The sequence below is a fragment of the Beta vulgaris genome, chromosome 8, assembly GCF_026745355.1.
Source record: "Beta vulgaris subsp. vulgaris cultivar EL10 chromosome 8, EL10.2, whole genome shotgun sequence".
Lineage (NCBI taxonomy): Eukaryota > Viridiplantae > Streptophyta > Magnoliopsida > Caryophyllales > Amaranthaceae > Beta > Beta vulgaris.
This window is the reverse complement of record NC_079209.1, coordinates 31,459,673-31,594,020: the sequence shown is the minus strand read 5'-3', so window position 1 is coordinate 31,594,020 and position 134,348 is coordinate 31,459,673. Positions and strand designations below refer to the sequence as shown.

The 134,348-nt window shown below is 35.1% G+C and overlaps 5 protein-coding genes, 3 long non-coding RNA genes and 1 other non-coding gene across 17 annotated transcripts; 3 read left to right on the top strand and 6 right to left on the bottom strand.

Moving 5' to 3' along the window:
- Nucleotides 1–27,857: 27,857 nt before the first annotated feature.
- Nucleotides 27,858–28,954, bottom strand: LOC109135752 (uncharacterized). The gene is made up of 2 exons (XM_019251301.1): nt 28,936–28,954; nt 27,858–28,186 (listed from the first exon to the last, which is right to left on the bottom strand). The coding sequence occupies exons 1-2, from the start codon at nt 28,952–28,954 to the stop codon at nt 27,858–27,860; spliced, it is 348 nt and encodes a 115-aa protein (XP_019106846.1).
- LOC104901284 (valine--tRNA ligase, mitochondrial 1) lies at nt 28,656–57,814 on the bottom strand. The gene is given in 22 exon segments (XM_010688835.4): nt 28,656–29,297; nt 30,175–30,320; nt 31,662–31,761; nt 37,061–37,167; nt 37,336–37,836; nt 37,934–38,185; nt 39,309–39,544; nt 39,547–39,710; nt 40,356–40,555; nt 41,351–41,521; nt 41,611–41,913; nt 41,981–42,038; nt 44,067–44,146; nt 44,241–44,324; nt 44,427–44,504; nt 51,436–51,519; nt 51,617–51,682; nt 56,125–56,197; nt 56,280–56,449; nt 56,616–56,678; nt 57,399–57,458; nt 57,580–57,814. Coding segments are annotated over 22 exon segments (3,216 nt in total). The 5' UTR covers nt 57,613–57,814; the 3' UTR covers nt 28,656–29,110.
- An 11,925-nt stretch (nt 57,815–69,739) lies between these two features.
- On the bottom strand, nt 69,740–70,122 carry LOC130589883 (uncharacterized). Its single transcript, XM_057391510.1, has 2 exons — nt 70,026–70,122; nt 69,740–69,981 (listed from the first exon to the last, which is right to left on the bottom strand). The coding sequence occupies exons 1-2, from the start codon at nt 70,120–70,122 to the stop codon at nt 69,740–69,742; spliced, it is 339 nt and encodes a 112-aa protein (XP_057247493.1).
- Nucleotides 70,123–71,448: 1,326 nt separating this feature from the next.
- LOC125493057 (small nucleolar RNA R71) lies at nt 71,449–71,555 on the top strand. Its single transcript, XR_007269438.1, has one exon. It is a non-coding gene; the product is annotated as a small nucleolar RNA R71 (small nucleolar RNA).
- Nucleotides 71,556–78,262: 6,707 nt separating this feature from the next.
- Nucleotides 78,263–88,485, bottom strand: LOC104901285 (serine/threonine-protein kinase MHK). 8 transcript variants are annotated; one of them, XM_057391055.1, is made up of 20 exons: nt 87,599–88,467; nt 87,394–87,479; nt 85,910–85,934; nt 85,551–85,808; nt 85,350–85,428; nt 84,158–84,226; nt 83,975–84,064; nt 82,538–82,676; nt 82,305–82,407; nt 82,120–82,172; nt 81,940–82,006; nt 81,096–81,204; nt 80,949–81,014; nt 80,771–80,839; nt 80,637–80,697; nt 80,454–80,558; nt 79,983–80,017; nt 79,840–79,885; nt 78,728–78,803; nt 78,263–78,575 (listed from the first exon to the last, which is right to left on the bottom strand). In XM_057391055.1, exons 4-20 carry the CDS (start codon nt 85,556–85,558, stop codon nt 78,443–78,445), a joined length of 1,308 nt encoding a protein of 435 aa, XP_057247038.1. In that variant the 5' UTR covers nt 85,559–85,808; nt 85,910–85,934; nt 87,394–87,479; nt 87,599–88,467; the 3' UTR covers nt 78,263–78,442. The 8 variants fall into 8 exon arrangements, with proteins under 8 accessions (XP_057247038.1, XP_048490446.1, XP_048490445.1 ...); XM_048634489.2 differs by having other exon boundaries at nt 87,394–88,467; XM_048634488.2 differs by having other exon boundaries at nt 85,551–85,934.
- A 1,233-nt stretch (nt 88,486–89,718) lies between these two features.
- LOC104901288 (protein DETOXIFICATION 24) lies at nt 89,719–98,346 on the bottom strand. Its single transcript, XM_057391060.1, is given in 11 exon segments — nt 89,719–89,977; nt 90,129–90,362; nt 90,825–92,232; nt 92,307–92,393; nt 94,989–95,116; nt 95,655–95,693; nt 95,696–95,886; nt 95,966–96,022; nt 96,103–96,189; nt 96,763–97,304; nt 97,858–98,346. Coding segments are annotated over 9 exon segments (1,434 nt in total). The 5' UTR covers nt 98,122–98,346; the 3' UTR covers nt 89,719–89,977; nt 90,129–90,362; nt 90,825–92,193.
- A 4,486-nt stretch (nt 98,347–102,832) lies between these two features.
- LOC104901289 (uncharacterized) lies at nt 102,833–117,018 on the top strand. Of its 2 annotated transcripts, none has more exons than XR_008967267.1 (3): nt 102,833–103,017; nt 103,396–103,479; nt 116,114–116,730. It is a non-coding gene; the product is annotated as an uncharacterized LOC104901289 (long non-coding RNA). The 2 variants fall into 2 exon arrangements; XR_791183.4 differs by lacking the exon at nt 116,114–116,730 and adding an exon at nt 116,738–117,018 and having other exon boundaries at nt 102,834–103,017.
- Nucleotides 117,019–118,169: 1,151 nt separating this feature from the next.
- On the bottom strand, nt 118,170–126,643 carry LOC104901291 (uncharacterized). The gene is made up of 4 exons (XR_007269043.2): nt 126,176–126,643; nt 125,992–126,108; nt 119,162–119,218; nt 118,170–118,447 (listed from the first exon to the last, which is right to left on the bottom strand). It is a non-coding gene; the product is annotated as an uncharacterized LOC104901291 (long non-coding RNA).
- On the top strand, nt 121,976–124,103 carry LOC104901290 (uncharacterized). Its single transcript, XR_002040612.3, has 3 exons — nt 121,976–122,314; nt 123,004–123,062; nt 123,782–124,103. It is a non-coding gene; the product is annotated as an uncharacterized LOC104901290 (long non-coding RNA).
- Nucleotides 126,644–134,348: the final 7,705 nt, after the last annotated feature.

Sequence of the window (134,348 nt, the reverse complement as noted above, 5' to 3'; positions counted from 1 at the left end):
GAAGGCACAAAAACACTTTGTGGGAAGATGCTAAAGTAAGTAACCTTATTCTTTTAATAAACTAATTGAGATTATGTTTATTATTTTAATCGTTTATTATTAATTGGTTTATTTTTGATATTGAAGAGAGAGTTTGGAATAGAAGAGGATTTTTGAAGAAACGAGATGTCTTGACTACATGTGATAAACGGTGGAGAGATTTCAAGTCAAGATTGGTGATAGATGGATCACAAAACGAGGAAGGGGCCTAACAATGATAGGCAGCCATACGTGATGTATCCTTACATCACGCGAGAGATCTGGGACCAGTTTGTACAAAAATGTAGCACTAAGGAGTTCCAGGTATGTAATATATAATATGAAATTATATTTTCATTACGTTTTTTAATATTGACTAGTTACTAAATCCTATATTAGGCTAAAAGTGCAAAAGCAAGAATCTCTCAGGCTGCTAACAAGCATCCTCATTTTTTGGGCCAAAAATCATATGCGGAGATGATTCCCATTTGGCAAAGCAGAGGGTATATCCCTTCCGCTACAGCATCATCTGTTGACTCATCTACATCATCATTGATTTCCTCCTTGCCGGATCGGACATTGCCTTGGCTTCTCGCGAGATCGAAAAAAGATAAGGATGGAAATTTTTCTTTCCTAATAGAGAAACACAAAGATAAAAGAGTCCATTGTAAGCATTGTTCAAATTTTATAACGTTTTTCTTGTCTCCTTACTCTCTTCTACTAATCATATGATTTTTTTAACTTGAACGCAGGATGATTGGAAAAAGAAAGAAGCTGAAGGAGAGTTTGTTCCAGTCGGATGGATGATGCTCTTTCACGTGCTTTGCAGAGGAAAGACCGACCTGGGCGTGTGTAACAGCTGGGCGTAGCATTGGGATTACATCTGTTTGGGGAGATCCTGATCGGAGCAGTACTGCTCGAAGGGTAGGGCATGGATGATGAGGAGATTCAGGCATTAGAGGCTAGAGTGAGTCAAAGAGTTAGAGAGCAGACTATGAAGAGTGAACTCGAAGATAGATGCTATGGTTCGAAAGGTTAATGGCTTATGCGACGCAGTTAGGTATTTCCAGTACCGACTCCTTCCACTCCAGTCGTTCCTAGTAGCTGTCAATCGGGGGGCAATGATCCATTTGCGGACTTGCAGGTATATTGTCATTTTATATATGTTCTAATTATTATATTATGCTTCTAAAACACTTAATTGATGTCATTCTTCTTTTATTGGATGTTAAGAGTCAAGTTCCATGTCGCTTGGCAATAGCGGATGTCTCGGGACCGATCATTGTAGCTGAGGGTACCGTTCATCCACGACAGGAGCCATCGTCACTGCTACGACTGCCATGAGAGTGAGTGTTGATGAGTTTTATGTGGATTACGCAGATGTTCCAGTTCCACTCTCTACTCCATTCATCACGAAACTCAGTCAAGGCGAGGGTTCTGTCATAGAATGGCCAAAAGAGTTGATACTTTTGTCTCAGATAATCAGGTAACTTAGTTTAGTATTATGATTTAGTATATAATAAGAAATCTAAATGTATATACTTAGAAATCTTGATTTATATAAAATAAACCAAATAATCTTTATTTTATATATAATATGAATTAAAAAGAAGTCGATTTGAATTAGAAACATATATCTAAAAAAGCTGCGCAGAAGAAGAAAAAGAAAACAGTTGCTAATGATCCTTGCACGATGAGTCTGCACATACACATAGATCCATTGATTAGCTGTCACTTGAGGATATGTCTGATGCGGTCAAGGAGATGCATCGTTTTTTTGCCAAAAACCTGCAGATGAGCCTTTTTCTATCGAAGTCAGTAGGGGTTCCTGCTTCAACTATCCTTCTGATCAGATGATCATTCTCTCCCGACAAGATGTTTTCCAACTATTGACGGGAGAATGGCTTAATGTATCCGTTTTGCAAGTATTTATGATGTGAGATTTCTCAAACTCTAAACTAATCAAATTTGATATTTATTATTATTATTCGCATCTAACTATAAATATTTGGAGTGTAGGTTTTTGTCAGATGATAGTGAGGTGAATGGAGATTCAAATATTGGTTTCATGTGTCCTAGTATGATTTCGGCGACCATGCTACACCATGAACCAGTTGTCGCGATCAACGACATGCAAAGGACATTGAGAGCCAATCGAAATATGAAATACATCATGCTTCCATCATTGAAAAGTATGCTTTATTTTCCAACTTCTGTACATTGAAAAGTATGCTTCCCTTCACTAGTAGAATAAATGCTATTTGCTGCGGTGATATTGCTGCGGTTTTACCTATACGCAGCAATATTACAAGCAAAAAAAAAGAAAAATAGAATAAATATTCTGCGGTTCCGCCAAACCGCAGCAATATTATTAACGGATACATTTTAAAAAAAATGTGGGGCCTGGAGAGACTAATATTGCCGCGGTTTTGGGCGGGAAACCGCAGCAATATTATAAAATGATGTCAAAAGATAATATTTTAATATATTGCTGCGGTTCTTTATAAAAACCGCAGCAATATCTTTAAAAATTATTAAAAAATAAAATAAGGCATGGCCACGTGTTACGTGTGTATGCTAAGTAGGGTTTTTTTTTCACTCTCATCCATGCCTCTCTCTCCTCAAATGCTCTCTCAGCTTTCCACCTCTCATCTCTCTCTCCTCAAATGCTAAACTCTCAACCGTTTTCTCTCTCTCACCCTCTACTCTCACCTCTCACGTCGTCGGCATCGCGTCTCGGTGGCCCATCTCCAGATTCCACCACCGAACAATAAAGCATCGCAACGTCTCGTCGTCTCGAGATTTCTTCTCGTTGGTCGAAGAACTTGAGTTCGTTCGTATTTCAGATCGACCCTTCGAAGCCCGCGATGGTCGTTCCTGGCGAACCTTCGTCTTTCCTCTTGAAGCCGTCGTCGTTCAGATCTTATTTTTGTCAGGTATTTCTCTGATTTTGACATTCAATTTCTTGTTTTTTTTTTCGATATTTTCTCCTTTCTGCTTTAAGTTTTACGATTTTAATTTTTTAAGTTGTTTACATTTATTTTTGCAAGATTTTGTTCGTCCCCTTTGTCGCTGTTCGTCCTCCTCACTGCTCGCCGGGTTGAATCGCTGCTCGCCGGGTTGAATAACTTACGTTCTTGGCTATATTTCATTTTCATTTTTCAGTTTATTTTTTTTTGTTTTAGGGTTTTTTGTTTTCAGTTTTTTATTTTTTTAATATTGTTCTTATTATATTTATTATTATTTAGTTGTATCTGTTTTTTTATTTTTGCTTTTTCATTTTATTTTTTGTATTATTTATGTAATTACTTTATTAGTTATTTATGTCATTTTATCTTCTATTCATTTATGAATTTGGTGGATAGTGGATGGATTTGTTGCCTGATTTTAATCTTCCAAAGGTGATTGCAAAATCCAAAAAAAAAAATTTTTTTTTTTGGTTACCAGGACATATTGCTGCGGTTTTGGGCCAAAACCACAGCAATAGTTTGACATATTGCTGCGGTTTTGGCCCAAAACCGCAGCAATACTCTCTGTTAAATCGATAATACATAATAATATTGCTGCGGTTTGGACTAAAAACCGCAGCAATATTTGTAGATATTGCTGCGGTTTAAAACCGCAGCAATATAATTATTACCTATTGTTGCGCCCTTAATTGCTGCGCGCCCAAAACCGCAGCAATATGCCACTTTTTAACCGCAGCAAATAGCATTTATTCTACTAGTGCTTTTATCTTTATATATGAACTTATCACATTTTGTTCCATGCTTTATTCAACATTTGATTCTTCTCGTCCTTTCTCTACACAAAAAAGCGGTATATGTATTAGATTCGCTTAGGAGATCAGATAGATCCTTAGCTATCAAGGAACCGATGCATACGTAAGTTAATAATTCTTATAATTCTTACATGTATATTATGATATTTTAAATACTTTATAACTAGTAATCCTTTTATTGTACTTAGCGCATATACATCATTGTTGTTGTTGTTGTAGTGCATATACATCATTCCTGCTCCTTGAAGGTATCAAGGCAACAAAATTGTCTTGGATATCTATGAAGGTAAAACTCTTATGGTTTTGTATTTGATATGCATTTTATAGTTCTATTTAATATTTCTTAATTTTTCGATTCTAATATGTGTATTTCAATGTGGTGTAGTGTGCTCAACAAACGGGAGGAGATGAATGCGGCTATTTCGTTATGAAATACATGTTTCAAATCGTCCGCTATCTCTATGAGTCAAATGATTTGAAGAAGGTATGTATATGTTGTAAATTGGTTACTTTACTTATATAATTTTAAAGTTTATTAACTAAGTTAACATATTTATAGGACGTACAAGCGTTGAACCATACACCATAGAAGATATCAATAAAATCAAAGACAATTTTGCGCGATTCTTTCAACATCTCGTGGGAGAAGAAAAGGGCAAGTAGTGTTAGTGTAGTAAGTGTAGTAGATGTACATAATTGGTTTACTATTGCAATCTTGGTTGAGTATGGCAACATTGGTTGACTATGGCAATATTGGTTGCTTGCTTGGGATCATTCGAGATGTATTGAAACAGGTTTTGATATATATATATATATATATATATATATATATATATATATATATATATATATATATATATATATATATATATATATATATATATATATATATTGTAATCCCCCACATTTTTAAAGGATTTTCATAAATATATTAAGTTATTTATGTAATTATATTAAATCCAAATGAGTTTGGAAAATGATTTGACTTTTAAAAGGGTTGACTATTTTAAAAGTCAACTAAAAATATTTTTCTAAGCTTAATAAAGTTTGTAAAATTTAATTAAGCGCGTTTTAAATAAGAGTTTAATTATTAAACGTATATTTGAAAAGAAACTTAATGGAATCAAAGCCCAAAAGAAATAAAAAGGGAAAGGAATTTGATGACTAAAGTCCTAACAAGCCCACTTGTTAGTCATCAAAGTTTAATTGTTGAAATCCTTTTCCTAAGCCCAATAGGATTAGCCTATTGTTTTAATTATTGAATTCTTTCCTTCCTAAGCCCAATAGGATTAGCCTATTATAAATATCCTAAAACCCGAATTTTTGCCCTACACTTATTTTCTTCTCCTCACTTGCACGTGATTTGAGTTTCTCTCTTCGACATTTCTCTCTCCTCTTCCTCTTGAGCGTGATTTCCATCTTTTCTCTCAAAAATCGTTTCTTCTTCGCTAAGTAACGTTTCTTGTTGAACAAGAAACGTCACAAACCTTTTCTTGAGCCGAAAAAGTGATTTCCGCCGGTGCTGCTTCCCAGCCTCGGCGCCCCTTCCTCCTCTTATTTTGGTTGTTTTCTTTACTTCTCCTTTAAGATTCCATTAAAGTTCTAATTTTTATTATTATTTTATTATTATTTGCATGATTTCGATTTGAGTTATTATTTTTATTATGAAATATGTATTTTTCGGATCATATGTATAAAAGAAAAATTTCAGATTTATTATTTTTAGTTTTAATCATGAAAGATGTGATTTTTAGGGTTTTAAATCACTAGAAATCGCATATTTAGAGTATGAATATGATTTTTGATTGGAATACGATTTTTATATTCATTTAAAATATTTTCAGAAGGTTTAGAAAATTTTATAGTTGCTGGAAATTCAGAAAGTTAATATTTTAAGGTTTTTAATCACTAGAATAGTTTATCTATACTAGGGATTAAAAATAATGAGAGTTTAAATTATAAAAAGATTTTTAAAGAAGTTTAAAGGGTTTGGCGATTTTAAAGTTGCTGTATTTTTTTTAGTACAAGTATTTACTGATTTTTGGTTGTTTTAGGCGGAGAATTCACTGTAGGGGACTTTTAGTGCTTAAAAGTGGCTACCGTTACGTTTATACGAGGTACGTACATAGTCTACGTGCTAAATGGTTAGAAACATGCTCTAGGGATGTTTTAATTTGTAGTATCATGTATAGGACCTTGTAGTTCATATATATGATTTACTGAGATGGCTTTACATGTTATTTGCTTGATGCTACATGTAAATAAGAATATGTTTAAGTATGACTTGTTTGTATGGAAGTTTGATGCAAGCAACTAAGTTTAGTTTGGTATTAATTCGTGAGTGAATTAATGTAAGTAAATTGGAATCATGGATTCTTTGAGTTTATTAATTTATCTTATAAGAACCGAGGATCTTATTTGGTAAGTATGGTTATACCTATGTAAAGGTACGGATTTCTGTTGGCTGGTTCAACAAGGAGATAAAAAGAAATAAAAGGAGTCTTGATTGATAAGTTGTGAACACTTGTTAATCTAAAGATAAAAAGGAATTTTGTTATGATTATGTGATTATGAATTGTGTATTATTTGGTTGTTGTGGTGTCATAACAAGTATTAAAATGAATGCAACGTAAAGTGAAACGAGAATAAGTTATAGACTTTAGACTAGTGCACGTCTAGAGTTGGACATAAGGGTTGGGGTTATGGTGAGCGTGCCATAGCTTTTCTAGGAATGGGTTGATCACCATCCCTTTTTATTCAAAGGTTCCTCGATATCGCAGGTCACTCTGAAATGCGGAGTCGCGCCCCATTTCATTTTTATTGGCAGGACAACTCGTCTAATAACTATTCCATTAAAGTGATAAAAAGTTAATTTAAGTTTAGTTCAGTAAAAGTCGTCTGCAGAGTATTACTTATTTATATTATTATTATTTTATTCTACAAGTTGTGTTGTAGTATCATGTTTAGGATTGTTATTGTCTGATATGTAGTACTCAGCTTTGCTGATTACGTGCTTGTCTGTGTTTGTGATCATGGCTTTGCCTATTGATCCTGTGGTGATCCTTCGGGGGAGCAGAGTCAATAAAGCATTGACATTACAGGTTCGAAGATGCATACATTGGGGAATCTGGAATGGAGAGCTTTTTTGTGATAGTAGTATTTAAGTTGTTTCTAGGAGTTTATATTTCCAGACTTTAGCTTTGAGTTGGTGTGTTTAGTTCAAACATTGTTTGACTCTTATTTCATAAGTTCAATAAAGTTGGTTTTGTTTTAGTAAGTTTTCCGCTGCAAAATTCTGAGTAAGCCGAAACGTTTACACGGGCGATAATGTCTGGGTAATTCTCTAAGTTTTATATTATAAGTATTTTCTAGAAAGAGAGAATTATCGGGGTGTTACATATATATATATTATATATATATATATATATATATATATATATATATATATATATATAATATATATATATATATATATATTTCCAACGATTTCTTGGGTTATCCATATTACAAGGAGACTCTGCCAAATTTTCCCCTCACAAATATTAATATGAATGTTTGTTTAGTTTTGAGTCATCAAATTTTAGTAATATGAAAACAAACCAAGAGAAAATTTGAAAAAAACGAAAAAAAAAATGTAATGAGCCATTTGCGTCGCACATGGCAAGACGTGCAACGCAAATTACTCACAATGTGCGTCGCACATTGAACAAGGTGCGACGCACATTAGTAATGTGCGTCGCACCCTGTCAATGTGCGACACACATTGCCAGCATGGGAAGGGCAATGTGCGTCGCACATTGCCAGGGTGCGACGCACAATGCCAGGGTGCGATGCACAATGCCCTTCCCATGCTGACATGGGCAGCAGGGCAATGTGCGTCGTACATTGCCAGGGTGCGACGCACATTGCCCTTCCCATGCTGGCATGGGAAACAGGGCAATGTGCGTGGCACCGTATGAAGGTGCGACGCAAATAGCCTTATTAACTGCGTCGTTTCCCGTACGACGCAAATCGTTTCCTAGTCATTTGCGTTGAGGGCTTTGGCGTCGCACCAAAGTCCGACGCAAATAGGCGCCTCACATCCGACGCAAATTGCGTTTTCTGTACTAGTGTCAAGTGGGTAAACTAATTAAAAAGAAACTTAATTGAATTAAAATAAGTTGTTATTAGATAATATCAATATATCAACGTAAGTCGATAAAGGTAATCGAATAATTCAAAACACCATTTTAATTTATTGTCTCAATGTGGAATTCATTTCATAATAAAAACAAAAACACCTAATTAAATTGACATAATTCGTTATTTGGATAAACCATTATAGTTCATTGACTATTGTCTTCTCAATTATATTCAAAATGTTTATTTCCTCCCATTATAGAAGATACTACTTATTAATAATAGATTCTTAAAACGCAACTACTTTTATTCCTAAGAGATTAAAAAGGTAGGAAATCCTCGGCGATTTTAAATTCATTACAACTCTCCTAGAAATTTTGCTGAAAATAAGATGGATCAAATTCTAGAAGAACCTGGTGGTCAAGTAATAATAAAGTTAGGTAATACTACTACCTTCATTCCTTTTTAATAGTTACACTTACACTTTTCAAGAATGCCAATATACTATTTTGAGCCTTTATATCTCTAATTTTGTATTTGTAAAAAATATAAAAAGTCGATATTAGAAAAGTACATATCGAGACAAATCAAACAAGACACGACGTGACTATATATTCTTTTAACCATAAATCACAAATAATAATCAAAAGAAAATTTGTAAATAGTGTCAAAAATAAAAATGTAACTATTAAAAAGAAACAGATGTAGTAAATTTGAATGAACTCGGCCTTTGGCTTCTTATGACAATGCTTAACCTTTGTTCTCATATGAAGAAAACTCTAATAATAGTCTTCAAGCATCCACTTCTAAGAATTCTCATTTCAAAGGATCCTCAAAATATAGTTACAAAAATCCAATATATGATCCAGTAAGAAAATCTACTACTAATTCTAATTCAGTTACTTCTTTATAACCATGAAACCACTTACGGTTTCTTCTATTATTGTTATAGGAAACTAATTTCAAATACACTTAAACTATATTCATAATAATTTCTATTCAAAAGAAAATAATGACAAAATGAGGTGCTTTGATCAAACCGCTAAAAATCATATAAGCTCAACAATGAATTCTGACATGAAAAAGTTAGAAATTAATATTTCTTTTTCACATGGTTCTCTACATATACTATAAAAAATAGTATATTTTATCCATTCAATAAAAGGAAAATAAATATGACAAATAGTTTAATTCAAGATTGGCCTTCAAAAACTGAAGTATACTTAAATCTAATTACATCCTGTACAAATTAAAATTCAAGCTAATAATAGTGAAATATCTTTTGTTATAACTCCCTTTCAAAAAGAAAGATATGATGATTACTCTTCTAGTAACAATTTAGGACACTGAAAAGTTATATCACCAAATTAGTTACTCAGATGAGCTTCTTACTACAATTTAAAACCAAAAAGAAATGCTAACCACACAACTAGAATCAAAAAAACTTATGAAATCGAAGATATAACGTCAAAACTAGAAATACTCCGGAAAAAAAAAATTCCCCTTTTACATGGTACCTCCACATATTAACGCCTCAAGTATTTTTATATATCATCAAAAATGTCTCAATTTACCTGAAAAAGCAACTCCTTTAATTAGTAAAATTAAAGAAAAATTGTGTAGCCTAAGTACGTCTAATCATATTTAGACAAGCTCTGCCCAAACAAAAATAAATTAATTGATTATGATGATGAAAGCATTGAAATAAATAAAATTAACAATAGTTCCTTTAGAATAGTCTCGACTAGAAATTACTATATTAGGCCAACTCCACTATATATTCAATACGACGAACAATATAAGTTTAGGGATACATAATACGATGGAATTCTTGTCTATGAATGGAATGTTGATAGAAAATAAGAATATGAATTTATTTTTTTTCTGAGACTACCATATACGACTATTACAACTTATATATCTAAAAATTATAATGAACATACTATCATAGATTTTCTACAATTGGTTTTACTGATCAACTAAGAAGTTGGTCGGATAATAGTACTCCCTCTGTTTTCTATTCTTTTTCCTGTATTTTTTATCGAAAAATTTCAATATGTTTCTCCTGTCTTGAACTTTCCATACATAGAGTAATTTTATGACTTAAATCCTATTGGTTTTAAGCTACACTAAATATGTCCACACTATTCACTAGTCATTTTTAACTCTTTTACCTCTCACACTTTTGTCTTATTGGTTGTCTAACATATATTAACTCAAAGGATTAGAATCTTAAATTTTTTTAATTTCGTTGTACTTAAAATACTGAAATCGTGCCATTTTTTTAGTTGCATTGGTTTCTCACCCGATTGCAAATAAGAACAACAAAAGAAGACAAAGAGAGTAGTAATATAGAAACAAAATTTCAAATACTTAACCACGTCAAAATAGATAATGAACAAAAAAAATTTGATGGAAGCTCAATTCTTATTAAGGTAATCACAAAGCATTTTATTGGAAATCATAAAGAAGAGATGTCAAAATAAATCAAGTAGTCCTCGCCAATCTTAAATGCTCAACACTTGATGACTATTGCTTGTATAATGATGTATGCCTTTGTAATATAGTTATACATAATGATTGCAATCGATCTTTTTGAAAAGAAATATTCATTGCTTATCTCCCTTCTTTATTTTCTCAAATAATATTTCTAAATTTAAGAGAAAGTGCATGTCAAGATGAAATTACATATGATAGTATGACCATGCATAATATATTTTCCTTTGTAAAAAAGAAATTGCACTTTGTCAAGTGCTTGCAATTCAAAATAAATATTCATCAGAAAAAAGAGAAGGACGTAAAGAATTGGGTAGTTTATTTGCTGCATTTGTCTTACTTAAAATTCGACCTCCATGTGCCATTAAGAAAACAAATAGAGAAAAAGTTCAACCAAATATACAATCTATGAACACTCACAATCATTAGAAAAAAGACCTTTAAATAACCAACAATACCACCAAAGAAAAGTATAGAACCAAAAAAACCAAGTTACTAGTTATAAATGTTGTCGAATAGGTGATAAGGCTAATTAATAAAATATGAAACAAAAAAAATTGAACTATTGGTCATGATAACTCTGACCTCCAACAAAAGATCTTATCATTATGTATTTAGAAAAATCCTAAGAATGTAACCTCACCAGCCGCAGTGAAAATAAATATGTATTCCAAATAGAGTTCGAGAATGAGCCAAAAGAATTTGCTCCGTTTTGTCCAAACATCTGCCACAATATTATATTTGTCATTACAAAAAATTTACATTCCTAAACTTATGTTTACCAATTATATTTTCAAACATTATTCACTTTACTCATTTATCATTTCATATATATGTAATATCTTCATAGAAGAAGACACTACTTTTTAAACATCTTACCTTTGAAGAAAATAAGAAACTATTTAACAGGAATGAAAAATTGAAAGCAATGGAATTGAAAATTTACTGAATAAAATATTCCCTACCATAGAAATTTATCTCAAAACCTCATTCAAGCAATCAAAAAGCATTCTCAATGTAGTGCCCTACTTGATATCGACAAAATGATTTTCAGACTCTTCGTAGTTGAATTACTCATCTATATTTTTCAACTTCCTATTGATATTCAAGAAATCATCCTCAAGAAAAGTTGAAAAGAAAATTTCAAAGATTGTACCAGAATCTCTTGACCGTCAGAAAAATCCGTTGTCACAATATGTGGCACACATAGGGATAATTTATACTACTATGCGCATTTTACAAGACACAAGGATTTTTGTATTGCCAAATGATATGCAAAGGCATGATCCATATTCTCCAACATGGAAATATAGCTTGGTAAGAAAATTCTTCAAATTTCCGGAACCTCAATTAGAATTTTTCAAAGAATTGACAAAATTCAAGAAATAAATATACTCAACAATGTATTATATTCAAAAATAAGAATGGATTTATGAAAAATTTCTCAGCACCAATATAAAAATGAGAATGCCCAGATCAAAGCAGTTCACTACTTAATCCTCATCAATATAAATAATAATATGAAAAATGTAGATGTGATGCAATTACCATAGATCCCACTCAAGCAACAACAATCACTCGTAAGAGGACTCGGTCACCATCACCACTATGGAAATACTACTGTGACTTTTCCCACATGGCTACAAAAGTATACACCACTAGTGTTGATCACTCTGAAATCCTTTATTTATACATATCTCAAATCAACACAGGTAAATTCCTATCTGATGAAGGGAAAAAATTTCCTTTTTTAAAATATTCGAAAATATTTACTTATATTTATACATGCAGGTATTCAAAATAAAAAATTCACCCGAAGACAAAGGAAGGAACAATATGACTCATCTCCACCACCATCATGTATACCAAATGAGGGAACCATGCAACCGGATGAAATGAACATGAAGACACAAGACAAAACATTCAATTAGACAAAGTAATAAAAGAAAGTAATATTACAATACAAAAGACAACGAAAGTGGAAGTTAACAACACAAATATCATCAGAATTAAGACTGGACAAAAGAACAACAATTCCAATTTACCAAAAAACAAGTTTTACTAATTACACGATTCATGTACCTTATACAAGAAAAATGGAAAAACTCAAATTTGCATCAAATGTACATATCAACATTTCCTGAAGATTCATGCAAAAAAAAAAAGTCCATATTCAACAAATGCAAACAAGTATTACTTATGTCAGAGAGCTACCGCCTCTTCTACTCCTACTACCTGATTGTAATATGAAAGGACTAGTGTAGTTAGGCAAAAACGAAAATATTCAACAGGATCATCAAAAGCCTTACATACAAAGTAGATACTACTTATCTCTTGTGAAAGTTTATTCAAGTTCAGTCAAAGTAAGTTGTTATTCATATATGTGTTTTAGTTTAATTGCGTTGCTTTCAATACAACGTGTTCAAGTTCTCAAAACTAATTTCATCTATCTATTAATTTGATACTAATAAATTAATTCTATTTTCAAACTTACATATAAATTCCAACAATTTTATGTTCAACAAACTTATTATTTTAGATCAAAATTAATTACCTTACCAAACGGTCCCCCTTTTTGTAATCTAATTTTATATGCCCCACAGTCAAGACGGTTCAATACCCGTCCAGTCCTAGGCTAATCTTGTTATCTATGGTTCAAAATCCTAATAAAGAGCAATATTTTAAATCAATATATGAATAGTCGGTTATCTAATTTATATATACAAGTTAATCATCATTAAGTGTGATGAATTTCCAAAACTAAAAGAATATACTTAAATGAATTCAAGCACTTATTGGACTAAATGTATGTGTAAATAAACTAATTGAAGAGAAGAATACTCCATATAAGTTTTTTTTTTTTAGCAGAAAGGCGTGCGAAAACAAGAAACTGCGCCACGTGGCGCTCTCCTAGGGAATACTCCATATAAATTGATCGCATTTTAAGTCGTTAAACTAATTAATGACACTAAGTTGAATTAAAGTAGACTGTTATTAGATAAGATTAATGTATCAATGTAAGTCAGTAAAAGGTAATGAAGAATTCAAAACGCCAAGTTAGTTTATTGTCTCTATGTGGAATTTATTTCAAAATAAAAAAAAACATCTAATTAAATTGAAACATTCAATTTTTGGATAAGATCAATGTATTAATGTTAGCGGATAAGCTAGTTCAAAATAATAAGACACCATTTAAGTTATTCGCCTTTGTGCAAAATATATTTCAAAAAAGAAGATCTTATTAAACTGGAAGAAGTTGTTATCGCATAAGATTAATTTTAGTCAATAAGTTTATTCAAGATAACAATACTCTATTTAAGTTAATCATCATTAAGCTATATTCATTTTGGTACATTGAATATCTACTTGAACTGAAATAAGCTATCATTAGATTAAATGAATGTACTAATGTAACTTGATAGACTAGTTTAAGATAACAATAATTTGTTTAAATTAATCGTCTCTAAGTTAATTCAGTTTGGAACTCACAACATCTAATTTAATTAAAACTTCTTTTTTCTCCTATTATGTTAATGTGTCAATGTCATTCGATAACCTTATTCAAGATGACAATAGTCTATTTAAATTAATCATGTTTAGGCTATATTCATCTCGAAACTCAAGACATGTACTTGAATTGAAACAATTTATTATTAGATTAGATCAGTGCATAAAATGTAAGTTAATACACTGAAAATAATATTAAAAAACAGTAAGTTAATTTTCATAAAACTTCTTCACTTCAAAAATCACAACATATAGTTGAATTGAAACAAGTTGTTATAGTAATAGATCAATGTATTAATTTGAATAATAACAATAACATGTAAAAGTTTTAGTGGTAACAATAAAGATAACTGTAATAGTATTAGTAATAATAATAGATATGTGTTGTATAATATAAACACTATAGGGCCTCGAATTATAATGAGAGAATAACCGTAACTTTTAGCGGAATTAAAAGCTAGCTAAGGAACACACAATGGGAACACAAGAGATATTAGCGAATAAACACTTCCTAGGCGCAATAGGAAGAAACAACCTTGACCACAAGTGATTTTGACTCAAACTTTCCACTAATAGGCCAACAACTCTGTTACAAATCTATTAATTCTCTCGGGCTACAACCTGAGTTCCTAAACTTAAGTTCTCAACAACATTTCCCACTAACTGTTGTTCCTCTCAAACTTCACTCAAAGTTCCTTTCTTTTTTCCTTTCTCTTGCTTCACTCAAAGCTATCTCACACTTATAGGAGTTCACTCAAACCCTTTAACCAAAAAATACAATTTCTGATAATAATGGAAGAGTAAAAACAAAAGATAGTAAGTATGAATTTCTTGGGAACAAGGCACTGACACTTTAGACAACTTAGGATTCTAAGCTATGTCAAACACCTATTTATAGTGTAAGTAGTCATGAACTAATTTACGACTAATTAATCCATTAACCCCATGATCCCCACTAATTAAATTACTTGGGAATAAAGAAACTAACCCACACTCACTAAAACGTGTTATATAAAAAAAAATTACGTGGTTAGTAATTCCTTGGAGAATAATTAAACCATTTTTAAATAAATTAATTTAGATAAAACAATTTTTTTTATTTTAAATATATTTGAAAAGCAGATTTAATTTTGAAATGAAAATCATTTGATTAATTTAAAATAAAAAGATCTGATTTTAAAATAGGATAATCTCTTTTTCAATTAAAAGAAAATATTTAAAATCTTTTCCTAACTAATTCCCTAAAATAGTGGATCTAGGCCAAACTTAACTAGGAATTATATTTTATTGCTGTTTGCCAAATATAAATTAAGCGCTCAACAATGAAATAGTTTTAGGTGTTCCTAAGTACGTTTCTAAGTCAGTTCCCAACCAAAGTTCCTAAATTGTACCAATGTAATATCTCGAAAGTTTACACTTGGCTAAACTAAATACTTATAATTACTTATTAAGTTTTCCCTTTGATTAAGTGTGTGACAAAAAACTTTTACTCTACATCCAAGTATTGGTAAAAGATATTAAGTTCTTTAAATAGATGAATGTTGTATGTATTACAAGAATCGCAAATAATAATAAGTGTAGGTGAAATTAAATAATAATATTAGTAAAAGTAAGAAGAAAAATAATAAAAAAATAATTACTAGAACTTCTAATCAAAAGTTGGGTCAAAATGATGGTGTTAATAAAAAGGAAAAGAAAGGAAAAAGAACTAAAGATAAATAAAAAATATAGTAATAGACAACAATAGCTTTGAGTTTACTTCCTCCATCACAGGTTTTCCTCACAAAAAAACCCAACCATGAATTTGTAACTCAAGATGAGTTTTCTTGCACACAAAAACTCAATTTCGAATAAAAATTCCTTGCTCAAACCAAATCACCCAATAATCCAAATTTTTATCAATTTCATCAACCCAATACAGCAAAAATTGGAGCTTAGTCATGGCTATAAATACCCATGTTTATTCCCTCAAACCACCACTCACTCACTACTAACAAATTCACTCAAAACTCCCCTGAGTTATCACCTACCTTTACCAGAAATCGCCACCCAAAACACCACACAAATACCTCTGTTTTTCACACAATCCCTTGTTTTCACCCTCTCTCTCTCCCCTCTGTTTTTTTTTCAGCAACCGCAGTGTGGCCTCCACGGCCCCACCCCTCGCACCACCCCAACCATCGCCCATCACCACTGCCACCTAATACCGCCAAGCGCACCAGCAACCACCTGCTGCAAACCCAGCCTGCGTTCTTCCCTCTCCCTCGCCCAGTTCTTTCTTCTCTCTCCTCTGCTCGGTCTTCTCTACCCATGCGCACCACCGGACCACCGTCGTGATGCCACCTCACTTTCTGCCTCGCCTCGCCGTTCAGTCGCTGGAGCTCCGACCCTCCTCGCTGGAGTCCTCTCTGTCGTACTTCAATAGTTCAATCAGTGGGTATGTTAAACATAACATACATCACTCTTCAGTCTTCCCTTTATAGTTTATATGGGTTTAAGTTATATGTTTAGTTTTGTAGTGCTGGAATTAGACTTTTTGTCTTATGATTGAGTTGATTTTATAAAGCAGTAAATAAAATTGATCAAATAAGATGGTTAAATAATTATTTTGATTAATGTTGATAGATTCTTTAGCAAGTATCTAAAGTATAACAAAATTCACTATATATAATCCTTGCAATCTGATTTTTATGAGACTAGAGTGTGAATAATAAATGATTAAACGATGATTTATTATGTGATAATACTTAATAGTATATTTCATATGTATAACTCCAATATATCAACTAAAGAGTAATATTAATTAAGTATAATTTACTTGTTAAATTTGTATATAATAAAGTAGCAGACACTTATGTATAGAGTTCAAATTTCAAGAATTAAAGTGTTATATTACGAGGTCCATAAGTACAAATTATTAAACCTGACTCACGAACGATGAGACTAACTACCATTGTTTTAGATATGTTTAAAGGGACTACGACTAATAGGATGAAGTTTTGAGTTAAGGTTCACAAAATTGTAACATGTATTTATTGTTCAATTTGTAAAATACGAAATGGTTATAGTAAGACATCGTCTATAATCACAAATAATGAATTATAACTTAGACGCTAGGTTGTTTAGTAGAAAGAATGTATATGGCTTTTATCAATCACCAAAGACCTAAAAATATAAAACTCCTAAATACCTCCTAAAATTGATACATGATGGAAATGGATCAATAAACTCAAAATTCAGAATAAAATATTAACAAGTCTTTTATTAATTTCTGAAATGGTTATTAGATTAAAAAGGAAGACATATTACAAGCCTCCCCCTACGATCAAGGTTGTTAAACATGATTCAGGTAACGTCTACTTCTAATACCCGCACTCCCCTTCCAACTAATTTTTATGGTGCTTTTATATAATGTTTATGCTATGCTATATATGGTGTGCAGGATATAAAATGTTTGGATATGTAAATGATTTGACGACATTATGAAATGATTTTACTATGATTTCTGAAAAGTACTCAAAAGAAAAGAAACGTGATAAATGAAAGTTGAAGATGGTGAATGGCAGTACTATGTTCTCTGGTCGTGCACATGTCATTCTGTTATCTGGCGGCAACGCTACCTTTTGATGGGGGACAACATCCTCGGTAGCACCCGCATTATTGTATCATATGCCCCCTTCAGAATGGGGGACAATGTCCTCGGTGGCTTTGTCTGGCATTATATGCCACCTTCTGATGGGGGATGAATATCCTCGGTTGTTTTGCCTTATATTACAACTTATGGCATTATATGTCACCTTATAATGGAGGAATGAATATTATCGGTGGCTTTACCTTCTGTTATGATTTATGACATTATATGTCACCTTTTAATGGGGGACTTATGTCCTCGGTGGCTATGCCATTTGTTGTACTTGCCAAGTAACCAAAGAGAGTTTTCTGATGATGAAATGTGATAATGGAGATTATACTAATGAAAATGACTTTTTAATTCCTGATTCGAAGTGCATGTTTATGAAATGGTTTTACTATATTATCTTCTCCCTGTTTGCAAATTAAATGAATTGAAATGAATTTATGTTGTTAGAGTAGTATGTTACAGAGCCTCGGCTCATGACGTTTTGTTTTTCTTGTTTAGGTATGCATACGAAGATGGGATGACATAGCAGTGAGGAATAATTTACTTTAATTCATGCGACTATGACGGTTATGTAATCTAAGTTTATGATCACTAAATTACGTAACATTAGCTATGCTTAAGCTATCCATCTATGTTTCTAGAATTACTATAACTGTTCTAGAGGTTTAGTTATATGAAAGAATGTTACCTTGTACTTTTCCGGGCGGAGAGTACGGCAGCGACGCACCAACTAAGCTAGGAAGGTCTTCTGTTGCTAATCTGTGTAATTAATTAACCTAATAGTTATGCTGAGAAGTCAGGGCGTTACTACCCTGTTATGGAAACAAAAATAAGTTCCTTTTGAGAATTCAACACCAATCATCTTTTACCTTTACTCGACCTTAACATAAAGAATATAATACATCCTAATGTATTCCAAGCTTGATTCTTCATTTCATGAACATCTTCACTTGATCTTGATTAATTCTCCTTTCTTTATTCTTCGATCAAGTATGCCCTTTGTTCTTCAATGAATAACCTAGCAACATCATACAAGTATGTCTTTTGTGGTTAAGTCATCTTCAAAACATAGGGTCAACAATTTTTTTCCCTTTTTGAAGATGGCAACAGAAGGCATACGTCGACAAATATATAATTTATATAATATTAGTCACATAAAACAAACTTAACCAAGTTAAATTAAATTTTATTTGACCTTTATTTTACTTTAACTTAGGAAAAAAATTTAATTTACTCTTACTTCCTTTCTCGATAAAAAGTGGAAACATGAAACAAGGCAAAAATTTAATTTACTATTACTGTCTTTCTCAATAAAAAGTGGAAACATGAAAGAAGGCAAAACTTTAATTTGCTCTTACTGCCTTTCTCTTTCCCCCTTTAGCATCTTCAAAAACAATATCCCGTGATTTCGAAAAGAAAAATTACATCTATAAAAACTTATCACGCCACCAAATTTGTAAGGAACGGTTGGTTAGTATAAGGAAATAACGCATTCAACTCTCAAAACTACAATCCAAGAATATTAGCCATTCAAAAGAAGCACACATGCATATAAGGTTTAGATTTAAGATTATCAAACTAACATTGTTCCTTAATAGCACCGAAAGGAAAGAAGGAGACTAAATGACAAAATGAAAGAGTAATGTTCCCAAATATTAACTAAGAATTAATCAAGAGTAGCGTTTAAGGCTTAGGAGAGGAGAGGGTTTCAACAACTTCTTCCACGACATCTTCTAATTTCTTCATCACCTCCTTGTGATTTCTCTCAACCGTTTCGAGAAGTTTGAACACCATGTTTTCCATGTTTGTAACATTCGTGTTAATCTTTGTGATAGCCTCGGTCATAACATGCAATTGTATGAATATAGCTTCATGACCCTTCAAAGCAACATCCACATTTTCCATTAACCCTTTAACCATACAATGAACATCCTTAACTGCGCCCACAAACTCCATCATAGCCTCGGATTGCCCCATAATGAGAGTGAACAAATGGTCCAACCTCTTAGCATGTTCAAGCGTATAGGTAGATTCGATGGTTGGATTTTGGGAGAAAGAGGCGGAGGGAAAATCTGGATTAGGAACAGCAATGGGTTCCTTAGGAGTGGAAACAGCAGGTTGTTCCTCTGAAATGGGAACAGCAACTGGTTCCTTTTCCTTGGGAACAGGGGGGCAGATTTTGTGGAGACACGAGGAATTTGTGATTTTTGTGGAGAGGGAAGAGTAGGGGAGGATGTTTGTGGGGTAGTCTCCATGGGAACAGGAGATTGTTCTCTTGAGGAAGAAACAAAAGCCTTGTAATCTTCCCTAGCAATCAAAACAGGTTCATCATCATCATCATTTGCATCATCACCAAACACAAAGGAAGGAGAACTTATTACCTTCATATTTCGAACCCTTTTACTAGTTCGAGGGGCCTTAAGAGCAGGTTGTTCCTTTTCCTCCATTGCTTCCAATGAAACCACCATCTTTCCTTTTGCTTTTTCTTTTTCTATTTTTTCTGTTGTAATTTTTTCATTTTCTTTCTTTTTCATGGTCGGTTCACCACCTTCACCATCATCATCACTATGTTCCCAAGAAGTGGGAACAACAGATTCCTCATCCTCGTCATCATCAATTACATTGGCTCGGCCTCGAGTCACATTTCCATCCACCACACAAACTTTTAAATTGTTCAAAGCTTTAGAATTAAGCAGATTTCCCGTAGAAATACCAATGGTGGGTAGACCATTAACTTCAACCTTAAACTTAATCAAAAATTTTGTAACGAAAGCACCATAACTAACAGTAAATCCATTTTCTATACAATGACTCAAGTGTTTAATCATTAAAGAAGGGAAGTTAATGGGCTTATGAGAGGCAAAACAATGCATATAGATGAGGTCTAGCATGCCAACTTGAGCACGTTTGGATAATCGGGATAGACGAGCTTCCTTTAGGAAATGAAAAAGAACATTGTGAAAGAAAGGTAGGAGGTTGTGGTCTAGGAAAGTCGTTCCACGTTTTCCACCATATTTTTCAATCAATTCATCAAAAGAAATATTAGAAAATGGATACGACCCCCTTTGTTTCTCAAAATAAACATTCGTTCCCTTCACAGGAACTCCAAACAGGTTCCCCAAAAACTCAGCATTAAACTCAATGTTTGTTACCCTAACCTTAGCCTTACAGTTTCCATCATCGTCCACCTTAAAACTAGCACAAAATTCGTTCATTGCTTTGGGAATTAGGGATTTACTATAGCAATTTTGGAAAAGGTTTTCCCAACCTTGAAATTTCACAATATCAAGCAATTGTTTGAAATTAACATGCCTACACCAACTAAAATCGATGCATAAACCAAGAACATATCAGGTTTTTATCCGATTTCCTCGAAGAGCTTTGAGAAACCTTTGCTTTCTTGGTTGTTCCTTTCAATAGAACAACATATACCCCCTCAATTGTTGCATGTTCGTCTTTGATCTCCATTTTGGTCACTTCCTCAGTTTGCTTCTTTTTCTCAAGATTCTTTTGGGAGGAATTGGAGAAATATCCATGGGAGTTGGAGATTCTATGGAGTTTGAATAAGGAGAGGGTTTTTCGGCTTTTTGTTGGGTGTTGAGATGAAGATTTCTTGTTCTTATCATTTTGAAGTGTTGGCCAATTTTTATGAGGGATGAATGGGTGTGTTTTGGAAAAGTGGCGATTCGAGGTTAAATTAAAAGCGGAACAATGAAGTTGAAGTGAAAAAATAAGTAAACATGTAAGGTACACGGTTGTAGGAGGAGAGATAAAAAATATAAGAAAAAAATAAAAGATAATAGCTCCGTAACTAACTTGAGAGATATTAAGAGAGATTAATGGAAATAAATTAGATTTTTAGGGAAAAGTTTGAACAAAATCTTTTTGGATTTTATTTTGAATTTTGAATAATGAAAGAAAAGATCCTAAATCTATACGTTAGGAACAACAATTGGGAACAATACTTTGGAACAGTGAATGGTGCTACTTAGGAACGCAATTAATCTTTTGTCGATTCAAATGGTATAGAATTGTCTAATAAACAATAAGGGAAATATCATTGGACATTAGTGAGAAGTTTTCAGACATTTTCATTCATACATGTGTAATAAACGTATAAGAATTGTGATAAATTTAAATAAATGAAATCACTCAAGCTTATTCACAAGGAAATAATGCCAAAGAGTCAAACCAATAGGGAGAAAGATTATAGCAGCTATTTCAATTTAATCAAGCCAAGTTCTAGTCCCAGTTTCTCAAATCCATCTCTAGTTAAGGGCTTAGTCAGAATATCAGCAATTTGACTTTCAGTTTACCCTTTCCAACGTTGTCTTTAAGAAAGTGATGCCTAATATGAATGTGCTTAACTCTAGAATGATGCACTGGATCTTTAGAAATACTAATAGCACCAGTATTATCACAATAGATAGGAACACAATCAAAGTAAATTCTACAGTCACGAAGTTATTGTTTTATCCAAAGCATTTAGGAACAACATGCTGCTGCAACATATTCAGCCTTAGTTGTAGATAAAGCAACAGTGTTTTGCCTCTTGGTACTCCAAGAAACCAAACTATGACTATGGAACTGAACCAAACCTGATGTACTCTTTCTATTGACCAAATCTCCAGCATAGTCAGCATCTGCATATCCTTTCAGTTCGAAGGTATCACTTCTTGAGTTGAACAAGCTCAAATCATATGTTCCTTTGAGGTACCTTAGGATTCTCTTCACTTCTGTGAGATGAGATTCCTTTAGATTGACTTGAAACCTTACACATAGACATAAACTAAAAGCAATATCTGGACGACTTGCAGTTACATATAATAAAGAGTCAATCATACCTCGATACTTGGTTTGATCCAAACTTGTTCCTATAACATCTTCATCCAATCTAGTTGAAGTTCCCATAGGTGTATGGTTTACTTTAAAAGCCTTCAAACTATACTTTTTCATCAGTTTCTTAATATACTTTTGTTAATGGATGTAGGTTCCTTATTCTACATGTTTAATTTGTAGTCCCAAGAAGAAATTGAGCTCACCTATCATACTCATTTCGAATTTTTTACTCATGAGATTAGTAAAATCCTTCCACAAAGATTCATTAGTGGCACTAAATATAATATCATCAACATATATTGCTAAATAACAAATGTTTCCCGTTTAATTTTAAAAAAAAGGCTCGATCAAGTTTTCCTCTTTTAAACTCATTTTCAAGAAGGAACTTTGAAAGTCTTTCATATCATGCTCTAGGAGCTTGTGTTAGCCCATAAAGAGCTTTGTCAAGCTTAAAAACATGATTAATTAGGAAAATATTCAATTTCAAAACCTTTTCTTTAAGATAAGCATTTAAAAACGCACATTTCACATCCATTCGATACAGTTTAAAACCCATGAAAGCAGCAAATGCAATAAATATTCTAATAGCTTTCAACCTAGCAACAGGAGTAAAGTTTTCTTGGTAATCAATACTTTCATGTTGATTGTATCCTTTCACAACCAAACGAACCTTGTTCCTTACTATGGTTTCAAACTCATCCAATTTGTTCATGAACACCCATTTCAAACCAATTACCTTATTGCGCTTAGGTTTAGGCTCAAGATGTCAAACCTTGTTCCTTTCAATTGATGTAGTTCATCTTGCATAGCCACAATCCAATCAGCATCAGTGAGAGCTTCTTCATGATTCTTGGGTTCCAACATAGAAAGAAAAGCATGAAAAGCACAAAAGCTTCTAATTTGGGATCTCGTTTGAGTTTCCTTGTTAATGTCACTGATGTTTAGTTCCATAGGATGAGAACGATGATATTTCCAAGGCTTTGGTTGGAATTCTTGGATGGGAACTTGATTTCCATGAAAAGTTCCTTGATTATCTTCACTTCTTTGATCTTGGGAACCAGGTTCAACAATAGTGGAATCATTCACTTGTATATCCTCACCCAGTTCTTCTTCTTCGTTGGGAACAAGAACAGGATGTTGTTCCTTAGGCTTTGTTCCCATGACTTCTTCTTCTTCCAAAGTCTCATCATTGAGAATTTGGTCGTTTACCAAACCTATCTCGAAATCATCATCAACCTGTGTGCTTGTATTTAATTTTTTTGTTTCATCAAAAATGATATGCACACTTTCTTCTACACACATAGTCTTTTTATTATAAATTCTATAAGCATGGCTACTTGAAGAGTATCCTAGAAATAGAATTTCATCACTCCTAGCATCAAATTTTTCAAGAATTTGTTTCCCATTATTACGAAGAAAACATTTACTTTCAAATGTTTTGAAATATGTAATATTGAGCTTTTTACCAAAATATAGCTCATAAAAAGTTTTATTCAACAAAGGTCTCAACCTGGAACGATTTAGAATATAACAAGCAGTGTTCACGGCTTCGGCCCAAAAGTTCTTAGGAAGACCACTAGCTATCAACATTTTTTTAGCCATTTCTTCTAAGGTTCTATTTTTTCTTTCAACAACACCATCTTGTTGAGGTGTCCTAGGGACGGAAAAATTATGGTCCAAGCCATGTTTCCTACTAAAGTCATCAAACTTATAATTTTCAAATTCCTTGCCATTATCGGATCTAAGGTGCAAAAGTTTTTGACCACTCAAATTTTGAACTCTCTTTGCAAATATGAGGAACTCATCATAAGTTTCGTCCTTGCTAGAAAGAAAAATAACCCAAGTAAATCTAGAGTAATCATCAACAATAACTAGCATATACTTCTTATCACTTCTACTTTGGATCCTCATAGGTCCACACAAGTCCATATGAATGCCACAAGAGAGGACCATCATTAATAACTCTAAGTCATGTCAAATTATTTTTGGGAACAAAGTTAAGATCCAAAATATATGTGTTCCCTTTCCTCGTTCTTTCCAAAACGACATCCCTTGTGCCTTTGTTAATGATCAAACATTTATCACTATTAAATTTCTTATAATTTCCCTTATCAGAGAACTAGGAGATACTCAACATATTATGCTTTAATCCATCAACTTGAAAAAACATTATCTATGAAATGTGACGGTGACTCGTCAACTTTACCCATGGCAACTATGTTACCTTTCATGTTGTCACCAAAAGTCACACTTCCATCATCATAGGCAGATAGTGAGAGAAATCTTGATTTATTTCCAGTCATATGCTTAGAAAAACCATTGTCTAGATACCATGTGTTGTTCCCCCTCACTCTAGCCTGCAAGAAAATTAATTGTTAGAGTTAGGAACCCAATCTTTCTTGGGTTCCTTTCCTTTAGAAGAATAGGTTTCTTTTTCCAATTTAATTTACTTGCTTCCAAATGCTTGTTAAAGAGACCAAGTCTTATAGGACATGAGTTCGTATAATGACCAGTGTTCCCACAAAACATACAAACTTTATCACTTGGCAAATCAACTCTTTTTTTAGGTTTCTCATATTTCTTTTTGTGATTAAAACCAAGACCTTCAGTACGTTTTGTTTGTGAATTTTTAATTTAATCGGGAATGGGAAGAAATTTTTTCTTGTTCCTACTTAAGTTCAATTCCCCTCAAATTCTTTGTTTTCAATTTCCAAAAATGAAACTTGATAACTCAAGGCTTAACAAATAGTTCTCATTTTTGACAGTTTTGAAATTCTCATTCAACTTTAGATTTTTATCAAACTCAAAAAAGAAAAATTCTCAATGTTCGAATACTTTTAAGCCAAGAAATATGTTCCTTTGCAACAACTAAAGCATGTTCACTTGGCTTCAATTTAGTAGACTCATCTTTGCAATCATTCACAACATCAACAGTAAAATCGAATAATTGCTCTTTACTTAAAGAATTAAGACGAGATTTAATAGTGTATAAACTTACCTCAAGAGATTCGATCTCTTCGTCAGATTCGGAAATAGCCATGAGACAAAAGTTTGTTGTTTCTTCAGAAGATTGAGGATCATCTTCTTCCTCGGAGTCAGTATCTCTCCATGCAGCAATCATAGATTTCTTCATATCAGATCTGGTATAGGAACTCTTGTATTCCTTGTTCTTATCTTTGTTTCGTTCCCTTCCTTTGACTTTGTCTTGTTCGCATTGAGGACAATCCTTGATAAAATTATCGGAACTGCCACACTTATGACAAACAGGTTTGTTAGTGTATTTCCTATTTTCACCTTTATAGTCTCCATTCTTCATGTTCCTAAAAATTCTCTTGAATTTTCAGACCATAAGAGCAGATTCTGCTTCGTCCGTTTCCGAGTCATCACTTTCATCAGCTTTCAGGACAATCGACTTCTGTTTGGACATGTCACCATTCTCAGTGTCCAGCTCGTGAGTCATAAGGAAACCAACAAGTTGTTCCAGATTGAACTTCGTAAAGTCCTTAGTTTCTTGTAAGGCCGTAAACTTAGCCATCCAACGATCCTTAGGAAGACTCCTTATTAGAACCTTTTGTAGTTATTCCTAAAATGTAAATTGTTTTCCAAGAGAGGTTAACTCATTAATAATATTAGTAAAGCGTGTAAACATCTCTTGAATGGATTTCTTTTTTTTTTTTTTTTGAAAAAGTTCATATTGATTCATTAAAAGATCGATTTTTGATCTTTTAACTTCACTCGTACCTTCATGAATGACTTCAAGAAGACCCCAAATTTGTTTTTCGATTTTGCATCCTATGACACGATTTTGTTCATGAGGTCCAAGACCACAATGAAGTAGTTTAATAGCAAGAGCATTGATTTCCATTTTTTTGAAATCTTATTTCTCAAAATCAGTTATGGATTTAGGGATTACCTCAGTTTTGTCGTTAGTGGTAATGACTTCAAAATCGCCTACCTCTATGACTCTCCATACTTGATAGTTGTCGGCTTGATAAAGATCTCCATTCTGTTCTTCCAGTAGGTGTAGAACTTGACGTTGACATTGGTGGCCTCTGAGAAGAGTACCCTTCTTCCAGTTTCTCTGTAGTATTCATATTTTCCAAGATTTTAAACTCAAGAGGGTTATCTGTATTTTTAGAGTTCTCGCTATAATACCAAATGTTGTGTAATATGAGCATTGTAAGAGGGAGGTGCATTATAGTGAGAGAATAAGCGTAAATTTTTGTGTAATTAAAAGCTAACTAGGGAACACACAGTGGGAACACAAGAGTTTCTAGCGAGTAAAATCTTCCCAGGTGTAAGAGGCAGAAACAACCTCAACCACAAGGGATTTTGACTCAAACTTTCCACTATAATAGTCCAACAACTCTGTTACAAACCTATAAATTCTCTCGGGTTACAACCTGAGTTCATAAACTCAAGTTCCCAACTACAGTTCCCACTAACTGTTGTTCCTCTCAAACTTCACTCGGAGTTCCTTTTTTTTTCCATTTCTCTTACTTCACTCAAAGCTTTCTCACACTTACAGGAGTTCACTAAACCCCTTTAACCAAATAAATACAATTTCTGATGACAATGGAAGAGTGAAAACAAAAGATAGTAAGTACGAATTTTTTTGGGAACAAGACACTGACACTTTAGACAACTTAGGATTTTAAGCTATGTTAAACACAAATTTATCTTGGGATTAGGCGCCTATTTTTAGAGTAAGTAGTCATGAATTAATTTACGACTAATTAATCCACTAACCCATGATCCCCACTAATCAATTTGCTTGGGAACAAAGAAACTAACCCACTAACTCACTAAAACGTGCACTAGAAAAATATTATGTGGTTAGTAATTCCTTGGAGAATAATTAAACCATTTTTAAATAAATTACGTTAGGAAAAATATATTTTCAATTAAAAATATATTCGAAAATCATATTTAATTTTGAAATGACAATCGTTTGATTGATATTAAATAAAAACATAAGATTTTAAAATAGGATAATCTCTTTTTCAATTAAAAGAAAATATTTAAAATCTTTTCTTAACTAATTCCCTAAAATAGTAGATCTAGGCCAAACTTAACTAGGAATTATATTTTACTGTTATTTGCCAAAAATAAATTAAGCGCTCAACAATAAAATAGTTTTAGGTGTTCCTAAGTACTTTTCTAAGTCAGTTCCCAACCAAAATTCCTAAATTGTGCCAATGTGTGTTCATGTTGTGGGAACAAAATTAAGTTCCTCTTTAGAATTCAACATCAATCATCTTTTACCTTTAGTCGACCTTAACATAGAATATAATACATCATAATGAATTCTAATCTTAATTCCAAGCTTGATTCTTCATTTCATGAACATTTTCACTTCAATCTTCATTAATTCTCCTTTCTTTAATCTTCAATCAAGTATCCTCTTTATTCTTGAATGAATAACCTAGCAATATCACACAAGTATGTCTTTTGTGGTTAAGTCATCCTCAGTAGTGGTTGTGGTGGTAGAGCTCCTACAGGAGCAGGAGTAGGAGCAACAACAACAGTAGTTGTTGTAGTGGTGGGAGTAGTGGTGGTGGTGGTGGGGATGGTGGTGGTAGTAGTAATAGTCATAGTAGTAATGGTAGTAGTATTTGTCCCAGAAGCAGGAGCAGAATCAGGAGAAGCAGCAGGACTAGTAGCAATAGCAATAGGAATAGGAGCAATAGTAGCAGAAGCAGCAGCATGATCGAGAGGAGGAGCAACAGGAGCAGTAGTAGAAGCAAGAGGAGCAACAGTAGCAGTAATAGTATAATTATAACAGTCTGAAATTTTTCCCAACCAGCTTACAGAAGATTAAGCACAACAAAAAATATTCTAGTTGAGATAACCCAGATTATTATTACCATCACTCACTAAATTACATCAGAGAGTGTAGAACTCAAATTCTAACTCTATTCAAATTAATTAACCATTTCAACAAGCCTTGATTCTCGAAAATTCTGATAAATCCTCTAGAAAATTTGTTAGAATTTCCATTAAGAATAAGACAATCCTAAAATGCGAAAATAGTTTAAAACTATTTACAATTTTAATTAATAAAATATTTTCAACTCCCAAAACTCAACAACATCAATGCTTTCCCGAAGCAACACTAAGATTTGACAAAAGGATTTGGCTTTTTTAAAAAGAAGAAAATAAACACATTAATTTGCCTTTTTCGTTTTTGAATCATAAAAAAATTAAAAATAATAGATCCCTCATTTTCCCGTCAAATGCCCTAATGCAAACCACTTTAAAAAGAAAATGAAATCCCGGTAACAAATAATTACAAGGTTGAATTCATATTCGTTTCGTCATAATTCATACTACTTTTTGGTATCAGAGAGTAACAAAGAACAGTGATCCTTGGATTCCACCCCCAAAACATTTTTCCAACTAATCTACATGATAACCACACAAATTCATACTATAAAAACAAGTCACGGAATCCAATTAACAATGTGTTCACAGCCACTTTAAAGGGCAGACTGGGGGTGTTTCTGCTTCCTAAATACCAAAATTTGGAGGTTACCATCACATAGAAAGTACATGGTTGTGATACAGAGTATCAAATGCACCAACAGTTCCTCCTGATTCCTCTCAATAAAGGGTTTCACAAGTTGATCTCAAGTATGATTTAAAGAATGCTGGAAAAAGAATCAGCTCTGTAATTCTCTTGTTTGGTTTCATGATTCAGAACCCAAGACTTATTCAGGCCTCTCGGTGGCTCCTTGGGCAGCAATATCTAGTTCAAGGTGCTGGAAAGCTCCTTCAAGTGATGAGACCTCTTGCAAGAGTTTCTGCCACTTTGCCATATTCTCCTCCTGAATTTTAGGCGGAACCTTCTCTATGTATCCAGCAGCCTCCATCATCTTTTCCAGAGTCGCTTGCTGCCTATATAGGTTTTAAACCACAGAAGATAAAGATATTCATCATTCACATACAGGAATCCCAATTACCAAATTATAACCAAAATAGAAAAGCTTGGGGATAAAGACAGGAATTCTGAATGTAATATCAAATACTCCCTCTGTTCCATAGTAGTTTGCACTTTGCCCACCTTTTTTCATATGTCCCAATTTACTTTACACCCTAGTACAATGACAAGAACCCATTATAATCTAACTTCCTCTCTTCCCCCAATAACCCCCCCCCCCCAAACACACACACACACACTCACTCAATAGAAGAATAGCCCAATAGTAGTATTTGATAATCAAACACCAACTTATCTCCAAAAAATGTGCCATGATAAGTGATAAGTGGGTAAACTATTATGGGAAGGAGAGTATAACAATCTCTACTGTTGTATTCCCTCCGTCCAGTTAAGATTGCCCCGATTTCCTTTTTGGGTTGTCCCTTTGACTTTGCAACATATCATAGATGGCAATGAGGGAACACTTTACTCTCACATACATCACTTGAGTCCCACCAATTTTTTTTTCCTCAACTCCACCCAAGCAACACCTAAGAAAGTGAATACTCTAATGGAGCAATCTTAAAGGGACGGATGGAGTACTTTGGAGATGCTATTGCACTTTAATCACCAAATGGCTCAACACATCCTGCAACATGGATATACCTAACCAGTCCTGGCTTCGTTTTTTTCAGTTTCTGTTTACCCCTTTCATTTTTCAAATTTTCTTTTTTTGGCTTTACATCTCCTAGACTATTCATGAAGAACTTGGGAACAGTACTAGAAAGGAAAAGACGGAAAAAGTTTATAGCCAGAAAGGGAAAAAGATATTAGAGTGTTAACCAGAGCACACACCTCTTTGCATCCTCAATCTTCTTCTTCAGCTTCTCACGCTCTGCTTCTGCATTGATTGATCCTTTAAGCTTGAGATAAACAGAGAGCCTTTCATCTACAACATCTACTGAACATCCAGCAGGAGCAGCATCATTCTCGTTCAGAATCTGTGAGTAGTTTAAAGGTAAATAAGATGTCACCAGAAGCAAGATTAGGCATATGAAAGAAGATACAGAAGAATGCAAATATAATTGTGCTCAGTTATATTGCAAATGTACGAGAGCCCAAATCCAATCCCTCAAAACCAGACTGGACTCACCAGTCAAGAAGATGAGGCTAGCTGCACAGTCCACTTCTCAGAAAATAAAATTACAAGATTCAATCCTAGGTCGTGAGTACAACTACCACCTCCACAAGAATCAAGATGTTTCCTAGGTCTTGAGTACAACTACCACCTCCACAAGATTCGATCCTAGGTCCTGAGTACAACTACCATCTACATCATCCCCAACTATTATGCATTGATGATACATTGTGGACTTCTATACATTTCCAAGTTTTAGAGTACAAAAACCTTGCCATGTAGCACCCATCCTACTAGTAACCTAATAGTTTTTACCTTGTCAAAAGTTAAAAGATTCTTGAGCTGAAAAGGTAAGAACTGGCCTAGATGCAAAAAATAAGGCAGGCTGCAAGGCCAGTTCAGTAGCCTTTGATCAGGGTATTGCTGTAATGTAATAGATTGATCTGTAGATGGAAGCTAAGAGAAGAGGATTTTGATTTAGATGGATAATCTGGAAAATAGATGTGATTGAAGATTAAATAAGAAGAGAAATTAGGGGAATAGATAAATTGATTTAGATGGATAATCTGGAAAATAGATGTGATTGAAGATTAAATAAGAAGAGAAATTGGGGAAATAGATAAATCATCATATCATGTTAATGATGCAATAAAATCATCCACTACAGAGAATACACTCTCAGGCCTTAAAATGGATGGACACTCCCAAAACTAAACATCTAAAGGCTATATTACTAACAAAATTTATCATTCTTCTTTCTCTCTACTCTCCTCTATTTATAGCAAATCTCCTCCTTTTCCTACTCTCCTCTAACTTATTTCCATCTTCCAAAAGCTACTTCTAACTAAATAAATACATAATACCAATAGTGCCTCTCCCCTTAGGCTGATTCATTACAGCTGCTTCTCTATTCAAAGATTTAATAACCTCTTATCATCTCCAACAATAAACCCTGATTTCATGGGAGACAATCCTTCTAAGTGACTGCATGTCTTAATGTGACGGAAATAATGTCAACAAATTGACAAAAATCTGCACTCCTATATGCTTACCAGATTAAACAATATAAACACAAAACTGAAAACAAAAGCAATTGAAATTATCAGGAAGCACAAAAGCATATGATATATCATCTAGCACATATAGAGAACATGTGCCAAGATGTAATTAAAAAGCATCGCAAAAATATTTGAAGTAAACACACCTTCAAAGATGATAAACCAGCAAGAGTTAAGATCTCTAACTCATGACTCTGAACAATGTCTGTTACTTCTTCAGTCCGGCAAAGTGCAAAAGCTTGTCTCCTGAAGAATGAAAAAAAACTTACACTACCATCAACTACTAACCAGAACAAGATAAAGGGAAAAAAGATGGCAGACGAATTACAGTTTGTGTATAAAGTACAGTACTTCGTTAACAAACCATACAATACAGTAAATGATGTGATTCTTGATGAAGAATTCACTTAGTTTGGGCTCTTGATGTAGTTTAGTGGATTGTGTTTATGAAAGTTTGTATTTTTTTGTTGTTTTTATTTATTTAGTAACAAGATATGAAGAACTCAGGTGTATTTCGACTCACAGTCATGGAATTAAAACTCTCCCGTTCCGTTACAGAACGGCCGTTCTGTAACGGATTTTGGATTTGCCGTTCCGCGAAATCCCGTTACGGAACGCCATAATAAAATTCACATACTTCTCGCCGCGTTGTCCGTTCCGTAACGCGAACTCGCCGCGTTAGAACGCTTTTACCCCGTTACATCCGTTATTTTCAAACATTGGCCAAATTCTTTCTATGATTTAATTATATAGTTGATGAAACATGATATTCTATTAGATTTGATTATATTATGTTGTAATAATGCTTCATAAACTAAAAAATGCAAATAAAGTTGAAACATATTTATGTGAATTTTTTTAAAAAATTCACGCCGCGTCGGCCGCGAAACGTTCTATTTGCCCGTTACAAGCCGTTCCCGCGAAAACGTGACCGTTCCCGCGAACGCGACCGCGACCGCGTTTTTTTTCCCTGCTCACAGTTCAACTAAAGTAACTGGATATGGAGAACTCAGGCGTATTTCGACTCACAGTTCAACTAGTGTTTTGGGTTCACTTGTAAAAACAAGGGTTTTGGATTCTCTCCTGAAACTCAAATTAACTCAAACAACTCTAAATTATTATTATGCTCGAAAATCCCTTATAGTACAAGATTTCCTAAACCTAATTGAATTAGAAAACAACTAAACTTATTTATCTTTATCTTAAGGATCAAGATAAATAATTATCCTATCTTTAACTAATTATTTCACACGCCTAATCCAACTATAATTAGGATTATTAAAACTCCTACTTTGACTCAAATGATAAGGAATTAGACTCCTAAATATAATAGGATTCCTTTATCATTTAAACACTTAATTAAAATAAACTAAAATTAAAAATCCTAAATTACATAGAATCCTAACAGAACTAGAATTCCATATAATTATTACTATTACCATATCAAACTCCCCCTCTAGAAAAAAAACTTGTCCTCAAGTTTTGTTGTAGCCAATGGATCATCCATGCGCGAAATCCACGATCCATTAAAACAAGATCACGACAGACAAACAATAGTAGAAGAGACGATAGGGTTTGATATGTGTAACCAAGACTAACCGCATGACAACCAAAATCACTACGAGTAGTTCCATATGGTGGTACCCAACATGTCTTTGGAGGCTTGGGTGAACATGGGCCAGCAACTATTAGAACGTTGGGCGTGGGGCAAACCAAAGAAGTCATCGGGACATCACGGTGAACATCCAAGGATGGAGCATGGGGAGGGGAGCAAGGCAAAGTGTCCTGCTGGATGGGTGGTGGATCGGACGAAGGAACAATAGTAACCAAAGCATCCGAATGTACCTTCTCGTCGGCCAGCATTTGCTTGACGAACGCGATATATTCTTCCTTAGTCACATATTCTTTGTTGGGGCATTGATATTCTTCATGACCTAGTCCTTGGCACTTCAAACAACGTACCTTTGTAGCACGTCGCAAGGTGGAGACTTTCATATCCAGAACAGCCAGTTGAGCACTGATCTTGGCGGTCGTAGCCTGAATGGCAGCGTTCGTCACCTGGATGGCAGCGTACATCTCGGCTTGGGTATCGGGCATGGTGCACAAGAGTAGGCGATCGAAGGGCAGCAGCACGGCTGGACGTTTAACGCTGCACAGAACTCAATACATGTCAGAACAGTATGAAATTTTGACACAACAAACTTCAAGATGTTACGAGTCCAACGAGCCAAAAATCATCAAATTCCGATAAGTCACGCTCTGTCACGCGCCGTCGCAAGATAGTCGTGTCAAACTGGGCGACAGAAATTTGACGCAGATGTATTCGAGTGCTGCGACTTCGTTACTGATCCAAATATGCTCAAATTTTAACACGAGATAGATCTCTTTGTTAGCTTTCCAACGAACCAAGAAAATCTAAATTCCGATTTGTAACGAGTGCATACGAACAGTTTTACCGAACTGGTAGCAGAATCCAACAAGACTGCGGGATGGTGGATCAACAGCCGAGGGTGACGAATGTGGGCGAGGTGGTTTATCCCAGCAGCCACACCAATTGATGTGATTCTTGATGAAGAATTCACTTAGTTTGGGCTCTTGATGTAGTTTAGTGGATTGTGTTTATGAGAGTTTGTATTTTTTTTGTTGTTTTTATTTAATTAGTAACAAGATATGAAGAACTCAGGCGTATTTCGACTCACAGTTCAACTAAAGTAACTGGATATGAAGAACTCAGGCGTATTTCGACTCACAGTTCAACTAGTGTTTTGGGTTCACTTGTAAAAACAAGGGTTTTGGATTCTCTCCTGAAACTCAAATTAACTCAAACAACTCTAAATTATTATTATGCTCGAAAATCCCTTATATAGTACAAGATTTTCCTAAACCTAATTGAATTAGTAAAACAACTAAACTTATTTATCTTTATCTTAAGGATCAAGATAAATAATTATCCTATCTTTAACTAATTATTTCACACGCCTAATCCAACTATAATTAGGATTATTAAAACTCCTACTTTGACTCAAATGATAAGGAATTAGACTCCTAAATATAATAGGATTCCTTTATCATTTAAACACTTAATTAAAATAAACTAAAATTAAAAACCCTAAATTACATAGAATCCTAACAGAACTAGAATTCCATATAATTATTACTATTACCATATCAGTAAAGCAATGAATCAAGTTAATTTGCTTAAAAGTTTAAAATTGTATACTTTAATAATAAAAAAAAATGTGAGCAAAGAGCATAAATGATTCAATAGAGATTTCAGAAAGAAAAGAACATTTTGCCACTCTGAAGGATGCTGGCCTTTCAAAGAAAAATTTCCCCTTAAGGTGTTAATTTTCCAAAATTTTGATGAAAAAGGAAACTTAACCTAAAACAGTTTTGTGCTGCTTTGGGGGGGGGGGGCGGAGAGTTTTGGTGATACATGGGGAAAGGATACCGAGTGGGGCGTCAGTGGCAGTGTTTAGAATGGCTAAAGACACACTAATGCGATAAGGGTCCTAGAGCACTAAGCAAGGACTTGAGGCGCATGCCTCATTGAAGTAAGGCATGGTTTTTAAAAAAAAAATAAAAAATGGTGTGCAAGAAATCAGATTCGAAACTCCACAACAGAAATGAAAATAAATCAAAAATTTTCTACGCATAAAACTTATTTCTCTTCTTCTATTTATACTACTTCCTTACATCATTTCATTCATAACCTTACTGCAGCTTCTAGAAGAATTCTAGCTGCAGGAGAATAATCAGAGGCTCCCCAATAACAGCTTTTCATTCACTCCTTTGTCCTGTTGAGTCCCAATACCTTTTTTGCCCCTCCTTACATATGTTACGAAATTAACCCCCTATGCCACCTGTGCCATGTTGTTCCCAGCATTGTATCTAAATGTGTTTATGTGCCATTGGTGCGCCTCAGTGCACTTCTGTGCGCCTTTTTTGCCTCTTTAAAGACGCTTCTCCTCCCCCTAATATAAAAGCATTTAACAGCCAAGATCTGTTAACATCTTTTACACTAACATTTTTACCCTTGTAAAAAAAGAAAATTATTGATTGTGCAGTGGTAGCAAGCATCCTTGCTTTCTGGCTACCCCATCCTCAACAAATTCCCAACCCTGCCACATTCTCTGCAGATCTACAAGTAAGATCAGCAGTGAGATCCCCACACATAGTGGGGCTTGACGAACACCAGCAGTTCAGCCAGAGTCCATCTACTCAACTTTCTGTCTATTCTCTCTCCAACCCAGGGAAAAAAAATGCGCTCGCGGTCGCGTTCGTGGGAACGGCTTGTAACGGCGAAATAGAACATTTCGCGGCCGACGCGGCGTGAATTTTTTTAAAAAAATTCACATTAATATGTTTTAACCTTATTTGCATTTTTTAGTTTATGAAGCATTATTACAACATAATATAATCAAATATAATAGAATATCATGTTTCCTCAACTATATAATTAAATCATAAAAAAAATTTGGCCAATGTTTGAAAAGAACGGATGTAATGGGGATAAAATCGTTCTAACGCGGCGAGTTCGCGTTACGGAACGGACGACGCGGCGAGAAGTACGTGAATCTTATTATGGCGTTCCGTAACGGGATTTCGCGGAACGGAAAATCCAAAATCCGTTACAGAACGGCCGTTCTGTAACGGAACGGGAGAGTTTTAATTCCCTGCTCCAACCCTTCCCATACGAATTCTCTCTCCTATCATCGCTTTGCCCTCAACCCTTCATTAACCATGGAGATCACAAAGTATAATGTTGAACCCAGAATCCCAGATCTCTCCCACCCTCACAAATTATCCAGTATGAGATCTAGGCATGACGGCATAAGACCCATCAGCAGATCTTGGTATTTTAGATGCGCTCAGTCTGATTATAAAACCTCCAACCACAATGTTGCGGTCTCTTATGAACCAAGTGAAACAGTGTAGGTCTGTTTAATATTTAAGCAAACACATCACACATGTCAGTCCCGCAGCGGCAAAAATAGCAATTCCATAATTATCCCTTGGCATACATAGGACAAGACTGACCCACCAGTTACAAGCACAAGGATGTTGCAATACAAAAGGAAGAAGAAGCAGAACAAGGGAAAAAAAGAAGAAAGTAGAAACTATTGCAGAGTGCCACAAACCACCCCACTACTTAATCGAACGAGCAGCTTTTCTCAAATATTTTTGTTCTGTTGCAAAACAGATAGAAGAATAAATGAAGGGAAGAATGGAAGAAAGAATAGTCTTTAGGGTTTTCACAACCCAAAATAGAGAAATAATAAGACAAATTTAATCATACATGCCAGTAAATTGTTGAACAATTACACAAGAGTCTAGAATGGAGGATTGTGGTGCAGCTCCAAAACTACAAGGGGATTTTACAATTTTTAGAACAAGTTTTCAAAATATAAGACACCCATAAACACAGATTTCCTAAAAGCTTTTATTAGTTCCCACAAAAGAGAGATAGACAGCTTATATGAGCACAATTTAACAAAACAAGAGAAAAGAGGGGGGGAAAAGGAGCACAAAGGTCATGGCCTACCTTTCAAGTCTTTCTTTGGCAGGCAATAATGACTTAAGAGACCTAAGAGATTTTACAGCAGACTCAATCAGCTTCATTTCACGCTCCACACATTCATTTGTCCAAGACTGCAAGATTAGGTTGCATAAGGAAGTAGCTCATCGTAGAACAAGCCACAGAAATTCAATAACAATATAATAATGCAAACAGGAAAGGCACAAGAAAATTATCACAGGCAAGGAAAGATTCGCCTGATTAAGACTAAACGAAGAGGCATGCAATACATTAGACCTTACCTGTACAACAGAAGGATACTCGCTTATTACAATCGATTCTTTCTTTATAGAATCTCTCGGTTGTGGAAGCCTCTGCCACAACTCTTCGGTTACAAATGGCATAAAAGGATGTAGTAGTCGAAGCCCACTATCAAGGCATACCCAAAGTGCATCCCGAGCTAGAGCTCTCTGAGATTCAAATAAATCCTCATTGCTGGAAAAATATGGTTTGATGACTTCAATAAAAACGTCACAGAGTTGGAATTGCCACCAGGAGTACACTGCAGTAGCAGCATCAGAAAACTGATACGCCTCAAGTGATGAGACAGTTTTACCAACAGCCTTGTTCAGGACAGCCAGTATCCACTGGCAACTGAATGGCATGACATGAGGCTCTATACTTGTGGGAGGAGTGTAATCATCACCCAGTTTGCTCATAGCGAACCTAATAGCATTCCACAGCTTATTGCACCATTGACGATATCCAACGACACGTTGAATATCTAAGTTTATTTTATCGGACTGAAGTGAAAAAAAAAATATTATATTAGTAATCAAATCATTCTCTTTCAAACAAAAATTTCAATACCTTACATAGCAAGTGGCATTTCACACAAACCTGAGCAGTATAAGATACAAGAGCAAACCGGAGAGCATCAGCACCACACTCTGGAATGCCATTAAGAAAGTCTTTCCTTTGTACATCTTTAGCTCTGGAAAGCTCACTGGGATCCAAATTTCCTTCCTCCAGCCTCTTGTGAAGATCTTCCAGAGATATCCCGTTTATCACCTCGAGAGGATCCACAACGTTCCCCAATGATTTTGACATTTTACGCCCATGTGCATCACGGATCATAGGATGAAGGTAGACCTGCAAAGGGTTCACATCGTAATCTTGATAGAGCTAAAACTGTAAATCAAAAATCAAGTCGATGCTGAGCAAATCAGCAACCAGCCAATCTCATGTTGGTCAGTACAAAACGTTTTCACCACAGTACTAAAGCACAAGTATAGATAATCTATCTTGACAAAGCAGCACACTGAAACACAAGCTCTGTTACTCCATTAACATCTTAACAAAGACAAATGGTCTTCCTTAGAATGCATAGATTCTCATCAAATGAGCCCAGTTTCCTAGTGACATGCTGCAATGAATCCATATTAGGGGGAAGGGTAATTTAGATATTTTCTTCATTAGTTAGCTTGGGGAATAAGCTAGGTAGTTGTGCTAAGGAAATTACTCTATGTATAGGGATAATTCGAGAAAAAATTATGTTGAAAATCGATGAGAAATTGGGTGAGCTTTCAAGAGTTCATTTTGGGAGAGAATCAAGCCTCTCGAAAGCTTGAATATCTTTACATTTTCCTATATTTTCTGTTATTAATCAATCAAAGTTCATGTTCTTCCCTTAGTTTCTCCATTGTAGCACTACAATCTGTCCAAGCTATGTTAATTCATAGCACATGCATACCTACCGCCATAACCATGATTTCATTTGGAGAAGATAATTAACATAATATTGCCCGAAATGCAGCAGCTTAAATAACAACCGGAAGCTCCTTTAGTTTAGAATTTAGATTTAAAAAGTCCTATAGAAACTCCATTATCCTCAACAAAAGAATATTCCTTTTTATACCCCTCCCCAAAATTCTATTGTTTCCTTTTTTCTTCGCGAATTAAGAATCGTGCCATTATATATAAACCATGAAATGCAGCAAAAAAGTCTAGAACATATAACTTGGGAGTTGCAATAGTCTTTAATTGATTCCATGCCAAGAATAGATGCAGTAGCTTTCTTTGGCGATTTATAAATCAATACACGTGAAGAACCTGTCTTCCCCCTCGGGTAGAAAATGACAAGACCAGAAGCAAATACTACTTCATAAAATCTAATATAGAACACAAAAAGAAAATATCATTTGCAAGTCAACATGCTAGCTAGAAACATATAGCACCATAGTCCAATATGTACAACTGGAGTAACAAGGCTTACCTTTCTAAAAGGCACGTCACCCGCAAGTTTCATCCCTAACATTACCATCCGTGCAACCCAGAAGAAAAGGATGTCGTGTCCAGTTTCAAGAACTGAAGTTGGATAGAAGTTCTTGAAATCATCTGTCTCATTGGGCCAGCCCAAAACAGACAATGGGAAAAGACCAGAAGAAAACCAGGTATCAAGGACATCAGGATCTTGAGAAATATGATACTTCTTCCCGCAAATCTTCTGCAAGCCTCGGCTTGTGCCTCATCCTCGTTCCTACCGACTACCCAATGGTCATTATAAGCACCCAATTCCTTCAGCTGATCATCCTCGAAAGTCACATACCAAGCAGGTATACGGTGGCCCCACCAAAGCTGCCTTGAGATGCACCAATCTCGGATATTTCCAAGCCATCTGTAAAGGAGGACTACATGTGTTATTTAACAAGGACACGAGAGAAGTTCGTAAATACAATGATGATATATAAAGAATAGAATAGCTGTATCTTAGGGAGTAGCAGCAACAACAATGATGATGATACTTAAGATGCTATCATCATCATCACAAATAGGCTTCACCACGACACTCAAATCAGGAGAAATGAAAGAGAATATTGTCTTCCCTCCATTTCCCCTTTATTGATTGTTCCAGAGTGTTTTAAGCAAGCAACAGATATGGCAATGCTTCCCCTTTATGTTTCTTTTGAGAGGTAAATTTAGTGATACATATCTAATTATCACTAAAAAAGTTTGACAAGAAATAAGCTCTGCAGAATTTTAGCAGGACAGATATATTAACAGGAGATAATCTATAAAGCTTATAAGCCATCAACTCTGACAGAAAGAATGGTTACTATGTCATTGTCGATCAAATAGAAGATCAAGACGATGTTGCGCCAAAGAATCCACACAAAAAAAAAAAAAAAAAGAGCAGCCATTGTGGTTACTAGATTGACATCATGATGATAGTACTCCCATCTTCCAATAGAAACGGGCCTGCAACCATCTCTAATCTTGATGCAAGGAAATCCAAGATCTCGAAGAGGAAGATTAGGCATACCTTTTCCAATCAGCCTCATATTCTTTTGGAATAATTTCAATCTTTCGATTCTCCTCATCCATAACAGCATCAAGAGCATCCTTGGCCATAGTGGTGCAGTTAACGTACCACTGAGGCTTTATCAATGGTTCAACAACATCGTTACTTCTCGAGCATATACCAAGACGCATCTCATTGTCCTTAGCACCTCTATATAATCCCTGACATACACAGAAATCTCATATAAGCGATTACTAAATATGAAAACAAAACAAAAAAAATAGCATTGCAATACATTCAAGAAGACATCAGGTGATGTCAGAAAAACCTATATTTCACTTTTTTTTGCTCACCAATTAGCAATTAACATTCAGATGCAACTATGCAAGGTCTTCAAATGGAAGCCACGTCTCAAAGAAGTGGGATACTTTGCTGCTGAGGGAGATTTAAGTACAATTAACAGGGTTGCTTGGGATTTATAGAGGGTAGAGACAGGAGCAGGTAAGTCTGATTTTCTGTCTAAAATGTTTCCCTTTCAGGCAGGATAGAGAAATGTCCTTGAGCATCATTTCCATTTCCGACATATATCAGGGGGCCTTTTGTTCTCCTTGAAAGTTGTGCTTAAGAGGAAAACATTACTAGAAAGTTTCTGAATGAATTACTTAATGCCTAATGGATCTTTTGACATATCAAAAATATTTCAGAAATGGCAAATGTCATATCTTGCACTTTTCACTTTTCAAGCAACATAGTTCATCAATATATCAAGCAACCCATAGGACAATCAACTCAATTGTGTTTCTGTCCTATATACTACACAGCAGAAAGACTCAGTTACCAGATAAATGAAGAGAAAAACATTGAGAAGCATGACAACCTAGGACATCAGACCCAACTCTGATACAAGCTTGCTGACACTGCTAAATGCTAACCAGGAATCTTGATGAGACAATTTACACAAACATATACAATCAGAGGAGCAACAGTAAGCAGGCAAGAGGTTGTAATATCACTACCTTCTCTTCCAATGCTCTAGTTACAGCTATGCGAGCTTTGAATCTTGGCATCCCAACAAACTCTGGGCCACCATTGCTGCTTATTTTTCCATCATCAGTGAAGATGTTGATGAAATCTAGCTTGTGACGCTTCCCAACATCAAAATCATTAGGATCATGGGCAGGCGTGATCTGAAAGAGCGTGAAGTAATGCGTATCAAGTTCACAGAAATTACGGGACACGATAAGGTAGCAGGCATAAGATCCAAAACCCTTCTTACCTTGACAGCACCAGTCCCAAAAGCTGGATCAACAAGTATTGAATCACAAATAATTGGGATTTTTCTTCCATTAAAAGGATGGATGGCCACTTTGCCATGCAAATGCTTGTACCTGGCATCATCTGGATGTACAGCAATTGCTGTATCGCCCAACATTGTTTCCACCCTAGTAGTAGCAACAACAATCTCACCAAGGTTTTCCTCTAATGGATATGCAAATGATGTCAACACACCAAATTCGACTGGATCTTCATACCCAGGAACTTTTCTAAACTCCCGTCCTTTCAGATCAACATAGTCTACCTACAAATACCACATCTCTCAGAAACTATCAGCACAGTTACTAACATCATCAAATAAGACAACAGACCTCAATCTCAGATATTGCGGTTCTCAGCACACAATCCCAATTTACCAATCGGAGATCCCTGCAAACAAATCACAAAAAAAAAGAAAATACAAAATAAAAACAAAGAAGCTTGAAATTTTCATTCCGGCACATAGTCCAAATGGAAAAACGACGAAATACCCTAAGAAGTACATTTTAAGCTGAATTGCTTTGATTTGATTTGAACCACTAAATTAGGTAAGGATCTATTTGGATTTCTGAAACATGTATACATGTTTGGAAATCTTTGGGAGAGAAGCAATAGATGATTAAGATATATAATCTAATCAGGATCTTCAAAAGGACAGCTGGAGTAGAATAAAAATCTAGCATGTCTATCCAGAACAAACGGAGTTGCTATCACTTGCCAATGAATTCAAAGATTGCAGTCAAGTGTCAACCAATATAATATTGATCAGTATGCATGATTTACTGCAAAATTTGTGGTAACTACTGTACGGTTGACCTAAGGAGAACAAAATTTCCCAAATGTTGCCACATGAATATGATGCTTTCTTTTTTTTTTGTTGGTATTAAAGAGCAACTATGCGCAATGATGTAATTCAGTTACAAAATCAAAGATATGAGGAGAAAAGCTTTCTCTCTGTAGTTTATTGTACAAAAAGTTCAGAATATCAGATACCAGATATATCAGAAGAAAAGAGACTGGTTAATGTAATAAGTAACTAAACCAGAATGATGAAAATCTTAGTGTTCAATGCTTGTAGATACATAAAAGCTAAACCAGAACTGCACGTACTAAACCCTGTTTGAGGTAGCTTGGGCCATCCTATCCTCTTATTACATCACAATTCGATGAAAAAGGATGAAGACACAACCCATCTCCACATACATTTGCCAGGATATGTTAGTATCAAACCCTAGATGATTGAATGTATCAAGAGACTCCTACCGTTCTACCACCTAGGGAAATTAACATCCATCTTAATAAGAATGACAAACTCTACGAATCAACCACATATGCCTTGAACCTATGTTACTCCGACACGGATACGGGTGTCATATAAAAGTAGGGATCGAAGGATCGGACACCCTACTCCAAAAATTTAGCCGATACTCCGACACGGTCAAGAGGGTGTCTAGACCAATTTTCTAGACACGTCTATCATTGAAAGTGTCGGAAAAAACTTTCCAACACTTTATTTTGATTAAAAAATAATAATAAGTCACTAAAAAAATGATAAAATTTAAAATAGTACTATTAGCTGTACAAAAACTTAAGTATTATATTATATTCAGTATTATATTTTAGAAGAAATCGAAAAAGTTAAGTTATACAAAAAGTACAACTCTTGGAATTCTTCCCAACAGTCACTTGACTCTTCTTAGCTGTACACCACAACACATTAACACCAACCTTTAAAACATTATTAAATAATTTTACTTGACAGTTGTACAGCTGTACCAAATAATTTGACATCATTAAACGTAGTAGTGTACGTAGTATTTGACAAATCTGCGAAGAGTTTTCATCTCTCCACCTTTGCCGGAGAAGAAACTGAAGGTAATCCATGGCTGTGTGCCTGTGTCTAATGGAAGAAATCACATCATTGGGTTCGGCTCAATCTCCTAAGCAAAAACCCCAACATAGCATCAAGAGATTTCATACATCAATTACCAGATTTAGGGTTTACATATAAACCCTAAATTTCAAAATTTGAATGGAAGTGCAATGAATTAGGTAATTGTTCCCCCTTTTCTCCCTTCGTTTCTTTCTCACTTTTGTTAAATGGGTGTCTGAAAGAGGACGCTTTCCGATACGCGTATCGACACCCATTTCCAAGCGTGTCGCGCGTCGTGTCGCGTGTCATGTCGAGTCGACACGCGACACTCGAGGTAGAAGAGAGTGTCAGAGTAACATAGCCTTGAACAAACCTTTAATCACCAGACCGTCATCAACTTATAAGTTTGTTTCAAATGCCAAACTAAATATATTTTCCCACTATCAGCTCATGCAGAGGGAAATAATTGCAGTGCTACTTATATCTAGAACACCACTTATAAGCCAAAAGGAGGAGCCAGCAATGAACCATCCTGTAACGCGTACCTATATATAAGACCCTCATTGTACAGCCTTACAAATGCTTCAGTTACTGCCATTGATCTTTTCTCATCCATTGTGAAACACTGCAGACAGGGAAAGAAAAAAAAAAAAAACATGAACAGGCAACATATTAATTGCACTACACAAAGATAAATCAAAAAACAAAAACACCCATACCTCTCTGGACCAATCCATGGATGCACCAAGGCTACGTTGCTGCTTCAAGATTTTGCCACCATACTCATTTTTCCAATTCCAAACCTTCCATTACAAAAGATTACATGAAGTTAAATAATCACCATAATTCATATATAAAAAAAAGTAAAAAACAGCTTAGGTAGAAAAAAATGGAGGGAGCCATACTTCTGAGACAAACTTTTCTCGGCCAAGATCATGCCTGGTCTGTCTTCTTTCACGCATAATTTTTTTTTCCACAACCACCTGTCAAAGTAAACATCATCAAAACAAGTCGTGCTTCATCAGCAAAAACAAAGAGCATACAATGGCAGATGTATGAATCATAAAAAAGGTGCCCCATTGTGTTAAAATTACATTATTCGAATAGTTCATTGAATAACGCATGGTGACTCGAGATCAGCTGATCCCAGTTAAAATGAAACTTTGTAGTGTACAAGTGAAACAGAAGAAAAGGTCAAAAGAGAGAATAAAAAGAGGTAGATGATTAGAGCCAAGAGCTAGATGATCAAAAAAGGTGATGAGTCGATCAGGCAAAGGTCCATTACACACCCTTTCCAACTTCAAATTTTCAGTTTGCTGGAGCCAAAATCAAAGCAATGTTTTCAACTTCCTCAAAGAGAAAATCACTAAGTAAAAAGATTAGCAGCAAGAAGATACAGTTCAAAGTTAGAGGATCTTAGATATTAATTTAAAAAATACCTAATATTTTAAGATTAATTGTGTGCTTCAGTTCAAACCCTCATAAATCAACCCATGCATATCTTTTAGCTACAATTTCCTTTTAAACTTCCTAAATCACCCCTACTTCCTTCACACTTGCAGTGCTGCAACTTGCAACAGTCAAGACAAAAAGCAAAAACTAATTAGTCAGCCATACAAAAAACCCAACTATGGAGCCAAAAAGAATAAAAAAGTACATGGTAGATCATTTATATTCCCCTTTTTTGTTAGATTGCTATGTGCTAAGGCCCAAGCCCAACATGCACCACCCTACTGACCTATAAGAGAAGGAAGAAGAAAGCAGTAGATTCTCCTCAACAGAAAGAATGACTCAGCAGATGAGTAATCCACACTCATGGAGTTAGTTATTGAGCTGTAGATATTTTTGTATAAATACTCGTGAGGTAAGAGAGAGTATATTACGCAAGGAATAGAGAAGCTAAGGAGGAGGCTTGTAGGAGAGATTTCACCTCTCGAAAGTGAGAAGTTGTAAGCGTTAGTGGTCAATCAATCAATACAACCTACTATCTTGGTTACTTATCTACCTATCTTGCTAAAATTAGTCCAAGATATTTTGTGCCTTAGCATTTTGGTATCAGAGCAGTTCTACTCTAGTGACAGGAAGAAATGGTGGCTGGCAATAACGCATTGAGAGCTTGGAACAAGGGTGTGGCTTAGTTGCGTGACTCCATGTTGCAAGAAGTGAAATCAGAGGTCAGTAAGCCATGGTGGTGTTCTAACAAACTCTCACCACTTAAATAGGAGAGAGCTTAAAAAAGGTGGCTGAAAAGCTCGTAACGAAATTCCTTACTCTGTCGGATCGCCTGGAAGGAAGAATCACAAGAGCTCATGCTTATCATGAGGTCATGATCGCACATCAGCAGCGGAGGCAAGAGGGATTCCAAACGGAGATTCTGGGTGCGATGGAATCTCTCAGAACAAAAAAAAATGGTTGAATCCGGCGTAATGGGGAAGACAGGTTCCGACAAGGAGAGAACCCGGAGAATGGAAGTGAAGACGAGGAAGGAGTGGGTTTTGGTGGTGGTTATCGTGGTGGTGGTCGATGGAAGGCAAGAAGTTGGACCTCCCCATTTTTAGGGGGCCAAACCCCGATGGGTGGATCATCCAGAAGGGTTCTTCGAGTTTTGAGTTTTTATGGGCTGACACAGGACGAGCAAGTGGAAGCTATGATGGTGTCGTTAGATGAAGATCCACTACTGTGGTACCAGTAGGAACACAAAAGAAGGTCGATCCGAAGATGGGATGAGATGAAGGGGCTTCTATTGCGAGAATTCCGACCAAGCACCAATGGGTCCCTCCATGAGCAATGGTTGGGACACCGACAAGTGGGAGGAGTGGAGGATTACTGGCGCGGTTTTATTGAGCTCGGGTATCCCGGAAGAAGTGGCTAAGAGTCAGTTTATTGTGGGGCTAAGCACCACATAAAAATCGAACTCAGGATAATTAGGCCGAGGACTCTGGACCACACCATGGAGTTGGCTTTAAAAATTGCACAAAAGCATAAGAATACAAGTAAGGGTTTCCCTTCTTACTCTCGTTCATTTGGATTCACAAACTCTTATGGCCCAAATTCAGGGTAAAAGACCTGACCCTCCCAGCCTCCTCATAACATAACTCTACCCCATCTCAAACCTCTCCCATCTCACCTTCCATAGCCTCCAACACTTACTCCACAAACAGCCCCTACCAATCCAAAACCCCGAACCCTCTACCCATAGGAGAAATAAGGAGGTTAAGTGAGAAAGAATTACAACATAAGAGGGAGAAGGGACTTTGCTTTAGGTGTTATGATTAATGGTCAGTTGGCCGTAGATGCAAAAGAAAGGAGCTCAATGTGCTACTCACACATGAGGAAGAAGGGGAGGGAGGAAACTCATAATAGGAGTTTGCTTATTTGAGGGCAACCCAGGAGATTACCACAACCCCCACATACCCACCTACCTCGCAGATATCCCTAAATTCTGTAATGGGAATTTCCAGCCCCAAAACCCTTAATCTTGAGGGTACCATACAAGGCTAGGGAGTGGTTATCATGGTGGATCCAGGAGCCACATATAATTTCATCTCCCTAGATACCATAAAGAGATTATCCATACCCACCCATAGTTTTAAATCCTTTGGGGTGTCCTTAGAAACTGGAGCTACTAAGGAGGGAATGTAAGGGAGTGGAGATTGTGATGCAAGGTGTGTTGATCAAGGAGGATTTTCTGGGGAATTCAAATCTTATTCTTGGTATCCAATGGTTGGAGAAATTGGGTACCATGATGACTAATTGGAAGATTCAAACTCTCACCTTCCGGCAAGATGGCAAGATGACAGGACAGTAACTTCAAGGGGAAACCCAGCCTTATGCACATCAGAAGTCTCTCTTAGGGCCATGCTAAGGACCCTGAAGAAAGAGAAGCAAGGGTTTATGGTTGAGTTCAACTAGCTGCAACAGGAGAAGCAAGGGTTTATGGTTGAATTCAACCACCTGCAACAGGAAGGTAAGGTGTTGTTGCCCTCACCGATTATGAACAGGTATTCCAAATACCCCAAGGTTTACCCCCCCCCCCTAGAAATCATGAACATGTTATTACTCTTAAGCAAGGCACTTATCTAATTAGTGTGAGGACATACAAATACCCCCAAACCCAAAAAGATGAGATAGAGGGCCTGATTAAAGACATGATGTTGGATGGGATCATTCAACCTTCACAAAGTGCCTATTCTAGCCCGGTTCTTTTGGTGAAAAAGAAAGATGGTTCATGGAGGTTTTGTGTAGATTATAGGGCTCTTAACAAAGTTAGAGTCCTAATAAGTACCCGATCCCAATCATAGATGAACTCCTTGATGAATTACATGGGGCTACTATCTTTTCTAAGCTTGACTTAAAATCGGGCTACCATCAGATTAGGATGACGCTAGAAGATATTCCCAAAAGTACCTTTAGAACACATGAGGGACAGTATGAATTTTTAGTCATGCCCTTTGAGTTGACTAATGCACGAGCCACTTTTCAAGCCCTTATGATTTATAAATGAGGTGTTCGAACCTTTTTTAAGGAAATTTGCGTTAGTATTTTTCGATGACATTCGTGCAAACAAGGATTTACATGTGGAGCACATGAGGTTGGGCCTCTTAGCAGCTCATCACCTTTATGCTAACAAGAAGAAATCTGAATTTGGCCAAATTTGTTTAGCTTACCTGGGCCATGTCATCTCTGCTAAGGGTGTAGCTACGGACCACACCAAGGTCCAAGCAGTTTTGGATTGGCCGGTACCTACAAACCTAAGGGAGTTGAGGGGGTCTTTAGGTTTGATTAGTTATTATAGAGAATTTGTGCAAGGGTATGCAAGCATAGCCCATCCCTTAACCCGCTCAAAAAGGACAGTTTTGGTCTCGACCACAGTTGCCACCTAAAAAAAGCCCTAACTACTGCTCCCATTTTAGCCATGCCAAATTTTACCAATCTTTCCTCATTGAGACTGATGCCAGTGGCTTTGGGTTAGGGGCACCGCTCACTTAGAAAGGCTACCCAATTGCTTACATTAGCAAGACCTTGGCCCAAGGGCTTGAAAAGGAGTTGATGGTTGCGGTACTTGTTGTACATAAGTGGAGACATTATTTGTTTGGCAGACATTTCACTATACACTCATATCAACAGAGCCTTATATACCTCAAGCCTGAGCCCAGCAATAAGGTTGCATACGCCTTATCTACGGGAGGCAGAAATGAGCTCTATGGCTACCCCACATGGCCCTATGGTTTCGAGCCTAAGATTCAGCAAGATTCATGGATCAAAAAGCTGATCGAGGATGTCACAGCACGAAGCAACACTAGCACAATGTGGACCAGGGCATTCCGAAGTTCGGGGGAGATTAGTCCTACCTAGGGGTGCTTCCCTCATTCCAGCCTTGTTGCAAGAGTATCACAACTCACCAGTGGATACTCAGGGGTTTACACGACACACCAAAGGCTAGCTTCATAGGAAAGATGTGGAAAAACATGTGCAAGTAACACATGCTAGCAGTAAAAAACTAGCGGTTTGATCCCTGGGGGCTTGTAAGAGCCTCTCTACATATTTGGGAAGACCTGTCCATGGACTTTGTGGAAGGTTTGCCCAAATCCTTGGGCATGGACTCTATCCTAGTAGTGGTGGATAGGTTGTCTAAATATGGCTATTTTATTGCTTTAAAGCATCCCTTACTGCTGCTACAGTGGCCACCATCTTTGTGAAGGAGGTGGTAAAATTACATGGGTTTCCTAATACCATCGTCTCAGACAGGGACAAAGTCTTCATGAGCATTTTATGGAGAGAAATATTCATACTTCAAGGCAATAAGTTGTCCAGGAGTACTTATTAACACCTGACCATGGTCAACAAATGTGTGGAAGCTTACTTGAGGTGCTTCATACAAGGCAAACCTAGAAGATGGGCAGCATGGCTTCCTTGGGCTAAGTATTGGTACAATCATCTACTCATTTATCTACATAATGCACTCCTTTTCGTGTTATGTATGGCAGAGACCCCCCCCCCCTCTTCAGATTTGAAGCTCGGAGTACTACTGTGAGTTCACTAGAGGACCAGCTCATAGACAGAGATGATATCTTGGATGACTTAAAGTTTGCGCTATCTTGGATGACTTAAAGTTTGGGCTATCTTCGACGACTTAATGTTTGCACTATCTTGGATGACTTAAAGTTTGCCTTACTCCAAGCCCAACACAGCATGCGACAACAATAAGATAAGCATAGGAGAGATGTGCCAACTCACACCTGGGGACTTGGTATGCCTTAAACAGCTCTCTGTGGCTAAAACCCCATAGATAAGCTCTCTCCAAGATATTATGGCCCTTACAAGGTGCTCTCTAAGGTGGGAATTGTGGCCTATAGGCTGGATCTACCTTCCCATGCTCGCATTCACATTGTGTTCCATATTTCACAACTGAACAAGTCATTGGCAAACATCCAGTTTCTCCCACCATTCCAGTCCAGCTCTCCAAAGATATGACCCTAGATGTCTCACCTCATGCTGTGATAGGAGTCAAGACCTGCCTTTGATGCTACCTGTGAAGATGCCACCCTCTTCAACTTGAGGTTTCAAGAATTTCACCTTGCGGACAAGCTGGGGTTCGGCAAGGGGGCAATGCTAAGGCCCAAGCCCAACAGGCACCACCACTACTGACTTATAAGAGAAGGAAGAAGAAAGCAGTAGATTCTCCTCAACAGAAAGAATGACTAAGCAGATGCAGGAATTGGGGGGATGAATTATGTTATCCTAGCTGGAGGGTAATAGAGTCCTTTTACTAAGAAGAGTAATCCACACTGACGGAGTTAGTTATTTAAGCTGTAGATATTTTTGTATAAATACCATGAGGTAAGAGTAGATTATGGGTCAGGTTGGGTCAAGATCAGGTCGGGTTGGCAGGTTAGCGGGTCGAGAACCCCTTGACCCAACCCGACCTGTTTACTTAATCTACCTGTCTTGCTAAAATCAGTCCTGGAAATTCTGTGCCTTAGTACTATGGTTACAAGGACAGCACCTTGCAAGGCCAATGGTGAATGTGGCAGCTGGTCTCTTTGGTGATAGACTAATGATAGAGATGGAGGCCATGCTGGACACAAGAGAATAAAAAGATGAGGGGAACACAGCAGCACCAGATCGCAACAGAGAGAGATATACAAAGCTCGGATCAACTATGATTGTGATAGCAGTCTCAGAACCACTTCACAGCAATCAGATGATGTACAGCTCATTCGGCCTCATATCACTGGCATAGCCAGCTTGAAAACCTTTGCAGTGCCGTCACAAATACCCTTAGCTCAAGCATCATTTAGCAAATTATATGCACTAATAAGTATAAACCAAGGTCAAATTATACGCACTGATAGTCTATTACCTTGTCTTTACGAATTTGCTATCTAATGACACCAAGGAAGTTCCTCCCAAAACAAACAATCAAATTATTCGTAAAACCTTTTGAATTAGTATTACTTCTAGGAATATACCCTTTATATCTCACATCATATAATCCCGTATCAATTGGATGTAGGGTAAAGTAGCAATTTCAATACTAATTAGCATAACATAAATAATTTTTCAGAACATAATAAGAATGTTTTAAAAGTAAATTAAAGTCCAATCCTTTCTTCCAAGCAATAACAGTGTAGAATATAAAATCATTTACTCCAAGAATGACTTCTATACTTAGAATTTTGTAAAAAATCTAGCAGGCGACATTCCCTAACTACAACAAATGGACACGTTTACAAAGGAACCATATAGATTATAAAAAAACTCGTTGCGCAACCTTTTCCAGGTGGGTCATCAAGCAATAATAGAACACAAAGACATCATCTGAAGTTTACCTGTGTTAAAACTCGTTGCGCAACCTTTTCCAGGTGGGTCATCAAGCAATAATAGAACACAAAGACATCATCTGAAGTTTACCTGTGTTGCTATTCCAGCATGGTCCATTCCAGGAACCCACAATGTATTGTATCCAGACATTCTTCGCCAGCGAATCATTGTGTCCTGTATGCAGTTAGTTTACTCCAATCACAGCACTCCCATGGAAAACCTCACATCTTATAGTTACACTACACAGAGATAAAGTAAATAAAAGCCAAACCTCAATTGCCCCAGTAAGAGCATGACCAATATGCAATGCCCCAGTCACATTTGGCGGTGGAAGGACCTACGAAGCACAAACACAAATCAAATGAGATCCATGAGATAGAGCACCGTGTCACCAGATTTTCCCAATGAATTACAATGACATGTCTGCCTAGGAGAGATGATTGCACATGAGCCAATAACATAGCACATGACATCCATGAGGTACAGCATCGCGTCACCAGATTCACCAACCCCCTCCCCCCCCCCCCCCGGTTCGGTGCCTTCAGTTGCACATATTCATCCACAAAGGCAAAGGCATGTGAGCTGGCCAGGAGACACATTTACAAATTCTGATTACTGTACATCTAGTCAGTCTATTACGTATGGGTTAAAGGCAATAAACAAAGAGAGAAAAACAATGCAATAGATAACGACTAGAGTTTAGAAATTGCTATTGGAAGTCAAATCATTAAAATCAATAATCTAAAACATGGGCATTTGTCAGGTAGTAAACTTTTAATCTTTTAATGCAACTCAAACTCAATACCCATGGAACTCCCAATGGCTGTCTTCTCTAGCAAGCAGCAACTTAAGAAACTGCAACCTCATATTCTTAGCTGCACTTTTTTCGTAAAAGCCTGAAAGTAGTGAAGGACTTTCGCTTTTTTTTTTTACTCCCTTCCTAAAACTACTTGACAATTTGTCATAAGATATTGTAATTTAAAAGTTTCCGCTATATTTTCGGCAGGGAGCGAGGGAGACTTCTGGAATGGCTAGCTCGCAGGGACATGATACTGAGACTTTATGTTATTTATGAATGTTATTTATGAAGGTCACTGGAATTATGAAATAAGGTGCAATGATATGAGTATAACTAGATTTGTTCACTCCTGATGGAGTCAAAGATACACTATCTTTTGTTTTGGATCATACTCTCTTCATCCCACACTATTTTGAGAAGTATGTCATGCATAAGGCAGTACTCCAAAAAGTAGTTAGATATAATTAAAGAGCTTGAAAGTGGATAGGGATTAAAGAAGTAAGAGAAAGAATAGTGATTGTGACAGGAAAAGAAACATAAACCGGAAAAAAAAAATGGATGTGATGTACAGTAAAAAGTGAGATCCACTTCACAAGGGAATGGGCAACTTTTCCAAAATTAGGTAAAAGGAACATAAACTAATGAGATCCCAAAATAGAATAGTGGGAGACAGATATATAATGGGGTAATGGACTATAATCATATGGCTCACTAAACTCTCTACACAGCACTGCAGACACAGATCCAAGCCATCTTGAGTGCCACAAAGGAAACCCTCACTCACAACAGGGCTACTGTTATTTGATCAGATAGCACAGCAGTGGTTAAAGGCCTGATTAAGAAAGTGTGAAAAAAGGCATCAGGAATTTGATCGACATAAAGAAGGCAGCTGCAGTCAAAAGGTTGATAGAGCAAGTGTCCAAGAAGCACATGTTCTAGTAATCAGGGGACGAAAGCCATCCTAATAGCTTTCTTCACTTTTTTTTTCAGGTCCTTGTTTCCCCATAGCCAAAAGAAACTCTCTACAATTCTTATTTCATGTGAAGTTACATTAAGTCATTGCGCATTGGGCTATGAGCTATAATGCTCGACTCTGATATGGGTGTTGTACTAGAGCATGGTTTTAAGGGTCGGGCATGAAAAGTTCTGAAGTCAAGGACATGGGGACCCGTTAAAGGAGTGTCCAAAACTTCAAATATAGCTAAAAACAAAGGCGATGAATTTGTTATTGATTTATACTTTTAGAAAAATAAGACCTATTCCGTTTCTCAATAATTGTAATGTATTTATTTTTAGGAATTTTCACTATAGTTGCAACATTTCTAATTTTTGATAAGTATAATGAGGCATAGTACCAGTATCACCCACGTTTGACACACTGTAATTTTCATTTACCCCAACCCCTCTTGATTACTTCCTTTCTCTCTCTCTCATTCACCCCCCTACCCCCTTCAATTAACACCAACCTGCAAGCCACAACCCTCCCTTTGCTCCGTGCCACCTAACCCTGACCACCACCTACATTCCCATCCTCTCTCCATGTTGAAGTTATTTTGAGAAATAAATTGCGGGCATTTACTCAAAATTTCAATTTATTCTTTAGGTAAGATTCAATTTTGAGAAGCTTTGGCATTTGCACCATATTTAGTCATTTCTTACAGCTCGATTCTCTCTCATGCCTTTACCTTAAAAGAGGCCAAGGTTTAAGCCCCCTTTTGGCCTCCCTCAGTAACATTCCTAACCGTTAACCTGCACGAGGATTATGAGGAAAGAGAAGATGAAAATAGTATTAAAAGAGAAGAAAAGGGAAGAGAGAGAAGCATAAACCGTTCATCCATATGAACCGGTTAATAGGAGTTCGTGAAAAAAAAAGCTGACATGCTTGACAAGTGGCGTTTATCTAGTGGTGCATGATAAGCCATCTAAGTGCTGTATTTCAATTGCATTATTCATGTTTTGAAAAACTTTATTCTGTGAATATCAGTAATAGATTTTAAAATAAGTTTTTTCTTTAAAAAAAAAACAACGGCTATATTTTTTCCCCTATATAAATAGAGCTCAATACTAAGGTACTTCCATACATTTTCCAAACACTTTTTTTTCATTGAACAATTATTTAGCCTCACATATTCTCAAAAATATCTATGTATCAATGTTTGATTAAATGAAATACTTTTCTTGTACTTTTACTTTCTATGTTTATATATTTTGAAGAAGGTTTAAATTAAATTCGATTAGCATAAATTATTAGGTGTTGTTTGGTTGGAAGCTATTTCCCTTGGAAATAGAAATTCCTAGGAAATACATTATGGCCATTATGGGTGTTGTGTTTGGTTGGAGGGAAATGAGATAAGCATAGGAAATACAAATTCCAAGGGAAATAGAATTTCCCATGAAACATGGGAAATCACTCACCAAGCCCCCCCTTGGTGAGTAATTTCCTAGGAAATGCAATTTCCTGACCAAACAATTTTGTCTAATTCCTAGGAAATTAACAAGGGAAATAATTTCCCATGAAATATAAATTCCCATGGGAAATTACTTCCCACGTGAACCAAACGAGGCCTTAGTGATAATACAAATTAAAAAATTATTAAATTATAACTATTCATCATTAATATATCTCTAATTAACCGAAAATGATAAAGCATGGTGAAAATTGAGATGAATCAAAGGAGGGAAAAACATGGAAGTATGGTAAATAGTAGGAGAGAGAATTTGATGACCCCAAAAATTGGTCTAACCATTGGAAGTAAAAAAATAAAGGTCTTTAAGTAAGTTGGATATAAGTAATGTGGATGAAAGAGAAAGTAATAAATACTTCTAAAAGAGTTCCACCATTGGATTTGCTCTAAGGCAACCTCTCTTCTCTACTTTATTATATGAGTTTGACTTGCGATGTTTCCTAAGCTTAGCTCAAAAGAGTTCAAAAGTGGCTCTAACACATGGTTAGCCCAACCAAGAGACAAGCCAAATCTATGGGAGCTACTCTCTCTCCCACAATCAGCTAGCATACTTTCCATGTCAAGGGCCCCAAACATCATTGCATGCTTTTGATTTGGACATCTAATAACACCCTTACTCATACCCTACTTTTTCTTTCTCTCCACTATATAATATTACCCACTATCTTGAATCACGTATTCTTTTTGATCTCTCCTCATTATAGAATTAACCATTATCTCTAATCATATTTTTCACATTACTTCCAATAATAAGGCTGTCTCCCACTGCATAACCTATTGTGCGACGGAGAAATTACTAAGTTAACCCCTGCCCAAACAAAAAATTTATAAAATTTTATTTTCAAAAGGATGATAAAGTATCTACACTAGTAAAAGAAAAGAAGGAATATAGAAGAGGTTGAATGACTAATATGTTCACCAAACAACTAGCCAAAATATGATGTGATTTTAAAAAAAAAAAAACAAAGGAACATAAATTTCGAACATTACAGATATTGCATAGAGTTTACAAGGAGTATAAGCGCAATAATAACAATCATGTATTAATTAAGTAGAACACTTCACTTTTTGCCAAATCAAACAAAGACGACATTGACAATTGCAAAGCTTAAGAGCCCTAAAGTGAAAACCCTTCAAGAACAATGAACATAATTATCTTGAGCAGCCTCCATGGTTCACTCAAAGAAATGTTCGAAGCAAATTATCAGAAGGTACCGCAAGCAACCAAACAAGTAGATAAATAACATCATTCCACTTTACAACACTTGTTGGGACTCAGGGAGGTACCTAAACATACACAGGTTCAACTATAACGATTTATCACAGAACTAAACAAGTAGATAAAATGACAACAGTTCCACTTTACAATATTTGATGTGACTTTCCTGTTTGGATTAAAGAGAGACAAACAAATGCTTATATAGTGATATGCACCAGCATCATCAACATCAAAATCATTTCAGATCTACAAGATACTAGTAAACAGTTCAGTAAGCTACTAAAATAAGCACTCACAATGACAAAAGGTGGTTTTGAGCTATTAGACTCTGCCACAAAAAACCCAGAACTTTCCCACCAAGCATACCATCTGCACCAAAATTCACAGAAAAAGAAGTGAGGACAAGCAGCAAATGAATATTCTGCTGAACCCTCGGGATATTGTTGCTTACGATTTCTCAACTGCAGCAGGAGAATATTGCTTTGCCATTGAACGTGAAAGCTGCTTCTTCTCACCAAGCGACGTCTCTGGATCTAAATAATCCTTTGGATCCTCATCCTTAGCGTCCTTCTTCAGATTCTTCCTTTCAGTCTTCTTAGAGGTGTTAGCTGCTTGTTGTGCCTAGTAAAATTGTATTCAAAATTAAGTGAGATAGTGAGATAGATTTTCAAAACAGGAACATGTAAGGGATTATACCTAGTTCCTAAAAGTTGACAATATATGTCAAAATCTGCACCAAAATGATGCTTCTATTCTTCGTGGATCAAAGTAATATAAAAGTATATACCTGAACTTTTGCAGCTTCTGCTTTGAGTGCTGCCTTCTGTTTCTTCAATTCTTTTTCTTTCGCCTGGGACATGGCAGAATTTCTTGCTAATTACCATTATACCACAATGAAGGATCATAATTAAACCAATTTTTTAAGACCAAAAAAGGGGGAAAACAAAGGCGGACAGAGATATTGGAGCGAATCCACAGCAAATATACAAACTCTCATGCCAGAATCATAAAAGAATGAAGAATAGAATAGATGGTTATGAGAGGACATACTCAATCTGAAATACCACATTTACTTATTTTAGGTTTGCTCCAATATCACATAATACATATCTGCAGGCATAAACTGGATGCACCAGTATATCCAAATAACTCCGCACATCCAATTGAGATTGTTTAAAATTGAGTTTCTTCAAGCATAATTGTTGAAAATGTTTCTTGGAAGCCATATTGTGCCATCAAACACACACACCCCAAAACACCGGACCAATACCCACTCGTACATTACAAACCATTGAGGCGAATAACGATTTACTTACTGTAGCATAACCAAATTAATTTAGGATTGAACTAATGATACATCCAAACAACATTCATTATCTCATGAAACAACGATAAAGTAAACCATCTATAATTCTAATTTGACTACACTTAAACATCTCTACCACAATGCAAAAATTCATCTGTCAAGCAATGGAAAGGCAAAAACAATATCGAAAATTCGAGATAATTACTTAAAAATAAAAAATAAAAAAAAAGTCGGGCACATAAGCAAAATGCAAGTATGACAAACCTTTTCTTCCTTTTTCTTCTTCCTCTCAAGCTCTTCCGCCGATAGAGGGACCTCCAAATTCTGCATTTTTTTTAGCATACTAATGAATAAATTTTCTTTAAAAAAAATTGAATTCTTACTCAAATATTTAACGGTAAAGCACAACCATTTAAACCTTAAGTAAAACTAGTCCAAAACAGACCTTTAATTTTTTAGAATCATCGGAAATATCCATACTTCAATCCGAAATTGAACTTTTTAGACAAATAACTGGACTGGATGAGTATGAATGTAGACTGTAATCTGAGATGGAATTTTCCTTGTAATGGTGCAAATTGCAATTTCAACGGATTGGAATGTGGAGAGTTAGGGTTAGAAATTTCTTCTTTTCTATGAATTGTTTTATTTTTTATTTTTTCTTTTTTCATTTTTCTATTTTTCATTTTCCGTGTCTATTGATACTTTTATTGGTTTTTCACCAAATACTCCATATTTTCAATTTATTCACGAGGTATTCTCACACTTTTGAAAATACACGGGGTATCCCTCAAATTCACAATAATACACCCAAATACCCTTAATGATTAACGACGTTAACAGTCGTTAGTCATTAATCCTAATTTTCTACTTTTAACCCTAATTAATCCTTAATCCTAACCCTAATACTAACCCCTACCTTTAACCCCAAACCCTAACCTTAACCCTAACCCAATTTCCCACCACCCGCTCCCCCACCCTCCCACCACCCTGTCTCCTCCTCTACCCCTGCATCCAACCCTAGTAACCCCACCCCCGCGCAGCCCCACCCTCCACCCCCTCGCAGCCCCCTATCTGTCCGCCTTTGTTTTTCCCCTTTTTTGGTCTTAAAAAATTGGTTTAATTATGATCCTTCATTGTGGTATAATGGTAACATCTTATACTTGGGATAAACTACAAGATAATCTAGAGGAACATCTATACTATTAACATCTATACTATTAATATTTGTGTAAAATACTATATACACTCTTAATAAGATAGAATTATATACTATTTATATACAATTTACATACTATTTATATACTATATACTATATACTTTTTGTATACTATTAAGATGAAACTATAGACACATCTATACTATTTAAATACTACTAACACAAGTATTAGGATGGAACTATATACTAGAGGAAGCAAATATATATTAACACAAATATGATTATTTCGCTAACTGTGATTAAGATGGAGCTATATACACATCTATACTATTTAAATACTACTAACACAAGTATTAAGATGGAACTATATACTAGAGGAAGCAAATATATATTAACACAAATCTGATTATTTCGTTAACTGTATTAATAGCAAAATTCAGATTACTCACCATGATTAAGGCAAAAAAACGCAAATTTAGGGCCCCAACAACCAGTTCATGACTTCATCGGTTCATCCAATCCTAAATCCCAAGTCACGAAATTGGAACAAAATTTACATTAATCATACTTAAGGCAAAAAAAACCCAAGCCACAAAAATTACACATTTAAAAAGCTATTAGCTTGTTAAAAGTTAGATGACTTACAATTACAGAAAGTTTTAGGCTTCGAATTGCTAAATATTCCTCAAATTAATTGGAATTCTGAAAATCTGAAACCTTTATTTTGAGGAGTTTCACTGTTATTATCGAATTTGGCTATTAGATCTGGAAATTTGGCGTTTCGAATTCGGATTTGTGGATTTGAAATTCAATTAAAAATCAGACGAACGAAAATTGAGAGGATTTGAGGATAGAGAAAAAATCTAGCATGCGGATGAAATATGAATTGGGCGAATCTGACGGAGGAGATTAAATGTAGAAAATAGAAAGGTGGTGACTGGTGAGTAGTTTTATGCGTGGAAACTGGAAAGCGATTTTTAGGGTTTTTCTTTGGTTTGTTTGGACTTTATGGGTATTGAGGAGTTCATGTTCATTTGTGGCCCAATTTTTTTTATATAATGTAATTAAGGGATTTTAGTATACGTTTGACACTTTGACCTAAGGATTAATAAGTTTGGGTTTCCTTAATCTAATATAAGTTTGGCCTAAGGATTAATAAAGGATCTTTATAATATATTTAAATATTTTACATACTAGCAACTACATATTAAGGATTATTTCGATTATTGGTTTTTTATGTGCAATCCTTATCCCCTAGGTGTTAAGGCTGTATAATTATTTGGGATATCTTCATATTATAGGTTTTAATTACCTCTTTAATATACTATTATAAATTTGTTTTGAATTGAAATATATAATTATATACTAGTAAAACTAATACTGTATTTTTATTTTTGAAATAGATGGAGAAGGAAGTCTACAAACTGAAACTAAAGGTAGAGGTGAAACTTCATGGGTATGGCCATATTATGAACGAATTACTATGCTAGTTGCTGGGCAACCTGATGGGCAAAATTTAATAGTCATATCATGCTTATTATAGTGTGTAAGAATATGGGTAAACAACGTTCCTAAGTTCAAATGGAAACAAGGTGGTGGAACCGGTACTTTGGGACGTCATTTGAAAGAAAAGCATGGTATGACAGCCGATGATGTTCATGTTGGTGGTGCAAGTGACAGTGTCCAAGGAAAATTGCATGGATATTTCGGTAAGGAACCCGGTGGAGGTAAGCCTTTCTTTTATAATAGAGATGCTATGATTGATGGTTTTAGCAAATATGCTATCCTTGATGAATTGCCTTTTAATCATGGTGAGTCGTTAAACTTTGAGGAGTGGAATAGAACATTTATGTAGCCTCAGTATAGACGTATTCCACAAAACACCCTTAAACGTCATACCCAACAACTTTACTATAAGTATAGAAGCCATTTGATTGAAATATTTCGTACAATTGAGTGTCGGGTTAGCTTGACTTGTGATACGTGGACTTATTTTTCTCATGAGCCATTTATTTGTGTCACCGCTCATTGGGTTGATGATGATTGGTATTTGCAAAAACGGATAATTTGTTTTGAAGCTATGGATGAGTCCCATAGTGGTTTCAATTTGAAAACTCGTATGATGACTTCTTTGAAAACTTTTAATTTGAACCGCAAAGTTTTATCTTTGTCTCTTGATAATGCTACCGATAACACAAAGTGTATCGAGTACTTGAAAGTTGATACTGAGCTTCCCTTGCTTATAGACGGTGCACTATTACATGTTCGTTGTTGTGCTCATATTCTGAATTTGTCTGTCCAAGAAGGTATGACTCAACTAGAACCTTTGTTAACACCCATTAGAACTGTTACGAAGTGGATTAGAGTTGCACAACATGTTCAAAGACGTTATATGGCCTTATGTAAGGAAAGAGGCCTAAAGAAGACACGATGGTGTATTGACACACCAACCCGTTGGAGTTCAACCTATAAGTTACTAAATCCAGCTATGGATTATCGTGACGTGTTGACCATTATTTATAATGAGTCACAATAGGATCCTGAAGCCTTAATTACTAGTGAACAATGGACCAATGCCATTCTCATCCGTGATGTATTGTAAGCTTTTGTTGACGCTACAAATGTATTTTCTTATGTTTACTAGCCTAACTTGCATCTTGTTATTTTGGAGTGCATTAAGATTGTTAATGCAATCAATAGTAGCAAAGATGTATTGTCAATTCGTAGTATTCTTGATTCCACGAAGGTGAAATGGTACAAGTATTTTAGTGAGTTCCCTGTCATTTACGGCTTAGCTGCTATTCTTGACCCGAGAGTCAAAGTTGAAGGTTTGAAGGATGTGCTTGAGTTCTATTATGATTGCTTAGGTATTCATTATGATATTGAGTCATATATTATACGTTGTAAACATGCTTTAGAAGCTCTCTATGATAATTATGTGATGCTTTACAATCCCAAAGGAATATATGTTGCAGAACCGAACAAGGCCAAAGGTGGGTATGGAGCATTAATTTCAAAAATTCTTAAAAAGCCACAAATGGCTGGTTCGTCATCCTCGTTTCCATCTACTTACAAAGAGTTTAATGAATATTATGCTTTACCATATGACATTGATAATGACCTTGATATTCTTAAGTGGTGGAAACAGCATTCTGGTCCAGGTGATTTTCCTATATTGGCAAGGATTGCAATGGACATTCTTGTGGTCCCTGCTTCAACAATTGCTTTCGGATCAGCTTTTAGTGCAGGTAGACGAGTTCTCAATGAAAAAAGATCACGACTATCCTCGGAAAGCATTGAGATATGTGTGTGTAAAAAGGATTAGGATCAAGCGGAGAAGAGAACACAAGGTATGAAGATAGAGGACGATGATGAGGATAACCCTTGGATGCAAATGACATCGGAATCTGGATCGGATGGTGGAACAAGTACCTCTCAGCCCATTGATATTGACGGTGAAATCGACGACATTACTTGATTTGTACGTGAAACCAGGTGCGTAGGAGAACTACGTGTGGCTTTGATTCCTTCGGGATACGTAGGCAGCTTATTTTTCATCTCTTTAGTTTAATTGTGAAATTAAGTTAAAGTTTTCGAAAGTAAGTTGAAGCCCCCCCCACCCCCAACAAACAAATCAACCATTCCGTGATCCGTGAAACCATGTATGCATAAGAACTACGTGTGGCTTTTATTCCTTCTGGATACGTAGGCGGCTTATTTTTAATCTCTTTAATTTAATTCTGATATTGAATTAAAGTTTTTAAAAGTAAGTTCAAGTCCAACCCCACAAACAAACAAATCAATATACATTTAATAATAAGAACTACGTTGGCTTTTATTCCTTAATAATTTAAGGATACGTAGGCATCTTAGTTTTATATAAATTAAGAGCAAGCCATGAGATTTAAAATAAAAATCAATGTTATGACATATGAACTTTTTTACTTCTATTTAAATATTATGAAAGTGTAAATTATATGTTCAATTATGAACTTTGAATATTTACAAAAAAATTTAATCTAATTTAGCATAAAGTATACATTGTAAGAGTAAGATGTAATAATAAATAAATAGTTATGATAAAATAAATGCTAATGATCATGAAGATGTAGTGCGTTCGGGCCCGCATGTAAAGTTCGCCTGGCAGCTTAAATCTCCTGAAATGTGGCTAAGTAGCATTCGCCCGACCGCCCGGGCGGATGTCGCCCGGTCGGGCGCGGGAGCAAATTCTCTTGGAACTTCAGCGTTCGATTTCTGACTAAGTAAGACTCGCCCGACCAGCCGGGCAGATGTCGCCTGGTCGGGCGGTTACCAGGTTTTTGGGCTCAATGTGAGATTTTTGCACGTCCCGACTTCTTGTCTCATGTAGCGATATCAAAGATTAGGAAATGCACCAAAATATGCTTGTTCCTATAATAATCAGCCTGAAAACACGAACGCACTACAAGACACACATTAGTACTAAAAAGGGCTCCAAAGAGCGCAATTAATACCAATAATCCATGGGAAATGGGGGTAAAATTCTATATAAAATAGACATATCAAACTCCCCCAAGCTAGACTTTTGCTTGCCCCTAAGCAAAACCTGTCTGAAAATCAACAGTTCAAAGCATCAATAGTGGTTTCACCCCATCATAAAATTCTTGAAATGACAATAGATCGAATCCAAACACACCACAAGTCATAATCGGTAAGGTTCGACAAAAACAAATGCCAATCAAGGATAAGAATCAAGAGAGACCACTAAATATGCGCTGCAAATCAATGAGAAGGATCTCACAAGGGGACTCACCACTCATTTGTAAAGCACTCTCCAAGCAGTTAAAATGACTGCTTCTTTCCATCCCCAGTACCCGTCCCTACTCTCACACTCGTGTGTTTGAAAGGTGATATATGGCGCTCAAGTGCTCCACTTCACCAACTTAGTCCATAGGCTTGTATCATCTCTCCACATCAGGTAGTTATACATGCAAACAAATCATATGACTCAATTGAGGTTGTAATGGGGCTTAAGGTGGTAGGTGTGGCAAATATTTGGGAATGTGGTGCTTAAGGTAGTGAAGTATTACTACAACTTTTGAACGAAACATCCCACACATCAAATAAATTGCAACACAACTATGACCCATTTTTCTTTCATCTCACCTCCTTTATCTTTTCATATAACCCAAGTAATGACTTCCAATATGACATAATTCAAATGCTTTTTTTTTTTTCAATTTGTTTTCATAATTGCTCTTGGAAACCTTACTTGTCTTGTTTTTTAGGAGTTCTCGACTTTAGCTACTAGCTAATGAGGATAGAGAATAATTTCTTTTGCACATGTAATCAATCATATTTGTTCTCTTTCTTGCAATCTTTTCATTCATACCAACAACCAATTTCATAATCCACAAGTTAATCAACCAAAAATTCCTAAATACTTCACTACCAATGGTAAAGAGACGTATTTTTGGAAAAATGAGGAGCTCATAATGTAGTTGTCAAAAGAAACAGGCTCATCTCAGAGTGGTTAACTAGGGGAAATGAATGCAGGGAAGGTTATTTGGTCTTTTGGTGCAAATTCCTACGTGAGTCATAATCATTTTTGTTTAGACATTGTATAACTAATGCATCAATGGAGAGAAAACACAAGTTCTAGCATGCCTCATGAAGTGGGCATACACACAAGAAAAGCATGACGTTAAGGCATAGAAGCTCACAGTTAAGCCTAAACATGCTTGCAGGACATATAGAGTGCCACAATCTTGATTCTTATCATAGATCTAAGTACAGTTATGCCATGCCTTGGTGATCAATCATTGTTTCGTGTCCATCAACAATCCAAAGTCAAAACAGCATTATGATAGCATGGGGCACATGGAAACAACTATTCAACCTTGACTTTGATTTTTCTCTTCTTTTTTTTTTCAGCAGGCTTCACACATCATACATGGTGAAGACAAAACAAACCAAAAGAAAAAGAAAGAAAGAGAAAGAAAAGAAAAACACACAAAACACACCAAACACACAAAGAAAACTATGCTAAACTGAACTACAAAAGCTGTAAACTACCTAAGAAGTGATAGAAGATACCATATGTGCAGTGAAGATCCTCCCCCAAGCTGAACTTGGCAATGTCCGCATTGCAACAAGGAGAAGGCAAGGAAAACGGCCCTCAGTCGGCCATAGAATCGGAATCAGAATCATCAGCGCCACTCCCTCCAGCTCCACCATAGGCGGGGTTCCAGGTGTACCAACTGGGGTGGGGACCCGCCTGTGCGATCGTACCAAGCCTGCAATAATCATCATACATAGGGAACATAGCAAGGCGCTGGTCATCGTAGATGGTGTCTACGCGGCGCTCTAGGCGCTCTAGAGCTTGAGTGTTGGCAGTCATATTCAGTTCCATACGCTGCAACACACTCATCATCCCTCAAAGTCAGCAGTAGGGGAGGGGGTTGGGTAGAGGAGGAGGGCATGAAGGAAGAGGAGGGCATGAAGGGGGCGGCCTCTCGCCTACGGTAGACGTGTGGAGGCTCAGGTACGGGACCAGTCTCAGGTGGGTGGGCCGCATCTCCAACAGGAAGGAGATAGGTAGGTAGAGCGGCATTCCCTGAGTGGGCATCCTCTATAAGCGGCTGGGCTAAGGTGGGGTTGGGAAGAAGTATAGACTGGTTAGCGGCAATCATCCACCTATAATTCCGACCACTAGGGACAATGTACCGGGCGCATAAGAAGTGGTCAAGGTCAAGGTAAGAAGGCCCCGGAACAGCATTGGCCCGAATCTCAACATGGCCGAAATGACAGGCGATGTGGGTGACTAGTCCCCCAATGACAATAGGTACGGAGGAACGGACACTGCCGTCCTCCTCAAAAGTGGGGTAAGTCGTAGAAATCTTATGCAGATGATGCATAAATGCATACGCAAGATCAAACTGCATAGGCATGGTGACGGGCCACAGATAAGTGCCAAGAGCACTTAGTTCCTCAGTCCTAGAGGTGTTGGGTTCCCACCTCCCAAAGATAGTACTCCCCAAGAATTTTAACAGGAATCGAATGCTAGGATGATGGACCGACTTGATCTGTAAATGCTGACAGTTGGGTGGTCTAACACCAGTGAGGGCTTCCCAAAGTTGGCCTAGCAGAAATGTTTCTGGTTTCTCCTTTCCCCCCTAACGGTCATACCAAATAGTTGTGCAAATTGGCGAAGGGTCAGTCTCCTATCCACATTGGAAAGGCGAAAATACAGGACATGGTCATTTTGGGCTGTTTTCGATATCTAAGGAACTTAGAAATTCTAGGGTGAGGTCCGCATATGTGCCTGGTACAGGTGAGGAATTGTTCTATGCCTATTCCAACAAATAATGTGCGGGTAATTTCAGCAATACCCAAAACATGCAAGAGGTCACTATGAACAAATCGGGTGGGGGCAATCATACGATGCTTAAGTTTTTGAAAACGTACTTTTGAGCTCATCCTTAAAATTACATGAGGAAAGTCAGGATCTACCTCAATTGCAGTAGGTTGAAACCACGTGTACCTCGTCGACCCGCCATTAGAGATGATGAAAAACCTGCAAAAACAGAGCAATGGTGGAGAAATTGAGAATTTCACAAAAATTTGAAGGAAATCATCTCATAATGCACCATAAAGTTTAAAAACGCAATTTTCAAGGTTAATCTAGCAAAAAGCACCATAAAAATCAAACCTTTACTCAAGAAAAACCCAAAGAGGAGGAGTGAGAAGAAGGAGGAAGAGGAGAGAGAGTGAGGGGAAAAGTTTGTAAGTAAGATGGGGAATTTGGTGAGGATGAGTGAAAGATTAGAAATTTTGAAGAAATTTGAGAGTGTAGATGGTGAGGAAAGAGAGAATTGGGGTTAGGGTTTTGAGAGGAGAGAGAAGATGAGAGGAAGAAGATGAAGTTAGATGGGGGTTTGAAAGAGAGTGAAAGAAAAGAAAAGATTTTCGTGGGTTTTACTCGACAAATCTGCGTCTCGCCCGACCGCCCGGGCGGAATTTTTCCCTTAGTTTTTTTCGCGTTTTGATTTTCTACTTTGGATTTGAGCTTGCGCGCCCGACCGGGCGGATTTCGCCCGACCGCCCGGGCGGAATTTGTTCCTTAGTCAATTTTCGTGTTTTTGAATGTCTCAGCTGAAGTTTGCTTGCGCGCCCGCCCGGGCAGATTTCGCCCGACCACCCGGGCGGTGCCCAGTGCACATATTTTTTCGCTTTAGTCCGTTTTTCTCATGTTCCTGCAGTAGAGTTCCACACCTATCCAAATTTTTCACTCCAAAATCACTCCAAAAAAAAAAAAAAGAGAAAAATAAAATAAAATAAAATAAAATCAAATTAAAAGAAAAAAAATGAAAAAGTAGGAAATTGGGTTGCCTCCCAATAAGCGCTAGTTTTTAAGGTCATTAGCTCGACCTCCTCTAGTATCACTCAGGTGAAGGGATGGAGAGTATGATGTCAACTTGCTCAGCAATGGGATCTCCAGCTCGGTAATGCTTCAATCGGTGGCCATTGACTTTGAAAGTGTCACCTTGCCGGTTCCAAAGCTCCACTGAACCATAAGGAAAAACCTTGTAAACTTTGAACGGACCGGACCACCGTGAACGAAGTTTACCAGGAAATAGCTTCAGACGAGAATTAAAAAGAAGAACCAAATCCCCTTCCTTGAACTCTCGGCGCACAATTCCCTTGTCATGCCATCTCTTAGTCTTCTCCTTGTACAATCTAGAACTCTCATAAGCATCCAGACGAAGCTCATCAAGCTCAGCAAGTTGAAGGAGTCTCTTCTACCCACCGTTTGAGAGTCGAAATTGAGGCTCTTAATAGCCCAAAATGCACGATGCTCTAACTCAACAGGGAATGACATGCTTTCCCATAAACAAGACGTATGGGTGGTACCTATGGGGGTCTTGAAGCTGTCCTGTAAGCCCATAATGCATCATCAAGTTTAGCAGCCCAATCTTTTCGTGTTCGTGCAACCGTCTTCTCTAGGATAGTTTTGATCTCACGGTTGGAAACCTCCACTTGCCACTAGTTTGTGGGTGATAGAAAGTCCCACTCTTGATGCACCCCATACTTCTTAAGCATAGCTTCAAATTTATTCTCCAGAAAATGCTTACCTCCATCACTAATCAAAACCCGTGGAATGCCAAACGAGGAAAAATAGTTTTCTTGAAAAATCTACTAACCACACGAGCATCATTAGTTGGAGAAGCAAGAGCCTCCACCCATTTGGAGACATAGTCCACAGCAACCAGAATATACTTGTTCCCATAAGAAAAGGGAACGGACCCATGAAGTCTACACCCCACACATCAAATATCTCCACTTCAAGAATAGCGTTAAGAGGCATCTCATTCCGACGGGAAAGATTTCCCGTTCTTTGACAGCGATCACAAGAATGCACATAATGATGAACATCCTTGAACAAAGTAGGCCAATAAAAACCACATTGAAGAATTTTCGCTGCAGTTTTATTAGTACTAGCATGGCCTCCACAAGGTAAATCATGACAATGAGATATAATAGAGGATACCTCATTTCCAGGAATACACCTTCTAATCACCCCATCTGCGCAAGACTTGTAAAGGAAGGGCTCATCCCAAAAATACCTCCTCACATCCTTAAAGAATTTCTTCTTTTGTTGAGATGAATATCCATGAGGAATAGTGTCACTAGCCAAATAGTTGGCTATATCAGCATACCATGGGATCTCTGCAGTGGCTAAAGCTAGAAGCTGCTCATCAGGAAAAGTATCATCAATTGGTAGAGCCTCATCACCCTCAGCATCCATAACAATTCGAGAAAGGTGATCTGCAACAACATTCTCACACCCTTCTTGTCTCGAATCTCCAAGTCAAACTCTTGTAACAACAAAATCCACCGAATCAAACGGGGCTTAGCATCCTTCTTGCTCATCAAATATTTAAGAGCCGCATGATCAGTGTGAATTATCACCTTCGACCCCACCAGATAGGACCGAAATTTCTCCATCGCATATACCACTGCTAACAGTTCCTTCTCAGTTGTGGCATAGTTCATCTGGGCCGGAGTAAGAGTCTTGCTTGTATAGTAGATGGCATGCAGTTTACCATCCTCCCTGACCCAATACTGCTCCCACTGCGTAGTCACTAGCATCGCACATAATCTCGAAAGGGAGATTCCAGTCAGGCGATTGAATTATAGGAGCAGAAATAAGAGCCGCTTTTAACCTGTGAAAAGCCTCAGTACAAGCATCAGTAAACACAAAAGGGACATCTTTGCCTAAAAGCTCAGTTAGAGGTCGAGCAATTTTGGAAAAATCTTTTATGAAGCGGCGGTAGAATCCCGCATGACCAAGAAAGCTCCTTACTCCTTTGACAGAGTTAGGAGGTGGTAAACGCTCAATGACCTCTATTTTTGCTTTGTCGACTTCAATGCCCCTATGAGAAACAATATGACCCAAAACTACTCCTTGTTGCACCATGAAATGACATTTTTCCCAGTTCAGAATAAATTAACTTCTTGCATCTATGGAGCACCTTTTGTAAATTAGCAAGGCAAATATCAAAAGATGTTCCATAGACGGAGAAGTCATCCATAAACACTTCCATAGAGTTCTCAATAAGACTGGAAAAAATTGCCATCATGCAACGCTGAAAAGTGGCAGGAGCATTACACAGTCCAAATGGCATCCTTCGATATGCAAAGGTGCCATAAGGACATGTGAATTTTCCTGGTCACTTGGATGAATAGGAATTTGGAAAAAACCAGAGTATCCATCCAACCAACAGAAAAAGGAGTGTTTTGCCAGTCTTTCTAACATCTGATCAATGAAGGGGAGGGGAAAATGATCCTTGCGGGTGGCCTTATTCAATCGTCTATAATCAATACACATGCGCCACCCTGTCACAGTCTAGTGGGAACTTGCTCACCCTTATCATTCTTGACAACGGTCATACCTCCTTTCTTAGGGACTACTTGAACAGGGCTAACCCACTTACTATCTGAGATAGGGTAGATTATACCTGCATCAAGCAATTTAAGAACCTCTTTCTTGACTACTTCCATCATATTTGGATTAAGTCTTCGTTGAGATTCTATAGAGGAAGCATGTTCGTCCTCAAGAATGATTTTGTGCATGCAAAATGAGGGATTAATACCCTTGATATCATCAATGGTGTACCCAATGACATTCTTATATTTCCTTAAAATAACGAGCAATTTTTCAATTTGAATGTCATCAAGCTCAGCATTAACAATAACAGGGTATGTATCATTGGGACCCATGAACACATATTTCAAAGTAGAGGGAGAGGTTTCAGTTCTACCTTAGGAGGCGTAGTACTCTCCTTAGTGTCCTCAGAATGCAGCAATTCCTGGAGAGGCTCTTCAGATTCTTCAGTGGCTCGTGTCTCCTCTAGAAGTCTCTTGTATTCCTTAGTCTCCCAATCTTCCTCATCAGCACTACCCATCAAGACCGTTTGTAGCGAATCATCCAGTTGCAGATTGAAAGCCTCGCTTCTATCACCTCATCAAGAGCATCCACTCTATAAACAGTTTCTCCCATAGAAGGAGAAGTCATGGAGTTTGTGAGTGTGTACTCCATCTTTTCATCACCTACTTCAAAAGTGATTTTACCCTTCTTCATGTCAATAATGGCTCCAGCAGTGGCCAAAAAGGTCTTCCAAGAATTATGGGAACTTGTGCATCTTCCTTCATCTCCATGACGACAAAATCACAGGGAATAAAGAATTTACCCACTCGAAGAGGAACATCTTCAAGTATACCAAGTGGAAACTTCACTGTCCTGTCAGCTAGTTGTAGAGAAATGCGTGTGGGTTTTAGTTCGCCCATGTTGAGTTGCTTGCAGATAGATAAGGCATGAGACTAACACTAGCCCCAAGATCCACAAGCATTCTTGATAGCAATATCTCCAAGCTTGACCGGAATAGAATAGCTGCCCGGATCTCCTAGCTTTTCTGGAAGCTTATTCTGCAAAATAGCCACACTACACGCAGTTAGTGAAACAGTGACATTTTCTTCAATTTTTCGTTTGTTAGAGAGCATGTCTTTCAAAAACTTAGCGTAAGAAGGCATCTCAGATATGGCATCCAAGAAGGGTATGTTGATGTGTAGCTTCTTCAGGATGTCAAGGAACTTCCCATATTTCTTTTCAAGTTTTCCTGTGCCAATCTTTGAGGGAATGGAACAGGTGGCTTGTATGGTTTAATAGGAATGACAGTGGGTTCCTCCTTCTCAGGCTTCTTAGCTTTATCTTCCAAACCCGTCTTCTCTTGAACTTCTTCACTCAACTCTATAACCTCTTTTGCAGTGTTGTTTTGCTCAGTTACCCTCCTTGTAGGCTCTTGCAATTCCTTACCACTCCTCAATGAAATGGCATTGATATGCCCCTTAGGATTTGGTTCAGTTTGCCCAGGAAGTTGGCCTGAAGGTTTAGAGAGGTGGCTTATTTGTTGGGCTAGTTGGGTCATCTGACTCTCCATCAATTTATTATGAGCAGTGATTTGTTGGAGAGATTGTTGAAGAATTCATTCTGCTTGGCTTGGTATTCAACTTGCTTAGCCTGAGAGGAAGCTAAATTCTCCATGATAGTCTCAAGGTTGGGTCGAGAGGATGATGATGAAGGGTAAATGAGGTCTTTGTTGGAAACCAGGTGGCTGGGAGTAGTTGGTGTGTGGAGGTTGAGGTTGGTTATTTTTGTAGGAGAAATTTGGGTGATGCTTCCAACCTGGGTTAAATGTGTTTGAGTATGGGTTGTTTTGTGGCCTTGTATTTGTGTTAAGGAGGGCATTGACATGCTCAGTTCCCGCTCCCAGATTATTATATTGACACTCAGTGAAGGAGTGACCTTGCACTTCACAAATCTCACAAATAGGCGCTACTGGTCCGCTACTCAACTGATCAACTTTAGCTGCCAAAACTTGCACAGTGTTAGTTAAAGTAGCAATAGCATCAACCTCATACTTACCTCCCTTTTTAGGGGCTCCACGAGATATACTCCAGTCATTCAGGTAATTGTTGGCAGCCATATCATCCAACAATGTCTTCGCGGCTTCTGGAGTTTTTGCCATGAAAGTACCGCCAGATGCGGCATCAATAGAACTTCGAACTTCATGCTTCAGACCATTGTAGAATGTCTGAATCAGCAACCACTCAGGAATGCCGTGGTGTGGACACTGCCTTTGCAAAGCCTTGTATCTCTGCCATGCTTCGTAGAGAGACTCCAATTCATGTTGTTGAAAGCCAGATATCTCGTTTCTGAACTTGGAAGTTCTCATAGGAGGGAAGAATTGTAAAGGAAAGCCTTCTTCAGTTCTGGCCATGTGGCAATCTTCCTCACTTCTTCTTCCTTAAACCATTCCTTTGCTTCGTCCCTGAGAGAAAAAGGAAAAGCACAATACCGAATTAAATCGTCAGAAACATTAGTTAATTTCAAAGTATTGCATTTTTCTAAAAAATTAGCCAAATGATCAGTAGGGCTCTCTTTGGGTGTTCCCGCATAGGAATCCTGTGAGATAAACTGGATGAATTGTGGCTTGAGCTTAAAATGATTGGCAGCGGTTGTCGGTCTGTTTATGGTGGTGGTGGTCTCATCGGGCATAGCATATTCCCGTAGAGACTTTGGTGGTGCTTCGTCTCCCATTGTTGGTTCTTGTTGTTGTTGTCTTCTTCGACCTCCTAATCTCCTTGCTGTAGCTTCGATCTCGCGATCAAGAGTAATCAGATCTTGTGGACCCTTGCTACGAGTACGCATGCAACAAAAAGACTGAAAGAAAAGAGATCAAACAGCAAATAGAGTGACAATGATCGAACAAAGACAGTTTAGCTAAATTATCAATCAACTTGAATTTTCATGGCTATACCAACACAAGGGTAATTCCATGGAAAATTATCAAAAATACATAAACCGTAGCTCGTGAATCGTGATGGAAAATCATAGGCGATTCTTCATCTCTTCTTTTTTTTCCTTGTTAATTGATAGATATGTATGTTTAATTGTTTATATGTTGATTGATGGAGTTATACAAGTCTACATCTGAAATTGGGATTTCGAATTCTACAACTGTAATTTCATTATTTTCTTCTGTAAAAATTATAACGTTTCTCACTATGTTGATTTCCAGCACCATGAACCACTATAAAAGTTATTATAATTTATTTATTTTGCTCTTACTCAATAGTCAATACTCACTACAATTTCATTATTTTCTTCTTTGTTGGATCGCTTGGATAGTGTGGGTGGTCGGTGATTCAGTGGTGCTTGTGTGGGTCTTTCTCTCCTAACCCATTTGGCGGTTTTGGCCCCCTGTTTCTCACTATGTTGATTTCCAGCACCATGAACCAGAACCAGAACCAGCCACCAAGCCCGGTCAACCCATCCGGCCCACTTGAAACCGCTCCAGCCCGCTACTAACCGTGAAACCCGTCAGCCCAGCCCAGACCGCCCCATTAACCGTCAGAAACCGTGGGCCGACCTCCTTGGACCACCAGTACAGCCCACCCAGCCCGTCTAATTCGCGGTCCGATCATGGGCCCGGTCCCATCAGCCCAGCCCACCTAGGCCCGCGGCCCAACCCATCCAGCCCGCACCACTCACCACCTCTACTTTAAATGATAGGTTAGCTAGCTTTTAAATGAATTAAGACCACTAAGTAGAATTAGCCAAAGTAGGAGGTTACATGGAATAAAATTCATTTTGGCCTGCCACCAAGTAGAAAAATCCAAAGTAGGAGGCCACCATATATAATTTCCCTTTTTTTTTTAGTTGACAACTCATTCTCACTTAGAAGACGTTTGGTATAATCAATAGAAATAGAAATAGAAATAGGATGGAAAGAATTTGAATAAGGAGGAAAAATAGAAATAATAATTGCAACTCCTCTGTTTCATAATACTCGCTACACTTTCCATTGCGAGAAGTTTCACATTGCTTGCTACGCTTCGGTTTTGGGCAATAAACTATATCTATCTCTCTCCTCTCACATGGGTCCCTTTTCTTTTTACTCTCTACCTCTCTCTTCTCTAAATATTGCCTAGGAGTCAATGAATTGAGAGGTGTAGCAAGTAATATGAAACGGAGGAAGTACTTTTAATAGTTGTTTGGTATCCTAGTGGAGTTGAAATAATTGAGGAATGAAACGTAATTTGTTTCTACTAGTTTGATAAACGGCTCTGTTTTTGTGGACTGAATAAATGGAAATTCAGTTCAGTTCAGATCCAATCAATTCAGTTGAGATCAGATCAATTCAGTTCAGATTAGATCAGTTCAGACTTACTCAGTTCAGTTCAGACTACAACTTATTGATTTTATTATTATTATTAATATTATTATTATAATTATTATTATTATTATTACTATTACTATTATTTTTATATTACTATTATTATTATTGTTATTGTTATTATTATTATTATTATTATTATTATTGTTATTATTATTATTATTATTATTATTATTATTATTACTACTATTATTATTATTATATTATTATTATATTATTATTATACTATATTTATTATATTATTATTGACAAGTCACTTTAAGCTTTTTCGAGGGTATTTTTTAACCCATTGAACATCAAATAAGGAGCGAGAGAAAAGTAATTAAAGTGTTTAATTTTGGTGAAAGAAGCGAAAGATAGAAAAGTAATACTCCATGCATTTATTTTTGTTGTTCCTATTTTGAATAGTTTTGTAGAGAAAATTGGTTAAGTAGGAATAACTCTCGAAACTGTGGATTACTCACTTTTTGGTGGGTGAATAACTCCAAATAGATAAGTTTAAACAATGTAGTATTAGTATTATTATTATTATTATTATTATTATTATTATTATTATTATTGTTATTATTATTATTATTATTATTATTATTATTATTATTATTATTATTATTTTTATTATTTTTTTATTATATTATATTTATTATATATCATTAATATTATTAATAATACTCAATTCGGATCAGTTTAGTTCAGACTTTTCAGTCCAAAGACAGACGCAAACGATGTTGTTACTTAACACTCATACCAAATCATTAAATTGAAACGCTTATTTGATATGTTGCCTACACCAAATTTTTCTATATATCAACCACCCTCTTATTATTTTACTTTTTGGTGTTAGCGCGTAGGATGGTGTTCGTATGTTGGATTAGTATAGTTTGAAATCTAACCCACTCAAACCAAACCACAAATATACGATTTTACATTTCTTATCCAAAGCACTATACTTTTCCAAACCAACTCAAATTGCACCACGTTGAATGGTTTGTGCGGTGCGTTTAACATTTTTTCATTCGTATAGTTTTTTGCAATCTCAAATAAAGATACTTTTTTTCTCGCGGTAGGAACAATTATAGGCGAAAATCCTAAAAAAAGTTAATAAACCTCATTTATGTGCTAGATTAATTAAAGGATTGATTGGTCTCCGACGACGAAGGCTTATTCAAGGACAATCATGCTATCAACGACGACAAAGGCATGTGGTCAACTGGTCATGACTCGTGCCGACGTAGGAAAAAGGACTTAAGGAGTTATGATAAGTGCGTTTCTAACGCACTTTATGACCTCTTTTTGGCTTGTTTTGGTCCCCCTTATTCCCCTTTCTTCCCTCTTTTTCCTCACTTTCCCCTTCTATTTCATTCACTTGATCATACTTGATCATAGTGACATTTTGCTAGATTTTCGACCTATTTTGATCGAATTTCTAGCACATATGCTTTCACCAGTTTTCTCGTGTTTTTATTGCAGGTTTGACCCTTTTCGGGACGGGTAATGTGAGACATGGCTTAAGGGGACAAGCGAGAGGATTGTGGAGCATGAGGTGCGCTTGGAGTCCCCCGCATACGATGGTGCCCGCACGTGCTACTGGTGCGTCCGCACCATCGGCCAATTCTGAAGCAATACAGACGACTTGGTGCGCCCGCACCAACCACCTGTGCCCGCACCTATGCATGGTGCGCCCGACCTCCTTATGATGCGCCCGCACCATGCGTTTCCGGAGAGAATTCTTGGCTCATTAAACTATAGTTTTGTTTGGTTTTTTAAAAGTTACGTTTTATTCGATTTTCTAGAGAGTTTTTTAGGGTTTCGTATTAAGAGAAAACACTTTAGTTTGATAGAAAATTGAGTACATCGATCCTAGTTTGTGATTCCATTAACATCAAAGGTACTTCTTATTGAATTTTAATTCAAAGTTTATTTATTCTTTCATTCTCTTAGTGTTTGTTCTTGTTTTTAGATTATTTTAGATCTTTATTCTCTTAGTTTCATAATTGTGATTTCTATTAGTTTAATCATTTATTAATCATGTTTAGCCTTAGATTAGTCATAAATTTTATGTTTTATTGCTTAAACTTCATGATTAGTGAGTAGTTTCATATCTAGGGTTAGGGGAAAGTATGAATTAGGGTTTTAAATGTATTGTTGATGTGATTGTGATGTTTGAAGAAGTTTATGCATTGCTCTTGGTGTTTTGAAACCTTAGGATAGATATTGATCACATTTATACTTTGGTATTTTGATTTCAAATGTTCTTAAATCGAATTTTGAACTCTTTTATCATCCCCAAAAATCAACTTAATTTCTAGGCCAAGATATTGGATAGAAATTAAGGGGATCCTTCATTAGGGGTTTTCCGAACTTATTGAATCTCTTAATCAATTAACTAAAGACCATTCGAGAGAGGATTTTAGTTAATTGATTAAGTGATTACTCTTGAGGACCATTCGAGAGAGGACTCGAGTACTTTAGAGGAAAATTAAACCTTGCATAATCGTCTTCGTTGCTTCACAATCGCATTAACAATCATTATCCGATCTTATTCATACTAGTAACCTTAACTCTAGTGTCTTTTATTTGATATTTAAACTCTTGATATTTGCTTATTCTTGTTATTAGTTAGTCTTAATTGTTACTAAACCTCTTTCAAACCCCCAAATATCTTTCAATTAGGTAGTCTAGATTTGATAGATTTTAACCAATCCCTGTTTCCCTGTGGATCAACCCTTGACTTGCCCTTACTATTTTCTTAATAATTGCTCGTTAGGTTTTATAAATATTGTTTGAAAAGAGGTTTTTGGTGCCTTAACGACACACTAAAAACCTATTATCAAGTTAGGGTTAGGGAAACGCGGCGAGAGTTTTGGTTTGTTCCATTAGAGTTTAGGGTTTGGGTGTGGTTCAGGCATTCAGCGAGGGAGAGAAGAAACGTGAGTTTTGATTTATTTATTTTTTTCTCCACCAAATTAATGGTTGGTCACAGGATCAACTAGGACTACATGTAGCTCTGTCATTGTGTGCGCTTGGGCCAACAAGCACACGCATAAGGCATGGGTGTCTCACGCCACGCATCAACCATGCGTCAGACACAATACTGTTACATTGAGCTTATTGCCTTCAGCGCAACACATTTTTGCTTTTTTTTTGCCAAATTTTAGTTAATATCTTGAATTATTTTTTTGACTTTTTTTTTATCAACAATTATCATTGATAAAGGGATCTACATCATAAAATTTGATTTTATCAAAATAATTTGATACAAAATTTATTTTGAAAATCTATTTAATTATCATGAATAATAATTAGGCCTAGAAATTGGACTTCATTTGGATGGACTTTCAAATATATTCTGACTCAAAAAAGATTTCGGACAAGGCTTTTGATTGCTTCTTTTCAATATGTACCAAGTAGAACGACAGTATGTTTCATCATTATGTGATTAAAGAGGAGACATATTTATGTGTCTACATTAATACAAGGATCGTAGAAGCCATTTTATAAATATATCGGGTTAGAGTTTAAAGGATTCAATCGTTTACCAAGAATCTGCCACGAACTCAATACGATTTAACCCATTTGCTAGTATTTTATACCTTCACGTATTATAGTGCCAACATAATCCTTCTAACATTTTCAAATGTTCCTTGTGTTACCTTGACAATATGTTAGCATGTGAAAGTAACTACCTGGATGAATCAAAGTATCACGTGTTGATGTTCTTTATATGGTTACAACAAGACTATACAAGGTTATAGTGATATGTTTTGCATCAAAACTAATTCTCCAATATTTGCTTTTAACATTTAAATGAGAGCAACCGAAAATACTATTTATATAAATTATTATCAAATTACTTTAGTACTTACTCCGTTCTTTAATAGTTACGTTTTCACTTTCGCAATTGTTAACAAAATAGATTTAGCATATAAAATGACGATATGTCATAATGTTGAACTTGATTGGCCATTTAATATCATTTTTGTAATTTTAAAATTGTCACCCATCCCCTTGACCTCTCCATAACTAGCGGCAATTCCTCTCCTATTTCCTTGTTAGTTTTTCCCCTAAATTTGAACCAATTGATATAAAAATAGCTTGAATATTAAAATCGAATAAATTTGGCAGCTAAAACAATTATCTTCAAATATTCCTGATAATTAGTTCTTGTTATAAAACGATAGAGATGAAGTAGAAGTAAATGCTAAAAGGGAATGCCAATTTTCAACGCTACATACAACATACTTTTCTTCTGTGATTTGCTGATTTTGACCTTGAAATTCAGTCTCTTAATAGCAACTTTCTTGAATTTAGCAAAAGATAGCAATATGAGTTCCCATTGAAGAGACAAGCCTGAAGGTGTTAAATCCTCACAGAAACACACAACTGCTGCAACATTCACAACCATCATGCCAACAACAGCCCTCACCAATCACCATCATCAACAATCAGTGTTCGTTCAAACCGCCAATATAATTTTGGTTAAAGCAGCTGATTTGAGAGATGGACATGAAGTAATTGTTGGGCTCAGAAAGGGTGGGGTTCAAGAAGAATGCACCCAAAGTTGAGAGCAGCATTGCCAGAAGGGTTAAAGCGAGACTGAAACAGGGACGTGCTACACACACAGTAGGTAGCAGGCAGCAGCAGCAGCATAGTCTTACATGACGATGAGAGAGACGGAGTGAAAAAGTTGCAAGGGACAAAAAATATACTCTTTACATAAACAGCTATAATATATTCACAAATCGCTCCAAGGAGCATAATCACTGTGATCCCTAACATAATTATTTTAGTGTTGGAGAAGGAAAATAAATGAAATAATTACATCTCTATGCTCCCTCCACATTGAAAAAAAGAAAAAAGACGTTAAGAGTCAATCAGAGGTAATGACTCGGCTGGTGGGGGGAGGAAACAGCCAATAATGGGCCATCTAAAATACCTGGCTGCAAAGCTGCAAGGCCGAAACCTCCTGAATGAGGAACTGCAATTGGAGGATGCGTAATTGAACTCCTAGACAAACCGAAATACAAAAGCTTAGATATCAGAAAACAAAACCAAACAATAAAACAGTAATGCTAAGAAACTGATAATAATCCATGAGTTTCATGTTCACGCTACACGGAGAAACTTATTATAAAACAACTTCAAGTTAGTCCACCAACCTGAATGACAGTGACAAGGACGGATCAACTGGAGGAGTCGCCCCATTTCGGCAAGGTGAAAAAAGCGACCAGAAAACTGTATTACACAGAAGAATTCAGTTCTCAGTTGCTAACAGAATCCAAGAATAAAACTTTCTTATATAAGGTAAGCAAATAAAGAGTATGATTTAGCTTGAAAACGGCAAGCACACAGCATATTGCCCCACCCTTACAAGCAATACGTTCTTTCTTCTCTCATTCATTTACAGTTTCCTCACCAAGGAAACAAACAATACAGCTAAAGTTGGGACCCTATAAACATATAGAGCAATATTTGTGCCCAATTATCTCTACCTATCTACAGTGATCTCAGTTTAAATTTCACAATTCTACATAGGTAGAGATAGCAATATGATTCAGTTTAGGTATATGATTCTTCGCTTTCAGATTCCAAACATTTCCTATTCAAACAAAGGCATATGAAACCAAGTTAGTTATCAAGGTACGCATAGTCCAGATCTACCATCCTTATTTTACGCAAGGAATCATTTAGAAAATTCTGATACAGCTTTTTTGGGTCAAAAATTTGAGTAGTATAAGGTTTATGTACCTTCTAATGATACATGAGCAGATGCAAGAGTTCAAACTACATGAAAAAGCATCTGTGGGTACAGCATATGGATAAGTAGGAGTAATTTGGTCTCAGTGGAACCTTTAGTAAGGTTTATGTACCTTCTAATGATACATGAGCAGATGCAAGAGTTCAAACTACATGAAAAAGCATCTGTGGGTACAGCATATGGATAAGTAGGAGTAATTTGGTCTCAGTGGAACCATTAAGACCTGTAGGCTGAAAAAGTATGTGAAACCAATCAAGTGATGTATGTGAGAATCAACGAGATTATGCAGTTGCATGAGACTTGTAGTTAGGGAACATGTGATGCTTGAGTGAATTTATCAACCCCATGACTGAACAAGAACCCAACCTAGTGGTAGATTTCAGCAACAAGTGTGACGACATACCCACTAAACCACTTCTCTAACTTTGTTTCCCAAAATAAGCACTCCTAGTTCCGTCAAGATAAAAGAAGAATCTCTAAGACTAAGAAAATTATAGGAAACAGAAATGGTACCTGACTGCTCTGGATGATCCTGGAAACTAGAGCAGAAATATACATCCTGCAAGGTCAAGTTTATAACTTTTCATGATAAGCAGAAGGCAGCTACTTTCAAATCATATTGAACATTATTAGGTCTTTCATATTTATATACTAACCTGCCGTGTGCTTCCAGATACATGAGGTCCCATCTCTGCAAACAACAATGACATAATGCATATTAGGATTAAAGATCAAGGACAGAAATTAAAGCTCCGGGAGGGTTTAAACTTCAAAAGCACCTTTTAATGGGGTAAAGCTTGCGATGGAAGACTTTATATGGACAATTCTATAACACAATATCTTAGATATAGATATCAGCAAGCGCCAACTTTCTAACAGCACTCTCTCAAGAAACAATTGAGTGCGAAAATAGATAAAGTGAAATTGATGGTCAAGCAAGTGAAGAATCTCACTAACACTGTTTCATTCGTCGAAAAGCCACACATCAGTTTATCTCCAACCATGAATAACCAACACTACGTAGTTGATATAAAAAGTGATTCACTTGATTAATTTTCACTTTTGGTGACCTAGAGATGGTCAAGGTGACTGCAACCTATAGAAATGACCATTGCTAGATTTCTCACCTAAACTAGATACGCCAGGGTTCACAGCCAATGTCAGGCCGAGGAAACAATCATCTGCCTTGCTGTCAAAGTCCCACAAGTTCAGCTCAAGGTTTGGCTTTGTTTCTGTCAAGTAAAATGGCGGTTAAACATCATCAAAAATTATAGAGAAGCAGGCATACAGAGGTAGAATTCAAAGCTTACTTGTATAATCTGGCTTACTATGAAAGGGATCATGAATGGGACGAGGCACCCGCAAAGCAACCTGCCATAGCTCATGTTAGGTTAACAACTAATAACACGAAAGGTATTCAGAACTAAATTTTATTATTACATACATGGAAGAATGGATGATGTAGTGCCTGTTCTGCTGTTGGTCTCTTAAGTGGATCCCAAGAACACAGTTGCTGGAATTCAAGAAAGTCATTTATACAAATGCACAAACAAAAAGCGAAAAACATGACCAATAATTAAACATTTCACAGCCTAAAAAATTGTCTACACAAGGACACTTACGCTGATTAGATCAATAGCTTCCCCATTAGCATTTGGGATAATTTCCGACAGATTTGCAGGCAACATCTGCGCATATTAGGCAAAATCCATAATTTTGAGCAAATAGCTGCAACATAAAATAGATAAAGCAATAAAAATGCATCTCACCTCTGAATAACTTATACTGATTAGTTGAGTGATGTTCTTAGCTTCAGGAAACACAGCCCAATCTGGAGCACCAAGTACACAGCATATTTTGTATATCTGATCTGTTTCACTGTCATAGATGGCGTATGAGAAAAATAATAGTCTATCACCAACTATGAAAATTAAGCATGGAAAGTAATATATGCACTTCAATTCAGTCTTCAACTATTTTGCATAAACAAGATAGAATATGCATAACCTTCTCAAGTAGTACCAGGAGAATAAGAAATTTCTTAATGGAGCCAAAATGTGGTCATGTGTCATATATATTTCCAGTGCAAAAGAAATTGCAACACTCGTATAAAAGGTGATCACTTCAGGACTTCATTTGATCTCTGCATTACCAAAGGACACTGCAACAGAGATGTTTATATGCCAAATTTTTTATTCTATGCTTGATTTTTTTTTATAAGTCACATGTGCCTGTTATGTTCCTAAAAATGGTACAAGCCAAATTTCCTGTTATACGAGATCAACCACCATTATGACAACAGTACTAGGTTGTACTTGTCATGTGCAAACATTTTAACATAATTTTCTCATTCTAAGCCAGACACTTAGAAGCAAGAAAAAGAAGCAACCTTTATCAGGCATATCTTATAGGATTATAAACAAAACGATAACATTGTTTGCTATTCCCAACAGAACAAAATAAGAGGCAAAACATATAACACACAAGAACGTATACCATCAATTGAAGAATACTCTTGTGAAGAAAGAATTTCATCGGATATTAACATCTTTAAGGAAGCTTAAACCTATTATCTTTTCACAAGGAGCACTAGAATTGAAAAAAAGCCATTACCTCTCTCCAGGGAAAATTGGACACAAGGTGAAGAGTTCAGCAAGTACTGCACCAACTGCCCACATATCTGCAATAATACTTAGTTAGACCATACATGGAAATGGACTGATAAATAGCCACCTAATAGAACACACTAAGACGTAACAGTTGGACATATAAGTGAAAATCAAGAGAACAAACCAATTGCAGGGGTATACAATGAAGACTTCAACAGAACTTCGGGGGCCCGGTACCTGGCAGACAACATTAGAGCGCAAGAGATGACGTACACAGGTTTATACTTCATACACATGAAAGATGCGGACACACATAAAAATTCACATAACTATAGGGGATCAGAGGACATGTTTGGGCAAAAAACTCACCAACGTGTTGAAACATATTCAGTATATGGAGGCATTGATGAAACTTCTCTGGCTAGTCCAAAATCAGCAATTTTGATCACATCATTGGTCACCAGAAGATTCTCTTCAATGGACAAGGATCACGAGAAAAAAGGTGAGGGTGCAAATTAATCCATGTTTAAGGACAGAAAATCAATATAATAGACATTCAATTAAAAATTCAAGACATGCTGAAACCCCAAGGCTGATCGTACCAGGTTTTAGATCCCGATGAAAGTATCCATTCCTATGCATGTGTGCAAGTCCCTCAAGGACCTGGGTCAAAAAGTTTCTTATCTCTTCTTCAGTAAATGGTCTCTGTCGGTCCTTCATTATTTGATATAGATTGTATTGCTGAGAGAACACAAGTTATCAATGCCAACTCTAAAAATTGTTTAACAAACAAGTTATCGTGATACCAGCAGCCACACAAGTGAAAACACGTCCAGAAAAGTTATGGTGTGACTGAACTGTTAAAATGTCTTAAAACAGAATATGTTGCCTTGACGTAGTAGCCAACCTTGTTCTCTTCTCTCTCTGATTCCAAGTTTTCAACACTCGTTTTGCCAATTTTGAAAAATAATAAACGGAACCAAGCATGAAGTCAAGAAGAAAAAATGCACCATTTAGCTTTCATCTTCCGTATTTGGAATAATATCATTGGAGTGAAACACAAATGCCAAAAATAGATATGGAATTCAGGACAAGAATATACTTTTACAAAAAAAATTGAAAATGATAATCTGCTTAGATAATTGATTCCTGTTTATGAACTGTGCTATATTCTCATAATAGCAGCAAAGCTGGAACAGAATGAATGAAAATGCCAATTTCTAATATCAACTTATTGTTTTTTCCACAAATAAACAAATAAAGTCCGTTTAAAAGACTACCTATCCACCAAGTTCGAAGTTCAAACAGAATCCACTCTTTTACATGCCAAAAATGACAAGATGACATAACGAAACCCTTGGGAAAAGCCTGAAATTGACTTGTAAATTATAATCCTTGTGTATAGGTTAGAAACAAAATGATGCAAAAGATGCACTTCCCTAGTCTGAAAATTGGATGCATTGATAACGATGGAAAGGGATGAGAAGTACAATATTAGGATTTTGCAATCCTACATCATCAGTCTTCTTCAATTAGCCTCACTCATCTAATAGACATTAAAGAAGTGATACCAAACAAAAAAGACAATTCAACATCACGAAAGGTGATTCCAAAAAAATTCAACCTTTACCCTTTTAGCTGGATGGATGTATCAGAAAACTATATAGGCAGTACAAAAGAACTACACTTAAATTGAGCTCAGACGGACACTTCAGTTGTCCAAACCCATGACCTGGATACGACATTTCAGGGAGGGAGGGTCAGATTTTAAATGGAAAAGGATGATGGTACTGGATGAGGGCCAGAAAACTAGCACCCTAAGACAACAGACAATTTGGTGGATTCTCATCAGTTGCTTAAAAGATGGAACAAGTTTTCGTTCCACCACCTATCTCCTTCTCATTCTTTTCCAACTTAAACTTTTTGAGGTACATGACGTACATCAGAACCAAAAAGAAAAGCTAACTTATGTACTATAGTCACTGAGTAGTAAATATGTTACTTGAGAGGCAAAATGACATAAATGCTTAGAAACTTACCATATATTCAAATATGAAGAACAAATCATTATTCTCTCTCACAACTTCTTTCAGCTTTATGATGTTGGGATGACTCAATCGACGCAGAGACTTCAAAAAAATAGAAGTAGCTTGTTATCACAACATGAAACTAAATTGTGCCACAAACACAACAGAATTAAGCATGGAAAGCATAAGAAGTACCTTTACTTCCCTCAAGTTTACACATTCTTCCCAAAAATAGAACTTCCTTTTCATTTTCTTGACAGCAACCTGTGAACAGAAAATTAAACCATTGATTAGGCTAGCAAACCAAGTCTAAACATGAACTCTAACCCCCACCACCACCTCCACACAACCACCACCATAGTATATATAATACTACAGAGAAATCCAATAAAATAGCAGAAAGAGATGGACCGAAGTACAAAAAGTTGACGTAAATGAGATCCACATACAAGAGAGTAAAAGTAATCATTTTTCATTACAAAAAGTACACTGCTAAGTTGAAAATGCAGGTAAAATACGTAAAGGTGAGCCTCTCCATTTCTTTTCATCCATTTCCTATCTTGATATGGTGACACGTAAAAAAATTCTAAATAAAAACCCTATATCTCCCCTAAATGCATTCTCAACCATTGATCTAAAAGATTGGTCCATACATTCTTTATAGGAAACGAAGATTATCCTGTCTCTAAGGTAAAGTGTAGCTAGTAGGCTTATTGAGCTCAAAAAGCTTAAGATTTAATAAACCTAAAAAGATTGTAATCCGAGGATCTCGAAACTAAACCCGCATATACTAGTAGGAAAAAACAAACACAAAATACGAAAGTGTTTATGAGGAAATAAGAAGAAAAATTAATTTATTTCCCTCAACAATAGTACTTTGATTATTATTAGTTCCAACAAACCAATACAATATCATTCACTTTCTCTTACAAACTTGTTTTCCCCTAACTTGATAGTTCCTTCCACATTATCAACAACTATCTACATGCATCTATAGTAGCTTAAACCTCATTTTACATACTAAACATTAACATTCTCACCACAGCTAGGACACATAAACATCACCATTAAGGCTCTTAATCCTAGTAGTTTGTAACATATCAAATCTTTCAGCTTCCTACATAACTACCAATTTAGTTAGAAAGCTAAATGACAACCAAGCTTCCTAACCATCATGACTGTTACTACTTGCTAAAGATTTCAAGAACATAATACTTCCATATTCTTTACACATTCTAACTCACGCATGAGCATGCCACACTTTCTGCATTGTCATGTGTGCTAGACAAAATTCATCATGTTCCTTAAAAAATGTTCAGTGCTCCAAAAATGTTGGAAATAAAATGAAAACACTACCAAGTAAAATTATATTCAAAGGATGCCTTACAATCTCATAACTCTCCCTATTGACAGCCTTATATACAGTTCCACAAGTTCCATCTCCAAGCTCCTTCAAAAGTTTATATCTGCAGCACCACAAGAGCATATAGTTTAGCTATATCCTTTTAATTTTTCTTTTCAACATTAGTCCTTCCTACATAACAAAATTAGAGCAAATGCGACGAATTCCACATAACACGAAACTTACCTGTCCATTATGTACTATTTCGATCACACTCCGATCAGAAATATCAGTGGACCTCTAATAACCTCCAAACATAGGTTTCTTTAGAAACAAAGTCTTTATCAGTTGCTTGTTGATGAAGGTTAATGTTCAATTGCATCACAAGATGAAAAAATTTGTTGAAGACATGCTTCTCATCGTACAGATTTACAAAATCCAACAAAAATCTATCAACATGCTTAGTTTCAGCCGCTACGAGCTGCTACATTCAACTGGTACCATCTAAAACCCACCAGCAGGAAAATTAAAAGTTGCTTAAGCAAAATTTGGTTCACTTTAAAGAAAACAAATTAATCCACTCAATAAATTTCGTTTCCATTTACTTCTAATCTTTCCCATGTGGGACACCTGCATAAGAACAAATAAGTTTACTGTAAATCAAACTATACCCCAAAAGATATATGAAGACCAAAACACCTAGCAATATGGAAAAAAAAAACAAATCACAAAAGAAACACAGTTATCCAAAAATATTAATCTACTCCCATATATTCAATAAGAAAATCAACACAAATTTCACCCAGAAACCTCAAATCTTTATCAAATTCCCCCATTTATTTATTTTAGTGGATGAACAAAAATTATAATATTTTTTACCATATACTCATCGAAATTTTTGATGTGCTGAGATAAGAACCTCATTTAAATATATAATTAAACAGCAATTTAATCAGTGAGCCCTGATATTAATCAACAAAATTTCAAAAATTAAAGTTTTAATTTTTCTCAGAATTACAACAAGCACAGTATTAAAAAATACCCACAAAAGTGACAAAAAAAATTGTAGAATGAAGATATAAACTTATTGACAGAAAAAGGAAAATAAACAAAGGGCTTAAAACAACAAAATTTATGGTAACATTAAATCCTTAAAAAACAAAGCACACAATTCACAATTACACAAACTCAATAACTTTTGATGAATAAATTCACAAAATTAGTTGGAAAACAATTTTAACAAAATAAATTATCCTAACAACAATGTAACTATAACACACTAAACGCAAAAAAGATAATATATTTTTTATTTATGGATCATGAAACAATCTTGATATAAAAAAAAAAATCCAAATTACATCCATAATTTAATTTACAAAAACAAAAAATCTGGAGCCAAAAATAACGATTTTAAGGGAACATAATAAAGATCGAAATATTAAAACTCACCAAGAATGTTGACAAATTGCAGCAAAAGAAAAAGGAAAATTCAGAGGAGAGAGAATGCGAATATTCGGATCATGAACAATGTAGCAAGGATTATGTTGAAAAGAAGTAGAAGAGGAGAGAGAAAAATAGGAGGGAGGAGAGCAGGGGCGGATCCAGGATTCTCGAGCAGGGATAGCGCAACTTTACATTACTAGAAACTCAAAAAAAAAAAGTTCGTAATTACTAGATTTCTCATTCACTAATCATCCATTCCCACAATTACAATAATAAACTCACAAATTTCCAATTTCAACAACATATGATATATCACTCCCAAATTTTCACAAACTCAACAACATGTAGAATATCACTCTCAAATTCCACAAACTCAACAACATGTAAAATATCACTCTCAAATTCCACAAGTTTGAATATTCAATAACAATCTTACTTATTCTTCCAACTCAACAAATTCAAATATGACGACAATCAATCAAAACTCAACTAACAAATCAAAATTTCAACCTAACTAAGAATCATACTTCACAACAATCACAATTCACAACTAACAATCAAAATTCAGCCCAACATTCAAAATTCCAACAATTGCAAATCTTCAACCGTTAAGCAAATTAAGGAAACTTCAAATTTCAATGGTTACCTGAACAACTGTGATTCTGTGAACTGCTTGTCGCCCTGTCGGAGGCTCGGCGTCGGAGCACTCGACCGGTTTATTCAAAGTTCAAACTGCCATTAGAGAGGATTAGAGGAAAGAGAAAGAAAGTTAACCCTAATTCTAAAGGCCTAAACGGCTAAACCCTAAGAAAATTAAGGAATCATTCACGAAATTACAGAAACTCAGTAACTCATCATTTTTCTGATTTTCTCTGAGACTCCGACGACGCGACGACCGACGGCGACGACCGAGAGGAGGCGACCACTGAGAGTCTGAGAGGAGGCGAAAAGCCCACGACTTTGAGGAGGTGACGACCGACGACTGAGAAGAAGCGACGACCGACCGCCGACGACTGAGAAGATCTGCGACGAACGGAGAGGAGGCGACGAGTGCTGAGTGAGAGATCTGACTTTTGAGTTTTGTTTGAGAGTTAAGAGAGTGAAGAAAACGCCGCATAAATTTCAGCAAGAATGTTGACAAATTGCAGCAAAAGAAAAAGGAAAATTCAGAGGAGACAGAATTCGGATCATGAACAATGTAGCAAATTATGTTGAAAAGAAACAGAAGAGGAGAGAGAAAAATAGGAGGGAGGAGAGAAAAACAAGTCTAAATGGAGGTGGGCATAAATTTCGCAGAAGAAACTATAGGAGAAGAAACGAGAGAATTCATTTATCTTTTTTATTAAATAATTAAGAAAAAGGAAAATATATTCCAAAAGCAAAAATTAAAAATAATAATAAAATATAAAGAAATAAAAAGGGTAAAGTATGAAAACAAAACACTATTGCTTCGTGGTGGTCCCGTTAATAATAGTGGACCTTATTGTATGTAGTATTGTTAAATGTTGATAAAATATTGGAAAATTAATTTTTTTAATGAAAAAAAGTGGGAATGATGAAGTTACTAGATTGCCCTTTTGAGAAGTGTGGGTGTAGGATAAGTTAGGGTAAAATGACAAAAATGGGGTTTACCTAATAGGAAAGATAATGATTAATTAGTTGTTTAGAGTGGATAAGATTAAGGCATTTTGGTCAAAGTATGTGAATTAGGGGGAATGAGAATTGCCCTTTTAAAAAGAAGTGTGGTTACTTTCAAAAAAAAAAAAAAAAAAAAGAAGTGTGGTTTATATTTTTGTGGTTTTGGATTCTTAGATGAAATGACGGAAAGTCCTTAATGTATACCAAAGGGGTTGAGATTTGAGTTGTGTTGTTGTTGAATTAAACAAAAGCCCATAATTATGACCTGGAGAAGGATGCACCAAAAGTTTTTGTATATATTATAATAATTTAATACTTCATATCTTCTTCTATAATCAAAATTTGCAGAAAAAAAGATAAACTGAACTCGTGAGATACTCTCAAGGTTTATTAAAAAAAAAAAGCCAAGGTATACTCCAACGTTTTACAAATTCATAAGGTGCTCTTACGACTAATAAACATTAAATTTTGCAGATAAAAATCCACTACGACATTCTTTTTAGGTTCTTAATTAGTTTAACACCCAATCTCTTACCTTTTCCCGGCCCGTACTCCATACCCTCGCTTGATTTGTAACTAAAGCACCTAAACGACCACGATTATCATCTTCTCACTACTTATGACAGCTCTCAAGAAATTAAGAAGTTAGTTAATGAAGAAAAAGCTTCTATTGGATTCAATAGAAGAAAGAGACTGACAAAGTCTAGTTTTTTTGTTAGTTGAGCTATGGTGAAAGTTAGTTTTAAAGATCTCAAGTATTTTTTTTCTTAGAAAAAGAACCTCAAAAGTACTTATGCATTTTTAAAATAATAAAGGTATCTCTTGAATTTTATAAACTACAAAATTACCTAGGGAAAACTTGAGAGGATACATAATTACATATCCACAAGCTCATAAATTACTGGTAGATTTCTTTGAAGTGCTACCACAAGAATGGAGTTAAGTATAAAATTGGGTACTCAACTTTGCCTTTTGTTTCAATTTGGGTACTGAACTTTAAAAAATTTCAGTTTAGGTACTCAAAATGGTCGTTTGTTATAGATACTGAACTTTGATAACTTACCGTTATCAACACACAAAAAAAGGTAAAATATAACATGGTATCAGCTTTTAACTTTTTGACAAACTTTTTGACCTTTTTTTTCTCTCCTCTAATTCCTCTCCCCTTTATTCTCTTTCTCCTCTAATTCCTCTAACAAAAACCTACCAATCTTTACAATATTTTTAAAACAAGACAATTCAATAACTTTACAGAAAAACAAAATCAATCTTCCATCAAACAACAACATAATCGATTAAACCTCGGTTTAGAAAAGGCCAAATTACACATATATAAGCTGAAACTTAGATATTAATATTTTAATAAATCTGAATATTATTCAAAAATGGGTGAATTATGAACTATACCATTTCTAAAAGCTATTCAAATGAGAATATAAGAGCAACTGGAAAAAAAATTCAAAAATCATCGAAAAAACAAAGGAAGAGTAAATTAAACTTCCAAAGAACACTATAAACTCGAAATTCATCCTCGAGCTCGCATTCCGTGACTTGAGGATCCAAATTACCAACGTAAACTCATGCCATTTTTCCTGCAATTTTGATACATGACAAATTAGATGATAATTCAACAATTATAATCAAAATAAAACGGAAATTTACATGATAATATAGATGATTTTTGTCATTAATTGAAGGAATTGAAGATGAAAAATAAACGAGAGGAAGTGAGGAGAGAGAAACCTTAGGGTTTCGACTTTCGGTTAGATATAAAAATATTGTAAAGATTGGCACAAAGGATTTTTTTTTTAAATACCGGAGCCCTCTGGCACCGAAACTGTAGCACAACGACCACGAGCCACAAACAAACCAGCCACGACACTCGAACAACGCAACCAAGACGTTGGGAAACGATGTGAACTACCGGTGAAGGAGGGGACCGAGGACGCGCGACTGAGGCAGAGGTTTGAGGAGAACCTACAAAAATTCATCAAAACCCAAAAAACTCAAACCCACAAAACAGGACAATAGAAACCCACAAAATTTCATCAACCCAACAAAATTTCTCCACAATTTTCAATCAAATTTCTCAATTGGGTCAATCAAAAATCGAATATTTGGATAAGGGTTTGATGCAATAGAGGGATTTATAAACGAATTCAAATCTGGACACTAGCTTAAATGTCAATTTATTATCCAAAATGCTGAAAAAAAGAGGAACAAATTAAACCCCAAAAGAAAAAGAAAAATCGAATTTTCAAAGAGGAGAAGATAGGAGAGAGAAACTGAAATTGATGAACATGATGAAGACACAAATACGGTGGAAGTGTAGGAGAGAGAATTGGAATCAAAGGAGTTGAAGAAGGTGAAGAGAGAGAATAGAGGGGAGAGGAATTAGAGGAGAGAGAAAAAAGTTGTTGCCTCAATTTTAATCAATACCTCATCAGCCTTTGGACCAGGAACAACAACCTCAACATGCTACAACATAGACAACAAAACCTTAAAAAGACTTCAAGAGAACAATTCAAATTCTAGATATGATTTTTTTGCTTTTTAACACCTTTTAAGATCACAATTTTTAAAATAACCACCTTATAAGTTTATTTTTTATAATAACCATCTTATATGACCTAAATCTCCTTAAATACATATCAACTGACAGATTTCATAAAAGATTTTTTCTTAAAGAAGGGTTTAAACCTTATATACTTTCTAGTGAATAAAGGTGGAGGTGATGAAATCGTTCTTAAATTCTTTTTTAGGACGATTTCCTTGACGAATCTATCAATTGGTAAGTATTAAAAAGATTTAGGTCATATAAGGTGGCTATTTGAAAAAATGAACATATAAGGTGGTTATTTTGAAGAACATGATTTCATAGGTGGTTAAGTAAAAAAAAAAAACCTTCTAAATATTATGAAAAACAACCTATAACTAATCTGTAAAAATTTGTTTAATATCCCTAAAAACTCTAATGAGAATAATTCCTCCTACCTTTATATTCCTATTGAACTACTCAAACTCATTTCCTCCCTTTGCTCTTTAGCACAAGTGCACAAAACATTTGCAAGAGTTATCGTTCCTAGCTTCTGAGACCAGTACGTCTGGAAGAGACATGAAGATGGGAGAGCGAAATCCAAAGTTTGCCAACTGTCATTTTTCGGAATAAACATATTCTATAATTTCAGAAATATATTGCGTGAAATACATCATTTTCTCTATATCAGATTTTAGCCTTTCTTAATGCAAACGACCACTTGTGAGTTATGACTTATGACCATAATGATAAGAATAATGAATCAACTCATGCATCAAATATTCAGCAGCAGCTACACACGAAAGATCACGTCTACCTTAGTGCATTTCTCTGCACAGAGAGTTTAACATCAAATATTCAGCGGCAGGTACATTTGCAGTAAAAAATTTGCAGAGCAGGCTGTACCCCTGCTTTTTTATGTTACAACCAGATTGCTAACGCAGCATGTTACGAGGAATACAATCCAAAAAAAAACATATCGAGGATACAAAAACTTTTTTTTCGTGCAAGCTACTGCTATACTGCTATACTGCTATACTGCTATACTAAGCTTGCTGCACTTGGTTGTGAGCAACCATGCAAAGAAGACACCAAGAAAAAAGGAGCCAAGAGAACCCCAAAGAGGGCGAATTGTGGACCTACGAGAAACAGCCAAACAGGTTCAGCAATGCAGCCCTTCGAGTTTCGACGAAGTCAGTGTGAACTGCTACCAATATGATGGTCCTTGTTCTCAAGAATTGGTATAGAGTTCTGGGTTAAACTGTTCTGATTTCAGGAAAAATGATAGAGACGCTTTGATGCCTTTTTAACCTGTAAATTGGGAAGAGGTATTACAAAAACGACTACATGAGGTCAAAGAAAATGCGAGTATAATTGGACATTACCTCCTCTATCCAATCAATTTTCCATGTAAGGTAGAGAAGAGCTATTGTCTGTGTGACCATTCCACACATCATTCCGATCCATATCCCCTACAATATGATATAAATGGAGGGAAGAGCTTAGAGATATATATCATCAAAGTTGTTGTTAGAGCATGGCCACTCATGGTTTTTTTGGACATCAATTTGAGTCATGAACCTTGATCAAATAAAACATGGGGTTGCATCCATGGTTTTTTTTTTTATGTTTGTATTTGGATCATGTTATGACTCAATCCATGGTTGGTCATCCTATGGCCCAAACCATGATTGGTCATCTTATGACCTAAGCCAACCATTTATGGACATGTGACAGTATGTCATAAAGGTTATTTTTTTATAATTCAAGTTATGTAATATGAATAACTTAAAAAATACAAATTAAAAAAAAAAAAATTTCACCAATGGTCCTATCTTTCTGAGATCTATAAATAGATATCCATTTTGCTATATTTTGACATACTTTTAAAATTAATTATTTTTTCTTTATATTGTACGCACATGAATAATTATTTTTCAAAGTTTTTATTATTGAACAAGTTTTCTAATCAAAATTAATTACTACCAAATGAATTTATTTAGGATCGTTAATATACAAAATAATTTAGAGTATATAACAAGTGGGATAGAGAAGGATGATGTTTTTTTTTTTTTTAAGTTATAAGTATGGTGCATTTATCAAAATGAGTCATAATGCATGAAAAACTTTTGTAAGAGTAGAGAGAAAGTTGATGAGAAAGAGGGATATCATTTTTTTTTGGAACATGAGTGGTCATGCTCTTAATGAGGCAATGTTGCCTCTGTCCTTGATAATTGGCCACATATGATCTCGGGTCATTTTTACAAAATTGAATTGAATTGAAAAAAATTATCACTTACCACAAGAATACCTTCACCATAGTAATGTTGTCTTTCCTTCGCGATTCCGATTTAAGGGTATTATAAAGAATATAATGAGAAATTTGATTAATGTACAAAACATAGACTATGACATACTTCTCGTTCTTCAAAGTTCTTATCACTTTTACTTTATTCCATTTTTGGTAAGGAGATCTTCCTCTTTTACCCTCCTTTGATCCTTCATGGATCCCACTTGGTCCCTTTTTTTAGGGGTGAAAAGAGGGCGGGGATTATATCAAATCAATTTTCGCCAAAGCACGTCAATTTTGGGGAAACAAGTCCAAACATACATACTCATCATTACCCATTGTATAGTACTCTACGTTTACTTCGACACCCAGTTGTACCTCGCGTGTGGACTCGACACGACGCGCGACACACCTCGAAATGGGTGTCGCCTATCAGACACCCATTTGGAAAAAGTGAGAAAGAAACGTAGAGAGAAAAGGGGGAACAATTACCTAATTCATTGCACTTGCCTTCACAATTTGTAATTTATGACATGATATCGATCATAGCGGTCGAGTTGAGTTAAAATTTGCTCGAAAAACTCACCGAAAAAGTTTTGTCATTACTGGTTAAAAGAACTAGAGAGAGGGAGAATAGAGATAAAAGATGGCGTGATGGGGAAGATTAATAGTGTAGTGCTTTAGTCCTTGGGACTTGGGTGCAACAAAAAATAAAATAAATGTGAGTTGCATACAGCTGTAAAGTTACAACTCTTTTTAGTCAACTTTACTTTTATTTTATATGCTTATGACTTATGAGTTCTTTTTCTTTTTAAAAAAATCTTTCCTAACTATTCCATTCGACGTGAGCTTTCTTCCTCTTTTTTTCTTCTCCTTTTTAAAAATTCACTCTTCTTTTTTTCACTTTTTATATACTGTGAGTGTTTAAGTTAATAAAATTGAATTTATATTAATTTTGAAAAAAGAGATAATTTTAAAATTATCTTTTTATCAAAATAAAGTGTCGGGAAATTATTTCCGACACTTTCAATGATAGACGTGTTTAGAATATTGGTCAAGACACCTTCTTGACCGTGTCGCCTATCGGCCAAAATTTTGGAGTAGGGTGTTGATCCTCCGATCCCTACTTGATACGACACCTATATACGTGTCGGAGTAACATAGATCCCACTAATTGGTCCATTAAATTATAAGTTTATAAGTATGCCTCAACAACTTTCTCTCTCTTGTCCAAAAGTAAAAGGACACATTTTTCATCAACTCCCACATTTTTCTTTCTTTTTGATGCTCAAGTAGGTAGGAAAGATTAGACAAACGAAGGAGGATAATTTTGGACGGCCTAAACAAGAAGCGAGGCCTCAGGGCAACAGTCTTATTTCTTTTGGGAATTGGGATAGTAGGAGTAGCATATTGGGTATTACACAGATGAAGTCAATTTCAAATGTTATCATGCCAAGTTGCCAACTGGTCCATATAGTTTATTTTAAAAAAGGCATTTAAACTATATGAGCATATGGTTGCAAAGACAGATCCTTCAATGACCAATATTTTGAGTTCTCCCCAACGCAACAATCAAAATTCTGATCAACATAGCCCCGAAGTTGCTTTCAGTTTAAGATCACAGAAATAATATTCTATGGTTAATTAACAAGTTTGAGAAGTAATATATACTTCAGTGACCATTGATTAGAGAATGTGTCTTTCTAAACAGCGACTGTCAACTATTACCATTCATTTAACAAGTATGATCAGTTAGTTGAGTTTTAGAAATTCTTACTTTAACCTCCATGTTTCCAGCATATGCCAGTAGAACTCCAATCGGGATCCCGATAACGTAATATGAACACACATTCACAATTGCAACCAGTCCTTGTGATCCACACCCAATTGCCACCCCTAAAGAATGTAAGCGTTAAGATAAATCATAAACAACCTGAGAATTAGCAGAATTTTCAGAGCTCAATTTAGTTTCACTACACTTGTTTAACAAATGACAAAACGGTGAGCCAACTCCCTTACAATGTCTAGTAAAGCATGTGTTTCACTCGAGTTCTAAACAAGACAAGCAAACACAAACCCAAGAAGACAAATAATGAAAAAGTCTGTGATGCTCAGACTCTTCATTGCAGCTCATGCATCTATACTGGAAGTCAATAGTCCAATTGGGTACAGACACTTTATCACTTGCAGTTCGACCAAAAGAGAATAATTAACACTCTACTGAATACTGATACCTTCAAGTTAGGAGGTTTACTTTAGATTTCTCAATCTAACCTGAATATGATACTCGCAATTAAGTCTAAGAATTTTAATTTGACAAGCCAGATTGCTACAAGCAAACATAATCACAGAATTCGTTACAGAAATTTGTTATTGAAAAGATTCAAGCAATATTAAAATTGATTTCAAGCTGAATGAATTAATAACAATATTACTTACCGATAGTACGGTCCAACATTATTAAGAAGGATCGAAAAGGCAGTGGGATAGAAAGTTCAGACACAGCTTTTGCTACTTCCTCACTACTCGTAAACAAATAGGAAATTTGATGGCCAAATGCCAAACACAAAATCCAAAAGAATATGCCAATTATAAGTGACGTGTATAAAATCACGTCAACTGAAAATTTTGCCGCTTTGCCATTTCCTCTTCCAAGTTCATTTGAAACCCGTACACTATGGAGAAAGTTGTATGCAGTGAGTAATGCTGCTCCTAAAATATTAAACAAGTAAAACTTAACAGTAAGAGGCTTACCAAACTGCACCTAGGAAGCCAAGGCTTATCATGAGTTCCCATGTACTCACGTTGAGGCTGAAAAGTTTTCAGTAAGATTTAGTTTTCTAGTGAGGAAAACCAAAAGCATATAAAAGGATTCAGCTCAAAACCCTTACCAAATGGAAAAGGCAGAGATGGCAACGGTTGCATACTTCATGTATCCTGCTAATAGAACTAGAATAGCATTGTACCACACCTGGATGCTATGGAAGATACCAAAAAATCCTATTAGTAGACTATAATAATATAAACTCAGCAATGAGCATCCATGTAGAGACTACCTAATGCGGACATTGCTCAATTCTTCTGCTAATTTTAAAGGACGAAAAACTGTTGAAATTGGTAAAAACTTAAGTGGTTGTAACAGATTTCATCCATTCATAATCAAGTACCAATTCTATTATCATAGTAAGATGATAGCACTCTAACTTTTATCATTCTTTTACAAGCACTCAAGCTTGAAATGTTGGTTCAAATAAGAACATCCTTTGCCCTTGTTAAAAAAATCCGATTGCCAAGATCCTATTTGAAGCATTTTGAGTGATCATAAACCCTCCCCTCATACACCATAAGAAACAAAAAGATTATGAATGACGGAAAGACAGAAATCACAGAAGTCAGCAAATCTAGCTTCCCTTTATGCCAAGAAGGTGGCACCTCACCTAGAAACATACTAATTTATACCTACCTCAGCTTCTAGTTTATCTATGCATGTCAACAGCAACAGAAAGAAATTGACAGACCCGAAATGCGATATATAGACGGAGGAGATCTACCAGAGCATTACGCCTGAAGATATTGATGACTTCAGGACTGGAATTAGATCAGTCAATGCATCTCTATGAAAACCATTCCATGTAAGTGGGCACCAACCTCCAAATATGTAAACAGCCTCACCAAGCACCTTCACCCCAAATGCAATGATGAGTGCAGTCATTACCCCTGGAAGCCCCCAATCCATTATGTACACAAAAATCCATGACAGCAAGGCATGGACAAAAAACAGTATGGCAAACAGCCATGTAACCACCATATTCTTATGTTGTGCTTGCAAATACATCTGCATTGTCATGCCATAAACATTGAGATACATTATGGGAATGAACCACAGAGAGATTTTTCCAGCAGCTACAGCAATTTCCTCTTCTTGTCCAAGAAGTCGGAGGAAAGGTGTAGCGAAAACGTAAAACGGCACCATGGCAGTTGCTACACCAGTATTTACAATCCATGATTTTTGTAAGTGCACTCCCATCATCTCATATTGTTTAGCCCCATAAGCTTCCCCACAGAGAGTCTCCGTTACACTTGCCATGCCTAGCTGAAGAAATATATAATATAAATTTTTTAAGTGTATTGCATTTGTACCTTAGGTAATGAACTTATTAATAAGAGGAGGAAGATTAAATGATACTAAAAAATTATGCCTTATGATTGATTTTGATGTAGATATCAACAAATTTGCTACCAAGGCTTCATTCTTTTCACCTATTTTACTCGGACTTTTCATTTTACCTCTTCCTCAACATTCCAACATGGGTATGGATACTTTGAGACTTGAACCAAAATCACAGAAATTTTTCATAAAAATAGACATGTAACTGTGTCTGACATGGGCACCTAAGTTTGAGTCACATAGCTTTTCACCTTATATAGAATATTAAGTTTCAAGAAGTTCTGATAGAGGGGCAATAATCTTGGGTAAGAGCTACGCAATTCATTTACACAAGTAATATGAATTCACATAAGGTGCAAGTAAGTTCATATACATTCACGTACTGGCTAATAAGTTCTGATAAGAGGAATTCAGGTGAAAAGAATGAAGTCAGGAATGAAACTAATTAGAAAAAGAGCAAGGAAATACAGGAGCTCACCAAGATACCATTGGCGAACCGTACAAGTATAGTTTGCACAAGAGCATAGGCAGCAAGATCCACTTCCCTAATATGCCCAAATGAAGCTTGTGAAACCACATAAGCTCCATAAGTCGTCACACGACAGACCATTGCAGGAAATGCAATTGCCCATACCCTTTTTGATTCTTCCCAAACTCTTTCCTTAAATTCCTCAACCTTTCTTTCATCTTGATGTACAAGGAGCCTCGCTTCCGGTTTTGGAACCACATCCATTTTCTGCATACAGCACACTTCTCACATAAGCCAAACTAAAAAATAGGACAGAACAACAGAAGCTACTGAAAAGATTCACCTCTCAAGCACAACCCTTCCCCCTTCTTGAATTTTTTTTGAGTTTCTTAATAACAGATATTAGAGAAGCTAATTTCCTTCATTCATAGTCATCTGTGACAATCAATTATTATAGAACCCATATTCAACAATTATTTTTTCTGGGTATATTGAGCATCAAACCTTTAAGAACCAATTGCATTAGATCTGAAGATTCAACTTATTACTTAACTATAACAAATTAACTACCCCACAAAAATCCAACAAACATAATGGATTTTAATGGAGTAGTCAATTCATGAATAAACATAATAATATACAGTTGATTAAAATTTTCTAAAAGGAGTGCTAACGCATACACAGGATGACAAGAATACTAATTTTAAATGAAGTCGATTAACAAATTGCAATAAACAATATTGATGTACTTGTTAATCAAATCCACACAGCAGAACATTACTAAAACTTAAAATAGCAAGTAGTACAAAAAGACTGACATCTTACTATTTTAATTTTTAGTAATCTGCCTATATTCTAATGCAGGAGTGAAAGACAAAAATAATAGCTCCGGAAATCTTCTTTAGTTTATGAGTATGGAACTTACTAAAAGCTAGAGGGCGGAGATTGGAAACTTAATGGTTCGCGCCACAAATGTAAACGGCATATCCCCTACTAAAATGGGAGCCAGCATTCTCTGTAGTACACACCTCAAAAATTTGGAGTTTATTGGGAAATTGGGAATACTTGATTTTCTTGACCATATAGTAGTATTTCCTCTATTTCGAAACCAAGCTAAGCTTCACCTAGTGATTGGAATTGTACCTTGTTCAATTCCTAGTAAGGGGACTAAAGGTAAGATTGCCCGAGAAAGTATTTGCCCATATTCGATATGGGGACATTTACCTATATCGGTGGCAAAGTTGTAATAAGTACAAAAGCAAAAGGTGAATAAATTGTAATAAGCATAAAAGCAAAAGGTGAATAAGTTGTAATAAGCATAAAAGCAAAAGGTGAATAAGTCATTTGAAAGACTAATCCAATTTTCTTTAAGCAAACAAATACAGATTTTAACTGAATATAAGATTTATATTCCAATTTTATATGTATGTATGGCCTTTATATATTTGTCCTCTAGTGTAAGTAAATTTTCTTTATAATTAGTAAGAAACAATTATAAATAACTAACCCACTTTTAAGTATATGTTGTTTATGTATATATATTTTTTGTTATAATAAGATTTCTATATAAATATGTACAAATGTCCAGCAATAAAAAGTTTGAACAAAAGGATTTGTTTTTAACTATTACAGATTTTACATGTATGCCCGTATATAGTATGAGTAAATGTTCTTTATAATTAGTAAGAAACAATTATAAATAAGTAATCCACTTTTAAGTATATGTTATTTAAGTATATGTATAAGTATATATATGTTATTATAATAAGATTTGTATGTAAATGTGTATAATTACAGTCATGACATTGTGTTGCTGTTGATCCGGATATTGATCCGGACTACTACTTGGTTACAATGCATCTGCAATCCAGGCCCACTGTTAGGGTATTTCGCATGAAATGTAATATCAAAATTGGTAGACTTGATAAGTTGTGGGAGTCTATGGAGGGGATAAACTCCGCAATTGTTACATTGTACCATGAACAAGCGCTTCTTGATCTTGAAGCTACCTTTGACAGTGAAGGTGTTCTTGATGGGGATGTTATATACGTCGTTATCAATCATACGAGATAAATAAGTTATTTATGTGTGTAATATTTAGTAATGTTTGGTGATATATTGGCAAATTCGGTCCTAATTAGTTCTTTATGTTTAATAATGTTAAGTAATGTTAGCTAATATATCTATGACTATTGGTTCATATCATATATTAAACAAATCATATTATATATTGAATGCATCATGTCATATACATAGGAAATCATATTACTGCTTAAATGAATCATATCACAAATTGTGAACATAAGAAACCATATTATTTACGTTATTCGTAATCGACTACCATATATAAACTCTTATTTAGGCAAGTAATTACTTATTAGTGACCGACTATCATATATAAACTCCTATTTAGGCAAGGTAGTACCTATTAGTAACCGAATATCATATATAAACTCTTATTTAGGCAAGTTATTACTTACTTATTAGTAACCGACTCTCATATATAAACTCCTATTTAGGCAAGTTATTACTTATTAATGACCGACTATCATATATAAACTCCTATTTAGGCAAGGTAGTACCTATTAGTAACCGACTATCATATATAAACTCTTATTTGGGCAAATTATTACTTACTTATTAGTGACCGACTATCATATATAAACTCCTATTTAGGAAAGTTATTACTTATTAACGACCGACTATCATATATAAACTCCTATTTAGGCAAGGTAGTACCTATTAGTAATCGACTATCATATATAAACTCCTATTTATGCAAGTTATTATTTATTAGTGACCGATTATCATATGTAAGAACATAAGTTAATCATATCGTTACTAATAGAATAACCATATCATAACATAAGTTATTTATGTGTGTAATGTTTAGTAATGTTTGGTAATGTTTTGGAAAATTCGGCCCTAATTAGTTCTTTATGGTTAGTAGTGTTAAGTAATGTTTTCTAATATAGCTATGACTATTGGATCATATCATATATTAAACGAATCATATTATATATTGAACGAATCATGTCATATACATAGGAAATCATATTACTACTTAAATGAATCATATCACAAATTGTGAACATAAGGAACCATATTATTTTTGTTATTCGTAACCGACTACCATATATAAACTCCTATTTAGGCAAGTTATTACTTACTTATTAGTGACCGACTATCATATATAAACTCCTATTTAGGCAAGATAGTACATATTAGTAACCAACTATCATATATAAACTCTTATTTTGGCAAGTTATTACTCCCTCTGTTTTTTTTATCTTTCTCACTTGGAATCTTGACACTATTCATGCATAGAGACAATCTTCTCAAATGTTCTCAATTTATAAGAAAAAAAATAGTCATGTGGGGTCTTGTTTGATTCGTCTCAATTAGTACTTTATTAATATTCAATCGTTATAATTTTTACTAATATATAATGAAAGATTTTTAAGTTTTAAAACGTGCATTGGAAGACGCGCACAGAAAAGTAGGAATGATAAAAAAAAACAGAGGGAGTACTTACTTATTAGCGACCGACTATCATATATAAACTCCTATTTAGGCAAGTTATTACTTATTAGCGACCGACTATCATATATAAACTCCTATTTAGGCAATGTAGTACCTATTAGTAACCGACTATCATATATAAACTCCTACTTAGGCAAGTTATTATTTATTAGTGACCGATTATCATATGTAAGAACATAAGTAAATCATATCGTTACTAATAGAATAATCATATCATAACATATGTTATTTATGTGTGTAATGTTTAGTAATGTTTTGGAAAATTAGGCCCTAATTAGTTCTTTATGTTTAGTAATGTTTGCTAAAATAGCTATGGCTATTGGATCATATCATATATTAAACGAAGCATATTATATATTGAACGAATCATGTCATATACATAGGAAATCATATTAATACTTAAATGAATCATATCACAAATGGTGAACATGAGGAACCATATTATTTTTGTTATTCCTAACCGACTACCATATACAAACTCCTATTTGGGCAAGTAATTACTTAATAATGACCGACTATCATATATAAACTCCTATTTAGGCAAGGTAGTACCTATTAGTAACCGACTATCATATATAAACTCTTACTTAGGCAAATTATTACTTACTTATTAGTGACCGACTATCATATATAAACTCCTATTTAGGCAAGTTATTATTTATTAGTGACCGATTATCATATGTAAAAACATAAGTTAATCATATGGTTACTAATAGAATAATCATATCATAACATATGTTATTTATGTGTGTAATGTTTAGTAATGTTTTGGAAAATTCGGCCCTAATTAGTTCTTTATGTTTAGTAATTTTACGTAATGTTTGCTAATATAGCTATGACTATTGGATCATATCATATATTAAACGAAACATGTTATATATTGAACGAATCATGTCATATACATAGGAAATCATATTAATACTTAAATGAATCATATTACAAATTGAATGAATCAGGTCATACACATTTAAAATCATATTGTAAAATCAAGGATTAGGAAATATAACCTCTCTAATGTTAACTCCAAATTATTAATTTACTGAATAGTACTGAACGATTACCATTCTGAAACTCCAAATTATTAAATTACTGAATAGTATTGAATGATAGACCGGTTACCGTCTATGAATTTTCTTTAGTAACTATAGGTTTAACATAATTGCCTATTATGATATAAGAAACGTTATTATCACTACTACATTTTTTATCAAATGCAACAACTTAAAAAAGCTAATGCAACGACATTTTCACTACCGTTGCAATAGTAAGGGCCTAATGAAACGGAAATAGAACTTCCACCACTAAGAGGGTAGTTATTGCAACGGGTTTGCCTTAGCCGTTGCAAAAGGTAAGTTAATTGTTGCAACAACTAAACTAATCGTTTTTTTTAGAAATTTGAAGTATGCGTTCAATGTTTTATATTTCCCTCTCTATCTTTTTCAGAAATTTCAAACCCCGTCTACGGTGCTGCTAACAAAAAAAACTACTAGGCAAGCTTCATAAATTAGAAAGAGATGAATTTTGGCTTTTCTCACAAATAGAAAACAGATGTATATGAGAGAAGGATAGGAAGACGAAGAGAGCGAAAGTTCGACCTCGCACCTCTTTAAACTTTCAGCGAAATCGGTAAGTTTGTGTGGGTTTTTGGTATTTGTCATTCTGTATTTCCATTTGATTGAAATAGTCTTTTCCACATTCCAAGTTATTGAATTGTGGTTTAGCATTAGACTTTTAGGGTTCTTTATGTCGATTTTTAGCATTTGATTCGAGTTTTCTTTTTATTATTTTGTTCTCTAATTAGAGATTGCGATTTTAATTTTCTGAAAATTTTAGTTTTTGGAAATGAGATGAGGGTGAAGATTATTGACGAATGCATATGTAGTTTTGGAATGCTTGTGAACAGTTAATAGATTTTTCAGCCCGTGAATGAAAATTTCTAATTATAATTTCATTGTGTTCTATGTGCAATTCATAATTTTTTGTATCTAAAGTGGGTTTTGATAGGCACACCAAGTGTTTGTGGAAAGCTCTAAGAGAGAGAAACTTGAAGTTAGAAGGTAGAAGAAGCTCATGAATCTGTAAACCATTGTAAGTGAATAATTCAAGCTATATTCCAGACTTTCCTACTTGAATTTGTCCTCTATTATGTGTATTAGCAGCAACTCTATTTTTTTGTAATGATAAAAATGAACATATTTCATTCAAGTTAAAAAAAAATTGTGGATTTTTTTTTGATAATTTTGTTTTCCTTTATTCCATAACCATCAATTCCCAATTGTCAGTTACAATCTGCCACATACTGCAGATAGTGCCTCTATTATGGGCTTACAACTAGGAAGATGAAATACATAAATCTTGTCATACAGATTCAAAACTGTAACAACCCTGAATTTCTACTTTCTTTAGAAAACATTTTAGAGTACAAAGCATGGACAATTCAAGAGCTGTTATGCCGCAGTTATTAAACATTTAATAACAACAAGGCGAAAGGTACTACTACTAATACATAAATTAATTATTAACTATTACAACTAAAAGGAAATGTAATTAATTAATACACTCCTATAACAAAATATAATTCTAAACTATTGCAACGGAAGTCTTAACTTTAATAAATCTACATCTAGGTGAAGTCAACGCTCTCACCACAATATAAGCTAGTCACCATCAAGCCCTGCACATTGAAGACATGTAATATCAGCCAAAAGGCTGAGCAAGATTTCATACCAACAACAACTTTAAACTATCCAATGTGCAGGTGGAATACATATATTGTATTCCACAAAAATCATTTCACTTGTATAACATTCAATTTGAATATAATAGATAACCTTCAATACTTCAAATCCACTTTACTTTCTTTCTACACCATTCTGTAAAACTTTCAAATATAACTCCTTTGAAATCTGTGAGTAGGAAGTAATAAAAATCCAATGAGCTAGCTAGGCTCACTAGATAAGGTAAACACCAAGGTCCCTAGTATGCATACCCCTAACTTGATAACGTACCAAAAAGGAAGACAAATGGCAAGAGTATTGATCAACATACTCCCAACTACTAAAATATATTGTTGAGACACTGTTAACTCAACGTACTTCCAAACTCGGAGAATACCGCTTACCGACAACCCCACAATAAAACTCTATAAACCCTCGCAAGGGTGAGGAACTTCCTCCTTTCAAAATCTCAAACTTTAATCAAACTAGAAACCCTCGTAAGGGCGAGGAACTTCCTCTGCTCAAAATCTAAAACTTTCATATCAAACTTGTTACATAAGAGAACTTCTTCTTTTCAATATAAATCTCATAAACATATCTCAACTCTTTCAATAAAAATATCGAGAACAATTTAAATCTCAAAGTATAACTTCATAAAACAAGATCGTTGTTAAAAGAAATTTCTAAGCAATGTAAAATAATTTCTGAACTCATCTGTACAAGCACAGTAAGAAATCTTACCTTATTAGCAAACCACAATCAACCAATCTCAATTACAAGTCAAAGAGATTCCTCTACGAAAATGAAATCTACAATATAATAATATAATATAAGTCACTTGACTATACTTCACATAATTCACCAAAGAATGGTATTACTTAGTTACTGAGCTTGGGCCAATTTTGAAAACTTCTCAACGTAACTCAATGAAAGATAACTATACAGCTAGTTAAAGCTTACCCATAGTACTTTAATGGTAAATCATATAATTAAACAAGGCTAATTAAATCACCAACAAACTGCAGAAAAGTGAGTATGTTATACTACTATCACCAGTACCTTTTTTTTCCCTTTTCCTTAGCTTCCTAACGAACTCTCATTATGATCATGATATAAGCCAATTAATCCAACTAGTGCTTTGATTATAAGTTGACAAATAACATCTTTTGCTTTGGAGGATGTAAGTAAAGAAGGAAACACAATATCAGACCTTTGACATTGTATTCAACGAAAATGAAGTCCACTGTGCAATGTAATTAAAGTGAACCAAAACAATTTAACATGTTTTAGTTGCTTAAAACATAAATTATACATAATCACTCACAAGTACCACACAACAACCATAAATTCATACTTATTAATAATTTTAGACTAATAATTGAAACAAGCCAACTAATCATCAATCCAACACAACAAGAATTTTAGAAGAAGTCGCAATTGTTATAATTTTGTAAGCTATCTCAAAAATCTGATACCCAAATAACACTAAACATCAAACATGAATCAATACAGAATTTCGTATAACAAAATTTTCCCCCAATTCAATTTATTCAAGAACACTAATTTATAAAAACCCCAAATTCAGATAATCAACCAAATACGAAATTCTTAGAACTTAGACTTATAACTTACTTGATTAGGGGAAGTAATAGGGTGAAGTTACTCTATCGAAAACCCGAAAACGCTCTTCTTTGACCCGACTTTTGACCCGAAATAGCACATCCAAGAACAACTATCTTTCTTCGATCAACCCACAAAATTAAGAGGTAGTGAAGATGGACGAACTACTATTGGTGTATGATGATAGTTGATAGAAATTTTTGTAGCTTTAATACTTGTTACAAGGAGTTGAAAACTGAAGAAAAAGAAAGGAAGATGCAATACAGAGGAAAGAAAAAAGGGGGGGGGGTCGTGGGTTTCATATTTAGCCCTTAGGATTAGGTAACAGTAATACTCCTCTTTTTTTTTTTTTTTTTTTTTTTACTTTTCTTTCTTTTTTTTTTCTCCCTCTTTATAATATTAACATAATTAGTAGTTGGATACTTAAACCTAGGAAATTTAGGAATTAGTTTTTTTTTTGACTCCTTTTAAGGTAAAGTCAACTTGAGGGAAATAAAGTATATTTAATAAATGAGTATCTTAAATTAATTTTTTTATAAACTAAAATAATATAAATACTTACTAAACAAGTATAAAAATACGGGTTGTTACAATCTACCCTCCTTAAAATAAGTTTCGTCCCGAAACTTAAGGTATTTCAATGATCAAACTTGTACTCTTGTTTCTGAAAACCGCTCATGTACTCTATAGGTTAGCCAACTACTATCACTTGAACTATAAAACTCAACTTGCATTTCACAATTCTCGTAGATATATTTAATCAATAAATATCAAAAACTTTCTACTATCATAAGGAATTAGGAATATTCATACTATAACAAGTAGAACCAGCACCTTATGGATCAATTCATTTGATCACCCTTGTAGACATACAACCATTTCAACTAAAATGTTCATATAATAAGAAGTAAAACATGCAAAATATTACAAGGTTTACCATAAAAATTTACCATAAAAATTCTAATCATACACGAATTATTTATACTTTAGACATTAAGGTATACATCACATATGAAATTATAACAACTTTTAGCACTAAACACACAATTGACACGAAATCTACCCCACTAAAAAGGAAGTTACGTCCTCGTAACTAACAATAACAAGAGATAGGGACACATAAAACACATGACATCCTCGGTCTTACGAGTAGTTCCTCGTTCTAGTAATTTGACCACAAAACCTTTATTATCTATTTCTCAACCCTACGAGTCTTACGGATCTATTGGTCTAGAGTCTCAACTAGAACTTCAACTATCATCATGTGAAGAGTTACTAATACGATGTCGTAACTAAGAAACATGAAATACATTACAAATACAATCAACTATGCTTTCAAGGATTACATATGGACCGATAAACATGGGAATCAACTCCCTTACTAAGGCTTAATTAGACACGGCGGAAAAGAATCTACGTCTAGCTAAACCGAACCACTACCATCACACTCCCTGGACTATGTCATAAAGTGTGGAATTCAATTCATAACTACACTATGGTTCACAAGTGCTTTAAATAATAATATAGGATTTTCTCGAAAATCCAGCGGAGTTTCCTTTGTAAAATGGCAATGAGAAAATGTGTTCTAAACCTGTTACAATCACAATACATAAAACCATTTTCAAATCCAGTACTCAACGCTTTTCGCGGAGCAACAACTAACCGAGACGAGAGTACTATTTCTCTTCTAAAAATAGAAGCAAAGACTCATATAATAAGAACTCACTATGACATGGTTGGGCGTACTCGCCTTAAAAAAAAACACATAAAACAATTCACGAGTCGACACCCAGAACTTCAACTTGAAGTTATTATAACACTCACAATCACAAAGGCATACCACAGATGGCAAAACATAATACTTTGACGGTCGCATCAACATTTGACTGAGTCCTAACCCATAAACATTCATAGCACGTGTTTTGGAGTTTATGACTCTCACATAATCAATAACACCACAACAATCACATGAAAGCACACTAAGCATTTATATCCAAAGAGTACTTAAATAACCTTACAAGTGAATATGGACACAACCAATATCCTTTCTTCCAAATTGGAAATTCAATAATAAATGACTCTTTTATAGAACTCTTGTTTTACAAAAACTTTGCTCAATCATTCTTACTGTCATAACAATCTTCTAGAAATGAAGTAACAACTTGCTAAGCTTTATCGCTTTAAAATAATTTTTTTTTTTTTGACGGGAATCCAATACATCCAAATAATAAGGCATATATTTCCGATACTAGGGTATTGAGGCTTGGAACCCTTAAAATGGGGTCGAACATAACCCTGACAACAAAGGTGGAGTTTAAAATCTCCGACATTGGTTTGACTTATAGTCCTAACAGTGGGAGCGCGGAGGCTTGAAACCTCCACCATGGGGCCGGCCATCTAACTATCCACTTTATTTGGGTCGAAACTCAGACAAGTTTAAAGCACATAACACAATTTCAAATATTCTTTACTAGACAACAAGTATCCTATTACTTGGTAACACTCAAAACACATTATAGAGCGGTAGAAAGCTCCATGAAACCTTCAAGACTCACAATCCGTGGGAAGCTTGTCCCCTTTCAAAACTTTTTCAAAACCGTGTTTAAATTTTCCAAAATTCACTCAAATCGTTGTAGAAAAACCATTTCTAGACCGATTCGAGAACGAATCCACAACCTTAATTGAAACGAGTTTTAATCACTTTCACACAGTAAACAAACAAATTGAACAATTTCACATAGCCTTTGGTAGCGTAACTTGTTGACCAAACAGGGAAAATAATCGAGCTACTAAGGTACTACAGAAAATGATATGTTCTATTTACATGAAAGTAAAGCTTACTTTATACAAAACTCCTTTTTAGAACTATGTCTCAAAACTAACACACATTCATAACACACCATAAATCGTGAGTCTCTCGAAATAAAATTTCAAGTCATGTATGGATTCGTGAATCACATAAACTAACGACTCCATCAACAATAGTGGTGGCATTACCCTTGCCTACTGATACTCAAACTCCAAACATAAAATCAAGAGTTAACTTAAACTCACTTCCCAAGGTTCATGAAATAGATATGGTCCACTATACTTCCTTAGTTTATATTAAATTCACTAGTTTCGACTCAAACAACTAGTCATAGACTTGCAACATGATACCCTTAACCCTTACTCACTTAAAACTGAATCAAATTAATCAATTACACACTTTTACCACTATAATAACTTATCCTATTCTTCAGAGAAGACTTAAGTAAACTGAGTTTGTGCACATTAAACATGCCTAATGGCCTTTAGGTCATTAACGACGATTTGTTCAACTTTAAGTGGGCGTCTAACGCCCCAGGTAACACAAAGGAGAGCTTGTTATAAGTTATAACCAAACTATCTCGAGGTTATTAAACAATTAACATGGTACAACTATAACTCCGATCCACAACTATAGTCATATCGTTAGACAAGTACAAGAAGCTATGGAACTTGTAGGTTGTCATTTAAGATTAATGACTACCAATCAAGAAATTTGCAATGACTTTAAACCAAAGAATTAGATGACTTCAACTTATACTCCTAACATTAAACTCTATGATAAGAGACTCTCTTTGTTAAACCAGTCTACATTAGACTCGCTAACCATTTTAGTGTTATTAGACCTTGATTACTACAAAATAAATCACACAACGGGGAACTGCACACCCTACCATCGACATGACTCGATTTGACATTATACCTTGCATGTGTCACCACTCCATAGCCTCACTAGATACATGGCCGTTAGTGTACTAGTTATTCTATAATGGTCTCAAACTGACTCCTTGACACCGACAAATAAGCAGTAATACTTTACCAGGGTCAAAACAGTTGACCCTTAACACGTCGTGAGATGACTTTGACTAGTCAAGGGTATGCTACGAGAAACCGACCCACTTGGACTAATTCCTCTTTCCTTTAGCTATACGCATCACCACAAATACTCTATGAAGGTCAACTGAACACGACATCTTACAGTAGATAATCATCTCATGACTCGCTAGATGACTTTAAACTCACGTAAACAAGATCTATAGGCATGACCAAGAGAGCTAATAACTCTAGTTTTAACTCTTGTTATAGTCTCAGCACATAATCATAAACTAACAAGGCAATTCATAGCATTTAGTTAACAAGACTAGCATATCCAAGACATAACCAAACCATTCCCTGTAAGGTTTTTTTTTTCAATTAACAATTCACACCAACTACAATTCATCTATGCCATCAATCAACTCAATCAGTTTGCAATTCAAGAATCAAGTAGTTAATCACTAAACATTTTCAAGGCCAAAAGATGGACAAAGTACGGGAGGTGGGTGGGACTAACACCACAATACACATAAGAACAAAAATAACATAAAAGGGAGTGCCACTTGAATGGAATAAGGCTCACCCTTATCCACTATAATAGTTAGTCCTAGTGCGAACATAAAAACCGATTCAGGATATACTCGAAATGGGTTTACCTTTACTAGTCAATCATTCCAAACATGGAAGCAAGCACAACTTAACTAGAGTCAAACATATAACTCAACAAGTTCCACACTTACCAAACTCATTGACTTTATCAAGTCAAACATCCACAAAAGAGGAATTCACAACAACTACCATACACAACAACCACATGTAATCCCTTACTTCCCATATCTCAATCTTATCTTGGCTTTTAAAATCTTTTTTTTTTAATACTTTCATTTATGTAGTCTTACTTAAGGTCACAAAAATCTACCTCAAGGTAGGGATGGCTCCAACTTCCAATCAAAACAATGGTTAAAACTTTCGTACATTATTCTTCATCATTAACACGCACCCCGGCCGCTGGTGGTCTTAATGATGATGAACAATCCAAGTAGGGAGAGGTACTTTCTCCTAAAAACATAATTTCAAAATAAACAAAGGAATTTGGAGATCCCAATAGGTACTAAAACGATGGTCACAACTCTAGGTCTCAATCCTAGACCACAAATCAAGGATATCCTCTAGGGCTAACATAAGGTCCTACACCTTGGCACTAAACTGGTGGCTAATCCTATAGACCACTCTAAGCTCAAATCTAAGCTCTAGCCATAGATTCGAGCCATTGGCTCTGATACCAACTGTAACAACCCTGAATTTCCACTTTCTTTAGAAAACATTTTAGAGTACAAAGCATGGACAATTCAAGAGCTGTTATGCCGCAGTTATTAAACATTTAATAACAGCAAGGCGAAAGGTACTACTACTAATACATAAATTAATTATTAACTATTACAACTAAAAGGAAATGTAATTAATTAATACACTCCTATAACAAAACATAATTTTAAACTATTGCAACGGAAGTCTTAACTTTAATAAATCTACATCTAGGTGAAGTCAACGCTCTCACCCCAATATAAGCTAGTCACCATCAAGCCCTGCACATTAAAGACATGTAATATCAGCCAAAAGGCTGAGTAAGATTTCATACCAATAACAACTTTGAACTATCCAATGTGCAGGTGGAATACATATATTGTATTCCACAAAAATCATTTAACTTGTACAACATTCAATTTGAATATAATAGATAACCTTCAATACTTCAAATCCACTTTACTTTCTTTTTACACCATTCTGTAAAACTTTCAAATATAACTCCTTTGAAATATGTGAGTAGGAAGTAATAAAAATCCAATGAGCTAGCTAGGCTCACTAGATAAGGTAAACACCAAAGTCCCTAGTATGCATACCCCTAACTTGATAACGTACCAAGAAGGAAGACAAATGGCAAGAGTATTGATCAACATACTCCCAACTACTAAAATATATTATTAAGACACTGTTAACTCAACGTACTTCCAAACTCGGAGAATACCGCTTACCGACAACCCCACAATAAAACCCTATAAACCCTCGCAAGGGTGAGGAACTTCCTCCTTTCAAAATCTTAAACTTTAATCAAACTAGAAACCCTCGTAAGGGCGAGGAACTTCCTCTGCTCAAAATCTAAAACTTTCATATCAAACTTGTTACATAGGAGAACTTCTTCTTTTCAATATAAATCTCATAAACATATCTCAACTCTTTCAATAAAAATATCGAGAACAATTTAAATCTCAAAGTATAACTTCATAAAACAATCTCATTGTTAAAAGAAATTTCTAAGCAATGTAAAATAATTTCTGAACTCATCTGTACAAGCACAGTAAGAAATCTTACCTTATTAGCAAACCACAATCAACCAATCTCAATTACAAGTCAAAGAGATTCCTCTACGAAAATGAAATCTACAATATAATAATATAATATAAGTCACTTGACTATACTTCACATAATTCACCAAAGAATGGTATTACTTAGTTACTGAGCTTGGGCCAATTTTGAAAACTTCTCAACGTAACTCAATGAAAGATAACTATACAGCTAGTTAAAGCTTACCCATAGTACTTTAATGGTAAATCATATAATTAAACAAGGCTAATTAAATCACCAACAAACTGCAGAAAAGTGAGTATGTTATACTACTATCACCAGTACCTTTTTTTCCCTTTTCCTTAGCTTCCTAACGAACTCTCATTATGATCATGATATAAGCCAATTAATCCAACTAGTGCTTTGATTATAAGTTGACAAATAACATCTTTTGCTTTGGAGGATGTAAGTAAAGAAGGAAACACAATATCAGACCTTTGACATTGTATTCAACGAAAATGAAGTCCACTGTGCAATGTAATTAAAGTGAACCAAAACAATTTAACATGTTTTAGTTGCTTAAAACATAAATTATACATAATCACTCATAAGTACCACACAACAACCATAAATTCATACTTATTAATAATTTTAGACTAATAATTGAAACAAGCCAACTAACCATCAATCCAACACAACAAGAATTTTAGAAGAAGTCGCAATTGTTATAATTTTGTAAGCTATCTCAAAAATCTGATACCCAAATAAAACTAAACATCAAACATGAATCAATACAGAATTTCGTATAACAAAATTTCCCCCAATTCAATTTATTCAAGAACACTAATTTATAAAAACCCCAAATTCAGATAATCAACCAAATACGAAATTATTAGAACTTAGACTTATAACTTACTTGATTAGGGGAAGTAATAGGGTGAAGTTACTCTATCGAAAACCCGAAAACGCTCTTCTTTGACCCGACTTTTGACCCGAAATAGCACATCCAAGAACAGCTATCTTCCTTCGATCAACCCACAAAACTAAGAGGTAGTGAAGATGGACGAACTACTATTGGTGTATGATGATAGTTGATAGAAATTTTTGTAGCTTTAATACTTGTTACAAGGAGTTGAAAACTGAAGAAAAAGAAAGGAAGATGCAATACAGAGGAAAGAAAAAAGGGGGGTCGTGGATTTCATATTTAGCCCTTAGGATTAGGTAACAGTAATACTCCTCTTCTTTTTTTTTTTTTACTTTTCTTTCTTTCTTTTTTCTTTTCTCCCTCTTTATAATATTAACATAATTGGTAGTTGGATACTTAAACCTAGGAAATTTAGGAATTAGTTTTTTTTTTGACTCCTTTTAAGGTAAAGTCAACTTGAGGGAAATAAAATATATTTAATAAATGAGTATCTTAAATTAATTTTTTTATAAACTAAAATAATATAAATACTTACTAAACAAGTATAAAAATACGGGTTGTTACAAAAACACTAGGGCCTGCTGATTTGTCTCGGTGGCATGGATCATTTAGGTGAAAACTATAACCAGGCTATGAAGTCGTCCCTTCGCTGAAGTCCTTGTTTGGCCAGAACGTCTGCCACAACATTCGATTCCTGTCTTCTATGGATAATGTGAATACCCCTATCACTTGTTATAGCGTTGCGGAAGAAATTGATGATGAAGGTGAGGTTACATACATGGTTTAACAATGAACATGAAACCATTAAGTACTTACAACCATAGGTAGAATGAGTGAAGTCACATCGTTTACAAATTTTGTAATTCAAACATATAATAACACCACCAATAATTAGGAGACAATTTTTGACAGGGGTATTCACAGCGTGTCGTGTCAACTTTTGACAACTCTAGTTAACCTATATCTTAATCTGTGTCATCCACAAGAATGGAGGAAGTACATCTTAATGTGAATAGCTTGAATTTGGAGAGTTTAGACTTTGTTTATGTTAATATCCTTGACCAAGGTCACTTGTGTTGGAGGCTAAGCATTAAAGAACATGGGTGGCTTTCAATGGTTTATTGGCTAGTACGTGGATTTGAAGTCCTTGTAAAGCATTGATTATTTTGTTAGACTCACCATCTAGGATAACTTCCAGCTATTCTACCATTTTTAACCCTCAAGTAAGGGTGTATTAGTCAAAAATAGATGAGATTATCCACGTGCTGATGCCTTGTACAAATGGTGTGGATTACAAAACTTCTTTTATAAATTTTTCTCTTGTCTTTCTTTGAAATATGTTGTAGACCCATCTATATAAAGGACATAGCTTTAGAGGCAAGGATAACTTGAGTTTTATGTTTTATATTTTGTTTAAACCTGTTTTTTTTCCTCTTTCATGCCTAGTGGTATCCTTTCCTATCTATCTAATTAATAATCCATAGGGAAGCTTGAGGAGGAGGCCCCCATCTGTTTCATGGCTTTGGTTATTCAATCGGCTTTTGTAATTGTCAATCAATCACTTACTTGTTTTGACATCGTAAGTATATAGAGATATAGTTAGGATTGATACCAACAAAGATTGTACTTGATTGCGTATTTTAGACTACGAAATTGGTAAGACTTAGCTATGTTTACCGGTTGATCCCTTTGTTGAAACATAAATAAATTTTTTCTTCTTTCACGAGCAGTTTGCTTGTCACTTACTGAATGCACTTGACCCTGATTTAGTAACTGTTGCATGTCAGCATAACTGTTGAAGTTTCTATAGGCTAATCTTCTGTACCTATAAACGAGCCCAAGTAGACAAGACTCAAGGATATCATACAATCTCTTTCTGAAATGCTTTTCACATTCCTTTATTAATATGTTGTGGTGTATATGGAATGCGTTCAGGGTTCGTTCTTTTTCTTTGCTCACATATGTTCTGATTGGATTTTATCTATAAACAAATTTCTGGAAATATGTTTGTTGTGTGAGAGCTCATTGGGAAAGAACTTTCTGTATGTGGGTACTGGGTTGTAGTTCACTGCAGTGTCAGATTGATATCATTATTCATCCATAACTCTTGTACTAGTGTAGCCCACATTCATATGTAGCTTCATGTCCATGACTTGAACATTGTTATCCAAGATAGTGCTCTACTTTAGGTGGTTCCTGGATGCAGATCTTGAGTGAACTATAATTCTATTAGTTGAAGGTGAAAATTTTGATGATGTAAGCTGCAAGTATTGGGGAATTTCAGGATTGTGGAATTGATTATTTCTGTCATCACTAGGTGCTGATTGCTGCTGCAGCTATGTTCTCTAATGATGGCTTCTGTTTGTTTGCATTTCGGCTTTCTATTCATTTCTTCTTTTTCCAGATTCTTTTTTCCTGATTTTTAGTTTGGCGGGGGTTGTGATGGGGTGAGAATGTTATTTATGGAGGTGGCACTGATGTTGAGATTTATCCCCCCTTCTCTTGACATTTTGTGGTTTTTTCCTAGACTCTTTCTCCCTAACACATACTTTATGTGAAGCAAATGAGCTGGTCCGAATCAGCTAAAGAGTTTACTTTTTGTTTCTTTTGTATGTTTGTGTGTGTTAAATATTGATGCACCAACTTGTCTATATATGACTAGTTAACAAATGTCTATAGTAAGTTATCTTGAACATGTTTTGGTGCTTAATTTTGTGCTCATACGCCTTAGCTAAATTAATACGATTAGCGCAGCTTTGTAGTTTCTTAATTCTATATTCGACTTCCCATCTAACTTTTGTGGTGTCCAAAGAAATATGTAATTATCATTTCTTTTTTGAGTTAAGGTCACTCTCTCGCTTCATTACGTCAACCCTTTCTTCACTTTCAATTAGGAATTTCTGATGCTTCCTTTTAGTACCTGTTCTCTCACCATTCCCTTTCAAGTTTGTCATTTCTACTATAATCTACCCTGAAGATAAAAAGGAGTTACGTATCTTGTGCGATGTCGATTAGAGATGCACTGGTAAAGAAAGTGGAGTGCTGGGATAATGAGGTTCTTAGAAGAATTGAAGGAAGCCAAAAATGAGTTGGATGTAGAGAGCTAAATGATATGAAGAAATTGGTTTTGTAATAAATATAGTGATAGCACTAGATGGTAGTAAATGGAGAAATAGAATCTTTATGAACAATCAATTTAGATAACTTTTTGGTCATCTCATAATGGAGTTAGTGAAATTTGATCATCTGATAGCAACTCACGTTGGTATTGCAGTTAAGAAGTGTAGCGAAAATAAACACTGTTCTAAATACAGAAATCATAAGAAGCTATATCAAGGTACTCTCAATTTCTAAAAAACCACCCATCTTGATTATAGGAGAATGTTTTGTTTCTTTTTTTTTCCCTGCTAGCAGTTCATAATTGCAAAACAGATACTTGTCTTCAGGTTTGACATTCACAGCGTCTGGAATTGTAATCATCATAATGTGTCTGAAATCGGTGATGTAGTGTTATTTGCTGGTATTTTTTTACATGATGTGTTGTTGGTACCAAACTTTAAATATGATCTCTTATCTGTTGAGAAGTTGGTTGCTCATAGCAAGATTAATGCTCATTTTAATGAACATAATTGTACTTATCTATCTTCTGTCAACAAGAAACTTGCTTTTGGTAATAAGGTTGGAGGTGTGTATTTTTTGAATGTCTTCATGGTTGGTCCTTCCATCCAATTCATTCATTCTTATCCTATCTCTATTGCAGTCAATACCTCACATAAATTATCTTTAGATACTCTTCATGCTAGATTAGGACATAATAGGAGTACTGTAATTTTCTCTCTTTTTTTCTATGTTGTTGATGGTGTACGTTTACTAACTATTATAATGTTTGAATTTTTAGGTGAATGATGAACCAACTGGAGGAGATCAAACGTAGAAGTCTCACTATACATACTATCGGCCAGATTTAGTTAGCTATATTATAGTGATGCGGTACTTGGTGGTTAGAAGGAAAATGATCTATATGTACTTATTAGAAGTTTTTGTGGTACTAAAACAAATATTTATTAGTTGGGTTTGATTAAGTACATTAATTTTCGTGAATTAGGATTTGTCATGTATACTCTTAATTTAATTAGTTTTGGAAATTATAATATGGATATGACAATTATTTTTGCCATTTTAAGAGTATTTTTGCATTTGTTGTATCGTTACTAATATATATCCAGGATGTAATATCATAGGTTTTCGGTAGGTTACAGTAATAATCGTTGCAATATCCCCACAAAAAATTAAAAAAAAAATTCTGTCATAAAGGCGTTGCAATAGTTATATGATAGTGTTGCAATATATACAGAGGCGTTGCTATAGAAGCCAAAATGGGACATAATATGAATATTAGGGTCGTTGCAATAGCTATCGGATGGTGTTACAATAGACCTTATAGATGACATGACGACTCTTTACATCTATTGCAATGGCTTTGTGGTAGCCGTTGCAATAGGTCCCAAAAGTCGTTGCACTAGGCCTATTGCAACGCCTCCAAATGCAACGGTTCAAAACCGTTGCAATAGGTCTACTGCAACGACTTTTGGGCCTATTGCAACGATTTTTGTGTGTTGCCTTTGCCTTTTAATGTAGTAGTGTTACTTGCTATTAGTGTCCTGTTCAATAATATACGTTTTTAGTAAGTATTTATGTGCATATCATATCATAGATTTAAGGAATCATATTATATATGATGCCAATTATGTCAAAACCATAGGATATCATATTAAATCGTAAACGAATCATATCACACAAATGACACACATAAGGAACCAAAGTTATTACTACTTATAAATGTGAACATGAATAGCCTTTTTATACACTACTACATTTAAAGCCTAATGCAACGCCTAAAAACCGTTGAAGTAGGCCTAAGGCAATGACTTCCAACCGTTGCATATGAAGGCGTTGCTATAGGTCTAATGCAACGACCTTTTGGACCTATTGCAACGGCTACCACAAAGCCGTTGCAATAGGTGTAAAGAGCCGTTGCGTTATCTATGAAGTCTATTGCAATGCCTCTATATCTATTGCAACGCCATTAGATGGCTATTGCAACGACCCTAATATTTAGATTATGTCCCATTTTCGCTTTTATAGCAACGCCTCCCTATATATTGCAACACTATCATATAGCTATTGTAACGCCTTTATGACATAATTTTTTTTTCATTTTTTGTGGGGATATTGCAACGATTATTACTATAACCTACCGAAAACCTATAATATTGCAGCCTTGGATATGTATTAGTAACGATGCAACAAATGCAAAAATACTATTAAAATGCCAAAAATAATTGTCATATTTGTATTATGGTTTCCAAAACTAATTAAATTAAGAGTATACATGACAAATCCTAATTAACGAAAATTAATGTACTTAATCAAACCCAACTAATAAATAATTATTTTAGTACCACAAATACTTCTAATAAGTACATATAGATCATTTTCCTTCTAACCACCAAGTAGCGCATCACTATAATATTGCTAGCTAAATATGGTGATAGTGTGTATAGTGAGACGTCTATGTTTGATCTTCTCCAGTTGGTTCATTATTCACCTAAAAATTCAAACATTGTAATAGTTAGTAAACGTACACCATCAACAACACAAAAAAAGAGACAAAATTGCAGTAATTTGCATTATTACTATAATAAGAATAATGTGGGATGGAGATGACAATATAAAAGAGACAAAATTACAGTACCTTGCATTATTAATCAGAATAACATGGAGACAGCTCTTTCATATCATAAGAAAATGAATGAACAAGGGATTTATCTGTGATTTGGAAACATATACGACTTTGATAGATGGACTTCTAAGGGAAGGTAAATTGCTTTTAGCTCTAGAACCCGATGGCACAAAACAGGCAAAACAATTAAATCCATCAGACAAGAATGCAAGGACAATAGTAATATATAAGAACTCGGTCCGTGGCAGTCGCAAGGTCAAACACAAAACAAATCCTCCGCCATATGTGTCACTTCCTCCACCTTCATCACCCTCTAAAAATAAAAAAAGTGAATAAAGACAAACCCAGAATTAAAAGAAGAAACCTCGAGAAATATGACATGATGAAAACTATATAACCACTTCAAACCTTTCTTGGACACCATCAGTCCATCACAATACCTCCTTACCATAGAATCTCTATGAGACTATGACTATCCTCCGCCAGAAAAGTTATACACTTACACTCCATAAAAAACACAATGCATTTCTCAAGGGACAAATAGTAGTTGAACTTTTTCAGTCTAAGGAAACAACTGACCTGAAATGAGCCTAAAAGGCGATCACGTGCCAAAACTTCAGCAGTCTTTACCCATATCTGATAAGAGAGAGATGTAATTCTCAGATCATACATAAGAACAAACAGATTAAGGGGTGACTTTTCTAATTCAACAATGATCTGCACTTACATTCAGTCAAATGTTTAAAATTATATCCTATTAAGAAGGTAAAAGAACAGTCAAGGAGCAATGAGTGAGCAAAATAATTAAGAAACATGATTGTGAGCAGTCCCATAGTGAAAACCTACACAGAAAATTGCATAATTGTGAATGAAATGTGTTGACTTATGTGTATTATTTTTAGTATATGTCTTTTGTTGTCATCTTCAAAAAGGGGGAAATTGTTGACCTTTGAGTTTTGAAGATGACCTAACCACAAAAGACATAGTATATTTTATTTATGTTGTTGCAAGGTTATTCATGCTCGAGCTAAGAGAATACTTGATTGAAGATTAAAGCAAGAATTAATCAAGATCGAAGTAAAGATGTTCGAGAAGATGAAGAATCAAGCATGGAATGAAGATTAGAATACATTAGGGTATTTATTAATCTTCTTGTTAAGGTTGAGTAAAAGCTTTATTAAGTTCGTGGTGAATTCTCAAAGGAACTTGGTTCTGTTCCCATGAAAGGAACAGACCTGGCACTATAGGAACAAGGCTAAGGAACAAGACTTAAAACTAGGGAACAAGACTTAAAACTAATTTAGGAACTTCTAAGTGACTAATATTGTGCGCCTAAGTAATTGGTGCCCAATATAGTTGTTAGAGTTTTTAGGGATATTTTGACTAAGATCCATTATTTAGGAAGTTAGTTTAAGTTTGTTAGGAAAAGATTTTAAATCGATTTTCTGATTTTAAAATAACTGATTTTTAATATTATCTTTTTAAAATATATATTTTATCTTTTATATTTTATTTAAAAGATTTAGTTTTCGAAAATTATTATTTCCGGTTTTCAAAATGTTTCGGATTTTTAAATTATAAAAACTGTTTTCCGGTTTTATAAAAGATTTTGAAAAAGAATTTTTCCTAAAAAGCTAAAGTATTTTATTTATTTATTTCCTAAAATCTAGATTACACGCCTAAGGTTTACTGCTACACGTTTTTGTAGTTAGTGGATTTAGTGGCTTAAGTTAATTATCCTCCAAGTATTTAATTAAATAAAAAAATTCTCCAAGTTTTGCAAAAACCACGTAATTGTTACTGCTTCTATGAATGAAGTAGTGGATTAGTGGATGCTTTACATGACATGGAATAATTAATTTAATTTAATTAATTAATTAAACATCATGGAGAACATGTGATAATGGTCTAAGTTAGTGGATTGTCTTAATTGTCTATAAATAGGTGCCTAATTCATTTGAGAAAATTGTGTCTGACTTAGTTAATTTGTCCAAGTTATCTAAAGTGTCAGTGCCTTTTCCTTAAGAGATTCATACTTACATTAATCGAGTTTATTACTCTTCCATTATTTATAAAGTGTATTTTTGAGAAAAAGGGTTTGAGTGAACTCTTGTAAGTGTGAGAAAGCTTTGAGTGAAGCAAGAGAGAAGAGAAAGAGAAAGAGAAAGGAACTTCGAGTGAAGTTTGAGAGAAAACGTCAGTTGTTGGGAACTGTCGTTGGGAACTTGAGTTGAGTGACTTAAGTTGAGAATCGAGAGAAAAGTAATAGGTTGTAATCAGAGTTGTTTTGGCCTATTATAGTGGAAAGTTGTTTAAAATCCCTTGTGGTCGAGGTTGTTTCTTCCTACTAGGCCTAGGAAGTTTTTCCTCGTAAAATCTCTCGTGTTCCCATTGTTTGTTCCCAAGTTTATTTTTAATTCCGCAAAAAGTAGAGCATATTCTCTCACTATAATTCACCCCCCCTCTTATAGTGCTCATATTATACAACAAAATGGCTTCTTTGAATTCGGGACAGGACTGCGGAATGAAATTGGTGAATACAATTGTTTCTTAAATGTGATAATCTAGGTTTGTAATGTTGTCTATTTTCATTTTTTTCACTTCTTCCTAATTTTTTCAAGTGGCTGTTCATCTCCACTTCTAGATCTATTCCCTGCTGCAAGTCTAACTAAATATAGCAGATTTTGCCTGCAGCTAAAATCATGCAGAACCTACTCCCTAGGACCCTAGTGCATGAAATCAAACTCTAAGACTCTCGATATGGACACAAACAACCCAAATCGACTCTACACAGCTGCTGCTGCCACATGCATTCTTAAAGCCATATCTCCTTGAAAGATTCTCCCTAGGCTCCCAAAGACTCTGACCATAAACATACATCAACGGTGATCAAAAACAGCCAAGGAGCTACCAGCACACTGCGGATAGGGAAGTCCACGTGCAGATGAGAGTAATTGTAATCCCCCTATTTTTAAAGAGCATTTTATTAATAGCTAAGTATGATCATTAGCGTGATTATATATTAATACTCCCCGAGTTTATAAAAAAATAATTTGAATTTGGTTATACACTTATTGAAAAGCTAATTATATTTGATTATTGAACTTTTGTTGTAATGGAATTAATTTGAGAAATATTGAGTTTATTTTCTTTAACGAGTACAAGTTATTATTGTTTTATATGAAGTTGTATTAGTATTCTTATCTTATTTCAAAATGTAAATAGTTGTACTTAGATATATATAAAAAGAGAGGGATTGAAAGGTAATTGGACCAAATAGTTAAATGGAGAAGATTTAATTATATTAAACTAGAAAAAAAAAGGGGAAAAAGAAAAATAGATGGGAAAAATTATGTGGAAGGAAGGAAAGGAGGTAGGGGTGAGTCATTTAAGTGGAAAAAGAAAAAAGAGAAAACAAAAAGAAAGAACAAAAGAGAAAAAAAGAAACGTGATATTGGTTTCTTCAGAAAAGGAGAAAGAGAAATGAAAGGAGGAAAGAGGGAAGAGGGAGATCGAAGGAGAGAGAAGAGAAAGTGGAGGATGGCAGACTCCGGCGAGCCATCCACGGCGTCGAAGTAGATGCACGTACGCACAATACAAGAAGGAAGAGAGAAAGAAGGCACACGAAGAGGAGGAAGTAAGAGCACGTTTTTGTTCGTTTTGGGGCGTTTAGTGCGCATTTTATGATCAAATTTACAAGCTTACTTCATGCTTAATCTTCCATAATAGTGGGTAAGTTAAGTTCTTAATTTAATTTTAGTTTTTTTCCAATTTAAAGAAGTTAGGGTTTGTGATTGAAATTGAATTGGGGTTTTTTTTTCTTTGAATGTTGTGAGTATGAATTGATTTAGTAAAATAGTTAATTTGGATTAGTAAAATGAGGACTAAACTTGTTAGTGTGAGTTGGGATGGCTTGAGGTTTGATTGAATGGAAGCTTAATGCGATGTAGAACAATAAAGTGTTGTAATTCGTAGAAATCACATGTCAGTTTCGTAATTCATGTTTTTCAATAGTTTCCGGGCGTTTTTCGCAAAAATACTATTTCACAAAAGTTGTTCACATCGAAATTCTACTCAAATTAGGCTCAAGAAACGCTTGATTCGGAGTCCGAATGAGGAAGTTATGCCAATTTTAAGTTTCTGCTGAAATTAATAAATTATATATTAGTTTCGAGTGTTTTAAGTTTGAATGTTTTCATGTGAATGTTTCCTAATGGATTTTGAGGTACCTATATATATTATGAAACTTAAGTATTGATTTTATATAAACTAAGAGAGATTTTTTTAGTATTGTTAGTATTAGTTAGTTATGTCATTTAAAGTAAGAGGCTCATATTTTATAAAACTAGAGTTAGTTAAAGCTCATTACTAGTTAGACAATTCTATTATTATTTATTGAATACATATATGTTATTATGTAGCTTTCGAGTTCACTAAAGAGTCGTTTTGGAGGTGGTTGTTTTGCTGTGATTCCTAAGAGGTAAGATTCCTTACCTCAATTGTTTAATGGTTATGAGAAAGGTCTACAAAAGATAAGATTTCAACTAAAACTTTCATATTTACGAGAAAAGATTATAAAGGTATGTATCTCTCTTGAGTTGATATTGGTTTGAATAGGAGGATGTTCCTCCTAATACAGATAGTTTGTTTTCAAAGCTTGAATTATAGAATAGTTACGGAAAAAGATTTATGGATAGTTTTATGTTTTTAAACTGGTTGGGATTGCCTTTATGGTGTCTCAAGGAATTGGAACCTTGTCGGGATCGTCTTGACATTACAAAATAGTTGGGGGTACGTTGATCAGTACCTCGGACTTAGATCTTCTATTGCGGTTTGGCCGTAAGTAGGGTGTGCACACTAGGGGTCTTTGTCTACAGGGAGGGCCTAGCTAGCCCAAAGGCAAGGAAAGTTCGTTCCATTCCCTAGGTTTATGATTTCTTCGTGAAAGAAAAAGGAGAGCAAGGATTTGTTTGGAAAGAGAAAAAAAGAAAGATTTCGAAAAAGGAAAAAGAAAGGATTTGTTTTAGAAAAGAAAGAAAGAAATGATTTTATAAAGTTTGTTAATTTTTTTATATGTTTTGAAAGAAAAAAATGATTTGTAGGATATGATTATTGTATCCTACCTGCATATATAATTGGCTTTACATTATGGAATGTTTCTCAGCCAGTTTGGCTGATATTACGTGTCGGTATATGCAGGTACATGAAGGTAGTATTATTGAAGAAGGTCCGATATATGTTATTCATATTGTTTGTATCGCGGCAAGGACGATCGGCTTTGTAATATTATAGTTAATAGTTAATTTTTAATTAAATTAAAAGATTTGAGTTTGTAAAGTTTAAACTTGTTTGGGTTATTGTTGGATTTTAAGGATACCGGATTACGAATCGGACGCGAGTCCTAAATTAAGTTTTAGGCGGTCCGTATTACAAATGGAACTCTGCCGAATTTTCTGTAGAATCTTAGTAACATATCTAGTTGTTTATAATATTTGAGGATCACTTAATATAGTTTATTAGAGGTTAGAGGTTTCAATATAGTCATTACCGTCTGAAAGTTTTAATAAGTCAAGGTTTTTGAGGCCCACACTCGTGGTGAGTGTGATGGTAATGGCCCGGATTAGGATTTCCGCTGTGTTTAGTTCCTAATTAGGTTGGTTGTAGATTCGGGTTGTTACAGTAATGGCTCCACAAGTATTTCTAGCTTAACTCACTGGAATGCAAAGAAAATATACTGTTTGCAAGCCAGCTCCACATCAGCAAATAATTGAAAGTAATTATAGGTTGGTGTTTTTGTTTAATTTTGTAAGCTCAAGTATCACAAATCACCATGTATTATCTAGTAGATATTGTCTAGAGCTATTTTTTGTGAACATCCAGGTCCGTGAGACATGTTTGGGGGTTTAGCAGCCTTAAAGTCCAAGGCAGATACGCAACCATATGAAACCTCTTATTGTTATAAATTTGTTGATGATGGTTTTTTTATTTGTTGCGGCTCATCTATTATCATATATATTTGCTTACATCTAGCAGTTTATAAAAGGTTGTTGTGCTTATGATCTGTATTATGCACTGCATATTTCTTACCAGCACCTCTGATAACTAAATGTTAGAAATAGTTATTTGGTTACCAGTAATCTTTGGGTGCAAGCACAACACTGTCAATGAATGTAAAAGCAAACAGTTATTTGGTTAGTTGGCCATCTTTTGTTCATAAGAGAATTTTCTGTTTAGAGTTTGCACTTTGTTCTGGTGTGTATAATTTGGCTTGACCAAGAAACTTGCTAAACTCTTAACAGGGTTACCCTCTCCACATATAAAGAATGTGCAATATTTTACTCCAGGCATGCCTCTGTGCCTATTCAACTATAGTGACAGGAAGCTTCATGGGATATACGAGGCAACATCTAAATGACCCTGAAATTTATGCAAGTACTTTCAAGCTTAATGACTGTAAAACAATATTTCTCTAACTGTAGAATCTGACAAGTTTATGCAAGTACTTTCAAGCTTAATGACCCTGAAATTTACCAGAGCTTAATCACACGTGTTACCCTGCAGTTAAATGAAGAGAGGTGTACTGGTTCTTAAAGGGTTAGATTCTAAACATTTGAAATAAGCCCCTAGCTATACTAACAGTAGTAACTCTCCTAATTCCTATCTACTGCAGCAAGTCATCCAATCAAAGAAATCGCAAAAATAATTAGGAAAACACAAAAAGAAGCAAGATGTAAAACCACCACATACACTTCCCGAATTCCAAGCTTATCATATTCTAATAGTAGTAACTCTCCTAATTCCTATCTACTGCAGAAAAAGTTAAGAGTTTGGACATATAAAACTAAAATAAAGCATTTGATACTCCCTTCCAATGCGTATTTTGACTAACCTTACTTCCTAGTAAAATATATAGAAGTAACTTTTATGCTAAAGAGAGCATATCAGTAATGTGTAAAACCCCATTGGACCAAATTCCCATGAGCTACATCTTGAACACAACTACACAGTACCCATACTTATTGCCCGCTACCTAAACGTACTACGAATCAAGCATGCTCAAGACAATCTCCACCATCATCACACTAAGAATCCGCATAATTTGTATCCATAAAACCAACATAAAAAATTCAGCTCTAAGTTTGAATAAACATACTCATTTTTTAGGACATATGATCTGTCACAAAGAGTTAAGAGGCAAAAAAAGATCAAAAATTTACGCCATACAAACAAGTGGAGTATCCAGTGGAAGTTAGTGTGTTAAATTAAACCCCCAAAATTGAATTTTTGTAAGCTTTCCCATGTAAAATTAACAAAATTATTCACGAGAGATACATGAATTTTCCCTCAAATTTGTGAAAGATCCAAACTTTTAATCTTAAAGCTTATATTAGAGTTAATAAAAAACTAACCTTCAAATTTTTCGAAAGGGATTCGAATTGCCTATCTCCTCTTTGCAAGCGCTCCTTTTCGCTCACTCTTTCTATCTATCCCTCGAATTGGGGGCAGTAAATTGATGAATTGCGAAACTGCAAGAGTCGTATAATTAACGAAAATTTTAGAAGGAATTGAAATGAGAGGTAAAGAGGAGATTACCTAGATTAGACACACAACAAAACATAGTTCAAGTTGCGAGAGTCATCGTCGAAGCTTCATACTTGCATTAATGGATGAAAAGAATGATATCCTTACATTTTGCAGGAGATGAGCTTGCATAGATAGAGATACATGTTTGAGATCTGAGATGGAATTACCGGAATTTCATACTCTTTCTCTCCCTATTTCTCCCCCTCTCCCCTTTTCTTTTTCTTATTGAAACTTTCTTTCTCTCTCCTAACCTAAGAGAAATTAATACTGGGCTTTTGGTGTACGAGGGGATGTATTTGAAATTTTCGAGAAATTTGAGGCGGGACATGAGACATGACTATCGTTGCAATTTCTCTGCCAAGTACCAATTGCAACACGACGACACCTAATGCAACGCTTAGCTCATGACTACCGTTGCAATTTCTCTGCCAAGTACCAATTGCAACACGACGACACCTAATCCAACGCTTAGCTTAAAACCGTTGCAATAACTATACTTCTAGCGTGATATTATCAACAGTCGTTGAACTAGCCCCTCTTATTACAACAATATTAAAGGTATCGTTGCACTAGCCCATTTTAAAGGGTTGCATTTGATAAAAAATGTAGTAGTGTTATGTTATATCTGCCTTCTTGATAGCTGTTTAAAAAAGAATCATATCGGCAAGTAATAGAATCATATTGGAGGTTAAGGGAATGATATGAATTCTGTGACAACCCCAGAATTTCAAAGCAGAAAAGAAAGAAATAATAATTATAGAAGTATAGGACGATGGCGGAAACATCGTCTTCTGGGAATGTCACTACTAGAAGAAATGCGTTTAACTATCTAAGTGATAAAACCAACATAAGTAAATTAGTATAAATAAATTAAATTGATAACCAAAAGAATAAACTAACTCTTAAATTAATATAAGAGTCTAGGCCTAAAACATCTAACATTTTAATGCTCACACTTCAACCCGAGCCCAAAACCAAACAAGATTGTCATCAACATAACCTGCAAAAATATACAACAAATATCCACAATCAGTGGGGAGTAACTAACAGCTCTCCCAGCTCAATTAGGATCCACATAAGAGTTGTCAAGCATTAATAAATAAGTCTCAATCAACATAAAATAATATCAACTGAAACAATTAACAACAAATTGACAGTTGACAGTTTAACATGCTTAAATAAGGTAAATCATGAATAGTAAACGTAATATAAGCATACAAGATCAATAATATGAGCCTCCATAATAATATAATAAAATAATACAATTAACTTTTGAGAAAGAGCAGAACGCCAGTGTATCGCAACCCACTTCCTAAGGTTTGTCAGATCGAAATCTCCAGACAGCCTATGGGCTTACGTTCCCTACCGCCTGTGTCTAAGAATGGCCAAACTCCCGATGCAGGATAGTACCCAGCTCAGTACTTCCCAACCTCTCGGACGACAACAATTAACCCAGGTAATACCCCTAAATCGCAACCTAGGTGGTTGGCATGTTCTTCACCGGGGACTACATCTATCCCACCGGATATCTTAATCTCAGTAAAATATTTCTACAATTAAATACTATAGTTTATTCATCAAATATAAATATTAAGGATGCCCTTACCGCCTGTGTCTAAGAATGGCCAAACTCCCGATGCAGGATAGTACCCAGCTCAGTACTTCCCAACCTCTCGGACGACAACAATTAACCCAGGTAATACCCCTAAATCGCAACCTAGGTGGTTGGCATGTTCTTCACCGGGGACTACATCTATCCCACCGGATATCTTAATCTCAGTAAAATATTTCTACAATTAAATACTATAGTTTATTCATCAAATATAAATATTAAGGATGCCCTTAAGGCCTTACACTCAAAATCAGCAGAAACTAGGATCACAATCCAATAGTCTCAATTCAACGATATTTATTCTTCTCAAAGTAATAGTAATATAATACTAATAAAAATCATTTCACCCAACTGAAAAGAATAAATCTTTCTTACAACATAAATATACACCAAATACACAATATAATCAGATACTCCAATTACTACACTCTCGTTGTCTGAATTTGGGTACAAGGTTAATTACAACGTTAGCTATAATACCCCCGATACATAACTCTTGGCGAAACGGTACTAAAGACAATATTATTCTCCCTCGAGTACTGTAACGTAGTCAACTTAGATATTGATTTATAAAACTACAATATTATTATAATCCCAATATCATACAAACAACCAAACCATCATAAAATAATTAAAACACTCATAATATAAATATATATCAATAATAATAATAAAAAAAATAATAATAGCTTATCAAATATGCCAAATATACACAAAAAAGGTAACTGTGGAACTAAATCATAACTTAATCATAAATATAATATGATACTTAGAACAAAGGAAGGAAGTCATGGATCATATAACAAATGCTCTAAAAAGTAATAACCTGCATCTTAATTCTTACAAACCAACATATCGCACAACTACACTCATGAAACAATCTTATGACTTGAATAGAAAACTTATATTATACTAGGATTACGAAGAACAAACACGCACACACATACACTTAAGTAAAATGCATCCTTTCATTAGCACCATATGAGATTCACAAACAGAATGAAGAAAGTAAATGAATAGATGATAATAAACTTCTAGGATAGAAAGCAGCTATTTAACATAGAAAAGGTACTAATATTGAATGATTACAAACATAACAAATTAACAACCACACATCAGATAGGAAGGTACAAGCCTACAACAATACATATCAATAGTATGGTATATCACTGCCATCCCGCACCACCAAACACAACACATAATCTGTCCATACAATACTTATTCTCTGACAACTTACTAAAATCAAACATGATACCAAGATCACCAAGGTATACATAAGATACTACAACATACATTAAACATGATACTAAGATCACCAAAGTATACATAAGATACTACAATATAGATATTATTCTTAATCCTAGCCATGATAACTTAATTTTACCCCACCTATCATGATACTAAAACCAAAATATCCAACTATTAAAACTAATATAATGCTTATACTAATACTAACCGATCTAGGAAAACCGTTAGTTACCTTTGAAGACCTCCAATTGCTTGCATTTTCATCACGTACTGCTCTGCTCCGATCTCGATTCCCGTCAATGTGTAGCTCTGGTTTCAAATCGATCCGGTCATAATGAAGGCCAATATGTCCTAAATGTGCTGTCCAAATTTCAGGGTGATCAAACGGTTAGATCTCCGGTAATAGTCATTTTCGTGAAGGTGTGGTAGGAAAAACCGAGATGAACTTTTTCTCTCAACTTTGTCTCTTCAAATGGTCGAATAAAATGGGAAATGGACTGAATTTTCTGATCAATTTCCAGCAGCAAAAGGGTAAATAAAAAGAGGTTACAAGTGAAATTAATGGGGTAATAAAATGGGTATTACAAAGGGATTTCAAAGGTTGAAATGAATCGGAAAATATCTCCCATGCAAGACATTATTTCGGACAGCTTTTAGGAACATAAAAATTCACGTTAAAAGGTCGTGCAATGGTCCGAAACGCGCTAGAACCGAATAAATAAAAATACTAGATCAAACACGCATTTTTAAATAGTAGAATATATATATATATATATATATATATATATATATATTATATATATATATATATATATATATATATATATAATTTCTAATCCAATAAATTTTACAAATACAACATTTAAAAAGTTGGAAAACAAATAACATAAGATATAATATTTTTAAGAAGTAAAATATTCTAAATTTAACGAAAAATGATAATTAAGGGAAAATAAGTCGAAGAAATTATGAGCGAAAATCCGTGGTGTTACAAACACTCCCCCTTAAGAAAGTTTCGTCCTCGAAACTTGAAAACAACTAAGAGATGAGAAGAAAATACTCTTGATAAAGAACATTAAGAAAATAGAAAGATTGATGGATACTAGGTAAGAACTAAACAACCTTGTGGGCATAAAAATGATAATATACATTTTATTTTGGATGACCAAAAAGAGTTGGATAATAAGGAAGCATGGTAACAACCATCATTTATAAAATGTTGAATAACCTAAGACAAGTAAAAAGTTTAAGGTAGAAACGTTAGCACAATAAACTATTGGTAATTTTGCAAAGAAGCGGGAATAAATATTTACGTAAAATTATAAAAGAATAAAGCTGACCATACATAATAATTTGTTTTAGGAAACGAAGAAGTAAAAGTTCGTAGATTGATAGTCAAACCAATTTAAATAGAGGTAACCATGCAGGCTTATACTCCACTTAAATAGATAAGAACATTTTAATAAAGAGTAGCTAGCTGCTTTATTAAAACAGCACCTACGAACACAAGTCATGACATATGTTATAAGAGCGTACGCCTCCTAAACATATATATGAAATTTAAAGTTCGCAAAAGAAATTGATAACTTTAAAATAAATTTCACAACGACGAAACACGCACTAATAATAAATAGGCTATAAAATAATAATTAATAAACAACAATTTTAAAAATTTGTCAAGTCTACACAAATGTGCATGGAACCACCCATTGCAACATAGTATCAACAAAACAATATTTGAAAGGCTTCTTATCAAATCGACATTAAAGTTTACCGAAATCACCCAATATAAACTTAATATCAACTCAAAAAGAAAAGTAACTCAAAATAGATAAAATGTCTCAACTTATCAAATTGACATACAAGTCAAAGGAATCACCCATTATGACTCAATATCAACTCAAAATTAAATTTTAAAATTTAGACTGATCAAATTGACATACAAGTCAAAGGAATCACCCATTATGACTTAATATCAACTCAAACAAGTTTTAGATCTCAGCTAAACACAATTTTCTTTTCAAAGAGAATAGCAAAGTATTAACAATAACAAAACTTGAATATCAAAATATAATTATAATATAAGTATGAAATTTATTAAGAGCAAATATATAAAATATTATTTGAAATATTAAATCAAGTTCGAAAGTTTTGTAAATGACAAAAAAAACAAAAAAAAAAAACAAATAAGAAGTACTCGCATAAAACCAGCACTTAGTTGAAAGAAATAGACGCTATATACCGTCTCCGTAATAAAACACACTATTAAGCAACCATAAAAAATAGAATAACAACAATGTACTATACACAACTATGTTAAAATAAAATGGAAGTTTATTTTACAATGCACAACACAAAACAATTTAAACGCGCAACTCAACCCCGAACTAGAGGGTTATAAATCACTTTGCTTTCACAGCGCACTCTGATAACAAGAAAGGTTAAACGTAGGAGGTAGTCCTGCAAATAAGATTAGCAAACTTGGTAGACTATTTCCACCAATAAACAAGTAACTATACACATTATATATGCTCCACAAGCATGAGAGCACACCACAGTCCATAAGGCTTCCTCTTACTTACTCTACCCATCTTTCTCTCATTATAGCGAAACTACAAAACTTAATTCTAAACAGATTTTATCTGCTAAGCTAACTAATAATTCCAAAGAATCATTAGCAACTCCTTTTCAGAGTTTAGGAGCGTTTGCTCTGATACCAACTGTAATACCCCAGAATTTCAAAGTAGAAAAGAAAGAAATAATAATTATAGAAGTATAGGACGATGGCGGAAACATCGTCTTCTGGGAATGTCACTACTAGAAGAAATGCGTTTAACTATCTAAGTGATAAAACCAACATAAGTAAATAGTATAAATAAATTAAATTGATAACCAAAAGAATAAACTAACTCTTAAATTAATATAAGAGTCTAGGCCTAAAACATCTAACATTTTAATGCTCACACTTCAACCCGAGCCCAAAACCAAACAAGATTGTCATCAACATAACCTGCAAAAATATACAACAAATATCCACAATCAGTGGGGAGTAACTAACAGCTCTCCCAGCTCAATTAGGATCCACATAAGAGTTGTCAAGCATTAATAAATAAGTCTCAATCAACATAAAATAATATCAACTGAAACAATTAACAACAAATTGACAGCTGACAGTTTAACATGCTTAAATAAGGTAAATCATGAATAGTAAACGTAATATAAGCATACAAGATCAATAATATGAGCCTCCATAATAATATAATAAAATAATATAATTAACTTTTGAGAAAGAGCAGAACGCCAGTGTATCGCAACCCACTTCCTAAGGTTTGTCAGATCGAAATCTCCCAGACAGCCTATGGGCTTACGTTCCCTACCGCCTGTGTCTAAGAATGGCCAAACTCCCGATGCGGATAGTACCCAGCTCAGTACTTCCCAACCTCTCGGACGACAACAATTAACCCAGGTAATACCCCTAAATCGCAACCTAGGTGGTTGGCATGTTCTTCACCGGGGACTACATCTATCCCACCGTATACTTTAATCTCAGTAAAATATTTCTACAATTAAATACTATGTTTATTCATCAAATATAAATATTAAGGATGCCCTTAAGGCCTTACACCCAAAATCAGCAGAAACTAGGATCACAATCCAATAGTCTCAATTCAACGATATTTATTCTTCTCAATAGTAGAGTAATATAATACTAATAAAAATCATTTCACCCAACTGAAAAGAATAAATCTTTCTTACAAACTAAATATACACCAAATACACAATATAATCAGATACTCCAATTACTACACTCTCGTTGTCTGAATTTGGGTACAAGGTTAATTACAACGTTAGCTATAATACCCCCCGTACATAACCCTTGGCGAAACGGTACTAAAGACAGTATTATTCTCCCTCGAGTACTGTAACGTAGTCAACTTAGATATTGATTTATAAAACTACAATATTATTATAATCCCAATATCAATACAAAACAAAACAAACCATCATAAAATAATTAAAACACTCATAATATAAATATATATCAATAATAATAAAAAAATAATAATAGCTTATCAAATATGCCAAATATACACAAAAAAGGTAACTGTGGAACTAAATCATAACTTAATCATAAATATAATATGATACTTAGAACAAAGGAAGGAAGTCATGGATCATATAACAAATGCTCTAAAAAGTAATAACCTGCATCTTAATTCTTACAAACCAACATATCGCACAACTACACTCATGAAACAATCTTATGACTTGAATAGAAAATATATTATTCTAGGATTACGAAGAACAAACACGCACACACATACACTTAAGTAAAATGCATCCTTTCATTAGCACCATATGAGATTCACAAACAGAATGAAGAAAGTAAATGAATAGATGATAATAAACTTCTAGGATAGAAAGCAGCTATTTAACATAGAAAAGGTACTAATATTGAATGATTACAAACATAACAAATTAACAACCACGCATCAGATAGGAAGGTACAAGCCTACAACAATACATATCAATAGTATGGTATATCACTGCCATCCCGCACCACCAAACACAACACATAATCTGTCCATACAATACTTATTCTCTGACAACTTACTAAAATCAAAACATGATACCAAGATCACCAAGGTATACATAAGATACTACAACTACATTAAACATGATACTAAGATCACCAAAGTATACATAAGATACTACAATATAGATATTATTCTTAATCCTAGCCATGATAACTTAATTTTACCCCACCTATCATGATACTAAAAACCAAAATATCCAACTATTAAAACTAATATAATGTTATACTAATACTAACCGATCTAGGAAAACCGTTAGTTACCTTTGAAGACCTCCAATTGCTTGCATTTTCATCACGTACTGCTCTCTGCTCCGATCTCGATTCCGTCAATGTGTAGCTCTGGTTTCAAATCGATCCGGTCATAATGAAGGCCAATATGTCCTAAACGTGCTGTCCAAATTTCAGGGTGATCCAACGGTTAGATCTCCGGTAATAGTCATTTTCGTGAAGGTGTGGTAGGAAAAACCGAGATGAACTTTTTCTCTCAACTTTGTCTCTTCAAATGGTCGAATAAAATGGGGAAAATGGACTGAATTTTCTGATCAATTTCCAGCAGCGAAAGGGTAAATAAAAAGAGGTTACAAGTGAAATTAATGGGGTAATAAAATGGGTATTACAAAGGGATTTCAAAGGTTGAAATGAATCGGAAAATATCTCCCATGCAAGACATTATTTCGGTCAGCTTTTAGGAACATAAAAATTCACGTTAAAAGGTCGTGCAATGG

What these genes read in the sequence shown, in the direction of transcription:
- LOC130589883 (XM_057391510.1), bottom strand. Translation starts at nt 70,122, where the DNA reads ATGGGCGAACTAAAACCCACACGCATTTCTCTACAACTAGCTGACAGG. An exon ending in AGATGTTCCTCTTCGAGTGG is followed by an intron (nt 69,982 to 70,025) that starts GTAAATTCTTTA and finishes ATGGAGATGAAG; the next exon opens with GAAGATGCACAAGTTCCCAT.
- LOC104901285 (XM_048634489.2), bottom strand. An exon ending in GAATATGTTTCAACACGTTG is followed by an intron (nt 82,173 to 82,304) that starts GTGAGTTTTTTG and finishes GTTGTCTGCCAG; the next exon opens with GTACCGGGCCCCCGAAGTTC. An exon ending in CCCTGGCGTATCTAGTTTAG is followed by an intron (nt 80,018 to 80,453) that starts GTGAGAAATCTA and finishes TGTTGTTTGCAG; the next exon opens with AGATGGGACCTCATGTATCT.